Consider the following 144179-nt stretch of genomic DNA (forward strand, 5'->3'; position numbering starts at 1 on the left):
CTTTACTGTACTTAAGTATCCAATGCCGCAAATCATTGTGAGTTTGATAATTAATTATCGGTTGCCCTAAGTGGTGCATGCACACAGGACGATTGTCAGTAATAATGATATCGCTGAACGATCACCCAGCACATTCCCGGTGTGCTGGATGATTGATATCGATCATCAAGCACACCACCAACCCGATATTGACCAGGTTGTCCTGCATGCACGGGCCATGGATGATATCGTTATCGTCCATATGTGCTCGCGCATCGCAGGTCACAATATGAATAACGACATGATCGATATCGTTATCGTTCATATTGTGCATTTTTATTATACCGTGTGTACGCACCATTAGACTGATTTAGCTCAGGATGTTCTTTAAGGCATAGAAACATTTTTTATACACAGTTACAGAGTTACTGTATATTTATTCTTGACATAAAAATGGACATTTGAAACAAAAAAGGCAAAATCAGAGATATTTTGAGATGTTTATTCACATCAAATCTGTTTTTCAAATGCTGAATATGTTTTTCCTCTATCATAACCTGAAAATGGCTTTTTGTTTTCTGAAAATCTCATACACTTTTGCATACAGTATACTGTAAAACTTCAACTCTTTGAAAATTAATTAAGTAGTGACTTCCAGATGGTGTTATGACGGAAAATTATTTTTTGTGGGGGTGTTACATAATTTATTGGATCATTAAAGTTACATTGTGCCAATTTTTTTTTTTACAAAAACATATATTCATGTGGCCAAGACTAAATAATTCATAATTTAGGATTGTTTCTATTGCTGATAAACAATAATGGATCTTTCATTGTAAATGTGGCGTCTGTTGGTGGAGTCGCTGGAGCATTATATGCAAATGCTAGTTTCAGCCTCCTCCTTGTGCATCTGAATGTGTAAGCCCTAAGACGCCCACTTTCTCTGCATGCTGTAACACCACCAGTGATTCTTGACACGATACCGACAGCGCAACATCAGTCACTATGCCAGGTACAGTTTCTCCATCTGAACATTGCCTCTGTGTAAGTGGCAGTGAATCTGCGAGTGCAGCCGCTATCACTGACACGCCAGCAACACTTCCATAACAAGCCCACAAACCAGACTTTTTTATGTGCTCTGTGAATGTATTATTTACAGTGGCTTTTGCAAGATATTTATCCACCTAAAAAGTGAACAGATTGTCTCTATTACAAATGACACTTACACAGATTGTTCTGAACAATATTGAATTAATTAGGTTGATGATATAAACAAGCATCTATAGCCGTCATCTTACTGTCACTAGAACAATTCCTCGACTGTGTAGAAAACTGACTGGTACAGATGCGTCCTCATACATCATTGCTACAGCCACGCCAAACAGCCTCTGCCAGTGACTCAGCTAGTGCCAGGCACCTTTTTCACCTGAAAATGCTTCTCAGTTGCAATGTGATGTGAATAGGATGCACCAAATGGAACTTGGCGTGGAAAATGACACGGCCTCTGCATCTTAGCATTTTATATACAGATTTAGACTCAGTCATACACAGATATACAAGTGGTCACATACCAATTTAATCAGCACAGTCTCCTGGTGCATCCTAGTCACATCACATTGTGACTAAGTTGCATTTTCTGTTGAAAAAGACACCTGGCGCTAAATGAATCGCACAGGACCTGGCACGCCGAGAGAGGCTGTTTGCATGACTGCAGCAATGATGTATGAGGACACATCTGTACCTTTCATTTTTCCACACAGTCAAGGCATTATTTTGGTGACAGTAAGATGACGGCTATGGACGCTTGTTTATATCATCAACCTAATTCCTCACTTGGCTGACTGCCTTATTCTAACTGTAATTCCCTTACCAGTGCGTTTTGTAAAGCCTAAACTAGCAGCACCACAAGATTTTTCAGTTACCTTCATTGGCTGGAACAGGACAAGCGCCTTTGCTCAGCACAATCACGTTCCAGCTGCTGAAGCTGCATTGTATTGTTGTCATTCAGCACTGAAAGTGTCTGTGACGACTATAATTTTACTTGCTGCTTCCACTTACAGAAGTCAATCTAAGTGCTAAAGGATTCTTTTCTCCTTTATCTATGTGCAAGTTCTTACTGTACACATGCTCCCAAGTCTCTGTAGTGTCTTCTAACATTGACTCATTCCATACGGATTGTAATTACAGTTTAATACAAAAATCTCAGGTGTAGCTGAACTGCAGGTGATAGGAATCCATACTTGTGAAGTACTCATAATGTTGGGCAGATAACTATTTCAACAAGCACTACCATATAGGGGCTTATGCTGAGCCAGACACCACGTGTGTCTAATCGTTATCATAAAATGTGTTAAAAAATGACTACCATTGAAGGCGTGATACATGCAGCTCAGCATGGCTGGCAAAATTCACTTCCTTGCTTCTGCAGATAACAGGAATGTGACATGTGGTGTCACATAGCAGTGATGGTAGCAATGTGTAATGCATATGCATTTCAGTTTAAAGCTAGATAGTGTCATTTATAGTTAACACAGTTGCAGGAAGCATATAAATTAAAAATCAGACAAGATGCAAAGTCAAAATTCCAAGCTGGTTGTGCTTTTAAAATGATTAACTGATTAATAATACTTGAAGACTCACAGGAATTCCCACAGTGGCTGCAGCTCGCAACCTGCTGTATTAAATAAGCCCCAAACCTCCAAAATCACTTTTTACAATTAGTATGACCGTATTGCCCTCCTCCCCAATTCTACTTCCTGATAGTGTGGTTTAAAAATGTAAAATTCTTCTACCAAGAAACTTATTATCCTACATTTTGCAAGCTTAGGCCCCCATTTAATAACGAGACATAACCCCTACGATTATCGCTGTTTGTCACTGTATTGCTTACACCATCTATAGGTGGTGAGAATTATATGGTCTCCATTGCTGGCAATGAGAACCCACCAACAGCCTCTTTGGCTTCATCAATTCTTTCCATGCTTTGCTGTGTCCCGACCAGGTGACAGTATCATGCGAATGTGCAGATTGGCTGTCACACCTGCACATGACACAGCAGTCCATCGCTGGCAGTGATAGGTTGCCAGCAACAGAGAAGAGGATGTCGCCAAAAAGGAAGTCATCGCTGGACCTTGCCGGTTTGTTAAACACTGCGATACTAAACAAAATATGCCACTGGTATTTAGGTATGTTGTTAAATGGGACCCTTAATATGTCAAGTCAATTCAGTAGATAGTACTCAGCTGCAATAAGTAAAACAAATATTCCTTTTTTCTAGATTGCAACTTTCACATATAATGTTTTTTTTTAGTTGGACAGTAATGTACAGAACTTTTAGTTCCATGTTTCCTTTTATCTATAGCTTGGTCATAAATCAGACAACACAACAACAACAAGAAAAAAGAAAGAGATGATTTAGTCTGCTGTACAACTTAACAATAATGCATAAAGAAAACAACTGCTGCCCCATTCCCACAGGACATGTAAGAAGTAATGAAAAGGCTTTCTGCAACAGAACACAATATATTTACAAAGGAAGATAATTTAACATGATAAGTGGTAATAAATGTTATAAAATATGATCAGCGGCGTTTAATAAATACCGACATTTATTTAATGGATGTTGTGTTCAATAAATTATTTCAAGACATGAAAATCTAATTAAAATTATTTCAAGTCTGTCATGAAGAAAGTTGACCAACACAACTCAAGCGCAAATGATTAATGCTTTTAATTCCCAGGCTAAGCTAGATTGTTACTCAAGCAGCCTATGTACAATACATGTGACCCAATGCAACATTGTATTATATGTGTTCTGAAAGCATATGCTGTGCATTTACATGTGCAGAACTACTGTACAAAGCTATTTAAACTGATTGTGGACAATGGGCTACACTGTAGATACTTTAAAACTTTAATCTATATTTTCACTGCATACTTTATATATGGAAATGTATTATATAGAGATTACCAAAAGTATTTTTCTTCTTTATAGTTGCAAGTATTGTTTGCACATTTCCTTACTATGTTGTTTGTTTTCATATTTGAAACATGCAAAAAAAAGAAAATGTTTAAAATATAGTTGTATTATATTCATCTGTAGCAAATATTAGACACATGTTTCTAAAAAGTACAAAACACAGACAATATAGTAGAGAGTAGTGAACCCTATTCTGTATAAAACAATCTCCACAGAAAATTATATTTTTACATACAGCATACCAATGAGGCAAGTTTACAGTATCTAATATAATGGTATAACAAAAGTGAAACAGCATGTACAGTAAGTATAGCAGATAACCAATAATCCACAACAGAGTTAATTTTTACAAGGATGGGTCCAAAATAAAAAGCCTTTTTTCAATTGTTTTAATTTTAAAGTATAGTTATAAACTAATGTTCTTTTTATCTAAAGTTTTGTTATATTTGAAAGACACGTCTCATTTTTTTAACATGAATTAGTGTTTATTGTAGCAGAAAAAATTGTCAGTTTGTGTATAACTGGTTTTAGCTTCTAGAGCTATCAGTCATTACAAAATGGCACACACATTATGGAGCTCTAACTTATCGGGAGAAGGCAACCTCTGGGTTTGCCTTTGGGCCCAGTAGTCTTTTAAATCCCCTGCAAACAAATTCAAAATAAATTATAGTACTAGCTGGTATTTTTTTCATTTAAGTCCACATACCTGAAAACATCCAGTTATTTATTATTAGAGGTGATCTGTATTTAGTCATTAAGTACAACATGCTGATTTAGTTGATATTCTACAACTAATACTTTATTTCATTTTCATCAGCAAACAGTTCCGTTAGACTTATTTTTACACATTTTTCCCAATACACAGACATCAACTTTGACCTCTTTAGAGGCAAGACAGTTTGCTGTTCACCTCCCAGATTACTTTTCTCCATCCGTCTCTTATAAAATATACGGCTAGGGTTGCTGAGGAGTCCATGCCTAGAGAAGTCCAATTCATCTCTTGAAGAATCATCCTCCAGGGATCAAAATGTTGATACTATGGTTGGATTGATTTTCTCTTATAGAGAACTTGTCAATTATAAAGGGCAATCCAGCCAAGATGAAGCTGAAATGAAGGATCTATCTCACTTTATCTTTAAGAAGGAAGGTCGCCCTTAGGACGCAAATGTTGACACTATGATTTATTATAGATTTTGGCAAAGTGTGGTAGTGGCTGGTGCACAGTAATGAGACTGTTCCTGGATAAAAAGAGTACTTAGAAAATTATTATTATGATTCTATTCAACTTGCAAGATAAATGTTGCTATTAATTCCAATCCTTGTTACACACGTTAAAAAATAATATCACAGTCCAAATATATATTTAAATTAGGGGAGAAGTGAAATGTCTTATATGTGTTGCAGCTTCTCAGAGTGCTATTTAGAACTTCTGGAGGAAATATAAAAATCTTTCTCCAAAGCTTAATGAAGCATTCCCAGCAATAATACTAAATAATAATTTTCTCTCATGTCAGTTCAACCGTAAACTGATTATTAACTTGCCTTCCTTCTGTATTATTAATTATTACATTTGCATGCCCAATTCTGTCTAAACTTGCTGTAAATGAATACCTAGCAACCTAATGCAAAACTTCATTTAGCTAAATTATTGTAATATGTTGACTGCTTCAAAACAAAAGCTCATTTTTATTGTTCTACAAGAAATACAGCATCTAGCTAATATGGTTTAACTCTTTCTATTCTATCTAATCTTTCTATCATACCTAACCCAATTATGTTAAACATTTGTTTAAAAATGTTTTTGCTTAAATAGGCTCAGTGTAAGGCAGGTATAGTGTTATGATATTCCTCTGTGCAGGCTTTGACATAGGGAGTCGTGTCTGCAATCTCTGTCTTCTCTCTGTCCTCTCTGTAGCTGACCACATCCCCAGTTATGTCATATTCCATCCCCAATTATATAACAGAAATATTTTGCCATTAGACCACTCACCAAGCTATTGTATAGTGAGAAAATGAGGAGGAAATAACTAAGAAGAGAGGGAGTAGAGAAGAGAATGCATCATCACTGACTAGTGTGCTCTTGATAGAGATAACCGAACCGCTCATCTCTAGTTCTTAAGTGAACTTGCTAGCACCATGATAGATACAAGGTAGGGTTTAGAAACAGTATCTTTTAAACATTCATCATTTTATATTTACTTTGCACAAATGCAATGCAAAATAATTACAAGAATAATAGAGAACCTTTAAGGTAAAATAAGCCCCATGGTTTAACTTTTGGGTATACTATTCTTCAAAGGTATCCAGACTTGACACACAGGGATCACTAAACCAGGACACACTTCCTAATCCCCACCTGCCTGCAGACATTTATAAAAAAATATGGATCTAGTTTGGCTGGTAAAATAAACCTTTCACGCTGAAAGATATAATGACCACAATAGGATCCTGTACCATTAGCCTCACTGCACCAAGAAGTGGCAGGCCAGAAAAAATCATCCTTCTGCACACTTGGGGGCAGATTCTTAGTCACGCACATAGTGGCTGTACAGTGGTTGCGGGCAGCCATGGAAGCCTGATTTACTACCTTATCCTAATGTAGGACCTTCTGATGAAGACACCGACATCATTGTAGGTGAGGAATCACCAGCCAGAGAGTAACCAGCCGGCAACCTTCTCTTGCTCTGTGATAATCTGCGCTAGTTAAGAACCTCTGGACATAAAGCAGCTGTAAATAGGGAAGCTGCCTGTAGCTGGGAGGACATAAGGTGCTTATTCGATACACACACAGGAAATTACTTACCATTGGAAATTTCTTAGGGATTTTATTCTGCCGGGAATGGAGTATTGAAAGCTGTATGTTCACTGGAACACTCTTTCAATTACAAGCTATGTGTAGAACTGTTTTCATCTTACAAAATATATTTGGCTTGTTTTAAAGTTTGCTACAATCTAACAGATACACACTGCACCGTGCTTGTATAAGCATTTGCTATAATCAACGTTTCCACTGCTATACTAACAGGAATATTGCTGACTTACAGCTATACTAACAAAATTGCTGCTTTAATAATCCTTATTAAGACTGCATATGAGAAACGTGCATGCTGCACCCTGAACAATTAACAACGTTGTTGCTTTAATAACCCTTATTTGTGAAGGACTGCAAAGTGTGTATGTGCTTGCAGCACTTTGAATAATTGCACATCTCTCAGTCTAGTATTGCGAGTGTGATATTCCTGTGCTGAATAAGACATTTTTAATTATACCGATTATTGAGGATTTCATGTTTTAATGTATTTACCGGCCGGTATTTGTATGAATGCTATATACATTTTTTTAATAAACAGAGTCAAATTTTTCTGACAATCAGCGCTTCAACTTGTAGTTTATTGTTGTTTTTTTAAGGGGTTGGTAGTTGCCCCCTTATAGAAGCTGCATTCTGTCAGTGTAATCAGCACTAATAGTTCAGCATCAGCTGCTTTGTGTTTTCAATGTAAGAATCTGTATGGCGAATGCTTCTGCAAGAGAAAACCCATGAAGACCATTGGTTTATGCCAGATGTCACAACTCTCATCATTAGTATTTGCACTTTCACCAGAGCCATGCAAGAGATTCATGAGAAATGGGCTTCCCTCCCCCACACACATGACTCAGAAAACTGTAACCAGAATGAATGGACTACCATAATCTGTGGCACATACAGATGTGTACAACTAGCCTTAATAAGCATACAGTCCGAGACACTGATGCCAGTTAGACACACGAGTGGTGTAGTGTAGCAACTTTCTTTACATTTGCATTATATTTGCACCAGAGATGCTGGGCTGTGACTTCAACTGCACTGGATATTGTTTTAAATATGTACAAAGCAGCATATGGAGCACAAGAGAACTTGCTGTGAAAAAAGCCAAGGCCGCTGCATCATATCACTTAATATCATATCACTAAATTATTATATTAATAAGTTAGACTTATTTGCACACAGATGTACAAGCATCGCCAGGAATTAATCAGTGCAGTCTTGTTAAGCAGTTTTGTTACATCACATTGTGACTAAGATGCATATTTGAATGAAAAGACGCAAAATGGATGCTCAGTACCAGCCTGATCTAGGTGGCAGGCAAGTTTAGACACAGGTGTCTGTCAGAAGCACTACACAGGTGAAATCCTGACAGTAGTCCAAGTTTGTTATGCGGGTGTATGTCAGAAGGGCTAAGCAGATGTAATGGATATAGCAGTCCAAGTTTGGTAAAAAAAATGACTTGTATTGGAGCCAGGGGTGTTTCTATAATGGGTGCAGGGTGTGTGGGGAACACGAGCCCCTGGGTCCAGGGGGGCCCCGCACTGCACACCCTGCACCCATAATATTACTTACCTCTCCAGAGTCCCACGTTGGCACGGGGGTCCGGCACTGTAAAACAACTGGAAAATGGCTGCGGCTGCCATTTTCCCGTCGATTGCGCATGCGCAGTACAGGGAAAATGGCCGCCGTGGCCATTTTCTCGGTGACCTCTGCATTCATTATAGACTCTGGGCACACTCTAGTGCCCAGAGTCTATAACTCTGGGGGTGGCCGCGCACAGCTCAGTGCGCTGCAGTGCCAGCAACCAGGCGGAGCGGAGGGAGCCCATGTCGGAGACTGCACACATGCCCCATCCTCTCTAGAAATGCCCCTGATTGGAGCACAAACCTTTCAGTAGGAGAAAAAGGAATAAGGAGTCGGCTGTCCAGCCTATTCACCTTGCATTAAGTGCTTGTTGTAACCTTCCTCATATGGTACTGGAGACAGGACACGAGTCCGGACAGGATCCACCATGCGCTTGCGCAACTCTCTCCTAGACCTCCTATTGCATTGGCTGTTGTAGCATAATGCTGAGCCAGGAGAGAGAAAAAGAGACCTTAAAGGAGACAAACACCACCAGGACCAATGCATCTGACATCAATACAGACATATGTGTACAGTATGTGATACATTTGGTAAGTCACACCCAAGATTATTTCCGTATGCAGACTGAGAAATTACCTTAGGCTGCCTTATCCAACCACCTCTCATTAGTAATCCTTATACAAATTAAACCACAATAAATAATAAAAAAAATGAATGAGGAATCACAGTCTACGTCACAGTCAATGGACATCCCCTGACTGTGATGTAGACTGGGATTCCTCATCCACTGCAATTCAGCCCCCCATGCTCCCCCACCCGGGATTGAGATAGCCACACCACTGACAACACAGGTACCAGTATATGAAACACAGACGAGACCAGAGGGCAGAAACTTGATTGGAGCCGCCTACACAGATTCAGGTGTGGGATCGGAACAATACACGGTTATTTATGGATACATCACTATTCCTACGTACTAGTCAGCAGAGCCAGATCAACAGAAAGATGGTAGGACAAATATAACTTATTTAAACCGGAGTCAGCTATACGGAGAGATGCTAAAGCAGTGTTTTTATGGATTAGGGGTGTGCACCGGCCACTTTTCGTGTTTTGGTTTTGGATCTGGATCTTTCTTCATGTTTTGGATCTGGATTGGTTTTGCCAAAACCACCCTTCCGTGTTTTGGGTTCTGGGTTTTGTGTTTTGGATCTTTATTTTTTTTTTAAAAACAGCATAAAAACAGCTAAAATCAAAGAATTTGTGGGTTTTTCTGCTACTATGCTATTATTAACCTCAATAACCTTAATTTCCACTCATTTCCAATCTATTCTAAACACCTCACACCTCACAATAGTGTTTTTATGTCCAAAAGGTTGCACCGAGGTAGATGGATGACTATGCTAAGAGATACGAGTGGGCAGCACAAACACGTGGTCCATCTAGGAGTGACACTGCAGTGGCAGACAGGATGGCAGTTTGAAAAACTAGGCCCCAAACAGTACATAATGCAAATAAAATAAAGAGGTGCAAGATGGAATTGTCCTTGGGCCCTCCCACCCACCCTTATGTTGTATAAACAGGACATGCACACTTTAGCAAACCAATCATTTCAGTGGAATCATTTTGTGGAAGCAACCACCTACACCTATCGCTGACAAGGTTCCCGACTGCACTAAACACTCTTTCGGAGTACACACTGGAGGGGGGGCAACTCAAGTATAATAGAGCCAGTTTGTACAGGGGCCTCCAAATTGCCTCTTTTTCCTGCCAGTACAGGTACGGACGGTCTGACATGCCTACTTGGATGCTGTCACTGATGTAATCCTTTAACAGATAGACGCACGCTTGTCGCTGCTGCTTTGAGGATGCAGGTGCGGCTACAGCCCACACAATTCACAAAGACAGAAAAAAAAAGAATTTTTTTATTTTTTGTGGAGCGCACTTTGAGGGTTACACCACCCTTTAACAGACAGATGCATGCTTGTCGCTGCTGCTTTGAGGATGCAGGTGTGGTTACAGCCCACACAATTCACAAAGACAGAAAAAAAAATTTTTTTTTTATTTTTTGTGGAGCGCACTTTGAGGGTTACACCACCCTTTAACAGACAGATGCACGCTTGTCGCTGCTGCTTTGAGGATGCAGGTGTGGTTACAGCCCACACAATTCACAAAGACAGAAAAAAAAAGATTTTTTTATTTTTTGTGGAGCGCACTTTGAGGGTTACACCACCCTTTAACAGATAGACGCACGCTTGTCACTGCTGTTTTGAGGATGCAGGTGCAGCTACAGCCCACACAATTCACAAAGACAGAAAAAATAAGAATGTTTCATTTTTTGTGGAGCGCACTTTGAGGGTTACACCACCCTTTAACAGACAGACGCATGATTTTTGCTGCTGCTTTGAGGATGCAGGTGCAGCTACAGCCCACACAATTCACAAAGACAGAAAAAAAAAGAAGAATTTTTTATTTTTTTGTGGAGCGCACTTTGAGGGTTACACCACCCTTTAACAGACAGACGCACGCTTGTCGCTGCTGCTTTGAGGATGCAGGTGTGGCTATAGCCCACACAATTCTCAAAGATAGAAAAAAAAATAAGAATTTTTTATTTATTGTGGAGAGCACTTTGAGGATTACACCACCCTTTAACAGACAGACGCACGCCTTTTCGCTGCTGCTTTGAGGATGCAGGTGCGGCTACAGCCCACACAATTCACAAAGACAGAAAAAAAAAGAATTTTTTATTTTTTGTGGAGCGCACTTTGAGGGTTACACCACCCTTTAACAGACAGACACACGCTTGTCGCTGCTGCTTTGAGGATGCAGGTGCAGCTACAGCCCACACAATTCACAAAGACAGAAAAAAAAAAAGAAGAATTTTTTATTTTTTGTTGAGTTACACCACCCTTTAACACACAGATGCACGCTTGGCGCTGCTGCTTTGAGGATGCATGTACAGTGCAGACAATTCACAAACACAGAAGAAAGTGTTTTATTTTTGTTGGAGTGCACTTTGGGGGTTACACCACCCTTTAACAGACAGATGCAGGCTTGGCGCTGCTGCTTTGAGGATGCACGTACAGCTCACACAATTCACAAACACAAAAAAATATTTATTTTTTAAATTTTTTTATGGAGTGCACTTTGGGGGTTACAGCACCCTTTAACGGACAAGCCAGCCAGCCCTTTACTTATGGTACACAGGCGCATGCTTGGCGCTGCTCCTTTGTTGATGCACGTGCAGCCACAGTGCACACAATTCACAAACACAGAAATTTTTTTTTTATTTTGTTTGGAGTGCACTTTGGGGGTTACACCACCCTTTAACAGATGAGCCAGCCGGCCCTTTACTTATGACACAGGCGCACGCTTGGCGCTACTTTGTTGATGCATGTGCGGCTACTGCGCACACAATTCACAAACACAGAAAAATTTTTTATTTTGTTTGGAGTGCACTTTGGGGGTTACAGCAACCTTTATTGGTCAAGTCAGCTGGCCCTTCACTTATGACACAGGTGCACGCTTGGTGCTACTTTGTTGATGTACGTGCGGCTACTGTGCACACAATTCACAAACACAAAAAAATATTTATTTTTTTATTTTTTTCGGAGTGCAATTTGGGGGTTACAGCACCCTTTAACGGACAAGCCAGCTGGCCCTTTAATTATGGGACACAGGCGCACGCTTGGCGCTGCTAATTTGTTGATGCACATGCAGCCACAGTGCACACAATTCACAAACACAGAAAATATTTTTTTATTGTTTCGAATGTACTTTGGGGTTACAGCACCTTTTAACGGTCAAGCCAGCCGTCCCTTTACTTATGACACAGTCAGACGCTTGGCGCTACTTTGTTGATGAATGTGTGGCTACTGCGTACACAATTCACAAACACAGAAAAAAATATATATTATAATTATTTGGAGTGCACTTTGGGGGTTACAGCACCCTTTAACGGACGAGCCAGCCCCCCCGATCCGAGGCCGATCCGAGTCAGGCTCGACTTTTCCCGCCTGACTCGGATCTGAAATCGAGGCAAAACGTCATCATCCCGCCTTCCGGGTCTCGCGGGTTATGTATCCCATATAAGGTACCCGCGTCGGTGCCATTTTCTCACTCGGCTGTGGACAGTGAAGAGGGAAGGTGGGAGTTAGGGCTGGCTGGGCTGTGTAGTGTAGTGTAGTGCAGAGTAGTGTTGTGCTGTGCTGTGCTGCGCTGTGCTGCTGTTGTCCATAGGGGCTGTGTCCACTACTTCAAAGTCCATAGGGGCTGGCGGTGTTGTGCTGTGCTGCTGTGGTTAATAGGGGCTGTGTCCACTACTTCAAAGTCCATAGGGGCTGGCTGGACTGTGTTGTGCAGTCAGTTGTCATTAGGGGCTGTGTCCACTCCAAAGTCCTGTGCAGAGTCCCAGTCCTAAAGGGGTGCTGTAGTGTTGTCCAGGGGGTGCTCTGTCCATCAGGGGTGCTCCCCCAAAGTGCTAAAAAAATATATATTTTACTGTGTTTGTGAATTGTGTGCGCAGTAGCCGCACGTGCATCAACAAAGTAGTGCCAAGCGTGTGCCTGTGTCTTAAGTAAAGGGCCGGCTGGCTTGACCGTTAAAGGGTGCTGTAACCCCCAAAGTACACTCCAAACCAAATAAAAAAATAATTTCTGTGTTTGTGAATTGTGTGCGCAGTAGCCGCACGTGCATCAACAAAGTAGTGCCAAGCGTGCGCCTGTGTCATAAGTAAAGGGCCGGCTGGCTTGACCGTTAAAGGGTGCTGTAACCCCCAAAGTACACTCCAAACCAAATAAAAAAATATTTTCTGTGTTTGTGAATTGTGTGCGCAGTAGCCGCACGTGCATCAACAAAGTAGTGCCAAGCGTGCGCCTGTGTCATAAGTAAAGGGCCGGCTGGCTTGACCGTTAAAGGGTGCTGTAACCCCCAAAGTACACTCCAAACCAAGTAAAAATATATTTTCTGTGTTTGTGAATTGTGTGCGCAGTAGCTGCACGTGCATCAACAAAGTAGTGCCAAGCGTGCACCTGTGTCATAAGTAAAGGGCCGGCTGGCTTGACCGTTAAAGGGTGCTGTAACCCCCAAAGTAGACTCCAAACAAAATAAAAAAATATTTTCTGTGTTTGTGAATTGTGTGCACTGTGGCTGCACGTGCATCAACAAAGGAGCAGCGCCAAGCGTGCGCCTGTGTCCCATAAGTAAAGAGCCGGCTGGCTCATTTCTTAAAGGGTGGTGTAACCCACTACTCTCCAGCAAAAATAAAAAAATATTTTCTGTGTTTGTGTGCGCCTTAGCCGCACGTATATATCAATATAGCATAAATGGAGGACCAAACTTTCTCCGATAAAAATAAAATAGGGAAAGATCAAGAACCACTTCCTCCTAGTGCTGAAGCTGCTGCCACTAGTCATGACATAGACGATAACATGCCATCAACGTCGTCTGCCAAGGCCGATGCCCAATGTCATAGTGGAGGGCACATACAATCCCAAATGACAAAGTTCAGGAAAATGACCTTGAAAAAAACATTTAAATCATCTGAAGAGAAACATAAACTTGCCAATATGCCATTTACGACATGGACTGGCAAGGTCTTTCCCTATGTTCATGACTAGTGGTTCAGCTTCACATGATGATGGAAGCCCTCCTCCCGCTAAAAAAATCAAACGAGTTAAGCTGACAAAAGCACAGCGAAGAACTGTGCGTTATAAGAAGATATCACAAACCCCAAAGGAGAGTCCAAGTGTGGTGGCGGTTGCGATGCCTGACCTTCCCAGCACTGGACGGGAAGAGGTGGCTCTTTCCACCATTTGCACACCCCCTACAAGTGCTGAAAGGAGCACCCACAGTCCTCTTGCTGATATGCAAATTGAAGATGTCACTGTTGAAGTACAACAGGATGAGGATACTGGTGTAGCTGGCACTGAGGAGGAAGTTGGCGAGGAGGATTCTGATGGTGATGTGGTTTGTTTAAATCAGGCTCCGGGGGAGACAGTTGTTGTCCGTGGGATGAAAAAGCCCATCACGGTCATGCCTGGGCAGAAGACTAAACATTCCACCTCTTTGGTCTGGCAATATTTCTATCCAAATCCGGACAACAACTGTCTTGCCATATGTACCATATGTAAAGGTGAAATAAGTAGGGGTAGGGACGATAACCACCTAGGAACATCCTCCCTTATACGGCACCTGCAGCGCATTCATAAAAAGTTACTGTCAAGTTCTGAAACTTTGGCTAAGACCGTAAGCAGTCCAGGGACACCTAAATCCCTTTTTCCTGTTTTATCCAAGGAATCGGTGGATGAGGAGGATGAGGACGACATCTTGCCTCCGTAGAGCCAGTTTGTGCAGGGACACATTAATTGCCAGCTTGTTTTGTGGGGGCCCAAACGAACCAATCATTTCAGCCACAGTCATGTGGCAGACCCTGGCGCTGAAATGATTGGTTTGTTAAAGTGTGCATGTCCTATTTATACAACATAAGGGTGGGTGGGAGGGCCCAAGGACAATTCCATCTTGCACCTCTTTTTTTTCTTTGCAGTATGTACTGTTTGGGGCCTAGTTTTTCAAACTGCCATCCTGTCTGCCACTGCAGTGTCACTCCTAGATGGGCCACGTGTTTGTGCCGCCCACTCGTGTCGCTTAGCATAGTCATCCAGCTACCTTGGTGCAATCTTTTGGCCATAAAAACAATATTGTGAGGTGTGAGGTGTTCAGAATAGACAGGAAATCCGTGGAAATGAAGGTTATTGAGGTTAATAATTGCATAGGAGCAGAAAAACCCACAAATTCTGTGATTTAAGCTGTTTTTATGCTTTTTTTCAAAAAAATACAGATCCAAAACACAAAACCCAGAACCCAAAACACGGAAGGGTGGTTTTGGCAAATCCAATCCAGATCCAAAACACGAAGAAAGATCCAGATCCAAAACCAAAACACGAAAAGTGGCCGGTGCACACCCCTAATATATATATATATATATATATATATATATATATACATATATATATATTTGTTCATTGGAAGTTATATACCATTATACCATTGTGCAAAGGTCCATCAAGAGATTCAATCTCATGATTGTGAAACATAATTTTATTAGTGCAACAACAAAGAGAGACACATTTGTTTTTATTTGTTTCAGAGTGAAAGTAAGAGTTTGGGGCCCCATTTCTATGTCTTTCTTCATGCTTACCCAAATTCTTTAATTTTTATTGGTCATATTATTTATTGTATTTTTTATCCTGATGCATATTGGTATTGGTCATCCCATTTTTTAATTTATTTATGTTTATGTTTATTACATTTATATAATTATTATACATTGAATGGTGATTGCATTCCTTAACCTGCATCAGAGCTCCACGTTATTATTATTATTTATTATTATGGTATGCAATTGGGAAGCCGGCGCACTTAAGCACGACAGCTGGCTTCCCGACTGCATTATCCCAGCGAGGGTTAAATGACAGGTGTCTAATTCTAGATGCCTGTCATTTTACCGATGATGATCGAAGTGATGCCAGGAGCCGCTGCGGACAGCCACAGGGGGAGAGGGTTAGGTTTAGGGCTCCCAGGGGGGACTTAGGCATCCCCCTGGGAGGTTAGGGTTAGGCTTGGGGGTGGCAGGGTTAGGGTTAGGCACCCCCGTGGGGGACTTAGCTTTATTCGGTGGGAAAGGGGGGATAAGTTTTAGGCACTTTTAAAGTCGGATTAGGGTTAGGCACTGTGGGAAGGTTAGGGCTAGGCACCCCTAAGGAGGGTTAGGGGGTTCAGGTTAGGTTAGAACATACTTACCTGCGGATGATCGGGATTTTCAGCCATTATTATTATTACCAGTTACATATATAGCGCACACATATTCCGCAGAGCTTTTACAGAGAATATATGACCATTCACATCAGTCCCTGCCCCAGTGGAGCTTACAATCAATATTCCCTACCACATGTACATGCATTTATACACTAGGGTTAATTTGTGTTGGGAGCCAATTAACCTACCAGTATATTTTTGGAGTGTGGGAGGAAACCAGAGTATCTGGAGGAAACCCACGCAAGCACAGGGAGAATATACAAACTCCACACAGTTTAGGGCCATGGTGGAAATTGAACCCACAACCTCAGTGAGGCAGTAATGCTGACCATTACACCATCTGTGCTGCCCTTAGTACTAGTACATCTCTGAACAGGTAATTCTTGATGATATCATCCAAATTTGCCTGCATGTACGGATGTCCAAAGATATCTATAATGTCCAGCCGGAGCACGTATTATTGGTCGTTCATTGCATACACACGGAATGATATGAACGATATATCATTGAACAATATCATTATTGTTCAAAGATATTGTCTCATGTATATGCCCCATAAGAAGTATTTAGCTCAAATACATAGGCTGTTTATAGAATAGATGTTCAGCAGATATTAGCTGCCTGTTGGTATGTCAGCGCCTATGCCTACCAAGCAGAGGCTACCAGTAGAGGATGAATGGATTGCTTCTTATTCAGTCTCCATCTACATCTGCTGATATGCAGAATCCTCCTCTTTATCAATTGCTTTTGGCTGGACTTTACAAAGAAATAGTTTTAGAACCATTGTACTGTATTTTCACACATAGTTTTTGTACAGATATTTTTCCTTAACAAACAATATGCAATAGTCAAATTCCTTTTAAAATGGAATAGTGCAGCCTCTTCCTATGCACAGTGCACATGCACACCCTCTGAACCCGATATAGACATACTAGTCTGCTTTGCCAATTGCATGGTTCCTGAGCAGCTCTGCTCCTCCCACAATTCCGTTGTTGTTTTACAGTGTTTGTCTCTAGCACTACATATCTTTGACTTAACTTTGTGTTCACCTCTCTGTCTTCAACTGTTTATGATTACTGATCTCTCACCACAAGGGTGTGTGTGTCTGTATATGTATCTGTGTGCCCCATTAAAAAACAAATCTTAATACCAGCAGCATTTTTCATTTACTATCACTGTGATACAAATGAAAATGTCACTAATATTCATCAATACTTCTGGCGAGGTCCAGCAAAGTGTACCTTGTTGGCGAGGTCATCGGCTCAGCTGCTGGCAACCTAACACTGCCAGTGACAGGCTCCTGTGTAATGTGCATGCACGATGGTCTGTCTGCACATCTGCATGACACGGACCTGGCAGTGCCTGGAAGGCTTCGTTGAAGCTGGAAGGGCAGCACCGGGTCCCCATTGTCTCACCATCTTTTTACTCTTCTTATATCAATTAATTTACAGTATTTCTATAATTTGCTGCTCCCAACCCACTTTTCCCCTGTGCCCATCACATTTCCTCTTGCCCTGAACTTTCAATAGCCTCTCCTTTTTTTACTACTGCTGCCTTCTTCACTCCTTACCATCCTCCCACTTTTCTGCTGAAGTCAATGGAGTCCTGTACATGTCCATACCTAATGTGGGTCATATATCTATGGCCTGATTTCCCATTCTGCCAAAGCCATTCTGTTCCACCAATCAGTGATCAAAAACACCGATTGGTGAACTTCGATGATCAGAGATCTATTTGGGGAATTGGGGAAATTCAACATGTTAAAAATCCCTGGCTTGCAATTCTGACCATTTCTGGGTCAGAATCAGGTACTCGAGATTGTGCAACATGTTGGATTTTTCTGATCCCCTGACGCCAGAGTAAGCAGAACAGGGATTTTCCCTGATACAGGCTAGATGTGGGCTCCTTATGATTTGCCAGCTTTGATTTTCAAAGGCAATTCCAAGTGAATTGCACAAGCATTACGGTGACACTTTTACTGCTACAATTCTGTTAACAGATATAGGGGGTGATTTAGCTTAGGACAGAATTGCAAAGCTGTTTTGCAATTCCATCCCTGCTAATATGCAAATGCAGCAGAAGGTGTATGACACCCCCCTGTATGACACCCCATGCTGCATTTGTGATCTCAGCACTGCGACCAATAAGCTGTATCCAGTGGAGAGTGATTCTCTTGGATTTCTGGTGATTTTGCTTTTAGTGTCATTCTATTATAAAGTTATATAGCAAATTCCTTGAATCTCCCCCATTTTGAAAAATTTTAGGCAATTATATTTCTCCCTATGGGCAAAATTTAGTAAGTGGCTGGTTCTAAACCCCAGTTTGGTGGCGGTTTGATGGGGGGCTCTAAACCCTGTCGGTTTGGTGGTGGTTTGGTGGTGGTTTCTAAGTGACACTAAAACCGCCACTTAGTAATTTTAGCCTGAGCCCTGTTCTATTGTAAATTGTGTTTTGACATTGATTTTGCAGTGATTTTGGTCTTAGTAAATCTTGCAACACCGCCACCAAACCGCCAGAGTTTGAAATCCGCTGTTTAGTAAATTTTGCCCTATGAGTCTTTGTTTCCAGAACAATGATTAAAAGTTATACTTTTGTTGGTATATGATCCTTTTTAGACTACCTACAATATTACCATGATAGCAATCCTGGAGGAATTCTTGGAGGAAGTATGCATTTACGATGATCCTATCCCAAAATCACTATATTTGTCTTCTGTGTACTTCTAATCCTAGAGATCACTAATATTACAATACCTAATAAACCATATATTTTTCTCCCCATTCAAAACCAGCAACTCAAGAAACTCTGAACAAGCTGGCATGTTGCTATGGCAGCTAATTGCCAAACTACATCTGTATAGAAGTACTCCAACCCTTTATCTCTGTAGTGATCAATACAGTAGGAATGTGTTTACCATAACAAAATAGTGCACAGATCCTATGCATCCTTTTATCTTATGTACTCTGAATCAATACATTGTGCCTTAGAGAATTGATTAAATTACAAAACACACTTTACTTGAGATGACTCAAGCTCAAAGGAGGCTACTGCACTGCTCCTGGGCTTATATGATTGAACAACAGATGGGCATATTTTAGGTAAAGACCTCCAGTCCATACCTCTTTTCCCACCCCATACATCACCAGTGGACAAATTCATTGCTCAGGCATCCATAAATCTTACCTCACCCCTGACATCTCCGTCTGATAGAGTAAGAATGACAGGAAGATCCTAATCTCTGACATAAAATAGCATTTTTGCACACTGTAAACATTGTTTAATTTAAGATATGATGCATACAATATTTTTTTCCCTTTAAACCTGTTAGGATTTGACAGTAAAGTGATTGACCCTGCACTGTCCTTTCTTGTATCTTACCTGTAAAGGTAATAAATAGTTCCAAAAGAAAAAAACATGTTTCTATACATGACTAAACTGAAAGCACCAAAAAAGCTGTCTCTAAGGATGTATTTATTTTCTACAAAATGAATTATATTTTTTGAAAATGTAATCCTTAAATTTCCTTTAATGTTTATTCATTTTAATATTAGCACTGTTAATAGTCATAATGTAAGTGATTATTATGATTCACTTTACATCTGAGAGTAATGATGAATAAGAGGGACAAGGGATATGTTATAAGGATTACTACAGTAGGTCTTGGTGTTTAATATTAGACAGGTGCAAACTATTAATAACTCACAGCGTTATAAAATTTAGAGAAACAAATTATAAATCATTAAGTGCTTCCCAAGAGAACCTTAACATATGTATTTAAATTAATTTTATGTTTAATGGCAGACTTACTTCTCTAAAGCAAATTGTTCTGAGGTAATACTTAATAATACTTGATAAAAAAGTCCCTATGTATGGAAGAAATGCATCAGAAATTCTATTATAAGAGCTTCCACTCCAGCCGAGTGCCAACAAAAAGCATTAGAGCAATATTGGTTAATACAAAGAACACATTTACAGCTTAACAATATTATTAAATATTCCAGAATGAAGACTTTAAGTGTCCACCTTGCCAAGAACAGATTCTGACTACAGTACCGTACTGTAGCTTATCAACAGGGGGCTCCTCTAATAGGATGACAATATTGAACATTCAAGAACCCTGGTGTTAGTAAATATTAACCAGTATCATCTTTGAACTTATACTTCTTTAAGACAGTATCGTTCCTACATTTGACTTGAGGACAGAATAATTAGTTTGTAATGTGCCTTCCCGCATTCTATGGCCCTATCATAACTGCAGGCAAAGTGATACAGTGCTCTGTTTGTGATCTGTCACTGAGGAGTGGGGTGGACTAATAATAGAGATGTGTGTGATTCTGTCCATTGTCAGTAAATATACATCAATGCCATCAGATAGTTATCTATGGAGACATCACAGCTTTGGCTAAGGGATGTCCCCCAGTGCCCTACTTAGTTTAAATGTAGGGGTAAGAGCCCAATATTCATAGAGAAATTAAGTCCCTATACAATATCCACCAGCATCAAGAAAAAGGGGGTTCAATGCTGACAGAAATATACAGTATGTGCTTTGAGGCATCATTTTTCTCAGAAACATTGCATACAGGAATATAGTGTGCTGAGACAGCAGAATAACCCCACATTGAGAGGGGGAGTATATGTGTTCTATGTGTATTGTTTGATAGATCCAATGAAGAAGCACTATAAAGCCTGTAATGAGATGGGTTTCAGATCCCTTGAGTTACACAGTGATTATCACTAGACTATAACCACTAAGAGGCTACATAATTTGCAAAAGGGTACCCTTATGTTTGTCAATTCCAAGATTGGGAAGATAGAGCAATTATTATTCTTTCCCCTATTTCCTTGCTTTTAAAAATGTATGCAGTTGCAGTCTTTTGAATGGAAGAGGTGGTGCTTAATGATGTCATCACATTCACAGAATGTTGGTATGATCAAGCCATGCCCGCTTCTGGGTCTGAGTGAGAGCAACTATAAGTGTGTATTTTTAGATATGTTTAAATCCTTTGAACTTGTTTAGTGTTATCTATATCTATCTATAATACAGTGATGTGCAGTAAGGTCAATGGCATGGGCATGAGTGCTGGGAGCCTATCTCACCACCTACTCCCTGTAACTCTCCCCTCACTACATTAAGCTTCAGTGCCCATTGATTCTTCTACCTGCATCACCGTGTCTTCTCTTCCTGCTGAGCTCCAATCTCTAAACACTGCAGTGCACTTCCTGGTCACAAGACACATCCAAGATGTCCATCAGTGCTCAATGCATGCCCCCCATACTTAGAGGCATGTCTATATTAGCTCTCTTTCTGTGCAGCTTACTGCCCATGGTGTGGCCTTGCACCCAGCTCTGCAAGTAGTGTCTGACTATACAGAAGTGAGGCTGAGCTGTTGCTGCCTCATCTCATCTCTGCAGTTCCAGGGAGCTCCACAAAGCTGGTGAGTGTTAACTATAAAAATGATTACAATAAACAAAAATTATATTTATAAGTTATAAATATCTTCTTTGTATTATTCCTATCATTTTTATATCAAATTTTAGGAGTATGACAGGGGAGGCTTTGCTCCTCTGCCTATCCTGGCTGCACATCCCTGCTATTATGCAGTATATATAAATAGATTTAGTTATTTTTTAGCATTAGTTATTGTTTATACTTTTATTTTCACTGATTCACCATGAGAAAACCAGAGACCATGCTCCAGATGCAGTGTGCATGCTCACAAGGGACTCAGACTGGCCAATGTATATCATCTTGCATTCAATATCAGATACTCATTTTGTTTTAAATCTCTTAGGGGCATATTTATCAACAAATATTTTCCAGTTATCAGGGGTACCCAGATATATCTAAGTTACAACGTAGCAGATATAGGTTTCTATGGGGTTGCTTAATTGGCAATCTTATCAATCCCCAATAGCTAATGCCATTTTCAAATGGTATTAACCATTTTAGCTTATGGGCTTATGGCTACAGGCCGCTCGCACATGTTGTGTACTTGCAATTACTTGATTTCTTACATTTCATAGGTATGGACTCTTACCAGAGCCCCTGTCCCTGCCTGTATTCTTTATTAATAAATGAAGGCAAAACCATCACTATACATTTATTATTTTGCCAGAAAAGCAGCATTTCAATGAAATGTCCCAGCGAGGTTTCCTGGTAAATTGTCCTGAAGCTTTATCTCTTTGATATTTAACTAGAGATTTGCAAAATTCTAAATTGGCTCTACATCATCGTTGTTTTTTGATTTTGGTTTTAGAAAAAACACCCTTCAAGTGTTTTAGTTTGGTTTAATTTTTAGATTTCTTTAAAAATTGATAAAAAAAGGCTAAAACTATGTAACTTAGACCCATTTTTGTTCCTTTAGTATCATTAACATCAACAACATTCAATTCCAGTTCATTTAGATCACCTCACGGTACCCGAATCACGAGGGAGGGAGATCCAGTTTTTAGATCTGAGTTCCAAACTTGGTGAGAAGACCCAAGTTGGGACTCAGTTCTACTCAGAACCCAAGAGTGATCCAAGCTGGGACTTGGTTTGACTCAGAAGCCAAAGTTGGGGTGTGTTCGGTTTTCAGCAAAACCAAACCACTCATCTCTATATTCAACGTGGAAAAATTGTGCAAAGTAATTATTATGCCCTTATAACTGAAACTGCATAGCAGGAGAACACAGATAGGGTTTACCCATTTTATTTTTAATTTGCTGTTAACTGTGCCAGTGCTTTTTGTTTTTCTATCCTTTCAATAAAGTGATATATTGAATAAATATCCTCTTTTCTTCTTTTCCATTGTTACAAATGGGGTATATTTATCAAGTTTGAATTTCATTGATTAAAAATGATTAATATTGATATTGTGTTTGTTGGGATAAATCACATATTTAGTGGGTCTATTCATCAGAACTTAATTTTTACAAAAGCCTTTCACCTGCTTTTGTGTAAAATATGTCTCTTGGCTGTTCATTATAAAGATAACGCAGGAGATATTTGTGATATCTCCTGCTTACATTTCAGTCCCAATGTGGCCTGCTGCCCCATACACTAGTATGGGTATCTAAATTCATCAAATTCATCAGTCAGTGTTTGACTGTAGGAACCTACGTCAACTTCAGATGGTGTTTGTTCCTGGACTGCAGCTCTTCTTATGGGAAAGAGTCCCGGGTTGTGAAGAGGTATCTATTTGGTTCCCTCTATCCCCATCTGGCTCCTTCCACCATAAATTGTGAATGCATGAACCGACGTGAGTTTTGGATCAGTTGTCTCCACACCAATATTAATTGCTTTATGGCTTTGTATCCACCACTGCTGCTTGCAGTTAGTTGGATACCTAATAATACGATAATTAGTATAATGAATGGACCTCTTACTAACAGACACATTTTTTTATTTTTTTAAGTAATAATAAATGTGTAATTTAGCCCCAGAAACACATCAATGTTAATTGATTTTCATCAGTTTTAAATCAATCAAAATTGATTCAAATTGTCCTTTAATATATATATACCCCAGAGAGTTTAATGCTAAACTCTACTATAAAAGCTTCAGATTGTAGTCTTATTATTGTAGTTTAAATCTGTGACTACACTAATCTAAGTGGGATAAAATGCTTTACTCTTGTTATAAAGACAGCATGCATGGGAATAATTTGATCCCAGATTTTTCTCCCACCATCATTCAGTGCTACAGGGAATACATACATTTTGTTGATAGTCAACATGTCGACAGTCAACTTGTGGATTGGAGAGTACAAAAGTCATTATGCTGACATGGTTGTAAAGTTAGTTAAACATTAGAACTGTGTCAGCCTTAACTTTAAAAATGATGCTTTAAAATTATGTTTAATGTTATAACGCCAACACAGTTAAAATTCTTTATCTAACATTACATCTTTGTCGACATAATGCGATCAGCATTCTCCCATTGACATAATGAATATTGACTTTTCACACAATGACTACTTCCTTCGTACTGTAGGTCTTCTGCCATACCTGTGAGTGGGCTAGCTGGAAAAAAAAAACACAATTTAAAAAATGCATAAGGCGGAGTTTAGAATAAAAACTATGTATTATTCCTGGCAACCTGTAAAAAAAATAAATAAAATCATTTGATCATACAAATCAAATGACATACAGCAAATGGAAAATCAATCGAAAAATACATCATGCTTTAAGTGAAATAGATTTGTCAGCAAATAATATATTCTCTTCATTAATTACTTTTATTAATTTTGTAAAGTTAATTGAATTGCTTTTCTTATTCTGTTATTCCTTATTAATTATTATGCCTTACTTATAAAATAAAGCTGATTGAAGAGGTTTACAGTTGAACATACAATAACAGCTTTTGTGGATATTTGTGTTGCATAGATTTTGCAGCTCTGCAAATGCTCAAATATTGTGCTGATACTGTGAAAAGTGCTATATATGCCAGACTATTGTGACCCTTTGTACTTTGGAGGTTGTTAGGGGTGTTCACTTAAGTGTAGTACCATAAGGGCATGCAGATGCATGTTCTGAGCACCCTTCTGAGATGCATTTTACTGTATTTTATGTTCCCTATAGATTATGTCCCTGATCAGGTGTAAAGTTTGCACATACACTAGATATGAGCAGTTTTGAGTTGATGATGATTATTGACACATATTTAATCAGAAAATACATACTGTAACTGCTAGATTAAAGGTTACATGTGTCTTCAAATATGTCAAATATAAACAAGGAAACGTAAGTGCAGACACAATTTTTGTGTATTAGAAAAAGGTCATCTTCCACGTATAACTGTAAATCACCACTATGTGTCAATATTTTTTATCAATAATACATGAAATTCTCTTATGGTCCAGAAAGAGGGGCTTAGTTTCTGGAAGCCTCTGAGAAGCCATATGAAATGCTTCATTAGAAACTATATAGATTTGTATTTTCACCAAATGTGATTGTCTAATGTGAGGCTACCAGCTCATTAATCCAGAGGTCCACAAAGTGACAGCCCAAATTAACACCCATATATCAAGGTATGCAAGCTGCCATTAATACAGCTGGGTCAACAGTAGGAAAAGAATTGTCTGTTCCTAGTGGCAGTTTAATGTGTCCCACAGCACTAATGAATAGAACTGGTGTTTAATGAGTGTCTATATAGGTCAGTGAGGATCTAAAAAATTCCACCTTACTGACTGAAATGTATTTATTCTTAGTGGAAATTGCTTTCACTTTCTCTTTTTCATCATTAGGTTGAAACAGTAACCTGTGCTAGCTGGATGCTATAATGTGTGATATTTTTTTAAATACAATAGCAAATGTTTCTCTGAATCTCTCATTATTTTGCAGCTCATTTAAAACAAACAGCTATAAAAATAACTGTTATGTAATATTATATGGCTCATACTTACTATACATACTTTTTATGGTGTAGTTCTGTTTTTGGAGATGTTCCATGGAGAAAAATACCCACTTTAAAATAAACAACTCTTAGACCATGCACCATTTTTATGGCCAATACACATCTCTTGCAGAGCCATAAAATGGAAACTGAATGGTGACATTAGATGTGATGACTGCACTGGCTGTCACCTCTGATATCACTACTGTAGAACTTGGCATTCTTCATCGCTAAGAGTTGCAAGCAGATTTGGACTGGCCATGTAGCACTTTTGGCTGTCCAGGTCAGACTGACCAGGAAGTAGGATGAGTAAAATCTTGAGAGTTCTGTCCCATACTGTGAGGCGACTTGGCCCAACTATTCACAAATTATTGAAATGCCAATACACAACAGGCACTGTCATTATTCTGCACCATTGTGGAAATCAAGTGGGAGGTGGAGTCTGATGTGCACCAGCCATCATGGACAACATCCAGATAGAAGGAATAGGGTGGAAGGAGGCAGAAGGAGAAACTGAATGAAAGAAGAATAAAAAATATATGGAACACCAGCGCTGGATAATGTTTTTCCTCTGATACTTCTTTTCTCCTTCCTCTCAGTTGGAAACCCACTTACATTTATATTCTGACCGGTGTGTATAAAAAGGTATCTTTATACAGAACCACAACGTATGATGAAAAAATCCCCCATTGCGACAACACTTACATTCTATTTCTATCCCGCTTGTCCCCAAAGGTTTCTTTTATATTTAAAGCTGGATACAATGTAGTATGGAAAATAGATACTTTTCTATCAGACAGAAACTCTTTCTAACTCTGTCTCGAGTTCACATCAGGTTTTATTTGAATTTCGGAATGTAGCAATCATTAAATCCGTCAGAATCCCAGACTTAAATGGTATCAACACCAGGTGTATAAATCAACACACTACTTTATTCAAAATACATCTGTAAAAATGGATATAGTCCACACAAAATACAAAAACACGAAAAAGCACAAGAAGAATCCAGATACCTCCGCTATTGGGCAGAGATATATGTTAAAAGTCAGTGGATAGTCACCGCTCCAGTAAAAAGGTAAAGCCGCACCTATTAACATCCACGCTGCAGGCTAGGGATGTGATGGAAGATATAAGGCGGCTGAATGAAAGAAGAGCCTGAAGCAAGATGTTAGTAGTAAGTGACTATCTGATAGTATATATATATATATATATATATATATATATATATATACTGGAGCTAGTGCTGGAATTTCAGAGGTTACTGGGCTACACAGGATTAATTCACTGCTGCACTGGACAGTGGAGACTGAAAAAGGGAGATTATCACCTCCACCATGCAGGTTCTGGCACATGAAGAAATTTGAAATGTGTTCACACTGGGAAGTCTTCTATAGAGCCCGCCCTGCTGCTGCCCTGGCTGTCACTACATGGACTATACTGCCATTGGAAGCCATAACATAAGTGAACTGGATGGCATAAGTAAGGATCTGTGTTCCCAGTGAGATGTGTATGACATACAATATCACATTAGTAGAGTAATCACATACAGCACAATGTTATGAAATGAATAAGCAAACATATTAAAAATAAACTAAGATAAAGATATATACTAAAAAGATATACTTAAGGTTAACTTCAATGCAGTGCATAAACATCAGATTTTTCATTGCTGAGGAGCCCCTTCTGCCTAAATCAACACCCAGTTTGAAGAACATAAATACAGTACTTAATGCCATCCTTGGCTTCAGTCACAAGGGCTAGCATCTTATCTTGCTAACTACCTTTTGTCTTCCAGATGGGCAGTAGATAGGGGTGGTGTCTGAGGTGGTAATTTGCCAGTTAACATACAAGCTTATAGAATACATGCATTATTGTTCTACTTTTATTAGCAGCAAGGAAAGTATTGCTTCAATTATGGTGATTAACAAATAGTGATACATTTGCTCTATGATTTCTTCGTGTAACTGAAATGCTAATGCCTGGCAAGATAACATTATTATTCCGCATATTTAGCATTTAAGCCCCAATAACAACTTATTTGCATATGTCAAAGCGTGGGCTAGCAATTATTAACAGAGCTCTGTGTTCTAGTGTTGACACAATATGTTATGTCAATTCCTATATATGCTATATATTTTTTTAAACTATCATGTGTTTGTGCTGCTGCTCTGTTGCTTAGTTTAGCCAGTCAGCTCCTCTGCAGCATTTGACCAATATGGGTGAAAACTGAAATCAATATTGTGAGGTGGTCAAAATTGACTGTAAATTACTGTAAATTAATTTTATTGAGGCTAATAATATGGTAGGAACAAAAACAGACCCAAATTACATGATTTTAGCTGTTTTGTTTAATAATTTAAAAAAAAAATCCAGTTCCCAGATCAAAACACTTAAGGGTGGTTTTGGAAAAACCAAAACCTGTAATGGTGATTTTGGCAAAAACAAAACATGGGGTTCTGTGCACATATCTAGCCAAAATAGAAGTTTTAAATAGATTACATCATCAGCAGCATGTTCAACAGATGCACAGCACAGACTGGTGAGTTCACACTTCATTCCATCCACCTTGTTTCTTGTCTGAAAAATAAGAAGTATATAGAAGATAGTATTGAGCTAAAGTTTGATAGCACCTGCTTCAATGACAGAGGAACTCTTGCAGTTTAAATTTGGAATGTAATACCTAGGTACAAGTGATAGAGAAATATTTATATATTCACTAAAATAATGGGGAGAGGGCTTATGAAAGGAGTTGATTATCATATTTGCCTCAAAGATGAGAGGCCATTCAGAGAGAGATGTCATGATGGGTCACACCAGTTGACATGACAAATGTAATTTGTCATTTGGTATGCCTTCTAGATTTGGTCATAGTACAGATACTCCATCCATACATTTATTTTATAGTTGTGGCCATAAAGAAAAATAAGGATATTCTGATGTGTGTTGACAGTGATATACACTAAATGCAATCACAGCTGCAATCTCGTATTGCAGCAGATGCTTGAAAATATTGATATGCTGGGACATTGTACTGAATGCCCACCTTTGCCATCGCAAACCCATGCCCAAATAAACACCTGCCATTGCAGATCATTCAACAATCGGCCATCTGAGTAGCACTATAATTGCACAGAATAGCTGCTTGAATGTCAGAACCACCTTATCTGCTAACAGGATTGCTTATGCAGTATATGACATACCCCCAAAAATGGCACGGATACAGCTGCATTTTTTACCGCCACTGCCCATTAACTTCTCCAAATTGCCTCTAACTGTCAATAACTTTTAAAATGAAAAGTCACTGCGAGTGACTATGGTAATATATCTTGACATGTATGCAGTGTGACTCAGATGCATGCACAGAGGGCCGATAATCCCTCAACTGTGTGAACATCAGAATAGTGTGCATTTTTGAATCAGGCCCACAGTCCATTAACATAATGAAGCTCTGGACTGTCTACAGGGAAGCAATTTGTTTTTAATACTGGATTTGAGAAGCAGCTGCTACTAAATCCTGAATAGTAATGTGGACAAGAGATAACAGCAGTCCTAAATCTCATGATCCCTTATACTTTCCAAAGGCTCATGAATAAGGTAGAAGAAAATATACATTTCCAAGAAGTACTGGTGTATCTCAATGAAATTAATTGAATAGAACCAGCAAACAGAAGCTACTTCAAAGTAAATTAAACATTTTTGGATAGATGGACCTCAGAGTGCAAGGCAGCAAATTTGAATGAAATGCCTGCAGAGGCTTCAGTGTAGGCATATCCAGTACCAAATGAAAACTAAATGCTGCATGAAGATACCTCATTGAAATGATTAAGGACAGTCCAATAGCAGGATTGTCAGTGTACTATGTTAGTAACCAACATATGTAAAAACTTGGCACTGAAGTGGACTGTACTTAGGGTTAGGCACTAGAGCAGGGGTGGGCAATCATTTTAGATAAAGGTCCATCTAACAAGTTGAAGTTAACGGTCAAGGGCAGCACACAAAATATACCCCCACATGTCATTTTTATGACATCAGACCTCCCCATTTACCACTTTTACAGTATGTCATCATATTCCTCCATATAAATAAATGCTAACCATAGTCATAAAATGTGCATTGGTCGTTGCTGTGGTCATTGCTTCACAGAAAACTGTATATCTGGTAACTCAGGAAAAGATTGGACAGATTGGAATTAGAATTTGCAGAAAGAGCAACACAGAGGGAGCCCCCCAATGTCACCTTCACAGAAACACCCCTCACCTAACAAGGGACATCCATTTGGACTACTGTTTATATGCATCATAATGAAGCTTGGATGGATAGGAACGCTTTTCACATACTGTACATACCCACCACTAATGCAGTCTATTTTTTTTGCTATTTAGGTGTGATTTTCCAGTTGGTGCAATCGCTTTTACAAACACTACATTATGTTTAGAAAATCTGGAATTTATATTGATGTCTATATAAAAAAATGATGGTTGTTCTAATGATTTAATGTGCTCTATTGATGTGTTAAGTCAGTTTTGCCTTTTGTAATTCTCTGGATTGAAAATCGACAGAAGATCACAGAAAAAACAAAAATCAATGCTTAGTAAATGTATGCCCTAGGCCTGCAAATGCCACAGTATTGTGTGTAAAACCTGGGATTCATTTTATCTTCTGTAAGGTATACCAAAAACTTCACTTAAAAAAAACAAAAAAAGTAGTAATAGTATATTATTGTAAAACATATAGCTGTAGTCACTCACTAGTTGCTCCTTGTTTAGCTATTTAGCTTTTAGATCATTGCTGTGTTTTGGTCCACCCAGGACCTTCTCAAGCATTACAGCATGTACAAATAACACAGATAAAATGCTCAAACAATGCAATTTCAGGTCAGAAGTGCTACCTTACATTCCCCAGGTGGCTCCTTAAATTCCCATAGCAGACAACAATTAAGCGTGCTCAAACTGGTGTGTGTTCCACTCCATGGAGTGCATACTGTATACCGGATTTTATATCACTTACTTGGCAGCACTTCCTAATGGTTAAATCTTTAAACAGAGGGCAATTATACCCAGAAAGCTAATTTACCACTGCTACAACATCAAAGGAGCGCACATTACAAAGTGTATGTCCTGGGTAGCACAGCATAAGTTACGCGCACCCAGCCGGGTAAAGATGATACACTTTGCCCCCTTATGTAAATTTGCATTCCACTGCAGTTTGTACGCATTCCAAATCAACAGGACAAACCTGTAAATACACCAGGGCATGATAAGGGCAACCAAGGCAAAAAAGATAATACACAATACAGCTAATATATGTATATGTGGTATATAAGGAGCCACTAGAGTCACAAAGTTATACATATAAGTAAGCCTAACACAACAATGGACAGATTAATCCATATTCACCATATTTTTGACATACATATTATTTAAAAAAAAAACATTTTTAGGAAAGAATATACTAGAAAAAAAAGGTTATACATTTTTTTTTTTTTTGGGATATTTTTCCTTATATTAATATGGTGGAAAATGCATATGTTATAAATATAAGTGCTCAGATAGAACATTTGTAGAAAAATAAGGTTAAAAGGAAATCACATCTCAATATACCAAATACAGTCATTTCATATTATAAACACCAGCAGCACATTGTGCTCATTCAACTATTTGGGGGAGATGGTATCAAGCTTAAATATCCAATGCACTTTCAATTTCTGTAAAGAGAGCTCATGGTCACCACCCCTAATTGATGGTGGAACCCAATCGATGAGTCTGCATTAAAGTGAGGAAATCTTAAGTCCATGTTTGAACTAGTGCCTCACCATGGCTTATCTGAAGTCCCCGTATTTATGCCAATGTGATAAAACTTCTGTGGTTCGCCATATGGTCCCTAAAATTATGTGTAGTAACACTAACATCAGTGAGTCTGCATCGGCATGTGATCAAATAAATAAGATCCACTGTACAGTAGAAACAGTGCTTAATAGATTCAGCAACCCCACTATGTGTGTGGGGAAACATGGCACCCAATATCATTGACCTACAAGTCGTGCAATTTGTACATTTAAAGCATCCTGTTTACAATGGTTTGAGCCACATATCTTGTGGTTAATTCATTGGTTTGTTCATTAGCCACATTAATAGTTGTCTCCGATTAGGCTAGCGCCGATATGTCATAATAGGCAAGCGTTATGTATCCTTCTTCAATGCAGAGTCAGTCACAATGATTGTGTTTAAAAGCCTTGTACACATCCTGTGATCTATTATCATAGCAACTCATGAAGATGATCCTCTTGTTACAGGCTGCATCTTTCTTGGGAGGCTTTTCTTTAGCCTTCAAAATGCATCTTTCTATGATGATATTAGCATACTCCCGTCATTTAAAACATTCCTTCATATCCAATATTTGACTCTCTGCAATCTCAGGGTGCATGTTCTATAGGACACGTATAAATTGGGAGATTGGAAGACTCTTTTTTAACTTTAGTGGATGGTGACTTGTTTCAAACAGAAGGGTGTTACAGTCTGTTTCCTTCCAAAATAGGGTGGTAAAGAGTCTGGAGTTAATTTTATATACAGTTACATCCAAAAATCTTAGCAGTGAATCTAACAGGACTAGGCAGTTAATTAAGGTGTTTCACCATACTACAAAAACTGTCATTCCAGATTAAAAACATATCATTGATAAAATGATTATATTGCATCATTTTATTACCAAACAATGGCATGTGTGATACTTGGGGTTAATTAGCTCGGTAGACTGGGGTCATCGGTGCAGTGAGTAGGTGCAGAATTAGAGTCCACACGTAGCATTCCAGTTAAATAAACATAAGTGATGCTTTACTTCCAGCATGTGAAATCAGAAAACAGAAAAATAATAAACAAACCTAGCCCTTGTTTAGGGCACTAGCTCACTTCTTGAAACTCTCTACAGAAGCAGCTAATCAGCATGAAAGTCTCTCACAGTTTCTGAGATTTGTGGTCCTTCCTGCCACATGCAGGACTGGACCCTGGCCTCCTGGCCTGGTATAGCTTTCTCAGCTTGTTGGCTGCCGCCTCTCACAAGGACAGTGTCAGAGGTATATGGATCTGCTTGCCTCCTTGCAGGTATGATCCTGACCACCTGTTCTGCTTCACTAACACTGCAGCCCCACCTGGACTGTCTGGCTGTGTCCACCAGCAGCCTCACCTGGGCTCTGGTCATACGGCAGCCATTATACATCTTCACACAATGCTTTTCTAGTCTGTGTGGGTGGATCTCCCCTGCCCCACACAGAATCTGCTGCTCACCAGTGCCATCTCTGGTGATACTGCCATACATGATATATGTATATGTTCATGTATGTTGGTGTGAGGTTCGACCACATGGCCATACCGGATTGCTGCTTATAGAATCTATCACCATATAGAAAATTATTTTCTTTATGTACAATTTCAAGGAGCTCAAGTAGAAAACCAGTGGGGGATCTATATGTTCAAATGTACTGCACAAAAAGCCTTATGAGTAGCTGCAAGCCCTGCTTCGTGGGGAATTATAATATATAACAAGTTCACATCTAGAGTAGCTACAAAGACCTCATTATCAATTACCAAGTTGTTTTGTATTTTCTCCAAAAAGCCATGTGTATCTCTTAGATCACTAGATATTTTACATATGATAGATTGCAAAAAACTGTTGAAAAATTGTGCTATCGTTTGTAGCAACGACCTCGGTGTCAAAATGATAAGATGGTCCTGTGGATCTATTGGGGTCTTTTGGACCATGGGGAGGGTGTACAATATTGGATATCTGGTTTAGATTGGGAGGCACTGGTTTAAATCAGATCCAGATTTACACACAAATATATGAACCTGTCCTACTTACACAGATCTCTCCCCTCACACAGATCACACTCACACACAGATTTCCCTCACACACATCTCCCACTAGCACAGAAGATTCCCCCTAGCACAAAAAATGTCCCCAGACACACACATATATTCCCTTAGTAGTGGACCCTCCTCACCTTTGTCTCCTTCGTGGGTTTTCTCTGTCTGCATATTCCAATTTCCATCCCTCCTCAGTACTGCTGCTGAGCTACAATGCATTAGTACTTCCTGGACTGGTAGCCTGATCATCAGATGTGTACATCAGAGCTCAAAAAATGCCTCCTCACAGTGAGGCATGCATCCATTAGCTCTTTTTCTCTATGTTTTATTGGCTGTTTTGTGGCCTATCCACCAGCTCCAGGCAGTGTCTGAGCTATCAGAGGTGAGGCTGAACTATTACTGCCTCATCTTTCATCTCTCCCTGCATTTCCTGGGAGGTGTGCAATTTTGGTGAGTTTTGCCTATAAAAACAATAAGAATAATACAAAGAAGATATTTATGAGTTATAAATATCTTATTTGTATTATTCTAATAATTTTTATAGTCAAAATTCTGGAATCTGACAGGGAGTATGACCTGGGAGGCTCTGCCTCTGCTGCCTACCCTGACTGCACATTCTTGCTATAGGTATCTGTATCAGCTAATTGGTGATTGACCTCTATATTACATTAGCTCAAATTTAACAAGATGACAGCACCACCCTTGTCCGCAGGGTGGATTACCACATTTTGATTATCCATTAATGATCTCAAGGCTCCCCTCTGTTCACTATTTAGATCATCATAGAGTATGGGTTCTGATTTAGACTGAACCTCAAGCTCTTTGCAGATATAGACCATGCTATTTACTGACAAACCACCAGTTATATAATATACTGTACTTGAATGATCACAATCAGGTTTCTCTGTATCATATAACAAATTTATTGCACAAACATTGAAAAATTGTAGGTAAAATGTATCCAGTACTGTTAGTAACAATAAAACTTACATGTTGCTATCTATGAATATTTCCACATACAGCATATAATAACCATAGTTTCTATCCAAGATACCATTCTTTTCAGTGAATCTTAAATTGATATTCACCACAATCCTAATAACTTGTCAGGAATATTCTTATCCCAATCTCCACTTAAATAAAGAGAATTGGTGAAGTATCCAGCAATAAATGATTTGAATAGTACCTATGGTCTCTCAATTAAATCAAGAGAAAATCTTTCCATAGTGTGTCCAACTCACTAGTTGTATTACTTGTTAATGGCTGGATGGTATCTGTAGTGGTCAAGTTTAGCCCCTTTGCCATAAATTCCCTCTGATTGTGAGTTAAAGCCACATATATGGAAAATAGCAAAGTCAGTAGTCAATTCCCCAGAGAACAATTGTGGCACTGTGAGAGACCAATTTAATATTATATCAGTCCAAGTTGGCTGTATCTCCTGGCTGACATAGGCCCGCTTCACACTGAACCCTATAGCATAGTTATATTGTGAGTATAATAGCGCTGAGTCCATGCTCCCTGTGTCCTGGCTTACTGTGTTATATGAAGGCTGTGGTCAGCTGCCCGGCATATGTTCAGTCCCGGCTATGACAAATCTGCAGCTGCCGCTTCCACCTTCTTCTCAAACCACCATGGTGCCCATGTAATTCTAGCCTATAATTTCCTTTAGGACTGCCACTGAGGAAAGTTTATAGGTCACCGATTACAATTGGTGGCTAAATGAATTTCAAGGTAGCAGAGGCAGTAGGATATCCCAATCAACGCATTTAGCTCACACCTTGGGGCATTTTCAAAATAGGTTAGCCTATCTTGAAAAAGCTCCAAGGTGTGAAGAAAACGCGTATATTGGGTTATCCTATTTGTCAGCAAATAGTGCTGTCTATATCTGTGCAAAGTGGTGTTTACTTTTTTATGAATCAAAAATGCTACTGACACTTGCTGCCAGGAGGTACAGCCAACTGGGACTGATATAATATTAAATTGGTCTTTCACAGTGCCGCAATCATTCTCTGGGGAATTTACTACTGACTTTGATATTTTCCATATATGTGGCTATACTGTAACTCACAATTAGAGGGATTTTATGGTAAAGGGGCTAAACTGGCACACTACAGATACCATCCTGCCATTGACAATTAATACAACTAGTGAGTTGGACACACTTTGGAAATATTTTATCTGGATTTAATTGAGAGACCATGGGTACTTTTCAAATCATTTATTGCTGGACACTACACAAATTCTCTTTATTTAAGTGGAGATCGGGATAAGAATATTCCTGAGAAGTTATTAGGGTTGTGGTGAATATCAATTTAAGATTCACTGATAAGAATGGTATATTGGATAGAAACTATGGTTATTATATGCTGTATGTGAAAATATTAATTGGTAGCTACATATTAGTTTTATTGTTACTAACAGAACTGGATCTCAATACCGACATTTAAATTCCGAGAAGGGTTTTAAGATAGGTGTCGAAATACCACCGCCTATCTCAATCCCAACACTGGAATGCCAAAGGATGCCAGCCCGAATGAGGTAAGTCCAGGGCGCCCTTTGCATTAGCCGTAGAGGGGGAGGATTAGGTTTAGGGAGCATAATGGGGTTAGGGTTAGACTTTGGGGGGGAGTTTAGGTTTAGGCACCCCTAGGGGGAAGGGTTAGGCACCCCCAGGGAGAGGTTAGGATTAGGCACCATTAAGGGATGGTTAGGATTAGGGGGGAGAGAGGGGTAGGGAAAGGGTACTTACCTATCCCTTCTCCCTTCCGGCTGCCGGCGTCGGTATATTCAACCGCCGGGACTTCATATCCATTCCGATACATTTTATGTACAGTTTTAGAATGTGCGCATTAAATTTGGTATATGATACAGAGAAACCTGTTTGTGGTCATTCAGGAATATTATATAACTGGTGGGTTGTCAGCAAATAGTGTGGTCTTAACTGCAAAGTGGTATTTTCTTTAATATGTGTCAAAATTGCAACTGACACTTAGTCAAGCTGTATTGCTGAAAGTAAATACACGCCTATTTTTAAATATACTGATTTAATTATCATTATTTCACCTATACATTTGTTGTAAATTTTATAAATTGATATACTTCTCTATAAGCGCTGGGACAGATATAGCTTCCAGACGAATGGGTAGCTACAGTATTTATTGAACCTCAAGCTTTGTCATAAATAGAAAGGTCTTTATATTAGGATAATTAGACTGGGGATCAAAATGTCCTGGTTTATTAAACATACGGTAGTGCTATTTGTGATGTCATATGTATTAGATCAAGAAGAATTCTCTCAGGCGAAGTTTACAAACAAATTTAAAGTGACCTACAGGAAATTCAAATGGGTAATGTCTCAGAGTCAGTACAAAACTCATCCCAAGGGACAAAAATTATGTTTCTGCTGGTGTCAGTTGGTGGTCAGACAAGTTGAAAATTAAATTTAAATCCGCCTCCTGCAGCCTCTTCTCCTTGAAGCTGCCATGCGGTGGGTGCAGTCTGTGTCTTTTTGGAGCAGGATTCCACCCTTGGCTCTTCCTGTGTAGCCTGAAAAATCACTTGATGGTAGGGTCTCAGACTGCTCACTATCTGAGGCAGTTGCAGATGAGGCAGAGTCGACAGTTTCAAAAACTCTCATATGTGTAAACCTCAGCGATCTAGAATACTGTTTCTTGCTTACATCACCAGTCAGCCATCTGCAAACTTGATGATTTTTATAGTCATTGTTTACAGTGCTAAGTTTCTTTCTCTAAAAAGCAATAAGTTCACCCTTATATGTGTCAGTTTGGGTTTCCAGTATTAGCTCTACCCTGACCTCTTCAACTACATGGAATGTTAGATTGAAGGCAGATTTTTTAAATACCCCACACCATTTCATACAAAGCTTTGGACAATTACGTCCCATAGTGGGAAAATTATTCACCCTGAAGCCCCCCCAAGGGTTTTCTTTTATGTGTGTATATATATATATATATATATTGTGATAGGATCACTGGTAAAGTGGTCTGTGGCAGGGACATTTATCCCAGATTCCTGTCCTATGTGTTTAAAATCCCCAAGAGAAAGTCTGCAGTGTAGCAGGCTTGAGTTTCAGCTTTTTGAAAAGCCAGTTTGGGACCTGGGGGTTGTGGGTGAGATGAGAGGGAGGGCTCCACCCATGGCCACTCCAGGTTTTGGTTCTCGCAGCCTGGTAACAGGCTTGTTAGGGTTTCCACCTGAGAGTGGTCAATATAAGCCTAGTGTGTTGAGGGCTGATTGTCTCACCTGGGAGAGCAGACAGGGAGTTTGCTCAGAGACACTTGAAAACCTAATTGTAAGTGTTGTGCTGTGCCCTTGTTGCTGGTGAGGGCATTAGGCCCTGCCAGGTTCTGGTAGTGAGGGAACTACCTGTGAAGTTAGTGCCCCGACAGGGCTAGGATTTATGTTTATGTTTTCTTTATGTTTGTTTCTGACATTGTACAATAAAGACTGGCGCCGACCAGCTTGTACTTGCATCCAGTCTGGCGTATTGTTTCCCAGCTGCTGTGTGTGAAAGGAAGGAGTCCTCTACCCAGGAGAGGGACCCCCTAACCTAACTGTGTCACAATATGGTGGAGAATGCGGGCAACCACACACACTGAAGTTGCAGCAAGAGGAAAACTTTCCATTTCAAAATTAAAGGGACAGACACCCAATTTGTGAGTGTGGAAATAACACTGTGTCCTTGGAGTCCCATAGAGGAGGCGTCAGCCAATGCTCAGAGAAGCAAGGTTCAGCTTCCAACCTACACCCAAGGACAAAATGGAGGACATGATTAAGGCCTTGCTCCAAGCTACAGCAGCTCAGCAGGAATCTACCAGAGCTCAGCAGGAGACGAACAAACTTCAGCAGGAATCTACCTGGGCTCAGCAGGAATCCACCAGTGTGCAACTGTTGGCCTTGGAGACAGCCCAGAGGCAACAACAGGTCGCCATCGAGGAAACCTGCCAGGCCTTAAAAGAGGTGCTACAGCACCTGGTCGCCCGGCCCAGAGATGTTGCTACTGGTCCTCCCACCCCCTCTCACTCCGTACGAGCCAGTCACTTCCTTCAAAAGATGACTTCGGGCGATTATGTGGAGGCCTATCTCGCTGCATTTGAAAGAACGGCCGAAAGGGAGAGTTGGCCCAAGGAGCAGTGGGCAAGTCTGGTGGCACCTTTTTTGTCTGGGATGCCACAAAAAGCATATTTCGACTTATGCCTGGCTGATGCCAAGGACTATAAAAAACTAAAACAGGAGATCCTAACTCGCTTGGGAGTCACCACCTTTGTTCGTGCCCAACGGGTCCACCGCTGGGATTTCCATAGGGACAAGCCTCCACGTTCACAGATGCATGACCTCGTCCATCTGTCCTCAAAATGGCTACAGCCCGAGATGCTGACAGGACCACAGATCGTGGAAAGGGTCGTGATGGACCGGTACCTGCGATCATTACCTGTGACTAGGCGCAAGTGGGTGAGCCATGCAGACCCTAAGTCCACGGACCAGTTGGTCGAGCTGGTGGAGAGGTACGTGGCGGCTGAGGAGCTGATGAGTATGCCCCACCGAGCCCCGATGGCGCACCGGCGAACTCCCACAGACACTGGTAAGACTGTTCCAGGGGAGAAGGGTGCTGGGCGGTGGAATGTACCTAAGACTGAGGGTGTAGAACCTGGAGACAGGCCTGCCAGGCCAGGAAGGTTCTTGCCCCGTAAACGACTAGACATTAATATGACTCAGTGTTTCCGATGTGGTGGCTTCGGCCATATTGCCACTAATTGTTCACTTACAACTGAACCTATGCAATGTGATACTGCTCATGTCTACCGCAGGGGGTCTTTCTTTGCACAGACAGCCTGTACGGCTGACCGGCAGGCTGAAATTGATAAGCACATGTGTGTACTCACTGTAGATGGCAACCAAGTAGAGGCACTGTTAGACTCTGGTAGCTTGGTGACACTTATAAAAGCTGAGCTGGTGAACTCCTTGAGGCATACAGGGAAAACTGTTGGTGTGGCCTGCATACATGGGGATACTCGATATTATGTTACGGCCGAGGTGAACATTGAGACACCATGTGGCTCTGCTATAGTTTCTGTGGGTTTGGTGCATGGTCTGGTGTACGATGCAATATTGGGGAGAGACTTTTCTCACTTCTGGAAGTTGTGGGAAAGCCGTTTTGTTCCAGAGGTGAACAACCCCGCCAACTGATGTGCCTCCCATTGAGGTGGGAAGTGTTGTTGGGCCAGGTGATCGTCTGCCTGATTTAGAGGTCAGAAGAGAGGTCTTTGCCGTGGAGCAGTTGAAAGACCCTACTTTGGTAAAAGCCAGGAAGAATGCAAAGGTAGTTGATGGTAAACCCGTAGACCCTGATAGTCCTTTGTCCTATCCCCACATGGCAATGTGTCAGGATTTATCCTGCCCTGAGTGTCAGTATCATGCTCCCAGACCATGTTTTAAGGGTCCACTAGTTCCATTGCCTATTGTAGAGGTGCCAATAGTGAGAGAGCACCTGAAACAGGCTCAACAGGCACAGCAGAGGGTATACAACCGCAATGCTCGGTTATGCAGCTTTGCTCCTGGGGACAGAGTGTTAGTGTTGGTTCCCACTGTGGAAAATAAACTTTTGTCTAAATGGCAAGGGCCCTTTGAAATCTTAGAAAGAGTGGGACAGGTCAATTACAAAGTTTACCAGCTGGGGAAAAGAAAGCCGGAACAGATATACCATATAAATCTGTTAAAGCCCTGGAAAGATAGAATGGTACTGTCGGCCGTCCGAGCCCCTCCAGTAAATCCAGGGCCCTTAGTTCCCGAAGTGACAGTGGCAAAAACCCTGTCGGCAATTCAACAACAAGAGGTCAAGGAGTTTCTGGTTAGAAATAGGGTGCTGTTCTCGGACGTACCTGGGAAAACCTCGGTCGTTAAACATGACATCATCACTGACCCAGGGGTTAATCTAAAGCCCTATAGGTTACCAGAAGCACCAAGAGCATTGGTGTCGAAAGAAATTAAAAATATGGTAGAGTTAGGGGTTATTGAAGTAACACATAGAGAATGGTCAAGTCCCATTGTGTTGATTCCAAAGCCCGACGGGAGTGTGCGTTTCTGCAATGACTTCCGAAAGTTGAACAGTGTTTCAAAATTCGATGCCTACCCGGTGCCACAGTGGAGAAGGAGGCGTTGGCCATAAAGTGGGCGTTACAAACTTTTAAATTTTCGGTGGAACACAGGCCAGGGGGCCTGTTGTTTAAAGCAGATGCGTTGTCACGCGTTCATTGTTTGGGGGCTTCAGTTGTTCCGCCCCATAGGTCGAAACAAAGGGGGGGATATGTGATAGGATCACTGGTAAAGTGGTCTGTGGCAGGGACATTTATCCCAGATTCCTGTCCTATGTGTTTAAAATCCCCAGGAGAAAATCTGCAGTGTAGCAGGCTTGAGTTTCGGCTTTTTGAAAAGCCGGTTTGGGACCTGGGGGTTGTGGGTGAGAGGAGAGGGAGGGCTCCACCCACAGCCACTCCAGGTTTTGGTTCTCGCAGCCTGGTAACTGGCTTGTTAGGGTTTCCACCTGAGAGTTGCCAATCTAAGCCTAGTGTGTTGAGGGCTGATTGTCTCACCTGGGAGAGCAGACAGGGAGTTTGCTCAGAGACACTTGAAAACCTAACTGTAAGTGTTGTGCTGTGCCCTTGTTGCTGGTGAGGGCATTAGGCCCTGACAGGTTCTGGTAGTGAGGGAACTACCTGTGAAGTTAGTGCCCCGACAGGGCTAGGATTTATGTTTATGTTTTCTTTATGTTTGTTTCTGACATTGTACAATAAAGACTGGTGCCGACCAGCTTGTACTTGCATCCAGTCTGGCGTACTGTTTCCCAGCTGCTGTGTGTGAAAGGAAGGAGTCCTCTACCCAGGAGAGGTACCCCCTAACCTAACTGTGTCACAATATATATATATATATATATATATGTATATATATATATAGGAGTGTGGCATAACGAGAATTATTGAGGGCACTACAATGTGTCAGAGAGCAACCTACTAGGGGCACTAAGGTGTAGCATACTTTGCATTACTGGGGAAACCACTTTGTGGCATAATGTAAACTACAGTGTGCAATACAGTGTAGCATTTTGAGAATTACAGAGTGGCATATATTAACCCGCTACAGTCTATCATAATAACAATTACTGGGGCACCGCAGTGTGGCATAAGTTAAATTATTAAGGGTACTATCATGTGGCCAGGACCGGCTCTATGTGTGTTCGACCAGTGTGGTCAAACAGGGGCGGTACCCATAGAGGGCGCACCCCTCCCCAACATCCTGATTTCAGCGAGACAGTACTGTCTCGCTGTTCCACCGGTGGGTCGAGTAGGCCCATGGGTGGTCAAATCGGGAGGTTGGGGACCCCCCACCACCGCAGTTGTGCAGTGGTGCCAGACCCCAGAGTCTGAATGGATGCTGCGTGCATGCGCGCGGCATCCGTTCAGTGACAGGAAAGGGGCTGGGAGAAGCTCATCTAGTGAGGCTCCTCCTAGTCAGCCTGACATTATTTGGAGGCATGCCATGCGGGCACGCCTCCAAATAATGTCACACAGGGGTCATGGCTTATGGTAAGTAGGCCACACATCGGCACAGGGTGCTTTTAAAGAGCCGGCACAGGGTGCTTTGACTCCTGGAGCAGGCCCTGATGTGGCATAATGTGAACTACTGGAGGGACTACAGGGCTGATTTTGAATTGTGAGCAAATTACTTTGCAGCTAGGAAAAATCATGTTGCACTGCAGGTGGAGAAGATTTAAAATGTTCAGAGAAATTCAGATGTGAGAGAGGCATGTCCAAAATATAATCTAAATTGCAATGTAAACATAAAGCTGTCCAGCATTTGGGGACTACAATACATGCAAAAGTAGCCAGTATTTACCCTGCATGCAAGAAAAAAACTTATTTGCATCCCTTGCATTGAAACATCTTTTTTTACAGATATAAAGTTACTTGTTTTATGTTTTTCTTTGCTCTCTCTTCAGAATCCACTTTATAATATGTATGGGGGTCATAGAAATGATAACATTCTTCCTAAAACAAATGTGCCATGACAATTTTAACATCGGGTTTAAAAGCAAAGACAAATAAAAACAGCGGCTCTTACCAATTAGCAGCTATTTAAAAGGAGTGTATGAATCACCGAGAGAGAAAATACATAAAAATAAAGAAAAGAAAACTGCACTTAGTAGGTATATATAAATAGATGAATATAGTCTAAAAATTCTCCACACTTGCTCCTGATGAAGGTGTGGGCTTATAACACACAGAAATTTGTTGAGCTGAGAAGTGCTACCTAGGATCCCCCTACCTGCCTGCATATTGTGACTTCTATTTCCAGACCAGTTCCTTTTGGTGATGACTATCTGGATCTTTAAAAGCCTTTATATTGGACTTTCTGCAAGGAAACCTGGCTAATTAAGGATCCACAAGGGGTAAAATAGAACTCTCATCTTTACTGGATAATAAACCGGATCAGACACTCCAGACACACCAGTGTACTTGAATATGGTGTGAGTGCCTCAAAGCCGGTTTTCAGGATTTGTTGTATGTACAGATCCAGTGTGCACACTGTTTAACTTTATAGATAAGTACTTCTTTATATGGCCATATATATGTACTGTTTTGTAATGATGTACATTGTTATTCCATATTATAGATATCATATTTATTAAATATATTCATTATTAACCAAGTTGCATATAGATAATTTTTATAATATATTTATCTATTTATATATACCTACTAAGTGCTGTTTTCTTTTCTTTATTTGTAACATCGGGATTAGGGCCTAATTCAGACCCGCTCGCGAGCGCTGAGCGCTTGAAAGCGGGTCGATGGTGCCCTAATGCGCATGCGCATGACGGAGGGAGCTCTGTGGTGGGCATGCGTGAGACCTGCATAGCGACAGCAAAGCTGTCGCTATGGGTCTCGCACCAAAGGGGGCGTGCTGTCGATGGTGACTGACAGCACGCCCCCTTTGGTGGGCATGCCGGGGGCGTTGCTGCCCTGACAGAGGCGTTCCCATGGGAACGCCTTGCATCTGGAGCCAGCCCCACTGACATCACTAGTGATGTCAGTGGGAATGCTTTTGGCTCTGATAGAGCCAAAAGCACTCCTGGGCTTGCTGCAGCAAGACCCTACCGCAGGGTCTCGTCGCAAGCCCGATGGTTGCGATGGTCATGACCATCGCGACCATCTTTTTGGCCGCTCGCATAAGCTGTGGGTGGTCACCCACAGCTATGCGAGTGGCCAGGAGGCCGCTCCATTTTTAGGTAGGAGGGCCCTGATTCAGAGCGAGCACTCTGGTCAGAGCGTCCGTCTCTGAATCAGGCCCTTAGTGTGCTATGAGTTTAAGAAGGTGGAAAATCTCTTGTGTAGCCGTTATTGCCACAGGGAGGTAGATTAGCCAAAGTGAGCTACTGGGGCACTACAGTATGACATAATATGAATTAATGGGGCACTATGGTTTGACATAATGTGAATAACTTGGTGCACTACAGTGCGGCATAATGCAAACAAACTAGGGGTACTACAATGTGCCATAATGTAATTTACTGTGGGTACTACAAAGTATTATTTTATTTTTACTTAGTTACTTATATAGCGCCAGCATATTCTGTTGTGCTTTACTATTGGTAACAAAATAGTGATTAAACAAGACTGATACCATGTGGCATAATGTAAAATATTGAGGGCCCTACAATGTGGCATAAAGTGTACAGAAATAACTATTATAATAATAATTCTTTAAAACACTGTATCTGTGTCTTTACAATTTTAGCATCTTTTTCAGTGTGCTGTAATTTGAAGAAGGTTGAAAATCTCTAGTGTAAGGGAAGAGGAAAAATAGGGGAAGTACGATTGTTAATTTTGATGCCTTTTCCTAAGGGAAAATTATGTACAAATCCTGCCTACTTTTGTGTTGGCTCTGCCTACTTTTGATTTGGTCCAGCCCATGTGATACCAATTTCAGATTTTTTTCCAGGGCCTCTTTAGTTTCCAATAATTTAGCAATCCGCCCTCAACCCCCATGACCTGGATGTTATCTCATGGCATCTTGACCTTGGCTTTGTTCAGGATTAATTTCTGCCTATGACTTATCTAATGACTCCAAGTTAACCGACTACAGTAGAGCTTCTCAATTCTCAGACGTCACGTGTACCAGACCACAGTTTAATGACAACTCTAGTGATTGATACCTCTAATTTATCATGCCAGAAACCAGAGCAGGGGATCACAATTTGAGTTCCTGACATAGTCCAAACCTCTTGTGAGGTCACTGGTGGAAACCATAGGTTCGTTAGAATCTGCAACCTTGTCTCTGGTTTTGCTAATACTGGTTGATATCACAGAATCCATTAATACTTGCAGCTGTATGACAGATACAAATACTTATTTAACAGCAATTTAAACCTATGATGGAGTGTGAGAGCTCTAATTTAGAAAGTAACTTTCAGGATGAGTGCAGAGTACATTAGCAGGACATGTTGCTGAGGGGCTGATTTATTAATATATATTAAAATTTCTCCTGTTACTTATAATTTCTAATCACTGCATAAAGCTGAACTAAGAAATAAATTTTTCGTGGCATTTATCAAGTGTTTCTTTGCAGGACATGGGCTTCAATAAGAGCTCATTCCAGCAAAGAGTAAGAAGTAAAGTGACAGCGTACACTATAAATTTACTTCTATGTATGGATCCTGCATGTCTAATGTGCTAATGTGCCCAGTATGGTCTGATGGGGAGGGATCTGAATGTGGAATGCTCAACTATAGCCCATTGGTTACAACAGACTTTAATACGGATTAATGCTTTCTAAAGACGGCATCAGCTACCAGGTTTTAAGCTCTGAAAACTACAATTCTAAACAGGTTGGTAAATTGCCCATTATTGCAGTCCACCTAGCCAGCTACGGGGACTGCATTTCTGATCAATAGAAGAAAGATCTCAGCAGATATCAGATATATCTGGATTGGTATGAATGACCGCCGGATGAGAGCAGTCAAAATCCCAACGCCGGCACGCCTAACAGGAGATCCTGACAGAGGTGAGTAAACTCCCTAACCCTCCTCTCTCCCCCCCATAACCCTCCTTTAGGGGTGCCTAACCCTAAACTCCCCCCTTAGTGCCTAACCCTAACCTCCCCCTGGGGTGTCTAAACATAAACCCCTTGCCCGCACCCTAAGCCTAACCCTCCCAGGGGTTGCTTAACCCTATCCTTTCCCTGGGGGTGCCTAGCCCTAGCCCCCCCTTCCCCTAGCCTGACCCTAACCCTCCCATGGGGGGTGCCTAACCCTAAATCCCCCCGAGGAGCCCTAAACCTAACCCTCCCCCCCGCGGCTATGAGGATGCACTGACTGTACTTACCTCATTCAGTCCCACATCATTCTGTATTCCAGTATTGGGATTATGATAGGCGTTGGTATTTTGACACCTATCAATAATCCATAGCCAGCATTCTAACTGTGACCCGGCGGCCGCAAATGCATCCCGGTTCCTTCGTAATAAATGGGCACAATACTTAAACAATGTGGCCATTTGAGGTTTGACCCCATTTTTAATTTACTAAATAGACCCCTGAGTACTGAGGTAGACACACATGCCTGGCATCTTCTATAAGCCCACATAAATGCAAAGCCTGACAAGCAATATGTGTAATAGCCAAAAATATACTTGTGTACCAAAATTGTTATAGAGGATGAAACCTCTCACTTATTGCATATGCTAAAATGCAATAACATTAAATACATTGAGGTTAGAAATCCTTTAAGGATCCTAATGCATTGATTACAGTACATTTATGTTATGCATCAGCAATCTTGTTGCAACCAGAGATAAGCAAACTTGTACAGAAAAAACATCCAATATACTCTGCTTGACTTAACATACAAATATGCTACAATGATTTATAACATGATTCATAATTACTGCTGAACCATTTCACAATGAGTGAATCAGTAAAGTTCAGTACTTCTATGGATTTTGACCAGCACATTATTCATGGGACAATGGAGATCAGTTTACATTTTGTTCCAATTTAACCAATAAGAAGAATGAACCAAGAAAAAAAATGTAAATATTACTTCTTGATCAAAAAAACTAAAACAAATTCTTTAACTGTAACTCAATTATTCACATGTGTAACATATACTGAAAATAAACCTAGATTTTTTGTTACTTTATTCTTAAAACAGCACCATACTTAAGCAAAACCATTTCCTTTCTAAAATTTGATTGGTGTGGAGGTAATCATTGCATATATTTGGTTATATAACTCCATAACATACACATATAGGAGCTGATTCTGATGCATCCACAACAGCTTTTCTGTCTGGTCATGTGTGAGATTTGTTGTGGAAGTCTGCTGCCATGTAGACAGGCACTTACATTACCCCACTCACTCTCACCTTTAGGTCACCGATGAAGTGACAGTCTGGAATGCAAATTAGACAAGGGTGATGCAGGAGAAAAGTCCTGATCATGAACCCTGCAAAGAAGTTAGATGCATTAAGTCTGAATGGCCTCCACTGGGTTCAGTGGAAGGTCTTCACTGTCACAGTTGGCTTCATACATAGTACCACCCCAGTGCCGAACACCAGAGTGTGACAGATGGAATCATCTTTCAGTGAAAGGGGGGTAGAGATAACAAATAAATGGATTACACTTACATACGTAGGGTACTCTTTTTACCTTGGTGGATGAATGGTCATGACTTTAATACTTGAAAACAAGCACAAAAAAGCAGACCATCCTCACAGTGGTACTATACTGACCTGTTCCCTAAGAGTGTGCCACCCATACAACCTGACTACAGAACATGTTTACCAATTCTAACTGACTTGGTGAAACAATAAGATCTTCACTGGCATTCACCCAGAACCAGAGACTCTCTCTCCGATCATTGACTAGCTTGAAAACACCCATACTGGTCTGGTACTTCCAAGGGGTCAGCCCCACAACACTCTTTACACTGTCTATTTACATCACATCTCTAATAGCAACCCGCTCTCCTTTCACATCAAAGATTAGCTGCCCTACCTATCAGCTACACAGAGGTCATATTTAGGCAGTCTTGATCCGAGTCAGCTTCCTGGCTCCCTCTCCTCTCATATAGGAACCATGTATGGTGCCACATCAGCCCATTTTAATAGCTCAGCTCCACTGTTTCCCACGGGCCCAGCTATTTGCTCCACCCCACTTCATGTCAAACATGCCTTAAGATCTCCCAGATAGGGATAATGATCCTCTTGTGGACCAGTGGCAGCCATCTTTGCATAGCCCATGCATTAAGTCTTCATCTTGGGTGGACCCCTGTGTAAGTAGCTCCTGAGATCTCTAGGATACCACTGGCCCAGAGAGTAAGTGGGCTAAACTATAGATATGAACTACAAATGATTCTCCACTTGTGGCTGAAAGGGTGTAAATGATCTGCAACTAAGCAATCACACACACTCATGGGTACTGTATATTTACTAAAGTGTGGGTTTTAGAAATGGAGATCTTGCCCATAGCAACAAATTAAGATTCTACTTACCATTTATCTAGAACCTTCTAGAAGATAACAGCTAGAATCTGATTGATTGCTATGGGCAACATCTCCACTTCTAAAAACCTGCACATTAGTAAATATACCACTGACACTGGGCACTGACACTACTGGGGGCTCTGCATTACGGGCACTACCACTACTGGGGGCATTCAATAAGGGACACTACCACTACTGGAGGCACTCCCAAGAGACACTCAGAGTGTTCATGTAGGCATTAAGGAAAATTATCAGGCTATGCAGGACTAAGTGTACACATAGATTTATTTATTACCAGTTATTTATATAGTGCAGCACTTTACAAAGAATATTTGGCCATTCACATCAGTCCCTGCCCCAGTGGAGCATACAATCTATATTCCATACCACATGCTCATACACATACAGACTAGGGTTAATTTTTTTTGTGAGTCAATTAACCTGCCAGTATATTTTTGTAGTGTGGGAGGAAACTGGAGTACCCAGAGAAAACCCACGCAAGTACAGGAAGACCAGGGCTGGATTAATGGGTGGCAACAGGGGCAGTTGTCCCGGAGACCCCACACATAAATACTGCCAGGGTTAAAGTTGGGTGGAACAGGAGACGGGCGCCGCTGGGAGGCTCCACTTGCTGGGTGCCTACTGAGATTTTGTTACCAGTGGGCAACCGGCTCCCTCCCGACAGGGCCACTCCTGAGCTCCGGCTTACATTCCCACAGTGTACAGTGCACTATGGCAGAGATGTTATGATGTCTCTCCCATAGTTCCGAGGAGCAGGCTGTCGGATGGCCGTAGACGCAGGAGCGGGGTGTAAAGTAAATATTGTGGATTTTTTGTGTAAGCAGCTTTACTACAGTGGGCATTAATATTGGGGGCACTACTACAGGGAGCATTATTATTGGGGGCACTACTACTGGGGGCAATACTATTGGGGCACTACTACAGGGGGCACTACTACTGGGACCACTACTACAGGGAGCTTTACTATTGGGTGCACTATTACAGGGGGTATTTCTACAGAGGGCATTATTGCAGGGGGAACTACTACATGGGGCATTACTACTGGGGCATTACAATGGGGGCACTACTACAAGGGGCATTACTACAGGGTACTCTACCACAGGGGGAATTACTACTCAGGGCACTACTACTGGGGGGAATTACTACTGGGGGCACTACTAATAGGGGAACTGCATAAGGGGCACCACTCCTGGGGCACTACTACTGGGGAACCTGCATATAGGGCACCACTACTGTGGGCTCTGAATAAGGGGCACTACCACTTTGGGCACTGACACTACTGGGGGCTCTGCATTACAGGCACTACCACTATTGAGGGCATTGCATAAGGGGCGCTACCACTACTGGGGGCATACAATAAGGGACACTACCACTACTGGAGGCACTGCATAAGGGGCACCACTACTGGGGGCATAGTATAATGGGCAGTACTTCTGTGGGCATTGTTTAAGAGACACTACTACTGTGGGCATTATGTGTATTGGGGGCACTACAACTGTGGGCATTGTGCATAAGGGACACTACTGTGGCCATTGTGTATAAGGGGCACTACTGTGGGCATTGTGTAAAAGGGGCACTACTGTGTGTCATAACATGAATAAGGGACACTACTATGTGGTGTAATGTGACTCAGGGGCAGTATGTATTGTGTAATGTGGATAATATTGTGCATAGATTGGTGAGTAATATTTCATGAGGGTGCCTATATGTGTGGGATTTTCATGTGGAGCCCATGGGCCCCATTTCACAATGAGACATAATGCCTTTAACACTCTCTAAAAAGGTTATATCCTTTCAGTATTTAACAGACAGCGCTACCATGTATGAGCAATACGAGCAGAGCCGGTGCAAGGTTTCAGGGTACCTAGGCAAAGGTTCACAATGCCGCCCCTGTTTTCCCCCAAACCCTTTGCCCAGCTCACAGACACATACACAGTGCCCTAATAATATTAACATGACCCAAATTTAAGGGATGATTCCATCTGCAGTGCCCCAGTAGTAAGGGCCCCTGTAGTGCCCCCAGTTGTATAGCCCTTGTAGTGCCCCCAGTAGTAATGCTCCCTGAAGTGCCCCAGAAGTAATGCTCCCTGCAGTGCCCCCAGTAGTAATGCCGTTGTAGTGCCCCCAGTAGTAATGCCATTGTAGTGCCTCCAGTAGTAATGCTCCCTGCAGTGCCCCAGTAGTAATGCCCCTTGAAATGCCCCAGTAGTAAGGGCCCCTGTATTGCCCTCAGTTGTAGTGCTCCCAATAGTGCCCCCATATGATTGCCCCTGTAGTGCACCCAATAGTAAGGCCCCTGTAGTGCCCCCATATAATGCCCCCAGTAGTAAGGCTGCTGTTGTGCCCCCATATGATGCCCCCAGTAGTAAGGCCCCTGTAGTTTCCCCTGTAGTAAGCCCCCCCACGTTCACACATATAACTCCCACACATATAAAAAAAAAATACTTACATTAAACCCCGCTCCCATCTGTCCCTGGCACCCGCTCCTCAGAACTATGGGAGTAACTTCATGACATCACTCCCATAGTGCACTGTGGGACCCAGAAGCTGGAGATCAGGATTGAGCTCCGTTCTCCGGCTGCCGCTGGTGCCGGGGGGGAGAGAGGAGAAAAAGAGCCGGGTGCCTGATAGTAACATAATCTCAGGGGGCACCTGGCAAATTGAGGGTGCAGGGGGTGCGATCGCTTGGCCAGCGGGCCCCTTAAGCTGCTGGGCCCCATAGCAACTGCACTTCCTGCACCCTCCATAGTTTGGCAGACTCCAAAGCGCCCTCCAGTGGCTGGTGCCATTAAGTAACTGCCTAAGCTTGCCTAGTGGTAGCGCCGGCCCTGGATATGGGGTCCCCAATGCGCATACTCCCATTTTGTCCAATGTATATATATAAATATATATATATATATAAATATATATATATATATACTGTATATATATTTTTTAATAGGGGCCCCCACATGTTTGTTGCCCAGGGGTTCCCACAGACCTTATTCCGGCCCTGAGGAAGACTATAGAAACTCCACACAGTTTGGGCTGTAGTGGAAATCAAACCCATGACCTCAGTGCTGTGAGGCAATAATGCTAACTAGTACGCCATCTGTGCTGCCCAACCATCTGATTTCAGCTGACATGTGCAACTCTGCTTTAGATCAGAATCAGACAAAACAATCCCAATATAGGCATCAATAAACATATTTCCCAACTAATAAATATTAATAAAAGGTGTATTGACACACATCAGAACACCAAAATAAATTGAAACATGCTATTCTGTCTTCTTTATTTAACAACTTTATGACTGACTATTCAGTAATTATTTGCCGCTAAAATAAAAAAATAGCAAATCCTTGGGTGGTCATTAGCTGAGCACGCCAATGACTATAATATTTTTAGCACTGTCAGACAGTGTTAGACGGCTTAAAGTGTAATTTTCTGTACAAGTCCATATGTTTTGGTTGGTCTTTCTTGTCCCTGTACTCTTTATGCTTAAATCTAAGGGATGCTCTTACTAACAAACAATATGCTTCACTACCCAATATAACCTCTCATTGCACTTCATTCCAGGAGGTACTTTAATAAACAGCTGGGTAAAACACATAAATAACATGTCTGCAAGAGTTTCTATGTGGTGCAATGAACTGTGATGAGCAGTATTACTATGGGTTTAAAGCTAACATATTGTTTATGCTTCTAAAATATGCTGGTCCCACTGTGATAACAGAAAAACATCAATTTTAAATAGTATAGGTGATATTAGTAACACCCTGAGAAAATATGATGCAGTATAGTAAGAAGATACCTAAAGTGAAATACACTAAAGTGTAATTTTGCAGAAGTATTTGAGTTATTTTATATGCGCTGTTATGCAGATTACCAACTAACAAAATTGCACATAAAATACTGTAGCATGTTTTTACCTGAATGGACTGAAACCACTACCTCAATTTTTAAAATGTGAATGATATATAATTAAAAACAAACAAAAGAGGTGAAGAGAGTCGTTCTACTCACAGAATGAATTAATTCCTTGCAGTTATTAAAGATAGTATGTGTTTTTGGACTCAACTGGTTAGGTCTAGACATATACTGTAGGGCTAAATGTAATAGCCTGTGAGCTTCCAACACTGTAGGGAATTATGCGAGTCTCCCCACTTTTTTTCAAAGTGACAATCATTTTAAAGGCTAAACTAAGCTGCTTTAACCTTTAAAATTATTGGCACTTTAAAAAACAGGGTGTCTCGTATCTGCAGTGTCTGAAGCTTATAAGGTATTACATTTAGTCCATAGTGACTGAATATGCTACTGGCTTTGAAAAATATTAATCTGTAGCTCATTTTTGTTAGAGTAAATGGGGGTATACACTTAGCGATTTTTATGAACGATTGAACAATAACAATCGTTTGATCGTTCAATCGTTTGCAAATCGTTTGCAAAAATGTCTAAAACGACCTGCATATGCGTGTGCCCGCTGGTAGTTTAGACATCTATGATCTATCCAACATGCTGGTCAACCTGACGATATCATCAGGTTCAGCATGTTTCCAGATGATTGATCACCCTGCACTGAACGTCTGCTCGTTCAGTGCAGGCTCATCACACAACTGACAAATGACTGCACGATTACAATGTTGTAATCGTGCAGTCATTTTCAGATCTGGTAGTGGATACACCCCTTTAATATTCACTTTTTTTAATTGTATATGCCCTGTAACCAGTAGGAACATAAAAGGTATAGATTGCAGTCAATAAATAGGGACTAAGGTGCAATAAATAATAATTTTATTTAAATGTATACTTAGTTTTAAGCATTAAGACAGATAAATCCCATGTTACAATCCAGGGAGCCCTGCAGTCATACAACGCCCATAGTCAACTATCAAGATGGAATCAAGATTGGCATTTGTGATTCCAGAAGAGCTAACTGATTCTTAGTTATTAATATATCACAATTAAGGTGTTGGCTGACAAGAACTGAGCATGCGTTAGTATCTAACAGAAGCAAGCTAGTGCACTTGACAACCTGTAGTCAGAGAATGGACACAACATGAAATCAGCCACATACACCAATATCAAATTTCACCCCTTTCTATCATTGAGCATGACAATGTCCTTGGGTACTTAACTTCAAAGATAAGGCCTCTTGTGATTTATCCAATTAAAGGATGACCTTTATCACCAAATAAATAATAACTAGTGCATTTGAAAAAAGGGATTGTCATAAGGTACAGTTTGTTTATGTAAGTCTCTCTTTGATCATTCCAGGGTCTATGCATGTCATCACACCATTTTTCACGCTAGTATTCCCATGACTTTCAACACCAGTGTTCAAGCCTGTTGTTTTTATTTTTGAATCAATGTCCAATGCATTTTTTAATAATTTATTCCATAAATTGGGTGCTTTCCTCTATATGGAAGATGATTTAGATGGAAATCTGAACTTGAGATTGGGGATTCTGAATAACAGGTCCTAATGGTTTTTTTTACTATATTTTCTAATTTACTGAAGTGTGATCCATATCCCAAGATAACTGGTCCCTATATTTATATTTATTTTCCTTTTTTTGCTGTTGGTTTTCAGAATCAGTAAATCTTTTCTCTTAATTTTTTTCACTTCCTCCATTGCAGTGTCAATTCTGGCTTTGTCATACCATTTTGAGAGGACTTGGTGACTCATTTACTCAGCTTGTTTCTGAAAGGTGGGATGTTTTTAGCAATTTCTTCTTAGATGCATGAATTGGCCTTTGCAGACTCCATATAGCCAATTTCTGTGATGCTCACTAGTTATATCAATGTAGCTATTGGGATCTGTCTCTTTGTTACAGTTTTTAGTTTGTATGGTTTGTATTTTGGATATAGATAGTGAGATCTAAGAATTCAGCACTAATGTTAAAAATGAAGGTGATGTTAAAAACATTGTTAATTAAATATGTACACATTTTTTCTAAAACATTCCTGTCACCATGCCATATAAAAACAACATCATCAATAAATGGTATCCGGCTAACAATTTTGTTCCATAGTTGTTTTTGTTCCATTTGGTAGTTTCTTCTCAAAATGCCATGAATAAATTGGCATATCATGGAGCAAACTTGGTGCCTATTGCCATACCAACTTTTTCTAAAAGTATTCTCCATTGTAATAAAATAATTGTTGTTTAAAATAAAAGTAATACCTGCTTTCAAAAATTCTGATTGGTCTTCTGTGTATTCAGATTTTTCTAAAAACCAACTGATCACCTCTGTATTTTTTAGTTTCAGATGTCTCTTTCAAATATGGTTTGTTTCTGACTACTACAGTATATTTTGCAGGTGGAAGTCGATGTATAAACAAAATTTCATAGGACTTACTGTATACAAAAGATGGCTTAGATGACATTCTGAGCTTGAGAATAGGGTTTTTGAGTAACAGGTACTAAATGACACTTTCCAATCTTAAAACAGTGTGCAATATGAGATAAGATCTGATAAAGAGCTTTATACCAACAGATCAAAACAAGTAAGCAACTTTGCTTAAGGAAAACACCCCAGGTTTTTACAGATGTCAGAGATGCAATGCCTATAAAACCACTATAATAAAGGACAAAAAACCTATCAAATTTATTTAAAATGCTACTAAGGAAGAATTCACAACAAAGGAGAAACTTACTTGTGATACAAAAGGAGTAAAATACCTCCTCACATATCCATGTGCTCTGCAATATGTAAGCCAAACTTTTTGGAAACTCAGCACAAGAATTGTTGAACATATGAGAAAAATATAGTATGAGAAATATAGAAAAAACAACTCACAGTCAATCACAACCATGATCCCAAATTTGTAACATTTCTAGCCATCAAAACAATCAGACCTTGGTGACGAGGGAATTATGTGGACATGATTAGCCACAAAGAATGCAGTTGGATTAAGAGCACTAATACCCAAAGGCTTAAGTATATATTTTTGAACTGGGAAGTGTCCTAAGATAATGATGTGTCTATGATATATTCTTTATTTTGCTATAACAATAAGAAACAGACTGGGATGAGTCCCTCTATTGGGATTTTATTACTATTATCTTTCTGGGAACATTTGCATATCAATTTATTGGATTTGATGGGGACCAATTATTCTAAAGTTTTAGTAACATCATTATCAAACAAAGGGTAACCCTTAATATAATATACAATATATGCATATTAATAAAAACCATCACAACCACATACCATATTTAACTACATGTGTAGCACTGAAGTATTATCTTGTTATTAACATATTAAGTGTGCTTACATTTTTTAATCAGTTGCACACCTCTTCTTGAACTGGTTCTAAAATCTGAGTTTGTCCCCAAACATTAGTTTGATTGGTGGTGTTGTGCAATTCTCCACCATGTCCAACACCAGTTCCTCAAATTCAGCATAGATGAAGCAGACTGCACTTCTTCAGAGGAAGACTGCTGGGACAGGGCAATCATGGGTATTTTGGACATGGTATAGTTTAAAAATTACAAATAATAATAATGACAGGCATGAGCTGAATAGGCTTGAGAATAAATAAGAGTCCTTGGTTTTTTGCTAATTAGCTGGCTCGACAGCCTTGTTTTTTGGTCAGGTGATAGATTGTCTGATCAATGAGTGTATTGCAGGAGTTTTTAAAGTTGATGTATAAAAGTGATGGATTTGATTGTGTACAGCTTATTTTCATTTCTGGATTTCCAGTGGATGAGTATCATGCCCTGTTGAACTTATTTTACTTGCATCATTCTCAACTCTCTTTTTTTTCCACCTTTAATTGATAAGCCTCATCTTAGGAGGTCCATCCCCCCAGCCACCTAGCTGAATTCTCTTTGGCGCTTAAGGCATGGCTGCCTGTGCATCTGAGCGCTGGCACTCCCCCCCTCCCTGTCCACTCCTGTCTCTTCCTCTCCCCCTGTTCAGGGCTTGGTGTCTCTGCCTAGCCCTGTGGCCTCCCTTGCTTCCACTGCTCCATCATGTGTGGCAATGTCCATGGCTGGGGCTAGACACTCTGCATTGGTCACTGCCATTGCTACATTTAGCCCTGCACCTCTCATGCTCCATGATGCTGCTATATGGTCCCCTGGCTCTGCAAGAGTGGCAGGCTCAGTGGCCATTTGCAATTTTAGTGGCCATTTTGGATACCACTTCTTCAGTGAGATCCATCCCCAGTGTACAGGCCTCTAATGTTTTTTCATATTCCCATGCAGCTGGGACACTGCTGATTCCTTCCACACTGGTCCCTGGTAGTGGATTTGTCCCTTTTTCTTCACACTCTGTACCTTTGCTGCCTGCTTCACTGCCTCACAGTGATTTTTTCAATGCTCACCAGGTATCCTCTGTTTCTTTACTCCCCTGGCCTCAGGCATCTTTGACTTTTGGTGCCACTTCCCATTTTTCCCTTTGTTTCTGCTGCTCCCCCTTCCTCAGTTTATCTTTCCTTTTCTCCCCCTTCCCTGTCTCCTTATGATTTCCCTTTATGGCCACCTGCACCTTATTCTATCTCTCTTCCCCCTGGCAGTTTTGTCCCTCCCTCTCTCTCTTTCAAGCAGCGACCTACCACGTCTCTTTTGGTGGCCCCTGCACCACCAGTTCCTGTCCTTCCTGTGCACCCTCCTCTCCCTTCTTTGGGTTCCAGTCTGTCTGCCTCTGCACCATTCCTACATCTTCTTTTCCCAACTCCCATGCCCCCTCCTCCCCAATTCTTCCCTGGTTTCTGTTATGGCATCTCATATTTCTACTCCACTTTCAGATTTGTCATCTGCTCTGGTTCATCAGGATCCCATTGTGGCTAATGCAGCTGCTGTTCCTGTGCATGTAGAGGTGACCACTGATGTCAGTCCAGCGGACCCTCAACATGAAGCTGCCAGAAAAGTGGTGCCCTGACTGTCTGGTAGTGGTGAATATGATTTGTCTGATTCTTCCTCCTTGTCTGATTCTTGTTCTACCTCTCATTCCTCTGGTTCCTCTGGGCACCCACATAAAATTGCAAAGTTGGTTGTGCAGGGATTGGCTGAAAAGTCTGGGTCGAGGGGTAAGAAAAGTGATGCTTCCAGGCCTATAGAGGATACCCTATAGCCAATTCCTGAGAGTGAAAAGAAACTGTTTGGAGAAACAGGTATGTGACTCCCAAATAACTGAGATCACTGGATGGTTTTTAGATCAAGGTTACAGTGAGAAAACTTTATAAATAGAGCTCAAGAAGAGATGGACCATATAGATTAAGGGGATCATATAAAAACTATAATTAAAAAAATGGAGAGAAAAATAACCATTTTGAATGGTCCTTTATTAGCAACTTTAATTCACAATTGAAATAAATTGAAGCTGTATTTAAGAAGCACTGGAAAATTCTAAGACAGGACCCAGTAATAGGAGATAAATTACATAGTAACCTGTCATTTATTTATAAGAAAGCCCCATCAATGAAAGACAAATTAGTAAGGAGCACTATAGAAACAAATAAAAGAGCCAGTATTAGCAGTAAAGGGTTTCATCGATGTGGCATGTGCTTGATATGCAAAACTGTTAAAGGTCCTTTGAAGATGAAATATTTTTTATCCAATGGTATAAATTATTCTATAAATGATTTCATCACTTGTAATTCCAAAAACTTTATTTAATCCAATGTTCCTGTGGGCTAACATATGTTGGCAAAACCAGCATAAATCTGAAAGTAAGGCTGGTGGAACATGTGTACAACATAAGAAAGAAATTGGAGACACATACGATCACCTCCCATTTTAAATAGGTATACGGGTCTAATCCTTGTCATCTTAAAACTTTTTGTGGGATTCAAGCAATTGTTCCAACTTAGAGGTCTAATGATGTTGAAATAAGATTATCAAAATCGGAGATGTATTGGATCCATAGGCTTAATACATTAGTGCCTAATGGATGAAATGGCAATTTTGAGTTAACATGGTTTTTATGAATTCTAAATATTTTTAAATATATTGAATAGGTTTTATGTCAAGCTATGTTTAATACCTATTTTTATACCTATTTTTATTTTGATTGACTTTCATTTTAATGTATTTTTTTACATTGATTGCCTGTTATTCTAATGTATTTCTATTCTGTCTACTTATATGTTTGGACTTATGGGCACTGCACTTTAAAAACATGGATTTTGGGGACTTCATGTGATCATTTCCACCAGAATGGAGACTGAAAGAGGGCAATTCTGTAGAACAGAGAGCCGTGGTGAATGTTTCTGGCTCTTGGAACGCATAATGAGAACAGCAATGACCACTTCCGGTCTTTGGAACACAAGCAGTGACCACTTTCATCTATTTGGAATGCAAGGTAGCCAGAAAGTGTCAACAGGAAGTGGTTTGATGTAACTTATTGCACCCATAATCATTGGAATTGGCACAAATTGATAACGATGTTGTGGGAGGGAATTGTATTAGTTATGGGTATTTAAAGCCTGCAGAACCACTATTCACCTTGCTTCTGATGAAGGGCAGAGACATCCAAAATGCGTTAAGCTGGTGAAACATTGGACATTGTGATCGAGTTAATCATGAATCAAGTGAGGTACTGTTTGGTGTCCAGGACCACAGTTCCCCACTAATCTATGTCCAGAAAAACATCACTGGTACCCCTATCCCATTGTATTGACTCATTTTGGCAATGCTATATGCATATGTGTTTAATTGAGAATGTGAGTGTATCTTATAAATACATTTTTATATTTTTAAGACATCACTGCACTATCTTTCGCAAATTTCTTTCTTTTGAGATCACTGATCATGACAAGGGAATTAAACTGGAAGAAGCAAAAGAAAACTTCAATTGGAGGTTCTCCTCTGTGGACTATAATTTAAGAAGTTCATCCTACATATGGACTTTATTGATTAGAGTAAGAGACTTTTGTATGTAACTATATGTATGATTGCGCTAAGGTGGTAACTCTATTGGTGTATTATTAGTGTTTCATAGGAATCTTTTTAGTTTCCACTAGCTGCAGTCATTTGCACACACCTGGAACAATTTTTGTATATTAATGAATTATGTTCCTTACTAGTTCTAGAGTGCAGCAACAATGTGTTCCTTTAGGGAAAGTAGAAAGGATTTATTGGTTGACTTTTTTGGTCAAAATAATGAAAAAGACAATGAGAATGTCCGTGACGAGGATCTTTCAGTTGTCCTTCATAAACTAGAAAATGCTGTTTTGATGGAAAACTGGATGTGGTGGGAGGTGGTAACACGGGAGTGCTACCAGGCAGACCACCTTATACCTAAAGGTCTCAAAATTATTAAACCACCATCCTTCATAACATCAAATGAAAGTTTTAAAACTGACTGGGAAATGATCTTAAACAATTATTCATTTCAGTCAATAGATTTAATCCTAAAAGAAAGGAGGAGGGGTCTAGAAGTATTAAATGTAGAAATAAATTCCTTGCAAAAAATGAAAGAGCCCTTTAGAGATTTTGAGAATTTCAAAGAAGCTGAGATTGAAATAATTATGGAGATTAAATAAGGAAACCCGTGAGTTTAAGGAGAAAAGGCAGAATAAATATTATAGAGATTTAAAGGAAAATCATATTAAATCATCAACCAATAAGCAGGTTGATGATGTAGTAGGAAGACAGATTACCCCGAGAAAAACTAATCAAGAAAGAAAGGAGAGGAAAATCTTTAAAACTCAAAAGGTTCCATAGAGATTCTAAAAGGAGAATAATTGGGAATACCCAAAGTGGAGAAATGGATATAGGAATAGAGGCCCACAATATCAGAGTAATAGAAATTCAGGATATTGGAGGAATAGGCATATTCCTGAATATAGAGAAAGTCTAGTAAGACTAAAAAACAGATATCAGGCTTTGGAAGAAAGGCAAGAATCCTCATTACCTTTTATAGACTGGGATCGAGGAAAGAAATGGAGAAATTAAAACCTTCTAATAAAATAAATGGAAAGGCTAGGAGAGGCAAAAGAGGGGGAAAGAATAAGAAATTTAATAAAAATGGAAAGAATGAATATAAAGGATCTGTCAGTAGGGAAGAAGCAAAAATCTTTAATTTGAGTAAGAGGATTCTGAATGGGGAAGAAGAAAGTGTTCTTAAAAAAGGACTAAAGTTTGCCCCAACTAGTCAGATCAATCCGTTTGATCTTTTTATTGAAGTGCAAAGATTTACACAGAAATTAACTTTTAAAAAATTATTTCTGAACAAGGATGGTGGGGACGCACTGGAAGAGGGGCTAGAGGTCCCTTTGGATCTTCATTTAAACCTAAATCTTCCTTTTACTCTGCCAAAGAAAAGGGAAGCTTTATAAATTGCTTCATTAAAATGGTAATTGCCAATACAGAGAGTAGTAAATAAAAAGAAGACCAACAGGAAGTGTAATCTGACTTAAAAGGAATTTATTGGCCTCCAATCGATGAAGAAAGACAGTGAACTTATTATAAAACCTGCTGATAAGGCAGTCATCCTTATGAATAAAGAGGGTTATGTGGCAGAGATTAATAGCCAAATTGAATAAAGGAAATACTTATAAAAGATTAAGGAGTGATCCAACAGTAAGGATCACTAAATAATTATTATCAATGACTGGAGAAGCACTGGAAAAAGGTGAATTAAGTAAGTCAGAATATGATTTTATTAATTTGAAATACCCCTCAGTTCCTACAATTTCCATTCTTCCAAAAAGCCATAAGGATCCCATGCACCCACATGGGAGACCAATCATCTTAGGCACAAACAGCATTGCTTCAAACCTTTTGGCAGTAGTAGACTCCTACCTCCAACCATTAGTGAGGAGCACAAAAGCCTCAGAGATATGAGTGATGTATTTAAAAAAATAAATGAGATTAATTGAGAGGAACACTACATTATGACATGCGCCAATGTATCTACTTTGTATACTATCATAGAAATTGATAAAGGATTGAATGCTGTATCATATTTTTTAGATGCATCAGATCTTAGTATGGAAGTGAAAGATTTTATTTTAAAGAGTTTTAAATTAATTTTAATTAATAATTATTTTTATTTCAATGGGTCATTTTATCTTCATCATGTTGGAACAGCCATGGGCATCAGGTTTGCCCCCAGCTATGCAAACCTTTTTATGGCTTATTGGGAGGACAAGAAGATTTGAGTAGGCCTGGTGTCCATTTTATTGATGATATTTTATTTATATGAAATGGCACTAAGGATGACCTCTCTATATTTTGCAAACCCCTTTTAATATCCATTTGACCTTTTCAATTAGTAACACAGAGATTATATTTTTAGATTTAGTTCTCTATGTCAAAGATGGGCCTTACAAACAAAAACCCACAGGAAAAAAACTGACTCAATCAGTTACATCACCCGAGATAGCCAACATCCCAGGAATTGGCTTGAGGGTATCCCCTATAGCCAAATCCTCAGAGTGAAAAGAAACTGTTCAGAGAAATAAGAGATGACTGGATGGTTTTTAGATAAAGGTTACAGTAAGAAAACATTATAAATAGAGCTAAAAAAAAAGATGGACCATATAGATCAAGGGGATCTTATAAAAACTATAATAAAAAAAGATGGAGAGAAAAATAACCATTTTCAATGGTTCTTTATTAGCAACTTTAATTCACAATTGAAAGAAACTGAAGCTGTATTTAAGAAGCATTGGAAAATTCTAAGACAGGACCCAGTAATAAGAGATAAAATACATATTAACCTGTCATTTATTTAAAAGAAAGCTCCATCAATGAAAGACAAATTAGTAAGGAGCACTATAGAAACAAATAAAAGAGACAGTATGAGAAGTATAGGGTTTCATCGATGTGGCATGTGCTTGATATGCAAAACTGTTAAAGGTTCTTTGAAGATGAAAGATTTTTTTCCAATGGTATAAGTTACTCTTTAAATGATTTCATCACTTGTAAATGCAAAATCTTTATTTATTTAATCCAATGTTCCTGTGGGCTGACATATGTTGCCAAACCAGCAGAAATCTGAAAGTAAGGCTGGCGCAACATGTGTACAACATAAGAAAGGGATTGGAGACACATATGGTCTCCTCCAATTTTAAATAGGTACACGGGTCTAATCCTTGTCATCTTAAAACTTTTTTGTGGGATTCAAGCAATTGTTCCAACTTGGAGGTCTAATGATGTTGAAATAAGATTATCAAAATCAGAGATGCGTTGGATCCATAGGCTTAATATCTTAGTGCCTAATGGATTAAATGGTGAATTTGCATTGAAATGGTTTTTATGAATTCTAAATATTTAAAAATATATTGAATAGGTTTTATATCAAGCTATGTTTTATACCTATTTTTATACCTATTTTTTATCTTGATTGCCTCTCATTTTAATGTATTTTTTTAAATTGATTGCCTGTTATTCTAATGTATTTCTATTCTGTCTACTTATATGTATGGACTTTTGGGCACTGCACTTTAAAAACATGGATTCTGGGGACTTTATGTGATCATCACTTCCGGCACCTGTGATCATTTGAATTGGTGGGAATTGATGACAATGTTGTGGGAGGGAATTGTATTAGTTAGGGGTATTTAAAGCATGCACTATTCACCATGCTTCTGATGAAGGGCGGAGACATCCAAAAAGCATTAAGCTGGTGAAACATTGGACATTGTGTTGTGCGGTCTACTGTGCCAATTTTGAGAAAATCAGTTCTTTTTTACACTGGTGCATTTCCACAGCCAGTGTTGGGCATTATTTGGACAATTTTCTCTTTATGGGCCCAGAAGGGAGTGATTTCTGTGCAGACCGCATTTTTTCTGCAACAGCTTTGTTTTGGGGGTTCCTGTTGTGCATAATAAGATTGAAAGGCCCTCTTCCTGCTTGTCTTATTTAGGCATTGAGATCGACACAGTGGCAGGTTGCTGTCATTTGCCGCGAGAGAAGGTACTTAAGTTGCTGAATCAAATCGCAGTTTGTTTGTAGGCAAATATCGTTAAGCTGTGCATGGTTTAGTTCTTGCTAGGTGTGTTTAATTTTGCTTGCCATATTATTTCTTTGAGGCAGGTGTTTTGTATGATGTTGGAGAGGGCTACAGACGGGGCGAGCCAGCCATGGTCACTCAAAAGCTTTTATGGCCTTTCCCCAGTGGGAATTTACTTATTAAGTAAGTTGAAGGGGTTTCCAGACCATTCCAGGTCGTTTCTTCTCTCCAAAGCCCTTAAAGGCTGGGCAAAGGAGTTTGCCACTAGGGCTGACTCCCGCAGGCCATTGATTTGCAGCTTCTTGGCAGGTTGCTTGGGATCATGGACACGGTGGCTTCTGATGCTTTGGAAGCTTATCTGTTCTGCTTAGTTTTTGCAGTTGCATTTTTGGGGCATTCAGAGTCATTGAGATTGTGGCATCTAGCAAGGCTTTGTTTTCTACGGGTTTATTGTTAGAGGACATTGTGTTCCAGGAGTCATCCATCTGTGCAGGCTTTGCTTTTCTAAGACCGATCATTTAGGACAAGGCAGATTGGTTACCCTGCCAAAGCAGTGTGACCCCTCTGTTTGCCCAGTGTGTCTTGCAGCCATATATATGGGTTGTTGTCCATCATAAGGGGCTCAGTGGTTGATGCATGCCAATTTGTCCCCTCTTTCTAAGTTTCAGTTTGCTGCTGTTCTTAACTGGAGTTTAACTGATTTGGGGTTAGATAGTGCTTGTTACGGGACCCATTCCTTTCGGATTAAGGCCACAACTAGTGCAAATGCATCAGGGCTGTCTATGAGTGACATTCAGTGGATTGATATGTGGAAGTTATCCGCTTACAAATCTTACATGCACAGTGATAAGTTATAGTAGTGCTCCCTGTGTTTACCCACCAGCTATCAAATGTCTAACATTTGATAAGTGGGGGTATGATGGTATTTTTAATATTTCCTCCCAGGGACCTTGATCTGGCACACTTTGTGTTCACGGGAAGGATTTTAGTTTTTCTTCTTCTTCATTCGGGTTACATTTTTCCCCTTTGGCATCCCTGCTAGTTAGTTGCTATGTATTTCAAGTTTATTTTGTTGTGGCTTGGTTTTGGTGTGGTGGCTCAGAGTTTTTCTTACCTTACAGTGGAATATTCTGAAGATGAACAGGTTTGGCTAGTTGGCCATAACTACTTGTTTTTGATCTGAAAAACATGGTTTGGCAAGGCGTACCAGTTTGTTGCCTGGTGGTCGGCATGTTTGGTGGATTGGTGTGCGTGGGTTTCAATGTGCATCTGCGAAAGATTTGTTGCTTGAGTCGGCGGTTCACTGGAGAGTGCCTGACTGGTTGGACCGGCATGTTGGTGGGAATGATGAAGGGTTTGGAACTGATTGTTAGAATGTGGGTGCTTTTGGATGAGGTGCCGAATGTGTGCATTGTCTGGTCATATATAGTTGCTCGTCTGGTGTGGCATGGTGCATGAGATCATAAGGCCTTGGACAAGGCAAGGAAAAAGGTTAATAGGGTTTTAAATAAGAATGTTTTTGTTTTTTGGAGGCTTGGCAATTAGGCATAGCTTTTGGGGCTCTGACATGGCCAGATTATTTTGTCCTGATGGCGTGCATCTTTATGCACTGGGTTTAGTTTTGTTTCTTAAGGAACTGCTGTCTTTTCTGGATTAGTTAGTTTTTTATTTTGGTGGTGGGCCAGTCTTCTTTTGAGGCTTGCTTTGGTGGGAGAACATTGTATCTCAGTCGCTTTATTGTGGAGCAAGAGAGTGTTGTGAGGGTGCTGGCCCTTAATGTATATGGCAAGTTTTTCCTTCTGTGTGCGGGGGGACCTGGACACTTTTATATGGAAGTGTTAAGACTAGGCCCAGGAGGGAGATGAGTCCTTGGCAGTGTAAGTGCATCTTTAGGGGGGATGTTTCAGTCATCCCCCTGAGTATGTCTCAATCTAGAAAGCTGGAATTGAGTATACAGCATCTCCTGGCCACTTCGGTTAGATGAATTAATTTAATTGATAAATAAAAGCTGTGACACAGTATACACACACTAATACATATATACAAATTAACACATACATACACATATATACATACTAAAAAATCCACAGTATGCACACAAAAACACATACACATACAGTATATACACATAAACATGTACATACACATATATACAAATAAACCAGTACACATAAACTTACATTTTTATGCAGCAGCTGCAGGTTGGTAATGGGGCGGGTACCTCACATCATTAGGCCAAACCCCCTTGTGCCATAATGCTGTGATTTGTGGGTAATATGGGGGAGGGGATTTTCACTTTGGCTCCACCCCCACTTTGCCCACTGTATTGGGGGATTTGTGTATCAGGGGGGTTTCTAAGTACTCAGAAACCCTTCTGCTTACACTAGTTGTGGTGGGCACTCTGCATGTGGGGCCCTCGTGATAACCACCCTTGTTGGCCCCGTTAATCCGACACTGTTCATTCAGTTGCAAGCATGTGAGAAACAATATTCAAGTGAGCTGCTGCTAAATGAAACCATGAATAGGTGCCTAGGCACTGAGGTACTGGTCACTAATAATGCAGTGGAAAACAGGGCCTGAATAACTGATAAACATTATATATGCCAGAAGTTAGCCACAGAGTGCCATGTTACCAAATTGCACAGCAGAGTTAGAGACTTAAGTAAGAAGCAGCTGAAAAGTTGTAATGTTGTTATTATCATCTATGGGCTTCAAGAGAACAATCTCTTCATGTGATGCCCAAGTCCCCTCATGAAGTAGGTACACAAAACAGCTGTTAGGACTTGCTGGGTTCCTGAGCATGGCTCCCCAGTTTTTTCCTTATTGGATGTTACTCGCACTGGATGCTATGTGCTCATTATTATGTTCATGTGACCTGTTAAGATTAAAATGGCATGTTTTACCCTGACTGGTCTTGATTATTAAATATAAGGCTATTTCTTCAAATGGTGTACTGGTCTGGTCCCTGCTAAATTTGAACTTGTGTATATATACAGTGGGTAAAATAAGTATTGAACACATCAACATTTTTATCAGTAAATATATTTGTAATGGCGCTATTGTAACAACCCATGCAATCCACACATGCAAAGAAATCAAACCATAGATGTCCAAAAATTAAGTTATGTGTAATAATGTGAAAAGACACAGGCAAAAAGTATTGAACACAAAAAAGTGGGGTGCAAAATGGCATGTAAAGCCAAGACACCAGCTGAAATCTATCAGTAATTAAAAAGCAATCCTGCCTCTTGTCAGTGCAAATTAATATAAACTTGTTCAATATCAACTGATGGCCTAAAAAATGTGTCTCTTTATCAAGGTGTTACACAAGAAACATCTGATGTGTACCATTTTGACCAAGTCAGGGTAAAAAAAGAGACCTTGAATGTGGGAAGAAATCAGGTAGAAGAGCAAACAAAGCAAGCAAAACAGCAAAATACCAGGATAAATAAGAGGGGACGGTTGGGAGGAAGGAAGGAAGAAAAGAAGGGGAGGAGAAAGAAATGTGAGAAGGGAATAGGATATTAAGAAAAGAAGTAGAAGCCCCAGAGGGAGAAATAGATGGAGAATACAGGTGCTGATAAACTGAATTTTGTATTTTGGAAAATGTAATATCGGATGATGTAACGTGTTGTATGTATATGTTGTTGCAAAATAAAATATATAAAAAAGAAAAAAAAAGAAACATCTCATGATGGCTAATAGCAAAGATCTCTCTCAAGACCTTCAAAAAAACATACAGATGGCATTGGTTACAGAAGGATTTCTAAACTTCTAAATGTTCCAGTGAGCACTGTTGGGGCCATAATCTGGAAGTGGAATGAACATTATTTCACCATAAACCGGCCATGACTAGGTGCTCCTTGCAAGATTTCTGACAGAGGAATTAAAAGAATTATCAGAAAAGTTGTCTAAGAGCCAAGTACCACTTGTGGAGAGCTTCAAAAAGACCTGGAATTAGCAGGTACAATTGTTTAAAAAAAAAAAAAGTAATGCACTCAAATGCCATAGCCTGTGTGTACGCTCACAACGCAAGACTCCATTGCTGAAGAAAAACCATGTTGAAACACATTTAAAGTTTGCTGCACAACATTTGGACAAGCCTGTGAAATACTGGGAGAATATATTCTGGTCAGATGAGACCAAAATGTAACTCTTTGGATGCTATAATACACATCATGTTTGTACGAGAAATGGTACTGCACTTCACCCCAAAAACACCGTACCAACAGTGAAGTTTGGAGGTGGGAACATCATGGTGTGGAGCTGTTTTTCAGCATACGGTACTGGCATACTTCATGTGATTGAAGGAAGGATGAATGGAAAAATGTACCAAGACATTCTTGATAAAAATTAGCTGCCATCTACCAGGATGCTGAAGATGAAATGAGGGTGGAGATTTCAGCAAAACAATGATCACAAACACATAGCCAAGGACACTCTAAATTAGTTTCAGAGAAAGAAAATAAAGCTGCTAGAATGGCCGAGCCAATCACCTGACTTGAATCCAATTAAAAATCTTTGAAAATAACTAAAGATCAGAGTTCATAGAAGAGGCCAACGAAACCTTAAAGATTTGAAGACTGTTTGTGTGGAAGAATGGACCAAGATCACACCTGAGCAATGTATGCGACTAGTTTCACCTTACAGGAGGAATCTTGAAGCTGTCATTACCAACAAAGGCTTTTGTACGAAGTATTAAATACATTTCAGTAAGCATGTTCAATACTTTTTCCCTGTCTCATTTCACACTATTACATATAACTTAATTTATGGACATCTATGGTTTGATTTCTTTGCCTTTGTGGATTGCATGGGTTGTTGCTGACATTTGGTGAAAATTTCATTACAATAGCCGCATTACAAATATATTTACTGAGAAAAATATTGATGTGCTCAATACTTATTTTACCCGCTGTGTGTATATATATATATATATATATATATATATATGTAAAGATAAAAAGTGGAGAAGAGAGCGCCTCCTAATGCAGTATTTTCAAAATAATTTATATCCACCACCAGGTGCAATCACCTCTATATAGATGGAGGTGTACCTTCATAAGTGGAAACACCACTTATAATCCAGCACAATTGAATAATCCACAATTTCAAGATCCTATGTATGCCCCGGTCTCACAAATCCATCATGATAAGGGGTAAAAGAAAAAGGAGAGAACCATAGTGTAATTCTATACACAAAATATATTAATCCAAAAAGTAAGACACATAACAAATTGCCCATACATCAAATAAGAAATAAAAGGCTTATCTGTCCATCAGCAGTATCACAATGTTGTCATCAAGAGATATCACCTGTCAGAATGCCTGTACCTCAACGTGTTTCGTCCATTAGCATTAACCAGAACTTCATCAGGAGGATATTAAATGATCATAATGCCCCGTTTATATACACAGACAATATCCTTAATTATTGGGCATGTGTACCACCCAAACTGCTGTCTCTGCGGCTTGCCTTCCACACTTCCGGAAGTTAGGTAGTCTATTATGCTGAATGTATACATTCCCTCTAATCACTACTTTTATACATCAACGAGGTTAAAAGGACTGTATCTCATTAGTCCTGTTATTAAGAGATAGTAATACATAAAACTATTAAAAGTGGCCCAATAAAAAATGACAATATATAGTATACACCACATCAGGAATAACAATGAATACAATAAATATCACAAAATTTCATAGGACATATCATGAATGTCATATTTCACATATGTTCAAAACCATCAATAATTATGTTAAAAAATGGGGAGCAATATCATACTGAACATTTATTCCATAAGGAATTTATAAATAAATCATAACCTCTAGTTTTGAATTTAAAAACAACAATCCAAAATAATACACAAAATTTTAGTAAAAAATAGACCGTTAGGGATACCAATAAATGGGTAAAAACTACATCGGCGATACCAATAAATACTAATCATAAACAATGTAGAAAAAAAATATAAAAATATATAAAAAAATATATATAAACTTCCTATAGTTGACACATATTAAAAGAGCCATATATGAATAAATTAAGTTAAAAAAGGAGCAATCTCATAATTATCATTCATTCCATGGGGAACTAGGGTGTTGAGTGTATAAATCCAGAACATTTCCCTCTTTGATAATTTGTTCTCCAGATCACCTCCCCATTCACCCATTGTTACATGCTCAGTTGCTTTAAATTTAAAACCTTCTACATCAGAATTATGAATTAGTATAAATGTCTAGGAACACTGTGATTATCCTGTTTATTTTTAATGCTCCGTACATGTTCCTGTAATCTCATTTTAAAAGGCCTTTTAGTTTTGCCAACATACTTCAACTTACAGGGGCATTCCAATACATAAATGACCCATGTCGTTGTGCAGTTCATAAATTCTTTGATTGGAAAGTTTTTAGAGTGATTAAAATTTGAAAATTGCTTTCAAGTGGGATGTGCAAATCTACAAATATTGCAGTGGCCACACTTGTGAAAGCCTACACATTGACTCTCCAACATATTTGGTGGCGGCTTCACTTTCAACTGACTGGGTGCTAATATACTCTTCAGATTTCTTGCTTTTTTAGAAACCACCTTTGGTTTGTCTGGTAAAATATTAGCTAATACCCCATCTGTTTTAAGAATCCCCCAATGTTTCGTTAAAATTCTACGTATTCTATTCTCATCTTTATTATAAGGAGTAATAAATAGGATTTCATTATCTTTTTTACATGTTTTTCCTTTATATTTCAAAAGATCAGACCTATTCGTACTTCTAGTTCTATTGATGGATTCCTTCAGGAGTTCCTCAGGATACCCCCTACTTTTGAACCTCTCAGCATACTCCATAAGTTGTTCCTCACAGTGATCTTGTGTGCTGCAATTCCGTTTCACTCTACAGAACTGTGAGAATAGTATATTTGTTTTTTATTTCTTAGTGTGACCATTATTAAAATGTACATACGAATTGGTATCAACTGATTTCACAAAACTTTTGGTCTTTATTCTAGTTTCAGTATTCATCAATATTAAATCCAAATATTCTATTTGGTGATCTTCAAATTTATAGGTGAATGATAAATTATAGGTATTAGTCCCAATAAAACTCATGAACTCCTCAAATTTATTCCTACTCCCTTTCCATACAATTAAAATGTCATCTATATAACACTGATATTAAATAATGTTATTATTAAAATTGGTGTCTTCATAATAAAAGTGTTCTCCCAACTTCCCATGTGTAAATTAGCAAAACTGGGTGCAAAAACAGTCCCGATCATGGTACCACAAATCTGCAAGTAAAATGCATTAAAAAATGTAAAATAATTATGCTTCAATATAAAATCTATTAAAATGCATATAAAATCCTTATGTGGTCTGCTCAACTCTAAGTCCATGGATAAAAACTCTTTGCATGATTCAATCCCTTTTGTATGGTCAATAGATGTATATAAGGATTGGACATCAATAGTCACCCAGTGATAATCCTCACACCACTCAAAATGCTCAACTATTTGCAATATATTGGTGGTATCCTTAGTGTATGATTTTAATTTGTACACATATTTCCTTAGGAAAACTTCTACATATTCAGATGCATGTGCTGTTAGGGAGTCGATTCCTGCCACTATGGGTCTCCCTGGAGGATTTTTCAAGCTTATGTGTATTTTAGGGAGAAAATAAAATATAGGTATGACAGGTGTATTTCTTATTAGATATTGGAATTCATCTTTAGTGATGATTTCCCTCCTCAAAGCATTGATTAAAATTACTCTCAATTCCTCTACATAACCCAATGTAGGATCCTTATCCAACTTCACATAGGATGATGCATCATTCAAGAACCTCAGACCCTCAAGCTCATAATCTATTCTGTTCATAACAACCAATCCCCCACCTTTATCTGCCTGTTTCAAGACAATTTCCTTATTGTCTCTTAGTTTCTTTAGAGCATTCTTTTCAAAATTAGTCAAATTCCCTTTTATCTTTAATCCTTGTTGGATATTTGATTCAATACATAAATATTTTTTTACCAGTTGGTAGAACGTCTCAATTTGATTACTCTTTGACTCTAATGGATATTACTTCGATGGTAATTTAAGGCCTGATTTAGAGCCCTTATTAATATCGTTCATTATTGGTTCTTTTTTAGAGAAATGTCTTTTCAGCATTAATTTCCTAATGAATTTGTTTAAATCAATGAACAATTGAAACTCATTACACTGTGTGGTAGGAGAGAAGGAGAGGCCCTTATTGAGTAATGAAATTTCAGCTTCAGTAAGCTCATGTGATGAGAGATTAAATATCCCTTTACTTCTAAGGCCTATTTCTCCTATTCATTTTGTAGATTTCTTCTTCTTTTGTATTCTGTTAACGCCCCCCTCCTTCCCCATCATCTGCATACCTTATTTTTAGAGGTGATGACCGCTTTACTTCCTCTTGACACCCCATGCCTCCCAAGGCTCTTACATCTGAGGCCATTGGGGATAAAAAATCAACCTTGGATTCTGATCCACTAAGAGCAGAATATTTATTCTTGTGCTCAAATTTCATTCTTCGAGGTGTTAAATTTGGCATGGGGTGTCAAGAGGAAGTAAAGCGGTCATCACCTCTAAAAAGAAGGTATGCAGATGACGGGGAAGGAAGGGGGGCATTAACACTGTGATTATCCTGTTTATTTTTAATGCTCCGTACATGTTCCTGTATTCTCATTTTAAAAAGCCTTTTAGTTTTGCCCACATACTTCAACTTACAGGGGCATTCCAATACATAAATGACCCATGTCGTTGTGCAGTTCATAAATTCTTTGATTGGAAAGTTTTTAGAGTCATTAAAATTTGAAAATTGCTTTGAAGTGGGATTAAAGATAAAAGGGAATTTGACTAATTTTGAAAATAATGCTATAAAGAAACTAAGAGATAATAAGGAAATTGTCTTGAAACAGGCAGATAAAGGTGGGGGTTTGGTTGTTATGAACAGAATAGATTATGAGATTGAGAGACTGAGGCTCTTGAATGATGCATCATCCTATGTGAAGTTCTGTAGAGTGAAACGGAATTGCAGCACACAAGATCACTGTGAGGAACAACTTATGGAGTATGCTGAGAGGTTCAAAAGTAGGGGTACCCTGAGGAACTCCTGAAGGAATCCATCAATAGAACTAGAAGTACGAATTGGTCTGATCTTTTGAAATATAAAGAAAAAACATGTAAAAAAGATAATGAAATCCTATTTATTACTCCTTATAATAAAGATGAGAATAGAATACGTAAAATTTTAACGAAACATTGGGGGATTCTTAAAACAGATGGGGTATTAGCTAATATTTTACCAGACAAACCAAAGGTGGTTTTTAAAAAAGCAAGAAATCTGAAGAGTATATTAGCACCCAGTCAGTTGAAAGTGAAAGTGAAGCCGCCACCAAATATGTTGGAGAGTCAATGTGTAGGCTTTCACAAGTGTGGCCACTGCAATATTTGCAGATTTACACATCCCACTTCAAAGCAATTTTAAAATTTTAATGACTCTAAAAACTTTCCAATCAAAGAATTTATGAACTGCACAACGACATGGGTCATTTATGTATTGGAATGCCCCTGTAAGTTGAAGTATGTGGGCAAAACTAAAAGGCCTTTTAAAATGAGATTACAGGAACATGTACGGAGCATTAAAAATAAACAGGATAATCACAGTGTTCCTAGACATTTATATTAATTCATAATTCTGATGTAGAAGGTTTTAAATTTAAAGCAACTGAGCATGTAACAATGGGTGAATGGGGAGGTGATCTGGAGAACAAATTATCAGAGAGGGAAATGATCTGGATTTAAACACTCAACACCCTAGTTCCCCATGGATTGAATGATAATTATGTGATTGCTCCTTTTTTAACTTAATTTATTCATATATGGCTCTTTTAATATGTGTCAACTATAGGAAGTTTATATATATTTTTTTATATATTTTTATATTTTTTTTCTACATTGTTTATGATTAGTATTTATTGGTGTCTCCGATGTAGTTTTTACCCATTTATTGGTATCCCTAAGGGTCTATTTTTTACTAAAATTTTGTGTATTATTTTGGATTGTTGTTTTTAAATTCAAAACTAGAGGTTATGATTTATTTATAAATTCCTTATGGAATAAATGTTCAGTATGATATTGCTCCCCATTTTTTAACATAATTATTGATGGTTTTGAACATATGTGAAATATGACATTCATGATATGTCCTATGAAATTTTGTGATATTTATTGTATTCATTGTTATTCCTGATGTGGTGTATACTATATATTTTCATTTTTTATTGGGCCACTTTTAATAGTTTTATGTATTATTATCTCTTAATAACAGGACTATGAGATAAAGTCCTTTTAACCTCGTTGATGTATAAAAGTAGTGATTCGAGCAAAGGTATACATTCAGCATAATAGACTACCAGACAATTGTATTATCAGTACTCCTTGAGGTCTGATATCTATGGCAATATGGCCGCTGAGAAACACTAGTAGAAAAACTACAGCAAAATGGCTAGAGATCTCTTCCGGAGGTTGATGCGGCACCAGGGTTTGACGGCGCTGTGACCGTATTTAATACCCGGGTTCCTGGGTCACTTCAGGGAGGGGAGCGCTCATTTAGGGGCTTCTAGAAATAGCCGGAGTATGTTATTCCGCAATGATTACAATATGACTTCTGTTTTTTTTAACGCATTTCCGGCTAACTTCCGGAAGTGTGGAACGCAAGCCGCAGAGACGGCAGTTTGGGCAGTACACACGCCCATTAATTAAGGATATGTATCTGTGTATATAAACGAGGCATTATGATCATTTAATATCCTCCTGATGAAGTCCTGGTTAATGCTAATGGACGAAACACGTTGAGGTACAGGCATTCTGACAGGTGATATCGCTTGATGACAACATTGTGATACTGCTGATGGACAGATAAGCCTTTTATTTCTTATTTGATGTACGGGCAATTTGTTATGTGTCTTACTTTTTGGATTAAAATATTTTGTGTATAGAATTACACTATGGTTCTCTCCTTTTTCTTCTACCCCTTACATTGATGGATTTGTGAGACCGGGGCATACATAGGATCCTGAAATTGTGGATTATTCAATTGTGCTGGATTATAAGTGGTGTTTCAACTTATGAAGGTACACCTCCATCTATATAGAGGTGATTGCACCTGGTGGTGGATATAAATTATTTTGAAAATACTGCACTAGGAGGCACTCTCTTCTCCACTTTTTATCTTTATAGGATTACATACTGTCGGAACAACAGTTCTTGGGAGATAAAGCAGCCACCGGTGGAAAGTTGGGAGTGCAAATTTCAAGGATTACTGAAACATTAATCTCACTGATTTTGGACTCAGCGCCATTACCAACATTTGCATAATATATACATATATATATATATATATATATATATATATATATATAGCCCATATCCAACTATTTGGATTCTATTTTACAAATATGTGTGCAGAAAAAACCCATGTACCTTAAGAGTACTAACAGATTTATTGTTTCATTACAAGTGTTATCAGAGATCCCTGAAAATTGTCTCCTATGTATGATAGATGTTTGCAATTTATACTCCTGTATTCCTCATTAAGTAGGCTCATTGGCAACTAATGTGTTACTCATTAATAATCCATAGTACACAGGTCCTGATCTAGAGTTTTTTCTAACGTTGTTAGAATTAGTACTAGCCCATAATTACTTTATTTCGATGATGAACATTATTTGCAGGTGTCAGGTTGTGCGATGAGGTCCAATGTGGCTCCATCGTATGCCGACACCTACTGTATAAGTTCACAATTGAACAGGAAATATTTTTTACTGATCCAAGTATTGCTAAAAATATTCTGCTTTTTTCAGATATTATGCATTACTACCAACCAGGAGAAAGCGATCAGAAAAATTGACTCTATGGTAATATCATAAAATTCAAACAAAGAGGTTATTCTAGTGATATGCTCACCAAACAAAAGGCATTAACCATTCCTGCTGAAGGTCTACATAGATTTAAATCTAAAAAAGAATGTACTAAAGCAAATATATGGGTTAGTAAATATAATCACATGAGCCTCCATGTTTGCACCTGGAAATGGCTGATATAAGCTGGGTTTAGTTGTGTCTAAGTGTCTCACAACTGGGAGAGCAGGCACGCAGGCTAACTTGCTCTGAGACACTGTTTGATACAAACCTGTAAGTACTGTGGACGTGAACTTGTTTAGTGTTCTGATAGTGAGGGAACCTACTGTCTAGTTAGAGCCCAGATGGGCTAGGATTTTGTTTATGTTTTATTTTTGTTTATGTGTCTGGGACAATAAAGACTGGCTCCGACCAGCTTGCACGAGAACCCCAGAACTGTGTCCTGTTTCTCCGGCTGCTGTGTGTGTAAAGAGGGAGTAAATCCACCCCAGGAGAGGGACCCCTATCCTGACTGTGTCACAATTGGTGGAAAGTGTGGCCAGTCACACACTGAAATTGCAGCAAGGAAAAATGATCCTTTAAAATTTAAAAGGACAGACACGAGATTGTTAAATCCATGAAGGTGGCATCAGTAGGTGCTCAGAGAGGCCAGGTTCTGCTTTCAGCCTACCCCTAAAGACAACATGGTGGATGTTATAAAAGTCTTGCTTCAGGCTACGTCCGCTCAGCAAGAAGCTACCAGGGCTCAGCAGGAAGTTACCAGACCTCAGCAAGAATCCACCCAGGTGCAACTATTGGCCTTGGAGGCAGCCCAGAGGCAACAACAAGTCACCATTGAGGAAACCCACCAGGCCATAGTGAAAAACAGCGAGGCCATAAAAGAGGTGGTACAACACCTAGTAGCCTGGTCTGGAGATGCTTCCACTGACCCTCCAACCCACACTCACTCCATGCAAGCCAGTCATTTTTTATAGAAGATGACTCCAATTGATGATGTTGAGGTGTATCTCACGGCCTTTGAGAGAACCACAGAAAGGGAGAGTTGGCACAAGGAACAGTGGGCAAGTCTTGTGGCACCCTTCCTGTCTGGAGAACCACAAAAGGCCTACTATGATTTGTGCCTGACTGATGCAAAGGACTATGTAAAGCTAAAATGGGAGATCCTAACTCACTTGGGAGTCACCACATTTGTTCGTGCCCAATGAGTCCACCGCTCGGAGATCCAAATGGAAAAGCCTCCATGCTCACAGATGTGTGACCTTGTCCATCTAACCACAAAATGGCTACAGCCCGAGACGCTGACAGGACCACAGATTGTGGAAAGAGTCATGATGGACTGGTATCTGCGATCGCTACCTGCAACTCTGCGCAAGTGGGTGAGCCATGCAGACCCTAAGTCCACAGACCAGTTAGTTGAACTGGTGGAGAGGTACATGGTGGCTGAGAAGCTGTTGAGTCTGCTCCCATGAGCCCCGATGGCGCATCGGCGAACTCCCATCGACACTGGTAAGACTGTTCCAGTGGAGAAGATTGCTGGGCAATAGAATGTACTTATGACTGAGGGTGTAGAGCCTGGAGACAGGCCAGCCGGGCCAGGAAGGTTCCTACCCCGTAAAAGACTAGATAATAATGTGATTCAGTGTTTCAGATGTGGTGGCTTTGGCCATATTGCGGCTAATTGTTCACTTACCTCTGAACCTATGCAATGTGATACTGCTCATGTCAACCACAGGGGGTCTTTCTTTGCACAGTCAGCCTATACTGCTGACCAGCAGGCTGAGACAGATAAGCACAGTGTGTACTCACTGTAGAAGGCAACCGAGTAGAGGCTCTGTTAGATTCTGGCAGCCTGGTAACACTTATGAAAGCTGAACTGGTGAACCCCTTGAAGTGTAAGGGGAAAACTGTTGGTGTGACCTGCATACATGGGGACACTCGCTATTATGTTACTGCAGAAGTGAACATAGAAACACCATGTGGTACTGCGATAGTCTCTGTGGGTTTGGTACATGGTTTAATGTATGATGCAATATTTGGAAGAGACTTTGCTCATGTCTGGAAGTTGTAGGAAAGCCAATTTGTTACAGAGGTAAATCACCCTGACCCATTTGAGAAGGTTACTGATGTAGTAGCAGAGGAAGTTTCTTCAGGGTCAGAGATGCTCCCTTTTTCTAGTATGATTGTCGAACTAGAGAATGCGGAGCATGATGGTGGCTCACCAAGTGATGTGCCTCCCATAGAGGTGGGAAGTGTTATTGAGCCAGTTGATCATCTGCCTGATTTAGAGGTCAGAAGAGAAGTCTTTGTCGTGGAGCAGTTAAATGACCCTACTCTGGTAAAAGCCAGGGAGAATGTCAAAGTGATCGATTGTAAACCCATAGACACCGATAGTCCTTTGTCATATCCTCACATGGCAGTATGTCGGGATTTTTTGTATCAGGTGACTAAGAAAGGGGAATATATTGTGGAAAAATTAATAGTTCCTAAAGCATACAGAAGAACAGTGTTAGATCTGGCTCATGGTCATATAAAGGCAGGCCCCCTGGGTGTAGAGAAAACCACAGAGTGAATTTTGCAGAGGTTTTTCTGGCCCAGGGTCCATAAAGAGGTATCTGACTTTTGTGCATCCTGCCCTGAATGTCAGTGTCATGCTCCCAGACCACATTTTAAAAGTCCACTAGTCCCATTACCTATTATAAAGGTGCAATTTGAAAGATTAGCTATGGATTTGGTTGGACCCTTGAAGAGGTCTGCCCAGGGCCATCAATATATTCTGGTGATAATGGATTACGCTACCAGGTACCCGGAAGCGACACCATTGCGCAATACGTCAACCAAGTCCATTGCTAGAGAGTTAGGACCTCATTCAGAGTCAGTCGAAGCGGCCGCTCAGTCGTACAGGAAAAGGGGCAGTATATGCAAATGATTCCCTCGCAAGTTGCGTCCCCAAGTTCGGATCAGTAGCTGGCCGACCAAGGGGAGGAAGCGGACGGAAGACAAAAAAATATGCCCCCTTCTTGTACGCATTACACATCATCTCCGGGCATATAAGGATTAACTGAGACCATCGGGAACCATCGGAGCTGGTTGTAGAGCTTACGGTTGACCATACCCTCTATTAAGCTCTACGATCATGTCAGTGTAAAAACCTCCCATGTCACATGTGCCATGACGCTAATTTGTTAATTATGCACTCCCATAAACCGTATGCACTCCCATAAAACGCCATTCGCATAATTAGGCACGCCTGCGTTCGGATCTCCACTCCCCCATTTTCAAGCACCTTCCCCTGTTACCACCCACAAACGCCTCAATATTTCACTCAAACTACCGACCTGGCTGTGTTCAAGGAGAGAGAAATTTCTGATCATAGCGGCTAGTTTGTGCACGTGCATTGCGAACTTTACACATGCGCAGTATAGTGAACATCGGTGGCATACGACCATGTGGCAGCTTCGACCGATTCTGAATGAGGTCCTTAGTCCATGTCTTTAGCAGGTTGGGAATACCTAAGGAAATACTGACTGACCAGGGTACCCCATTTATGTCAAAAGTCATGAAAGAGTTATGCCGCCTGTTCAAAATTGATCAGTTAAGAACTTTGGTCTATCACCTCCAAACCGATGGGTTGGTGGAGAGGTTTAACAAGACATTAAAACATATGCTAAGAAAAGTAGTCTACAAGCATGGTAGAGATTGGGATTACTTGTTGCCTTATTTGTTGTTGACCATAAGAGAGGTTCCTCAATCCTCCACCGGGTTTTCACCTTTCGATTTGTTATATGGGAGACACCCAAGGGAGTTACTAGACATTGCCAAAGAGACATGGGAGGGGCAGTCCAGTCCATATAAAACAGTTATTGAGCATGTTTCCCAAATGCAAGAAATAATTGCTACTGTGATGCCGATAGTGAGAGAGCACTTGGAACAGGCCCAACAGGCAAAGCAGAGGGTTTACAACTGCAATGCTCAGTTACGCATCTTTGCTTCTGGTAACAGAGTGTTGGTGTTGGTTCCCACAGTAGAAACTAAATTTTTGGCTAAATGGCAAGGACCCTTTGAAATTTTAGAAAAAGTGGGGCAGGTGAATTATAAAGGTTACCAGCCGGGGAAAAGAAAGCAAGAACATATATACCATGTAATTCTTATAAAACCCTGGAAGGATAGAGCAGCACTGTCAGCCGTCCGAGCCCCTCCAGTAAACCCAGGGTCTTTGGTTCCTGAACTGACAGTGGCAAAAACCCTATCAGCAGTTCAAAAGCAGGAAGTGAAGGAATTTCTGATCAGAGATAGGGTGCTGTTTTCTGAAATACCAGGAAAAACCATGGTCATTAAACATGACATAATCACTGACCCAGGGGTTAAGGTTAACCTAAAGCCCTATAGGTTACCAGAAGTAGGATCAGTATCGGAAGAAATTAAAAAATTTTTAGAGTTGGATGTAATTGAAGAATCGCATAGTGAGTGGTCAAGTCCCATTGTGCTTATTCCAAAGCCCGATAGGAGTGTGCATTTCTGCAATGACTTCCGGTAATTGAAAAGTGTGTCAAAGTTCGATGCCTACCCAATGACTAGGGTGGATAAAATAATTGAAAGGCTAGGGACAGCCAGATATTTAGCCACTCTTGACTTAACCAAAAGGTATTGGCAACTGCCGTTAACTGAGAATGCCAAAGAAAAGACAGCTTTTTCTGCACCGGAGGGGTTGTTTCAATACAAGATGTTGCCCTTTGGGCTACATGGGGCACCTGCTACCTTTCAAAGAATGATGGATAGGATTCTAAGGACCCACAAACATTATGCTGCTGCTTAACTGAATGATGTGGTCAGTCATAGTCCTGATTGGCAGTCTCACTTGCACAGAGTACAAGCAGTGTTGGACTCCATCTATAAGGCAGGTTTGATAGCCAACACAAAAAGGTGTTGTCTAGGGATGGAAGAAGTAAAGTATCTTGGATACACCATTGGCAGAGGTTTGATAAAGCCACAGCTTAATAAGATTGAGGCAATACAAAACTGGCCACGACCCCTGAATAAGAAGCAGGTGAGAGCCTTATTATGGATTATTATAGGAGGTTTATACCCAATTTGCCACTATTGCAGTCCACCTGACTGACCTTACCAAAGGCAAACAGAAAGTCATGGTGGAATGGAGTCCTTGAAGCAGAAAAGGCTTTTCAGGAGTTGAAAATAGCATTGTGTTCCCAACCAGTTATGATGACTCCTGATTTTGACAGGGAGTTTGTTGTGCAAACTGATGCAACAGAAGTAGGTATAGGAGCGGTCCTGTCCCAGAGCAAGGAAGGTGAGGAACACCCTATTTTTTACCTAAGCAGGAAATTAAATGTACATGAGAGAAACTATGCTACGGTCGAGAAGGAAGCATTGGCCATAAAATGGGCATTGGAACTCAGGTACTACCTGGTGGGAAGGAAATTCAGGCTGATCACTGACCATGCCCCATTGAAGTGGATGTCAGAGAACAAAGAGAGCAATGGGAGAACAAGGTAGTTCTTGGCATTGCAAAACTTCACATTTTCAGTAGAACACAGGCTAGGAAGCCAGCTGGCCAATGCAGACACTTTGTCATGCATTCATTGTTTGGGGGCTGCAGCTGTTCCGCTCCACAGGTTGAAACAAAGGGGAGGATATGTGATTGAAACACTGGAAAAGTTTGGAATGGCTTCTATGTGTGTCCCAGATTCCTGTCCTATGTATTTTGAAACCCCCAGTAGAAGTCTATTTGACAAAATAGACTAGAAATGCAGGCTTTGATGAAAAGCCGGAATGTGTCCTGGGGGTATGGATGTGAGGAGAGGGAGGGCTCCATCCACAGGCCACTCCAGGTGTTGGGCCTTTCAGCCTGATAGCAGGCTCATTAGGGCTTGCACCTGGAAATGGCTGATATAAGCTGGATTTAGTTGTGGCTGAGTGTCTCACACCTGGGAGAGCAGGCACGCAGGCTAGCTTGCTCTGAGACACTGTTTGATACAAACCTGTAAGTACTGTGGATGTGAACTTGTTTAGTGTGCTGATAGTGAGGGAACCTACTGTCTAGTTAGAGCCCAGAGGCTAGGATTTTGTTTATGTTTTATTTTGTTTATGTGTCTGGTACAATAAAGACTGGCTCCGACCAACTTGCACGAGAACCCCAGAACTGTGTCCTGTTTCTCTGGCTGCTGTGTGTGTGTAAAGAGGGAGTCCATCTACCCCAGGAGAGGGACCTCTATCCCGACTGTGTCACAATATATATATATATATATATATATACACATATATAATGTAGTTAGTATCCCGGAATCCTGGTGCAAGAAACCTGACTGCCGGCATCCCGATGGTAAGTATTAGGGTTAGGGGAAGGGTTTTGTTTAGGGTCAGGGTTAGGCACTAGGATGGTTAAGGTTAGGCTGTGGGAGAGAGGGTTAGGCTGTGCGGGGGAGGGTTTTTGTTAGTATGTGGTGGGGAGGGTTAGGGTTAGCCTGTGGGGAAGGTAGGTTAGGGTTAGGGGGATGTTTAGAGGATAAGTTTAGGACATTTACCTAATTGGGTTGGGATTCTGACTGTCAGGATGGCGGTGTCAGTATTCTGACCGCCGGGATCCCATATCTAACCCATTTATATTCTTGGTGTGTTCATAATTTTGCCCTAACCCAATTTTCTTACATACCACAAACTTTATCACTTGTAATCTTTGAATTATCTTCAGCCAGCAGACAGGGCTGATATATGATTACTGGGAAAATTACCCTCATTCTAAAATTAATGTTTACTGCATGTATGTTTGTTGTTTTGATGGTACAAAATATATTTTAATTAATTGATTACTAATGGTTGTGTTTGTTTTTTTCACCTTCTGTACAACCAATTCGTCAATCCTTGATGGGATAATACAGTTGTGTGCTCTTTACAGCTGTGTTTCTGTTTCAGTGTGACACTGTATTTAATTTAATGTTTTTTTAGGCAAGTGGAGGCAGAACAATGTCTTAAACACAATGATTAGAAAAGTTAGGCAATATTGTACTGTTTATATGAACCATGACATATTGGTTACTCTGAATGTATACACAAGGTATAGAATGGTGCACTTACAGCTACATATACTCAACTTAAGCCTATTAAATAGATTATCATTTTCACTGTATTAAGCAATGCAGATCACTTAATGCATAATATAAAACAAAAATCTTAATAAATGTAGGAGACAGTACTCTGACATACAAATCCTACATTTGTCTTGGTCCAATAAAAATAATACATTTGCAAACAAAGTGCTGGGACATAGCACAACACAATATACAGAAGAGGCAGCTTATCACTTTTCCTTACAAAAAATGCCCTGATATGTTACTTTAATGCAATAACTTATGTCAAGCAGAATAAAAAAAGCCAATGAAACAGAGAATGCAAAAGGCAGCTTTGGCTGATAGTGTTTTCCGCTCCTGCCATTTAAGTCTAAGCATTGATAAATGTGTATTATTCGTGGTGAAAGGAATCATGAAACCTAACACCCACAGGGGAAACATTGTACAATTTCAGCAATACTTTTCAATGATTTCTTTGCTTGAACTGCTTTTCATGATCTAATATTGTAGGTAATTTCTCGTTTTCAAGTTTGGGTACAATTAAAGGGTTTTTTTTTCATACAGGCAACATATTGATATAATTTGCTTCGAAAGTTACACAGTTTATTTTCTGATTTACTTTAAATGGCTAAAAAGGCCTCTAGAATGGTCCTGCTATAAAAGTAAGAAAGGAAATGAGGTTTTGTACTACAGTATACATTATTTGTAGGATTAGATATACTTTAAGAAGATCTGATATTCTGGAAACACAGTGCCTGATTCACTATTGATCGCAACTGCGATTACATGCACAACTGTCTGATTGTTACATTCTGCGCATGAGAATGCATTGCTGTGCGTGTGCACGAAGACTCCGCTGCGAACTGGACTGTGCCATTTGGGTGTTGTGATGAGGAGGTGGTCATCAAAACACAGGCGTGCCAGTGCGTTTGAACGCTGTTACAGGGGCGTGCATAAATTAGCCCAGGCTTGCATACGCTCCCGATATGGTTGGGAGCCTCTCGAATATCGGGTGCCACTCCCGACCCCTGGAAAGGCAGGCAAGCCTCCCGGCTGTGTCTGCACCCCTGACTACCTACTAGAAACCCCCACAACAGGGGGCCCGATGACGCGATTAGCGCTGAATCGCGTCATCGTGGCTCTGCCCCCTGCTTCACAGTGCCTTTATTTTCAGCATTGTGAGGAGGGGGTGGGGCCATGATGACGTGATTGTGCGGCCACGACCATGGCCCCACCCCCAAAACTGTCCCATTGTCCAGCCACATCCCCCGCTGTATGCAGGTATTCAGTTCCCTCCCTGAAGGAGGAAGCTGAATGTCGGCAAGTATGAATTAGCCACTGCATGCTTAATCGCTATTGCGATCCTTGCTGAATCAGGCCCACAGTGCATAAACAAATATTCCATGCTACTCATAGATGCAATATAAAATATATTTGGAAAATACACATTAAGGGGCAGATTTTTAGTAAAATTCAAAAGTGAATGTATTTATCCCCTTATGTTAATGTAAGTTTCCATAGAATGAATGCAAGGAACCATCAGGCTGCTAGAGTGAAGCCACTCCTCATGCTGTTTTTGCATCCATAGCAGCAAACAGAATTATTAATATGGGCACTTGCACCAGCCGCATTATAGATGCAAGATATCCATCTTAAACAGGCTTTCCTTCTCCATACGCATGACTTAGAATTATAGAAGAGCAGTTTGGTTTTACCTCAGATCTTCCCGCCAAGTTCGTATCGCAGAACAAGACAAAACTTCACTGTGACGAGATGTCCATGAAAGATGATGTTTTATCTCATTATGAGATCTGAACTTGGTGGGAAGATCTGAGTTAAAATCGAGCCACTCATCTCTATTTACAATTTTAGGAAAGGCACATACAGATGTGTCCACATATATCTATACTCCCTCCATGCGTTCCAAGTCGCGCCACACATTACGCGGGAGCTCCATGTGACTCGGTAGTGCTGAGCATCTTTTCATGCAACTTTTTACCTTCAAATGTGTCTTATTTGCATGACGGTGCAAATACTTAGCACAAGCAGCTTCTGCTGATTAAAATGATATGCAGCATGCCTATATTCTCTGTGCGTCTGTATCTGCTTGCGATATGCTACATTACAGTGTTACAGCTGCTGACATTGTAAAGTAGTGTTTCACATGCAGTTACACCCGCAGTCGCTCACAGAATATAGGCATGCTGTTTATCATTTTAATCAGCAGAAGCTGCTTGTGTCAACTATTAAGCTAAAAAGTCATACAAAAAGACACGGCGCTACAGAGTCACACCATGGCATGGTGCAACTAGAAGGGCTGTTTAGTGCGCAAGGAGGCTAGATGTATGTGGACAGATCTGTAGCTTCTGATAATGAATTAAACATTTTTGTATTTTTATGACATCATGTTATTATTCAGTGTTTTTGCTTAATTATATTGTTTTTGGAGCTTTTTTAAAATATCAGATTTTAGGGCATTTTAATTTGTCAGACTTTTGGATGGGGAACCACTATAGTTGGGCATGGAGCAGCGGGGCTTTTTATTCTTGTCAGGATCACCTTAAGATATATTCTCTGAATGCAGTAGCTAAAACAAGGAAGTAAAGAACACAATACATCTTTCAAATGTTATTATTGCCACTATCTATCATTGATTCAGAGCATACTGTAATTAAGGCATCTGAATTCCCTAGGCTAATACACTTGTAGTGCCCCCTATAATGCTGCTAAACACTAGCACAGTGAGTATGCATGCTCAGGAAATCACCATTCATATTTTGCATGTGCAGGTAATGAAGATAATATAACTGACATGCTTTATATTGTCATCTAATGATGTATGTGGACTGTACAGTAGACTTTTCCTTCTGGGGAATGATAGGAAGACTTGCATACAGCTCTTCAGGCTACCCAGATGGCAATGTAGCATATTGTACATAAAGTAAAGGTTTTAACAGTAAGTTACATAGGACCCTATTTACTACAATCTGCATTAAAATGCAGATTGTAGCATGATATTACCGACTGAATTTGCATTGCGAATTCAGGCAATATCACAGGGATAAAATAAAAAATCCCTTGCAGGGACAGAGCTTGCAATAAAGCTCTGTCCCTTCAAATCCCCTCCGCAGAGTTATCACTGTATTTTTCGGAAAAAATACAGTGATGAGGTGCCCGCACATACACCGACTGGCCCCTACCCCCCCATCGCATCCCTCCCCTGTACCCCCCACTTGCGCCCCCCCTTAATTTTACCTACCTCCGGGTATCGGTGCTCTGGTGATATCCTCTGTGGCTCCGGTCAGCTGGTCTCCCATCCTGCACTGTGACCCAGTCAGCTGACCAGGTCACAGTGCAGGATGGGAAACCAGCTGACCAGAGCCACGGAGGACATCACCGGAGCCCCAATCTCCAGTCCCTGGACTCAGGTAAGTTTTATATATATATATATATATATATATATATATTTTTTTTTAGCAGTGATCAGCTTGTGGTCTGTTTAGACCACACAGCTGATCACTGGCGCCGGCTCTGGGCTCTGCTTTGCCTGTTAGAGCAGAGCAGGTGTTTGGTAACCAGGGGAAACCCTGGATAACACCACCTCCAGGTGGCGTTATTATCACAGGGCTTTCCCCAGTATTTTTTCACATTTTATTTTTAGTAAATCCCAGGTAGATCGCATTTCCCATTACAATTATGGGAAATGTGATCTGTTTACTAAAAATATGTGATAATCAGAGCTTGGAGTAGAATTTTATGAATTCTGCTCCAATTGCCCATTAGTAAATATAGATGATACTAAAATAATGTGAAAAGGGTGTGAAAACATCCTTTTTCACTTTATTTTAGTTAAAAATTATGTTAATAAATAGAGCCCATAGTCATATTGGGACAGCCATCTGGTAGTCACTTTAAGAACTTCCATTAACACTGCCTCCAGGATGGCTGGATGATTAATAACCTTCTTTAGATAAGCCGTGCTGCCACCACCAACATGCGATGAATTAGGTCTTTATTTTATTTCACAGCTGCCAATTGTGTTTTATAGTCACAGGAACACACTATATCATAATTGGGAGGGCAAATATAAAGGCAGTTGTGATGTATCACCAAATATTTTGAGCAGCTGATTGGTACAGTAAGAGTGTATAGTCACCAAGTCGGCGGGCCGGCCGGTCAGTTGCTGGGTCAGCCATGTGTGTACTATGCATAAGTGCAGTTCAGACTCTCAAATATAAGAAGAAGCCTGTGCAGATTGCTAGCTATAGTGTCTATCATTTTATTTCTCCTTCACAAATGCGCAGTAGACTCCAGGCACACTCTAGTGCCCAGAGTCTACTAATGCTCCAGTGGCTGGCCAGCTGCATCAGTCAGCTGCCGGCCTCCAGGAAGAGAGGAGGGAGCCCTGGATGGGTAATGCACACAGGCGCCCTCCTCTCTAAAGATGCCCCTGCCAACAACTATCTCCATGCATTTTCCTGTGTAAAATGGTGGCATAAATCAAAATCCAAAACACGCGAGATCCAAGACTTCCAAGAAAATGACATTATGCCTTGTTTTGAGATGCATCTTTGGAAGGAGGACCCAAGCTGGGACTCTGTTCTACTAGGAAACCCCAAATTCAGTTCTGTGTGATCTCTCAGAATCCAAATGGCTCATCTCTAATTATCACATGTGATCACCAGACAATAACCCCCAACACAATAGATGTAGTAAGGATTCTAATGCCCAGGGGTTGGCTGGCAACTTTTAGCCTGTGGGGCAAGTCCAGGACACTGGCCCATAAACAACGGCTTATCCTGAAATAGAGATTGTGAGGTCTCGCGCGCAGACTGACCGCGAGAGTGTGTCCTAATCAATGGCTCAAATAGGGGTTTTAGTTTCAATACATACACTAAATATAACATTATAAAAGAAAAATAAAATCGTGGATATTTCTCAGAAATAGAGACAACATGGGGACCTGTCAGGGCCGATGCATGGCGACCCCCTGCAAACTATAAATTTGCGCCCTCCTACAAATGCGACAGACAGTGGATGACGCTAGGGAGAGGCAGTGGGTGAGACTCAATAGGTGACAGGCAGTGGGTGATACTGGGGAGAGACAGTGGGTAACACTGGGAAGAGGCAGTGGGTGACACTGTGAAAAGGTGGTGGGTGACACTGGAAAGAGGCAGTGGGTGACACTGGGAAGAGGCAGTGGGTGACAATGGGAAGAGGCAGTGGGTGACACTGGGGAGGGATTAGAGGGTGACAGAGAGGGAAACAGGGAAAGGGAGTGGGTGATGAGAAGCAAACAGGCAGTCTTCACACCACACCGCTTCACACCACAGCCCCCATCAGCATAGCCCCCCTCAGCACAGCCCCTCACATCACAGGCCCCCTTCAGCAGAGCCCCTTACTTCACGGCTCTCCTCAACACAGCCCCTCTCATTTCCCCGCCAGTAGTCAACTTTGTTACATACCTGTCGTGTCCTGCACAGCAGGGGACTGGCAGGGACATTGTGGGACTAGCGGCGGTAGCAGGTGAATCGGCGGTGACATCGCGGGACTGGCGGTGGCAGCAGGTGAATCGGTGGTGACAACGCGGGACTGTCGTGTCCTGCACAGCAAGGGACTGGCGGTGACATCGCGGGACTGGCGGCGGCAGCAGGTGAATCGGCGGTGACAACGCGGGACTGGTGGCAGCAGCAGCAGGGCTTTGGCGGTGACAGCGCCGCCGCATATCTAAACGGACAGGCCGGCAAAGTATGTGCTCCAGTGATGTCTGACTCCGAGGAGAGGGGAGCGGAGGGACCCGGTCAGGGAGCAGAGAGGCAGTCGGCAACATAAACACTAAACTAAGTTGCAGCAAGCAAGGAGAGCACCTCTCTGGCATGGCGCCTCCCTGCAATGCATGCTTTGGCTTTGCTGAGTGTGTTTGCACCGGCCCTGGGACCAATCCAGCGTGGAAAGGCCCGGGGGACAGATGGCATCCTGCCCCCCGGCCCAGCCCGCCACTGCTAATGCCCATATGTCCCTACCTTGTGTCAAATAAAAACCTTATTTGTATTTTTTGTTGGGTATTTAAGGCCTGATTCAGACCCGTTCATGAGCGCTGAGTGCTCGGAAGCGGGTCGATGTTGGCCCAGTGCGTGCACGACGGAGCCGGCTCCGTCGTGCGCATGCATGAGACCCGGATAGCGATGGGCAAGCCGTCACTCCAGGTCTCGTACCAAAGGGGGCGTGCTGTTGATGTTGAGTGACAGCACGCCCCCTCTGGTGGCGGCCCGGGGAACACCTTTGGTCTGGGGCCGGCCCCACTTACATCACTAGTGATGTCAGTGGGAGTGCTTTCGGCTCTGATAGAGCCGAAAGCACTCCAGGGCTTGCGGCAACGAGACCCTACCACAAGGGTCTCGTCGCAAGCCCGATGGTCACGATGGTCTTGACCATCGTGACCATCTTCCTGGCCGCTCGCTATAGTGTGGGTGGTTACTCACAGCTATGCGAGCGGCCAGGAGGCCGCTCTAAAAATCAAGAACAACGGCCCTGATTCAGAGCGAGCGCTCTGTCAGAGCGTCCAGGTCTGAATCAGGGCCTTAGTTCAAGACAGAGGACAAAAGAGCAGATTTTAGTATGAAAACTATGGGGGTCATTCAGACCCACTCGCGAGCGGCAGTACACTCGCAAGTGGGTCGATTGTCCCCACTGCGCAAGTGGGTCGATGGTCCCCAGTGATGTCAGTGGGAGTGATTTTTGCTCTGAAAGAGCCAAAATCACTCCTGGCCTTGCGGCTGGGAAACCTGACCGCAGGGTTTCCCTCGCAAGTCCGATGGTCGCGATGGTCAAGACCATCGCGACCATCTTTTTGCACGCTCGTATATGCTGTGGGTGGTGACCCACAGCTATATGAGCGTCCAGGAGGACGCTCCATATTAATGGAGGAGGGCCCTGATTCAGAGCGAGCACTCTGGTCAGAGCGTCCGGCTCTGAATCAGGGCCTATGTTTGTAATCCAGTTTTTTGTTGTTATTGAAATGTGGATTAATGATGAAGCAAAAATCATACAGTATTAAGGCATTCACCTTTAGTTCATTTTCTTGCAATTTAAATGCAAAACACTATTTTGGCCATTTTTGCTAGATTATATTTGCCATGTTTGAAAGCTGACTGACATATTTTTCACTGCAATTGCAAAGTCTGAAAATACAAGGTAACAATTCTGGCCCTGATTCAGAGCCGTTCGTTAACAGCAGTACGCTCGTTGCGTTCCGATGTTGACTAACCGCGCATGCGTCGGTGTTACACTGCGCATGTGCGTACGGCAGATTGCGAGTTTTTTTTGTCTCGTTCGTCAAATAGCGTACAGGAAGTGACATGTCAAATGTGATTGACAGAACAGGGCGTTTTTGGGTGTTGACGGGGGTGGAGATGGAAAAACGCAGGCGTGGCGAGGCATTTTTGGGGCGTACATACATTATCAAATGCGAACGTTAAATGTGTTCGTACCAACTCATACGTCACTGGATGATCCTCTTTCCATTCAAAATGCTCGCACAGCTTAGGGTCTGGATTACTCGACCACATTGGCGATGGCCTTCTCCTCCATCCCGGCACTCCACGATGTAGCATCGATTAATCACGGCTTGTCAGAAAATCAATTAGTGTTGGATTGCAAACCGGCTTGGTATGTGTTTGGAAATCAGTTTTTTGGGTTAGCACAAAACCGTACGCAGGTGGAAATCATAGCTGCTAATGTCAGGATTACACAATCAATTTGCGTACATTTGTGGGGGTTTATTTTGGCCTCAATTTTTTGTTTTTGGACTATTGTAACAATAATGTCATCATGTTTGTGTTTTTTAGGCCATTTTGTTTTTGCCAGGTGAATTTGCATCCTTATGTACATTTTTAAACGTTCCTTAAAGAGCCCTTTTTTTTTTCATGTAAAATGTTGTTGTTGAACATTGTTGCCTTGTGGGCCCGGATTAAATGTAACCCATTTTGACAATAATGTCAGAATACAATGTCGTACATTTTAGGTAAATTTATTGCTATCAAAAAACAATTTCATGCACATATTTTACACAAACATTTTTTGCAGTGTTCATTCCAAAATATTTAATAATTGTGCAAACATAAAAGTTTTGGGAAACGTAAAGCAAAAAATTAAAAACAATTCACAAGAAAGGAGAGGGAAGTTTTGGCCATAAAGGAATATGAGGCAAGCACAGAAGGAGTGTGGGAAAAGTAGCCAATGCTGTCAACGTTTTTTCCCCCGTTTGGCTGGGTGTGGGAGGGCGCCAGACCGGGTCCGGGATGTCATCGGGCTGGCCTGTCCAGAGGCAGATGTTGTGGCCTCTGGACTAGGCACAGGGCTAGGCACATTTGGAGGATTGGCTGATGTTGTGCAGAGGTGGAGGATCCTGATGTTTCGGCAGGAAGGGAGGTCGGCTCCACCATGTGCTGGCGAACGAGCTGCTCCAGGGCATTGGCGATGCGGATGTTGGCCCTGGTATTTTCCGCCAGGGCCTGACCAATGGTCACGTTGGCAGCAGCATTTTGCTCCAGGACCTCAGCCACCCGTACCAGACTGGCGTCCATCCTCTGCAGAATCTCCGTATGGAAATCAGATTTAAAATTGAGTTCTGTGAGGAGGGACACTGCCTGCGAGGGGGATTGCCCTGGACTGGCTTCTGCAGGGTCCTCAGCCGGATGTACTGGTTCCTCCCCTGCAGAGCCAGCAGAAATTCTGCGGCCAAGGCTCCCCTCTGGAGCAGACTCATCCGCCTGTGTCTCTGTTGGAAAAATGAGAAAAGACTCACATTAGAATCTACAAATTGGCACAATAACATTTCAGAGTTGGTGACATCACAATATTTACCTTGGACAACATGAGGAGCCGCAAAGTCTGGCATGTCCATATCCATGTTGGACACGCCAAACACCTCCACAGCCTGCACACACCCCTGTGACACAGGGGTGGGACCCCCACCTGTCCCCCTTGCATGCCTAGCCCTGTCCGCCAGTTTTTGCTTCAGGCGATATTATAAGTCGGCCCATCTGTGGGTGAAATTGGAACCATTATCCTTTTGTTTTAAATGGCTTTTGGTTTTAGGGGGGGTCAAGTGTATACTTACCGCCGTTTGACATCCCAGGCTAGACGGACATAATCACCCACCCTATTGACAGCAACGGCTACCTCCTCCAACATTCTCCACTTCTGGCTTGCACTCATATTCCTGTCTGCCTGTGGCAGGATGTCCACACACTTCTGAACCAAAACCTCCATCTCCTTTCTTGTGAATTGTGGCTGCCTTTTCTTTTTGCCAGCTTTGGCCAGAATACTGGGCCCAGCAGCCTCTTCCATGTCATCCTCCTCACCTATTTGTTTAAATGTTGAGAATTGTAAACTTCACAATTTGCACTATATTATGTTGCAAATTAATCATTGTTTCCAAATGCCTGAAATACTTACCGCAAGACTGTTGCCCATTGTTTCCCTGGTCTGTAGCTATGTCTGAGCTCAAAACAAGAAATACACCAGAATGTTTGGTTTGGCTCGTGACGTATTTATACATGCGTCCTTATTTTTCGGCCGCATCATTGATTGTGCGTTCCTATGATCCCTCCTTAATTTGTGCGGGAAACTAAACACTATTTATGGCTTGGGGCGTCTCGAGTCGAGGTGGCGTTTTTGGATTGTTGGAGGTTACGTTGGTCGGAGTTGATTGTTGGCGGGTTTTGGAGTTGGCGTTGGTGGGAGTAGTTTTTCTTTGCTATATTTGCTGTTTGATTTTCCGTTCGCATTTTTTCTGTTGGATTTCTTTTTGGCGTTTCTTGATTTGGTAAGTTTTTGGCAGTCTAACTTTGGTTCAATTTGTGTCTCCTTCTTTTTCGGAATTTTCTAATGTTTTTTTTGCGTTATTTCATCTCTGTTAGGTTTTTTTTGGGCTCTGCCCCAAAGATCTTTTGATCCGGAATCTTATATATTATCTCTTGGCAAGTTAATTTTTTCACTTGTTTTGTAAATGTTCATGTTTGTCTTTACGCAACTTTGTGTGACCTTACACTTGTAACCTTTGTTTTTTTGAGTCATAAATGTTTATAAAATGTTGTTTTTTTCTAGCTGCGTATTTTTTAACTTGTATTTGCGAACTAATTAGCGCATTTTTATCAGTTTCTATTGTGACTTGTATTTGCGAACTAATTAGCGCATTTTTATCAGTTTCTATTGGGACTTGTATTTGCGAACTAATTTGCGCATTTTTATCAGTTTCTATTGTGACTTGTATTTGCGTACTAATTAGCGCATTTTTATCAGTTTCTATTGTGACTTGTATTTGAGAACTAATTAGCGCTTTTTTAAATGCTTATTCATCCCTTTAAATTGTTTGTGTTTTCCCTTTAGCATTTGTTGCTTACATTTGGCCCCAATGTGACGTAGTGTGTGCAATGTCGTTTTGCTCTTTGGGCAAATGTGTGTTTCTCCCCTTTTATGTTTTGTCTTGCACAAAATTTAGAAACAGAAATGCCCAGCATAAAATTATGTATTTTTAAATTGTGATTATTTACAGTTTGCACGTATCATGACAATACCCCGGCATGTAAGCATCAATGGATGGTATCATCAAGCTAAGTTATTTTTTTATTTTTGGGGGGATTAAAAAGCCTTACGTTCAAATCTTGCCATTTCAGGTTCATCTGGGTCGGATTGTTCTGGCCATTCTCCCAGAAGCCGACCAACCTCAATCTCATCCCAGGCGTAGGCATCGTAGGCGTGCAAGGCCCCAGATATTTTGAACACGTGTCACCCTTTTTGGAATGCCCAATGATGAGGTTTTAAGACGCTACTGTCTTCCTCCCAAAATCATCATAGACACTCTCTCATTAAAAGAGAGTGATCTTGAGCGGCAAATTGACAGTCCTACAGCAATACCACCACTTACGCAATTTATGGCGGTGTTACATTTCTGTGCCTCAGGATCGTTTCAAACAATGGTGGGAATAGTGGCGGGCATCTCACAATCCTCCTTTTCCCAGATCCTGAGGGCAGTGATGGAGGCACTTTTCAAGCACCTCCATCATTTTATTCAAATGCCTTTGGATATGGGTGCCCTTAGTGTGGCCAAGGCCAATTTTTACCAAATAGCTGGCTTCCCACACATCATAGTGGTTGTGGATGGTACTCACATACCACTTCAGCCTCCAGCACGGCTGGAGGCCATATTTCGCAACCGGAAACACTATCACTCCCTGAATGTAATGGTGGTATGTGATGCCTCCCTCAAGATCCTGTCCCTGAATGCAAAATTACCAGGAAGTGCACATGACTCCTTCGTCATCCGGCAATCAGGGATATGGCACAAATGAACCAACCTACAAGCTGGTGATGCGTGGCTTCTGGGTAAGTGGAGACCTTTAGTACATAACAATGTTAAGCTTCATACACAGTGATCCTGATGTTGTCTATTCTTTTTCACAGGAGACAGTGGCTACTCTTGCACGCCCTGGCTGCTCACTCCTTATTTGGCTCCCACACCAGGGCCACAAAGTGAGTTTAATGCTGTATCAGCCTTTTAAACGGCTGATTCAGATGCCTCCACCGCTCTGGTGGTGAGCTCATGTATTTGCCGGATATGGTTTCGAAAATTGTGGTCCTGTGTGGGATATTTCACAACATCGCCATAAGGAGTGGTGTCCCAATGCAGCCAGAGGATGCCTTACCTGAGGATGGCCCCCCCGAGGTTGGTCAGTGGTCAGTATGTGGGGGGGCCATACGCGATGATGTGGTGGCCAGATATTTTAGGTAATTATTGTCAAAACAACAGTGTTTATACCCATTGTGATACGGTTTGTTTGAGAACATCTAATTAATTGTTTCTATTTTCTCCATCTTCTGTTTTTTTGCATAATCTTTGGCACTCCAACGACGACTACTTCCTGCTACCCTTAAAAAACCTTTATGTGGAAACTTTGGGAATATATTATGGAACCCATATTGCAACGCCATATTTGTGGAATCATGTTGGCATGGTCCTTCGTCAACCAGTTCTTGATTTGTTGTGTGTTTTTTTATAGTTTTTGGTATGTGTTGTATTTATGATTATCACTGTGTGTTTTGTTTGTGAGTGACCACTTTGTTTTTTGAGTTATGTTGTGAATAAATGTCTTCAGAGTGTAATTTTGTCCCTTTTTTTGCACGTTACAAGCAAGTGTAACCAGGTTCACACACGTTACAATTGCCTAAGGGGTAATCCAGTAATGGCGCAAGTTGAGCTAAAATGTAATATGTTTTCTGTGTCCAAACCAACACCCAAAGGAATCCTGTACAATCGGTTGGCTTCGTAATATCGGCCTAAGCAGCTTGCCCCCCAAATAGGAACATGTAAAATGTAGTAATATATAATTTTGACAACACCAAAAAAGGGAAATGAGATTGTTACTGTTAGGTGTTTCTTGTGCCTGTTTTCCTTAAAAATACAACACAAAATCTTAGTGACAAAAATTGCAAATCCTTGCTGGAAGAGTCTACTTATGTCAGTGTAAACAATCTCTGATTTTGAAACAACGAATGAGACAGAACGTTAAGTTGATATTAATTTATTTACATTTTGAAAAAAAAAAACTAGTTCCTAAGGAGGACCGACATATGGTCAAGGACCACCAGCAGACCGATGATGTGTTCCCACATACGGCCCACACAGCCGGCTAATTCAGCCCTATGCCTCTGTTCCTCTGTGGGTTAGAAAAGTGTGGGGATTAATACATCAATAATGAAACCACATTAAAAAACAAGCCAAAACAAGCAAACCAAAAAAGAAAATATTTGTCAACAAAGCATAATTACACCGTTGAAACCCAGCCCCCCAAAATGGTCTAGGCCAAAAATACAAGTCCAAAAAACAGATTCCGACAGGTGTGATATGTGTATGGTGAAATCAGCAGTAACAGGTAAAGGCAACCTGAAAAATCCACAAAAGTCTGGGAACGACACATGATTACATACAAACAGTTTGTGGCGCAAAAAAAAACAAAATCAAAAACATACCATTCGAAAAAACGGCAGCTCCAGAAGGCACTCCCTCGTCCTCCTCGGAGGTGCCACCATTCCCCAAAGATCGTGGCGGGGTGCTTTCTGATTCCGGGGAGGGGGTAGTTCGAAGAGGGGTGGTTGGAGGAGAGGGGGAATTGGGATGGAGGGGAAGGAGCCCCGAAATATCCGCCACAGGGTCTTGGCAGGCTGGGGAGGAGGGGGAAATAGGGGAATTTGGGGTTGTGGAGGGTTGGCTGGGGGTTGGGGAGAGTGGGCGTGAGCGCCGTCTTGGATGACGATAACGCCGTAGTCTTCGCTGTGCCCCTAAAAGATGTGAAACAAATTGTGGTTAGATTCAACCAAAATCCGAGAAAAACACTATTTTATGACAAACAAAATCTGAAAACATGGCCATGCAGATATGAGTACAAATAATAAATAGGACATACATGAAAACATGGCCATGCAGATATGAGTACAATGAATAAATAGGACATACATGAAAACATGGCCATGCAGATATGAGTACAATGAATAAATAGGACATACATGAAAACATGGCCATGCAGATATGAGTACAATGAATAAATAGGACATACATGAAAACATGGCCATGAAGATATGAGTACAATGAATAAATAGGACATACATGAAAACATGGCCATGCAGATATGAGTACAATGAATAAATAGGACATACATGAAAACATGGCCATGCAGATATGAGTACAATGAATAAATAGGACATACATGAAAACATGCACATGCAGATATAAGTACAATGAATAAATAGGACATACATGAAAACATGGCCATGCAGATATGAGTACAATGAATAAATAGGACATACATGAAAACATGGCCATGCAGATATGAGTACAATGAATAAATAGGACATACATGAAAACATGGCCATGCAGATATGAGTACAATGAATAAATAGGACATACATGAAAACATGCACACGCAGATATGAGTACAATGAATAAATAGGACATACATGAAAACATGGCCATGCAGATATGAGTACAATGAATAAATAGGACATACATGAAAACATGCACACACAGATATGAGTACAATGAATAAATAGGACATACATGAAAACATGCACACGCAGTTAGGGCCACAAAAATAAACATGAAAACCACAGTCCCTAAAACTTACTTTCAGCGATCTGCATGCGAAAGCATGCCAGCAAGCGGGGCGTCCGCCGTTGCAGGTCCGACCACCTGCGCTCCAGCTGGCCGATCTGGCGGCGTGAGCCGAAGGAGCGCAGGCGGCCACGTACCTCCGCATATGCGGAACACTTTTCGCGATTGGTGATGGGTGGAGGCTGGCTGGTGATCCGCCTATCCATCACCTCCGTTAGCACCAGCAGCTCGCGCCTGGTGAATGCCGAGGCTCTCATGATGGCAATGGTGTATTTGTTAAAAATCATTTTTAATAAAGACCCGGAAATAATTTTGATTGGCTAATGTATTTGGGTAATTAACAGGACCAATTCTATTGGTTAGTGTATGAGTCATGTGTTCGACAGGGCCACAAATCTCTTGAGAGTTATGATAGGCTTGATGCAGTGACATGCGTAAGCAAATTTAAATAAAGAAATGAACCCCGGGAAATATGCGGGGATAAAAACAAATAGAACAATTGTTTAATTGGGGCTAACATGTATTTTGACAAATAAAAGCGAATGTTTAAGCCGTACGTATTCTGCGGGTAAACACAAACACGGACAAGATTAAAGTTTATTGCATTGTGTTAAAAAAAAAAAAACAATTAAGGTAATTGATATATTGATTGGCATGATACGATTGAGTGAGGTAGGCAGAATAAACGAGCAGTTAATTGAAATCTGACAGTCCCACTTCCGGTTTGTACTTGTGCGTGCGTTCCCTTCAAGCCATTTCGGGGATGTACGCTCGCTATTTGGCACGCTCGTTAGTTAGAGGAGGGGTCGGTTGAGTTTGTGGAGGATGTTTGTCTGCGTTCGAAAATACGAGCGAGTGCTTGAATTTACATATTTTTTTACGTACGCCGAACGTACGAACGGCCACTTGCGTCCGGGTCTGAATGAGGGCCTCTGTTCCTACCTCATACAAAAAATGCTTCTGATCACCATCAAGACCAGTTTTTATTTTAAACCAGAGTCAAACATCTGCTAGTTATCTGCTTTTAAAGATGCACATACTTTACTGTATGCCTGTATCCGATGGTCAGCTTAGGTCGGATGTATTTTGTGTGAGCACACCCTTACCATTATTTAGCTGTGCTTACACTTCTCTTCCAACATCTTTATCTCCCTTTTAGCTTAAGGCACATCTATTAATGCTTAAACATTTTCTGTGCATATGTGCAGCAAACAAAATTAAAAAAGGAGCAAATTGCATTTGCATTTGAATCAAATCCTCCATCCTACCACAACTTTTAACCTATAACCCAATAACTAACCTTTTCCTTGCACAATTTAAGACATGTATGGCTTCAGGGATCCACAATAATTTTCTAATTTACTATTATAAACCAAAAATGCCAACAATTCAGATTTTCATTATGATCCCATTCAATCTAATATCTTTCACTGGAAGAGCAGTTGAAAATAAAGATTACTTCTTTAGAAATACTATATGTATGTAGCATAGTTGTCAGGGGCAGCTCAAAGCATGGGCTGACCGGGCCGTCACCCGGAGCATCAGAGTCTTGAAGTTCGCAGCCCTGCACCCCTAACAGAAGCTCTGCTGCTCTGTCTGGCCCAGCTGAGGCACTGTGCTGGTGACATCACTGCCATTGTATCACCGGCCGCCATCTCTGCAACTCCCAGCATGACCCGTATCCTCCTGTGGAATTCATTCATTGAGGGCTGTGGCTGCAGGCAGGCTCCTCCTGGCTCCATTCATCACACAGAAGGGTGCAGAGAGCAGACTCAGAGCTGGTACAGATTCTGGAGCAGCTTAAGGAGGAGGTACATAAGCCTTCTGCCCAGGTCCATGGGGGCAATGAGTGAGTGACACATTTTATAGACTTTTGCAGTATATCTGGCTATGGGGGCAGCCTATGGGGCAGTGTGTGTGGCTAATGGGGCAGGTTATGGGGATAGGCTGTGGAGCAGTGTGTGTGGCTATAGGGCAGTGTGTGTGGCTATAAGGGTAGGTTATGGAGCAGTATATGTGGCTATGGAGCAGTGTGTGTGGCTATGGAGGTGGGCTATGGGGCAGTGTGTGTGGCTATTGGGGCAGGCTATGGGGCAGTGTGTGTGGCTATGAGGGAAGGCTATGAGGCAGCATGTATGAGACACTATTGGGCAGTGAGTATGTGCATGTGGGGTCGCCAAAATAAATTCTTGCCCTGGGATCCACTTGATTTAGAACGAACCCTGATTATTGTCTAAAGCATTCATCATGCTACTGACTTTCTGAACTGTAGACCAATTGAATATATTGATTTATGATATAACTATGGAATAATTTATTATTTAACATCATGGAGAAAATACTTTGTAAATACTTAATAAAGAAATTATTTTGTAGTGTGAAAAAATACACATACAGCCTTTAGGATTATTGTAGCCCTTCTAAAATTAAAGCAATGTCTTAAAAATAAATGCTAATTTGTAATGTACTGTATGCTGCCATAATATTCATGTACTACTGTTTTTACAAAGGGTGCAAATAATTGATTTTTTTGCCTAATGTGCTATTTTTAAGATACATTTCTATCCATACTATACACCTTGTTCAGCCTTGCCTTCCCAATCTATAGTGAAAAAGATTGGGAAGGCATAGGCAGCTCAATTAATAATATGAGTTCAACATACAGTTTGTGCAGCATACGTTCTGTAAGTATGCACTGTGCATGCTCTAGAAATGAGGGCATGCAAGACTGCACCTACATTTATTACTGTAGAGGTGGGACTTGGTTATGGCAATGGCATTCTCATGTTTTGCACCCTGAATAGAGTAGTTACAAGTGCGCACTGACGATGATGACTAGTAGTAAACCAGGGCACAGACAGAGGCAGATGCATTGCATGATGTGACTTAAGTTGGCAACACATCTAAAGATTATCTGTCCAACCAGCCAACTAGTAGATTGGTTGAAGTGAAAATCTGGTTTTGTATGGGAGTAACTGATGATCAGCAATTTGCTCCTAAATGCCAGAAAACAGATGGCAATGGATGTTCAGACAAGTTTGTTAAATGGTTAATCTAAACAACTTGTTCAAACAACAGTTTTTGTCCATTTTCCATCATTTGGGAGCAAAATGCTGATTGTCATTTACTTTCATACTTTACCAGATTTTCATTCCAACCAATCAACTAGTTGGCTGGTTGGACAGATAATCTTTAGATGTGTGGCCAGCTTAACTATGCACAGCATATTTCTTGATGGCAAATATACAGATTTACTATTGTTCAATTTACTATCACTCTGCATTCGCTCCTTCATTACCATTTTAATTGGTTTTACTGGGTGTGTCACGACACCGCAACCCAGACTGCACTCAGATACGCCAACCTAACGCAGATGGGCAGTTGTGACATGGGTTTTACTAAAGCTGCCACCACGAAGAGTATTAGATTAGCTATCTTGCATTTGACAGACACTTAAATCACATTTAAATTCACAATCATTACACAAGTGTAGCATGGGCCTCTCCAGGCATGTGAATTCATTAGAGCACAGAGATAATGCTGATTAGTATGAGGATTTATTGAGAAAATATCTCCAGGGTTAAATTACAAAGAAAAACAGGTGAATAAACAAGACAAACAGACATAAATGCACAGAATGATTTCAAAGAAAAAGGAAATGATAAAGAGTCAGAATACTAAATTATCTTATGCTGAGATCTTAGGGGATCTGTGTGGAGGGAGACCACCATAGGCCGAGATGGGGAGCACTTCTTGCTCTCAGCTACTCTCTTCAAGAGTGAAAACAGTGAAACAGGGGTGACTTTTTCTTATAGTTCCACATCAACCCCTCTCCCCCCAGCAGCCCCCACCTTTTTTGGGGCCAAAAAGGCACTGTCCTTTGTTCTACACAGATCTGTGTAGATGTCAACCAGGACTTGTGTCATATATCTCCATGACTTGGAAAGGTTTTTATGACAGGAAAACAGATAAACTACAAACTGAGCCGGACTGTCTGTGCACAGGCCTGCAACAAGGGCCCCCGAGGGTGAAGAGCAAAACACTCCTTTCATGAACCTTTTTCTTCAAAGGCTAGGTAGCACTTGGCCATTTGGTTGAGTTTTGACATACTGTCCCAATTCATAGCAAGCAGACATTCCTGAAATATATTCTTTAGGGGAATTATAATAATACACATCATTCTCACTGTAAGGTTCTGGCTCATAGACCATGAACACACTTTACCCGGTGCACACAAAATACATACAGTCATGACACATGGCTTTGATGAATCACAGTAATCCATGGCGATGGTCACAGGGTGCAAGAATTCAGAGGAATAATATATATGGGTTGCCTAATGCTAGATGTATCTATATGTCAACTGTATCTGATGGCTGCTGCAAGATGTTATTTACTGGCATTATATCCAATATGATGTATTCCAAATATAATGTATATAACAGAAAATTGCAGACATTGGTTATGATGTAACTATCATATCTTTCTGTTGTGTCCACTTTTGCAATGCTAATTAATTTGTGAATTTTGTTCATACCTACCCAATTATTAGCCAAATGTTCCTTTTCTTTGACAGATCCTATATCTAGACACATGTGTGCATCACAAAGGACAAACATCTTTTTAAGTATTGTATTAAAGTCCATGTTTGGCATCACTAATTGGGCAAGTATAGGTTTCTTATGGGATAGATAATATGGGTCATAATTTATGAATGTCTGATTTAAGATTGTTTTTTCCTTTCCTACATTCCAACATTTGCATATTCTTTCTTATTGTCTGTTGTGCTGATACTTTACTTGTCCTCTGAAAATTGAACTCTAGTAAATTAGTATTTTTTTCTTACATTTCTGTACTGTATTCTGTATTCTGGCCCTCATTCAGACCCACTCGTGAGCGGCTGTCCACTCGCAAATGGGTCGATGGTCCCCACTGCGCATGCGCATGACGGAGGGAGCTCCGTCATGCGCATGCGCGAGACCCGACGAGCGAAGGACTTTCCTTCGCTCGGAGTGTCTCATCAAAGGGGGCGTGCTGTCAATGGTGACTGACAGCACGCCCCCTTTGGTGGGCGTGCCAGGGGCGTGCCTGCCAGATGGAGGCATTCCCAAGGGAATGCCTACCGTCTGAAGCTGGCCCCACTGACATCACTAGTGATGTCAGTGGGAGTGATTTTGGCTCTGATAGAGCCAAAATCACTCCTGGCCTTGCGGTTGAAAAACCCAACCGCAGGCTTTTGCTCGCAGTTTCGATGGTCGCGATGGTCAAGACCATCGCGACCATCATCCTGCACGCTCGTATATGCTGTGGGTGGTGACCCACAGCTATACGAGCGTCCAGGAGGACGCTCCATATTAATGGAGGTGGGCCCTGATTCAGAGCGAGCGCTCTGGTCAGAGCGTCCGGCTCTGAATCAGGGCCTCTGTTTGTTATTGTTTAGCCTTTCTATAGTTATATCTGTCTCCATTATTTGGCTGTTCTGCTGAATCAGAGAGATTTTGTGCCTGAATTTATGATTGCACATGAGTTCCAAAGAACCTCTCAAATTAAAGCATAATGGATCAGTTAGATGCAGGCAGAACTAGACTAGGTCCCCAGTGATCTGCTAGTTACTGTAGGATCTAATTCTTTGCACAATAAAAGCTCCATAATTCAGTTTTTAATTTACTGCATGCTGTGATATGGGACATTGCAATAATCAGAATTCCTGATTACAAACTAATTTTCTTAAACTAAAAGCATTTCACATGTTTGTTATGATTCTAGTTTCATCCTCAATAAAGCAAAAGCTACAATTTAGTGTAGACCTCTATTCACTGTCAATGTGGTGTCGGAAGAGTCTGACTGGCAAATTTTGACCTGGTGATGCAATCATTTGCCTAAGAGCAGAGGTCCATCTGTGGTACCTTAGGTGTTGTAGTTGGTAGTTGGATGGTAACTTCCATCAGATCTTCCTTTTAGTTTGGCAATGAACACACAAGATTTATCCACCTCAGAGAGGATAGCCTCATACACACAGCAAAATGACAGAGCATGATGTCCTTGGAAAATAGAATAATCAAGTAAATTTAGTATAGGGTGGTAGAAGTAAGTAGATCCAGGGCAGGTCACTATATGAAAATTAGGATCACCATACATATAACAAGAGATTGCAGCACAAAATGGAATATAGCAATTTCAACGCAATAGTTAGCAATACAGTAGTGAATAGGCAATAGGCAATAACTCCAATAGTTAAACAGGCTTCCTTATCTTTGCTGTTTCAGCAGCTCTTATAACTAGGAAAAGGGCAATTTCTTGGTTGTCTCAAAATACTATACTTTTAAATATACATTATTCTTTGCAAAGCATGGATAGAAAGTAGTAACAACATAGATTGTGTCGAAGTCGAATAATTGCATGTGACCGCAATTCAACTGTTATCGGACGATTTGGTCATCCGCTGTCCAATTTTTGTTGGCACAATCCATGATGCACCATTGCGTGCGCACGCACCCAATGTGCGCACGTATCCCCACAGTCACACAACACTAAATAGCGAATAATATACAACACTCTCACACTGACAAACACAATATTCATGCAGGGTTTAGTTAGCAATGAGAAACAGCTTCTGTATACATGTCTGAGAAAAGTATACTGTGAGTGTTTTACATATAAATTGAGAAGCCGCGCATACAGACAAGTATGGCTGTGGCAATTGAAATATAACCCAGACACTGATATGCACAATTGAATTTGTCTGAATGAGAAGTTAGAAAACAATGGTCGGAGGTTTGCTTAAGAAGTACTGACAAGTGTATTCTAAATAGGCAGAGGAAAGCCTTTGAATTAGCTATTAGACGAAGTGGCAATGGCAGTCAGCTGGAGGTCTCCACCCTGCTTGAAAGTGAACCTAGATGCTTGTAACACCTTGCACTGTAGTTTTAAAATATGTTAGAAAGGGATAAAATACATATATGTATATATATATATATATATATATATATTAAATCTATCATGAATACACTGACTTGCATAACACACACACATAGACTTACATGCATAACACACACATAGAGTTACATGCATACACACATTAAATAAAACATATAAATATTATCAAAGCACAAAACACATAAACGCACAACACATATTAGCGAAACTACGTAATATTCCTACACTTACACATTGCACACTTGCATAAAAAGGTTTCCTAGCATTAAGGTTAATATTCAAGGTTTTATTCATTATTAAATATGTAATAAAGTGACTGTATTTTAAGATCCCAAGTTTAGTATATGATAAGCAGACTGTGTTTGGTGCTATTCTAAACTACTGTTTATTTGCAGACTTCTGGTTCCATTGGTGGGGAAATCGCAACATGCATCTGCAAATTATGGATCATAGAGAGATAGGCATTAAAATATACTCTGTAATGCACCAGTTTAGACTTGTTATTCAGCGGGAAAATGGACACAAAGAGCTGTTGGAGGCTGGACTGTAATCTTGTAACAGAAGAACCAGGAAGAAGAACCAATGGGATTATCTTGATCTATTGTATTGCCTATCTCTGCAAGGGTTTATATGCAAGCTCCCCGAACCTGCTAGTCAGGCATCATATTCTTTCTGTTGACGGAAGCTTCACCTTTGATCCCGGAAATCTGGATCCAGAGTACCTGCTTAATGTATTGACTGTACCTTGTGATTGTATAATTTGTTTGCACTAATTGTATTTATACTATCTGCTTTTGGTGAATAATATCTTTTTGTGCTTTGGAAACACAATCAAAGTCTGAAAAGTAATTATTTCTTGTGCGACTTACAAAGTTAAATAGCGACATTTTAAAGGGTATAGATAGGTAGGAATCAATAATTCCTCAAAACTGTTCAGAATTTTACTCTACACAGTTGGTAATAGCAATACATCTTGCATTTAATCCTGTTCTTTCCTGATTCTAGAAAGCAATAGCTTTGGTTTCCAATGATAAGGCACAACAAACACAGTTCCACTTACAATATATCCTAATGATCTTCAGTATTGCACAGTAGCAATAACTCAGTTCCAAAGTGCTCTTTAACTCAGCTCAGTATTCATACATAATGGCTGCTGCTCTTTAAACTGAGAAATACAGGCACTGTTTCTCTAGTAGCTCAAACAAGATGATTATCACACTGCTTATTCAAACTCAGTCTCTTTCACAAGTCAGGATTACACAGTACTTTAAATATAGAAAATCTTAGTAGTATTTCTCAGTAACTGTTGTTAATTACCAGCATTTCTCACGCACTCTCATAATAGCTCTATAACAGTTCTCAGTAGCTCTCACATAGTAGAAATGACTCCCTTTTACAGTTCTATTACTCAATCACAGCCTCCATGGGTCTCAGCTGCAGCTTCCAGCGCTGCCATAATGTCTATGGCTCTCAGTCTCACCTGGTGCTTCTGCAAAGGTCACTCAGTGCATCATCATCAGTGTGTATTCAATGGCTTCTGTCACCTCCCCACTTCAGCGATAATGCTTTGCCTAGTCTCTTGTTCCTCACAGCAGACCTGCGGCAGCTCACCCCAAGCTGCTCTCTGCTCCTTGGCATCTCCCAGTCTCAACTGCGTATGTGCAACCACAAACATGCTGTCCTATTGCTGTCTAAGTTTTGGCATGTAACAGCTCCAACTGATGGCAGACTCCTATATTACATTGTCTATTGGCACATGTCAGAACAGGGGTATTATACATCCTTAAACAGTGGTTATTGGTATAGAACACAATAACTGATTTACCAAATAATTTTTTATAAGAGAAGATTAATGTTTTTGCATGTAAAACAAGTTTGTTTATACTTAGCTCTATATACTATATCAATGTGGTAGTGCCAGCAAAAAGTCCTGCTGTTATTCACTATTTATTAAATATCAAGGTGGTATTGCAGGTATCTGATCTAATAACATCATCCTCAGATTTCTTTACCAGAATAGAAGAATTTATAAAAATGCATAATTCTTGTAAGTATACTATTTAATGTACTACTATTTAACATATTTTTATTTTTATAAAAACGAAAGGTACTTGTTGATTATGCAGGCACCCCTGCAGTTCACCAGCACCATGCTGCTTCTTCCACAAACCACTGTTTTAAAATCTCCAGCTCCCTGAGCTGAAGTAAGTGAATAAATCATCAAGTCATCCAGGCAGCAGCAGATTTTAAAACAGAGATTCCAATGGAAGAAGCACTGGTGAGCTACAGCAACATCCATATAGAGTAATTAAGAACCAAAAGGGAAAATCTAATTTTATGATTTTTAAATAAGGTTAATTTAACTGTAAATACTTTTATTGAAGTTACATACAGTATGTTGTCATTGGTGAAGACTGGGCTCAAACCATCTCTCAAGATTAAATAAATGCAAAGCTTTATTATATTTTTTCTTTCTCACAGTTTTTTATTATTTATTTATTATTGTTATAACACCACTGTTAGAAAGAAGTATTACCTAGTCTCCTGTCCTATGTGAAGCTGGTCAGCCACCTTTACCAAGATGGCCACTTGACCATTTACTGCACATGCGTGACCCCACAAACCTTGGATGAGTGTGATGTACTGCACAGACATGCAGCACATGTTCCTCTGGGTTCTGAGTATTTGTGTACCTCATTACATTACCGTTGTTACCACCGCGGTCTCTGGTTACGCAGCCACTTACACTGTGCTATCGTTTACATCCGCTAATATATATTTTACCACTGTTAACCTTATAAAACTGCAAGTTTGATTAAGGATAAACTGTGTGGCATAAACTCCATTTTGCAATTCCGTTGGTGTCTATTGTTCTACTCCATTAGGACATATCAACAACCACCATACAAAGCAACATTGTACATAATAATTAACATCAGTCTCTGCTGCTGCTAATATTCTAAGGGGCATATACAATTGGACGCGAGGTTTAGCGAGTTAAAAACTTCACGCACCTCGCGCCCAATTCCGGAATACTGTAGGTATGTGAGCTCCCACTACCTGTGGTATTCAATTAAAAAAATAGTGGTCGAGGGGTTTTCAGCTCTGAAAACCCAGTACAGTGTAAAATCAAGAATAAAAAAAATCCCACCTACATGGAAGGGGGTCTCCATGACTCCCAGTGGCTTCCCCTCTCTCTTCTTACTGAAGAGGGGTCTGCTGGGAGTCCCAGGGGCTGATGGGAAGAGCAAGGGCAGCTGGGAGATGTAGTTCTCCCAGCTCCCATTCCGGGGGGGCCACACACACTTTACTGGGGATCACACACACACTCATGCACACACACACTCACTCATACACACTTACATACAGCACACATACTCACCCTGCTACAGAAGAGCAGGCTCCCGACCCTGGTTGCAGAAGAAGATGCAGAAGACAGCGCTGAGGAAGGTGAGTAATACCTCTTTTCCACCAAAAACCCAGGTCCAACCTGGGTTTTTGGACATGGTTCAAACCCAGGTCAGACCCAGGTCAGACCCATTTACACTGCACCTTCGATCTGGGTTACTCCCAGGTCAGCCCTGTTCACACTGAACTCAGGTCTGCCCTGCTAAACCTGTGAGGTCATAAAAAATGGGAGGTGAATGCTCCACAACCACCAATCAGCTCATTTTAGACATGACCCAAGTCAGATAACCCTGGTTGCACCGTTTACACTGCACCATTACCCGGGTCCATCCTGGGTCCAACCCTGGTAGCTACCTGGGTTGGATTGCTGGGTCACTTGACCTGGGTTATTTTTCAGGGACCATTTTACACTGAGCTGCGACCCGGTAGACCCAGCAAAAACCCAGGTTTTTGCTCTGGTGTAAAAGGGGTATTATTAAGGACTAATTAAGCTAATTGTAGACTTCCAATTGCTTAATTAGTCCTCAGGTAGGGTGCAGCGGGGTGTCAGAGCAAGTCCCAGTGATTTTTCCTAAAATCATCAATTTTAGGAAAAAACACACTTGCTCAGTAGGTGCGTGAAAAAAAACCACCCGGTACATATTTTTTTAAAAACCACGCACTTAATATAATATCAAAAAACCCGCACCTGTAGGAAAAACCTCGCAGGTGCGGGTTTTTTGCTATTCTTGCACACAATTGAATATGCCTCTAAGAGGGAGATTTATCAAATATTGGAGAGATAAAGTAGAGAAGTTGCTCATAGCAACCAATAAATTTCTAGCTGAAATTTTTCTAGCACAACCTGTGCAATAAAGTTAGAAGCTGATAGGTTGTTATGGGCAATGTCTCCACTTTATCGGTTTCCAAGATTTAATATATCTCACTCTAAATTCTCTACTAAACACATCCTTCTAAAGAAATTCTCAATGAGAAAGAAATGCTTAAAGGGTGTCCCTGTTCCAGACTGCAAATCCTTCATTACTGGAGTGTGGGACAGTGTGCCAAGCACCGATATAGATTATCCTTGCATATGAAATTGAACTTCACTTGGGAGCTGCTACCTGGCCCCAACTAATCTGTGCCTAATACCAATGCCGGCTCTCATGGTAGGATCCTGCTTGCATCAGTGGCCAGTTTTAATTGCGGGATCCTGTGAACAGCTTCTGATGAGATTCAGCACTCACTACAGACTGTGCTTGCTGGGTGGATAGACTACCAGTGTGTGGAAAAACTTTTCCTGGTACAGCTATGAATCCTAGAATTGCCGGGGTCACTTACCAGGTGAGCAGACTACCAATCTCTGGGAAGCTTCCTCCCTGGTATAGCAACGTGTCTCAATACTGCTGTGGAGAACAGTGAGTTACCTATCTCGTAACATTGACTGTACTGAGACATCAGAAATATCTCCACATTTACTAGCTTCTTGCATGCACATATATCCATTGGAACTCTTAATTACAGAGCGGCAGTGTATAAGGAGTATGAACTTACCAGAGCCTCAACAAGGTTAAGTAATTGCTGAAACCACCTGGTAAGGGTTGCTGTATGCATTTGTATTCTTATAACTCATACAATTTCTCTGAGACAATATCTACTTGTACTGCACTACCTATTGTCCCTCACACAGGACTGGATAATTGCAGCTGTTGCAGAGTAACTTTTTATAAACCTGGACAAGTACAGATGTGTCCTCTTACATCCTTGCCAATCATACTACAAACGTGCATACATATTGCGCCATGCGGTTACCCACAGCAGTGTAAGCTACAGTATGCTATGGAGTGCTCTGCGATTGCACCATGCAATCCTTTGGACATGTGGGTGTGAATGCAGTGCACATTTCCGCTCACGGTGCACACTTCACGCCATACTTGGCGCAATTTGATGCGTGCGCAGCAAAGATGTAGCAGGACACAACTTTGTTTCACATTTTTTAAACAGTGAGTTCTTGAAGGATATACTACCTTAAGCATTTGCCACTTATGTATCTATTTAAATATAGTGAGATATTCAGTTCAGACTTTAGAAGTATGTTTTTGGTTCATGATTTTATTTAGAAGCAATAATACATTGAATACCTTGCAATTTTAATCAATACTATTAATAAAATAATTATGTTTCCCCTTCAACCATTGGTTTGTGTGTCTCCTATGTCTGGTATAGGCATTTTGGCTCTACCAATTTTTCTAGTGTTTGAGTTTTAGGGTGTTGGTGGACCCCTAGGAGAGCTTCCAGTTTGTATATTCAGCGTTAAGAAGTGGGTACCTTCAAATTATGCTATAAATACATATGGGCTAAATTTGTCAGCAGCTTATTAAACAGGGAAAACTAAATATGGGGAGAACATATCAACTTTCCACAGGAACTCTGCATGAATCAAATCCATAGCCCACATACAGTGAAGCTGCAATGCTAGCCTATGTGCCTCTGAGTTGCCCTTCAACTACAAAACAAACAAATTGGGTGACTAACACAGTTTGTTTCAAGAGCTGACACTCTATATTCTTTAGGAATTTCACTCAGCATCATGGCCTCTTATCTCTTACACTGCCAGCCTCTGTATAATGCCCTTGTTGTCACTTTGGGTATCACATGGTAGGTTTTGTACAGGAGATTCTCCAGTAGGACTACCCAGCACTTTCTACATGATTCCTCAATGAGTCAGGCTTGCCATATTATACTCCCATCTCTTGCATCAAGTTATTATGCAATCAGCATCTCTCAGACTCCTAAAGAGTTTCTTCTTTGGAATGTGGACTTGTTCTACACTCAACTGCTTATCTTATGCAGTCTGCATTTGCAGTGTTCCATCACAGAACCAAGGCTTTCTTCAAACATGATTGTCAACTCACTGGTAATACTTCTGTCAGGACTGGGGGTTCTGGACTTCCTGGGAGAGACCTTGATGCCTGCTTACTGATAGATCAGGAGGTTTGGAGTAGGGAAGGGCATATGTAGCTCTTCCTCATAGATGAAGGATGTATATGATGTTATGCGGCAGAACAGTACTGGGAGAGAGGTGCACTGGAAATAGACAGTGAGATCGAAACTGGAATGTAGCACAAACTGGGACCTGATTGGGACCAAACTGTAGCACAAACTGGAGTTGGATTGGGACCAGACTATAGTATAATTTGAGCCAGATTGGGGCCAGACTGTACCACAAACTGGAGCTGGATTGGGACCAGATTGTAGCAGAAACTGGAGCTGGATTGGGACCAGATTATAGCACAAACTGGAGCTGGATTATGAACAGACTGTAGTACAAAATGGAGCTGTATTGTGTCCAGACTATAGCACAAACTGGAGTCGGATTGGGACCAGACAATAGTACAAACTGGAGCCCTATTGGAACCATACAATAGCACAACCTGGAGCTGGATTAGGACTGGACTATAGCACACACTGGAGCCAGATTTGAGCCACAACAGAAATCAACAGGTGAATCATAGACAGCCTGGAGCCTTGGATGTTTATTAGCAATGAAGCTCTGTAACAGAATGCTGCCAGAGAAGGATATTTATACCCTGGGTTACACGGTCATTTTCCAAAGCAGTCAGGTGGACATTAGCCTGGATGCCATTGGGGAATAGTGGTCAACTGACTGGGATATGGTGGCTCCCAGTTTCCAGAGCTGGCAGGAATGCTGCCAGAGCTATGGGCCCCTGAAACCACCACCATGCTGGGAGCCCACCAACAGTGCACTCTCCTGAGCTCCTCCAAGTCGGGGCCCCCGCCAGGACAGAACAGCATGGCACCGGCACCGATGGTGATGATGATTCTTGACAGTACCCCCTCTCCTGAGGGTATCCTCTGGACAGCCTTTGGACTTAATTTTTTTTCCTGTGAAAAGCTTTTATAAATTTTGGAGCATGACCATCTGTAGAATCAATACAGGCTCTTTCTTCTTGGTCATAGCCCTTCCAGTCAGTGAGATATTGAAGTTGACCAAAATGATGATGGGAGTCCAAGATTTGACCAATTTTAAACTCCATTCCTCTGCGAGTGTTGATTTTAGGTATCTTAGGTGCCAAAGACAGGAATCAATTTAATATTATTGGTCGAAGAAGAGATATATGGAATGAATTAGGTATCCGCAAATGGGGTTCCAGCTTGTAGGCTACAGGATTTAATACACAAAAAAATGGAAAGGGTCCAATGTAAAAAGGAGCAATTTCATACTGGGAACTCTCAGTCGAATATTCCGAGTTGACAGCCAAATGTATTCTCAAGGCTTTACAGAAGGTACAGCTTGACGTTTCTGATCTGCAAATTTCTTGTAACTGGAGGAGGCTTTCTTAAAGGAAGACTGTAAACGATTCCAAATTTTGGTGAAAGACTGAAGAATATTAGCAGCTGTGGGAACATCCACAGAGGGTAACAATTTTAAGTCTGGAACACGAGAAGACAAATACTGTGAAAAACTGAGTTACTAGTAGTGGTCTGGTATCGGGAGTTCAGGGCAAACTCTGCTCAAGGCAGTAGGTTTACATAATTGTCCTGAGAGGAAGATAAATACAAGCGGATAAATGTCTCTAGGTCTTGATTTACCCTCTCCATTTGCCTGTTAGTTTGGGGATCATATACTGAAGATAATTTTAAGTTGACTTGTATAGTAGAACACAATGTTCTCCAGAACCTGGCCACAAACTGTCCACCTCTGTCTGAGATGATTTCCTTTGGGAGACCATGGATGTGAAAAATCGTGTGTATGAAGATGTGTGCTAACTGGGATGCTGATGGGAGACCGGACAAAGGAATAAAAAGGAATAAAATAGGCCATTTTATAAAAATGATCCACCACCACCCAGGCAGTATTACATCCCCTTGAGACAGGCAGATCTGTAATAAAGTCCATTAATAAATGGGTCCATTGCTGCTTTGGTATTGATAGTGGTTGGAGAGGGCCAACTGGCTTTTGATGATAGTTTTTATGCTGGGCACATTTGATACATGAGGCAATGAACTCCTGAACTTCTCATTTCATGGAAAGCCACCAATAGGAGCATTATAGGATTTCAAAAGTTTTTAGGATACCGGCATGACCAGCAAATAAGGATGCATGAGCCCATGTTAACAATTTTTGGTCAAGTTCTGTATGTACTGTATGAACATCTTACCTGGTGGTGGTACAGGGGCTACCTTGGTGTTGGCAAGTGGATTGAGAATAGGATGAGATTCCTTATGGATAGCAACCTCTTCAGTGAACCAAACATGTGATAGAGCATCTGCCTTATGATTTTGGGCTCCAGGACGAAAGGTGATTTTCTAGTTTAATCTTGAGAAAAATAAGACTGATCAGGGTTGAAACACTGGGCAGACTTTAGATAGATTCTTATGGTCCAAGAAAATAGCTACAGGATATTTAGCCCCCTCTAAAAGATATTTACACTCCTCTAAGGCTAATTTGTTGGCTAAGAGCTCTTGATAGCCAATTAAATAAGTTTTCTCAGCAGGAAATCATTAGGAGAAAAACCCGTGAGGATGAAGCTTCCCATCTTCCATGTTCTATGATAAGACAGCACCTATTCCTACAGACAAAGCATCAACTTCAATGAAGTTAGGTTTCTCCAAATCAGGCTGATGGAGGATTGGTGCCCAGGAAAAAGCTTGTTTTAAAGCATGAAAAGCAGAGGTGGCTTCAGGAGACCATCTTGAAGGATTAGCTGCATTCTTTTCTAAGGCTGTTATTGGGGCTACCAAAGAAGAAAAACATTTTATGAACTTCCTGTAATAGTTAGCAATTCCTATAAATTGCTGGACTGCTTTCAAGGTTTAGAGCTGTGGCCAGTCTCGAATGGCACTTAACTTTTCAGGATCAATTTGAAGATTATTCCCGTAAATAATGTAGCCTAGAAATGGAACTTTGGACAGTTTACCGTAGAGATGATTGACATGAAGACACTGCAGAACTTCTTTCACTTGCTGCTGATGGGACTCCAGGTTTCGGGAGAATATTGGAATGTTGTCTAAGTATACAACTACATAGAAATATAAGCTGTCTTGGAAAATCTCATTTACAAAAAGCTGCAATACAATGGAGGATATTGCAAAGACCAAATGGCATGACTAAATATTTGTAATGGCCATGTCATGTATTAAAGACTGTCCTCCACTCATCACCTTCCCTTCTAGATTGTAGGCGCCTCTTAAGTCAATCTTGGTGAAAACAGTTGCTCCTCTTACCCTATCAAAAAGCTCCATAATAATAGGCAATGGATATCAATTTTTTGATGGTTATGTCATTGAGGCCCCAGTAGCCTATGCAGTGTTGAAGACCACCGTCCTTTTTCTTAACAAATAAAAACCCATCTTGCAGGCAATTAGAAAGGTCCGATGAACCCCATTTGTGGCCGAAGTCGCAGGCACAGATAATGGATCTTTGACACCTATGTGGAAATGTTCCTAGGATTAAATCAGTAGCACAGTCCCATTCTCGATGAGGTGGTAAGGTATCAGCAGCACGTTCACTGAACACATCAAGGTAATCATTATAGGCCTCCAAAAGTACTACAGACCTACCAGACTGGATTAAACACACAAGACAAGCAAGACTGAAAAGAAGAGGCACTGCATGACTTAAACTGTGATGTAGGCCAATCAAATTGAGGATTATGAAGTTGTAACCATGGAAGACCAAGGATAAGATGATTAGTAGCTTTGGGAATAACTAATAGCTCTATTTGCTCATAATACAGTGCTCCAACTTGCAGAGTAAGCGGAGTAGTGGAATGAGTAATGAGACCTCCATGAATGCGGCTCCCATCAATCACTGTGAGATAGATGGGATTAGGCAGAAGTTTCTTTAATCAATGGTGATGTAATGAAGTTCCTGTCAGCTCCAGAGTCACCCAGAGCATCAAAAGATTTGGTACCTTTAGGGGAGGTCAAAGTCACATTCAACACACAGTCAGACTTTGGGGAAGATTTTGCTGAAAACCCCAATCTGAGTTCCTCAGAACAGGTCAGTGTTTGGAGTTTCCTGGATGCACAGGACAAGATCCAATAAAGTGGTTTGGACTGGCACAATACAGACATAAATTTGCTTACTGATGCCTAAAGTGTTCCTCTGGAGATAGGCATGAGTGATTACCTTGCATGGGCTTGTCCACACTAGGCAAAGAAGACTGTGGACTACTGAGCGTGTGAGACCTAAAGCATTCACTTCTGAATCTGCAGGCTGCTCTGTCTCTGAGGCATAGATCTATCTTGGAGCAGAGAGAGATTTATTCTTGCAAGGTCCCAGGAGGATCATGGGAGGCCAGCTCATCTTTGAGCTTTTTAGAGAGGCCACTCCAGAAAGCAGTCAGGATCAGGCAAACAAATCGTTATGAGGAAAATGCTAGTTACCTATTAGAGTGTATATATTCCCCTGGTGTTATCTAATTTTTCCTACTCTTTTTAAAATAAAAGTTTTGTTTCCTAGGTATTTGCCTAGGTGACTTATTTAACCTGCATGGGTTGCTGTCCTATGGGTAGACCATTCAAGATACAAAGCAAAGAGTGCCAGCTATTACCCTGGAACCCTGACATGGAAGTCTTCTGATCAAATCCTATCCAGTTTTATTATGCACTTCATGGGCATCCTAGTTTCACACTCGGCCAGCCTAGGCACTCATTTAATAACACAAAGTTTAAACATAAAGCAATAAGAAGCTAGGAGCCAAAAGTGAAGTCTAAGTGGACCATAGGTGGCATCAATGCTACCTGTTTCCTATCACTGTCTAAAGAACAGTTGCAAATTAATGAAAACATAGTCCTATGTGTCTACAGAGAAAATAGATTAAGGCGGTCATTATTTATGCTTGATAATTTGATATCAAATCTAATATGAAATATAAGGTTCTTAGAAGTTACTAGGTTCTCATTGTTCATAAAAAAGCACAAGGTCACAGGTCCTTTCTTATATAGTAAAGTATTACGATATTTCTTTAAATATACAAGTTTCAAATTGAAACAAAAACAGTTACTTGTATGACGTAATACTCATATCAAGATATATTTTGTTCAATGACAGTTATGCATTCAATCACAGAACACTTTATAAATTACATTACTTTCCATAGTTAACATAGATTATGCAGGAGTTTCCTGACTACTCTACAAACTTGAGTATATATATTTTACAGCATAATTTACAAAAATATATTATTGTTATGTGTGTAATACAGTATAATAGGAAACATGTACCTCTTATTTTAGTGATGAACAACCAGATAAACTGCTTGCGCGGCCCTCTAACCCTCAAAAAATCAACACATCAATCTTAATCTCAATAATAACTTAAAACTATTTAACCACACAAACCACACTTACCGTCTTTCCTGCCCACCTCCTCCGAGAGGGGGCAGCCAGGTCAGCAGAGAGGGGGCATGGTGGCTGGGAAAGTAGGTGTTGCAGGGGTTGTGGTGGCACGATTGCATCATTGTGACCCCGCCCCCTGCTATATAGTGCAGAGAAAACAGGCATTGTATAGTGGGGGGGTGGGGCTGCTATGACATGATTCACGGTGCTCTGTAAGTGGGCATCCGCAGGGGAATGCAAGCGGGTAGGGAGGGGCCTAGGGGAGTGCGGGTGGTTGAGGAGGATGCAGGAGACTTGCCTACTTTTCTGGGTAGCCGGGAGCTCCACCTGATTTTTGAGAGCCTCCTGGCCATTCCGGGAGAGTAGGCAGGTATGACACAAACACCTACACTCTCTTACACTAGTCTCTGTGGTGAATTCTAATTTTGTGTATTATAAACGTAGGCATTTGAACTGGCTGAAACCCAGTTTATCGAATCAGTACAAATATGTTAAAATTAGAAAGAAACCAGGTACATTTTTGACAAGTCAAACAGGTCTGATCATGTGACAACATGTTCAAGCTAATTCACTAATAAATGCATCAGTTTGCACATGTTTATTATCATCTCTTATTTATATAAGGTCATCTGGGTTTAGTACCAGACAACACATTGCCAAAAGTATGTTAGTAAAGTACAAGTTTAAACATTTACAAGTATAAATAATTATAAATCACAAGATATACAGTGTATTTACATGGTGGAGAGAATTGGCCTGATTGAGAGTTGGGCGCAATGCCGATGTTTGCAGAGTTGAGTGATTATTTTTGTACTGTGCATGCATCTGAGTTGCCCTGCACAATCATAACCAATGGATTACCGACTCAGGTCACAGTGATGATTTGGACACAGAGAGATTGACAGTCAGTGTGCATTTATGGGAGGTAATATTTATAATACTTAATATTAATACCATAAAGTTATATTTCACTTGCTTGCCTTTATCTCCTCCATTCTCCATACTCTTTTCATCCCTCTTTGCCCCACTCTCAAATCTTAAATGCTACTAACCAGTTTGGCTCTTTAAATAACCCCAAAGATGTACCAATTCAATTGATAGGAAATCGTGAGAACATGATTAGCAGTTCTTTAGCTCCTGGGTAACAACTATGAGAGCTGGACCTGTTAGTAACATTAAATAAGATTGGAAGTGGGAGCAAGATGGAAAAGCTCATTCTGTGTCTGTGCCAATGTTAATGTCAATCTATGTCTGCGTTAATGTCAATGTCAGTCACTTAAAATCAATGTAAGTGGCACTTTGTTTCCAGGGTTGAAAAAATAGGTTCTATGCTTTATGTGTGTTTTTTATTTAAAATCAACAGGTCACGTTATAATGAATACTGCATATAAAAGAAAATAATTATATCCATCCATACAGATAGTAAACTCTTATAAATCTAATGTCTTTGTATATTGTCCAATAATTAGTACTATAAAAGTATTAGTGGTGATGCTACCTAGGAGTCTAAAAACAATCACAATATCTCACACAACAAGAAAGAAGTAGAGACGTTTATATTTGGCACACTAATATAACAGTTTGTTTAATTTGTTAAAACATAACATTTATTACATCAATTAAATATTTACTGCAAAAAATAGTCTTGTGCCAGCAAAATAATAGAAAATTTACAATAACTGTAAATAGATATCAAGGATTTATACAGTCTTGTGGTGCTTGCTTTATTCAGTTCCTAACTCTATGAATCTTCCTGGCAATGGTATGTTCCTTAAGGACTGAGGGTTTATAACTGGTGCTTCTGCAAGATAAACTGCGTCTCCTCATTGACATGGGGGAGTCAGTACTGGTCATTATTATTGAGGTGACATTCTGTTCCCAGCGCCACTCTCTCAATTGAGATAATGATAGGTTCATATAAACATTATTCTCCACATAATCAATGTATTCAATGTTACTGGTCCCCTTAAGATTCTTATCTCATTTAATAGTGATCATTAATACAGTACTGTTCCTCATATTACTGTCATTGTGATGGAGGCTAATGGTAAAATATTCAAATAATAACATTGACAATAACACTTAGTAGACTAATAGTTACTAGATTACCCGAGCAACATTTTTCTTATTAATGTAGCTGTAGACCATACAGCTCTTATAGCACTAAAGTGAGAAATCCTCAAAAAGATTTATTGATATCAAGATTATAGTTAGATCAACGGAGCTGTATGTAAACTTGAGATACCTAATCTCAAATGCTGGTACGCCTAATATAATCATGTTATTGCTATGCATCCTCATCAAAAGTTCTTAATATTTGTTACAATATAATTCATCAAGTAAATTAACAGAAACTCTATTATGTATAAAAGTGATCATCCAACAGTGGGGCACAACCAATGCGCATTTTGCAGATTGACAGTATAAACTGCTTTATCACACAAAGTCCATCACTGAGTCACCCCTACTCTTTTTCTCTGGCCTAAATTGTATGAAGCATTTTTTCCACTCACTGAGAGAGAATAAAAGAGTATACCCCAGGGGGCAGTGCAGGGTATGGAGGGAGAGGTACGCAGGAGCAAAGAGAATGAGAGGAAGAGAGGGAAGGGAAGGAGAGAATAGTGAGAAGATGGACATTGAGTTATGTACTGTCAGTAATTCGTTCCTGGAGAATAAGATGAATACTGAACATCAGTATATATTAATATTAGTTTCTTACATGTCTTCTTTTGACAAACACACTTTGAAGTGTCCATTTTATAATAAACAGAGCACTTATATTGGTCATGTGGTCCCATCAACTGATATTGGGATTATTATCAAACTGAGTACAGTGCATATTGGGATTATTATCAAACTGAGTACAGTGAGTGTCACTTCTCAGCATTTTACGGTCTCAAACACCCCTGTAGCACGCACTTTACAGAATACCATGGTCAGTTTTTTTCTGCCACTTGAGTTTACAACTTACTTGCAAGGAGCTCTTTGAATCGCTTAAGATCTGTGTTACTTGGAAAGAAAGTTATTGCATATAATGTAAACCTAGGTTCAGGCATGGTTGCCAAAATGTACTTTATCCAATGGCAAGATAAAAACCCTGGCTAAGTGAAAATAGAACTTTATCTACAAGTCCAACATACTTAGCAGAATTGCATCATTTAATCTCTTTTTCCAGTAGTTTACCTAAGGATATGACCTGAATCTGGCTGTCTATGTCTGAGCTCACTTCATTGGTTACAATTTCAAAAGTTTTCAGTAACTTGCACAAAACCAATAGTATTCTCCACTGTGCTGGACTAAGGTAACATGCCTCCCTCTCCCTATGCCATGGTTTGATATGTATGCTTGGATGTCTTGTTGCTGTTTCTCCCGTCACTGAGGCATATAAAGGATGTAATTCCACCTGGTTACTACCTATTGATTCAGTTGTTAGCATGGCAAATTATACTTGTTTTTAAGCCACTACAATCTTCTCATGTACTATGGAGGGAAAAACTGCGCACACAAGCAGCAGCAGTGGGGAGTACCTTACGAGGAGGTCATCCACCTCCGGAATATAGAATACCACATAAAAGATTTAAGGTGCTCCCGTGACTGCGCACAGCTGAAAAACTAATTAATAAAGGTACAGTTATTACCACAATACAGCACACAATCTCATATCCCCCAAACAGTAAAGAAGTCACTTATTAAGTTAATTAGTTCAATCCAAGTGTTATTTCTCCAAAAACAGAGCCTTGGTCCTGTAGGTGGTCCTGATTTTCAAATGTCGGCTTCCATATGGAGTAATCATCAAGAGAAGGGAAACAAAAACAAAGGAAGGACCAATAGTGTAGTAGGTCTAGGTAATCTTCTGAACAAAATCTTCCCCTTTCAATCCTCAATACACAGAAAACATACCGTACTCACATATAAAACGGAGTCTGTAACACCAAAAAAGGTTTCTTTATCCTCTATATAACCAGTTACAGGAATATAATTCTTAATATACCCTGGAAAAAATAATAATATTGAAAAAGATGATGGACGTACCCAAACTCACAATCAACCAAGTTGAGATGGACGTATTGAGGTTTCTTTATATACTCGACATAGTCCCTCCTCCTTCGCCAATCCTCTTTTTCATCTCATATCCATAAAGCGTGTTATGATTTTATATATATGAGATTAAGTATTAGGGTTTATTCCAACACTTTTATTTAACATATAAAATCCAGTAACAATCAAAAAAAATGGAGCAGATAGAAAAAATGCAATCACCTGGAAACGTGAATGTGAGTCCGGACTACCATGCTAGCAGGGAAGCAAAGCTCCAAATGAAAGATGTGTCCTAGCCCATCCACCAACGCGTTTCGACCTTAGTCTTTGTCACCTTGACACAGGAGCACCTTAAATCTTTTTTGTGGTAATCTTCTCATGTAGTTCCTGAATAACAAAAATGGCCAAAATTTTTTTGGGCCACATTCAGCATGACCTGCTTGCACCTGTCAGTTTTAAGAAATTCTGAACCACCTAGAGTATTGTGTGTGCAAAACATGGTACACCCAGTTGTAATGCTCGAACAATGTTACTTGCATTAGCAGATACAATATGACAAATCCTAATGAGAATCTTAGCACTATTAAGCTGGCCATGCACGCTACAATTATCAGGGTGATCCGCCCGATATCCGCGGGTTGCCCTGATAATTGTAGCCTTTGTGTGGGTGTCCGAGAGTGAAATATTGCTCGGTCGGGCATGCTGGATTGTCCAGCATGCCCGTCCGATGCAATATTTAAGGGTAAACTGTCAGCCGCATTGGGCAGTGTATGCCCAGCTGCAGCTGACAGACAGACATTTTCTGTGTTCCTTCCCATGGAAGGAACAGGGAAATGTCTCCTCCCCCGGGGAGGAGCGCAGATGTCAGGCTAATACACTGTGAGTAATCTCACAGTGTATGCCGTGGACATCTGTGGCTGGCATGCTGCCAGATAAAATGTCTGTCGGTCTGACAGGCATTTTATCTGGCCGTGTATGCCCAGCTTAAGCCATTTTGCTATCACATTCCAAAGTTATTCTTCTTAGTGAACTCAGTGATACAGAGAGTAATCTGCCTGTGAATGAGCTGGCTTTGTGCATTAGGTACTACTGCCGCTGAAGGTGATACACCTACCCAGAGGGCTGTCACAGTCATGAAATCTTTAGTTTGACCAGTACCGTTTGTCCAAATAATTGTAGTTAAGTGGATAGTTGGTACAGTGGCATTTTCTAGGCAAGAATAACTTTTTGTTTAATGTCCTGGTTCAGGTGAGGAATTGCTGTTCTGGTAAATTGGCTTTGAAAAGGAATTTGGTAGTGTGGACCCATGACATCAGCTAATTGTCTAAGGGCCTGATTAAGCATGGATCGCAATTACAGCTGCATATGCAGATTGGCCGATGGTGTGTACTGCACATGCATATGCACCGCAGTACATGTGTGCAGGATAGCATTGCTAGCAACCTGCGATCACGCATGAAGATAGAAAGCCATGGCAAGGTGAATGATGGGACGTCAGAGTTTAGGGGTGGTGACAGGGGAGTGGTCAGAGAAACACGGGCGTGTCTGTCCATTTGAATGCCGTTACATGGGTGTGCATAAATTAGCCACTGCGACGGCATACGCAATTTGAGTACTCATTACATGAGACGAGACTTGCAATTTCTGTCATTTTCCCGACGCCGGGAGACCGGCTCCCAGCATCCCGATCGAAGGGATGCCGGATGCCGCGAGCGGACAGCCGCAGGGGGGGGGGGGGTTAGGTTTAGGGCACCCGGGGGGGACTTAGGGTTAGGCTAGGGGGAGGATGTTAGGGTTAGGCACCCCCGGTGGTTAGGCTAGGGGGAGGGGTTAGGGTTAGGCACCCCCGGGGGGGATGTAGGGTTAGGCAGCCCCCCGGGGGACTTGGGTTTAGGCAGCGGGGAAGTGGAGGTTAGGGTTAGGCACTTAGAGGGGGGGTTAGGGTTAGGCACTTGGGGGGGAAGTTAGGGTTAGGCACCCTAAAGGAGGGTTAGGATTAGGGGGTTAGATTAGTATAGTACATACTTACCTTACAGACGATCGGGATATCAAGCGCTGTCGGGCTTCCGCTGCCGTGCTCTGCTGTTTTGTCGGGCTGCCGGGAATCGAACTCCCGGCCATACGGCACCGGGATTTCATACCGATTCCCTTTTACCCATCCTCCTGGATCCCAGTTCCAGCCCATCACTAGAACTTTTGTTACCTTGACAGTTTGCCACCCTGTCTCATGACCATTACATAGGTAGGGTGACCGAGGGTAAAATATCGACTGGTCGGGCATGCCGGATCGTACTGCCTGTCTGATACGATATTCTGTCATTTTTTTATTGCATTATATCACATAGAGAATAATCAGAGACTTTGTGTCAACATTTCAGTCCGGTAAACAGACCTTTGTCAAGATAACAACATAAGTGGACCAAACACACTATATACCCCCATATAGTGTGTTTGGTCCACTTATGTGGTTATATTGACAAAGGTCATGTATCAGACCGAAACGTTGATATGAAGTCTCTGATTATTCTCGCACACATACTCACCCAGCATGTGAATGTGTGTGCGTCCCGAGCCAGCTCAGAAGGGTGGAGACGCACAGAGATGATGTCAGCAGCGCATCAGCGGTGTGCACGTCAGTGAAAGACAAAACATTACCATGGGAACATGATACAACAAATACAGCACTGTAAAAAATGGACACATATAGTTTAAACCTAGCAAAGCATTTGTGATCTACCAGATTTTGTGCTGATGCGTTGCTGACTTCATCTCTGTGCGTTTCCACCCTGGCACGGGACGCACACACATTCACATGCTGGGTGAGAAGGTATAAGGTAAGGTGAATTTGATTATTTGCATATTTCCCGATGACAATCATAAATGATTGAAACGTTGAAACCACTTTATTTTGTGTTGGAGTTCCTCTGTGGACAGGCCCTGAGTGCCGCACCTTTGGTACTGCTATATATATATATATATATATATATATATATATATATATATATATATATGGGAATTTTGAAGTGGAGGTATGGAAAATTTAGAAGTGGAGGCAGCGGTGCAAGTAGTAAGAACACGAAAGTGGTAACATCAGTGCGGGCAAGAAAAATAGTTGTGGTCATGCATCAAAAAAGGGGCATGTCAGCATGACACACAGCCCATTTCTTGTCACTCTGGAAGCATTCCTCTCCATTCAATTACAAGTACACCTTACACCTGTACAGATAGTGTTTTCAGCCGGTATTCAATATTCATGTAGATGATCACATGGTCTGGAAGATGCCTATATTTGTGTAGAAATATATCCAATGTCATCATCGTACAACAGAAGTTGAACCAGACTCATGATTCCTGTGTCACCTCCTGCCCCCTGAGGCTCTCCAGCCTCCATTGCCATCATCCTGCCCTGTGTCCCTCCACTGCCACCATCCTACCCTGTCTCCCTCAGGCGCCACCCTCCTGCCCCATCTTCCAGCAGTGCCACCATCCTGCCCTGTCTCCTTCCAATTCCACCATCCTGCCCTCATGCCCTGTCTCCCTATAGTACATCCATGTCTCACTCCAGCACCTCCATCCTGCCATAACTCCCTCAAATGCCACGATCCTGCCCTCATGCCCTGTCTAACCTCAAGCATCACAATCCTGCCCTCAAGCCCTGTCTCCCTCCAGCACATGCATCCTGCCCTATCTCCCTCAAATGCCACCATACTGCCCTCATGTCCTGTCTAACCTCAAGCATCTCCATCCTGCCCTTGTGCCCTGTCTCACTCCAGCACTACCCCCACTCCTTACGTTCTCTCTTCGGGGCTCTCAGGTTGCTTCGTATGGCTCTTTATCTGTTCGCATTCTTTCTTGGCACAAGAGGAGAATGGGAAGGCAGGCTGCATATGGCTTTTTCTAGCGGTGTGTCAGGACACTACAACAGCAGCTGCTGGACTGCCGATACTGACTTAACTGAGTTTCTTTCCAGGTCATGCGGGATCGGGGCCACTTTAACTCGCAACCAATCAGCGGTTGCAGACGGGTCCCCGGGCAGGTTTTCTCTTTTCCCCCCAGTCCCTGCGCAGCAATTTCAATACCCCCCCCCCTGAATATGCCTATCGCTCTGTATGTGAGCATTGCCGGGGATGGGCAGGCGGCACAGCAGGGCTCCGGAGCAACAGCATTGCTGGCCCCCAGGCCCGGGCAGGCAGCACAGCAGGGCTTCGCAAGGTAGTGTTGCCTGGGGCAAGCAGGTGGAACAGTGGGGCTCCAGATCATCGGCATTGATGGGGCGGGCGGCACAGCAGGTCTCTGCAAGTCACCATTGCCGGGGGTGGGCCAGCAGAGCTCCAGTGCGACAGCACAGCAGGGCTCCGCATGTTAACAACACCTGGGGCAGGCATGCGGGCAACACAGCAGGAAAATTAGTGCTTGAACGAAGTGCCGGTATGTCATACTGCTGCATACCGGCACACTTCGAGCACTGTATGGATAGATATATATATATACTGTATATAAACACCATACCGGTGGCACTCTGTTGCATAAAAAAACCACACGGATAGCAGGCTGCTTCAACGTTTCGATGTATTGTTACATCATCATCAGGATTAATAAATGTAATAAAAAAGTACACTTACTTTATACCTTCACCACCCCTTGTGCACAGCTGCGGCTTCTGGGTCCCGTCCGTAACCAATGACAACAAACACATACAGGAAGGCTAAGTCGGAGGTTCTTTCACAATACATAGTGTATCATACATATGACTTACAACAATAAATATTTGCATTTCAGCAAAAGAAGCATAGACATAAACATAACAATGTATACAATAATAACAAATATATATATATATATATATATATATATATATATTTGTATGTATGTATATATGTGTGTGTGTGTGTGCTTATATATATATATATATATATATATATGGATATATATGTATGTTTATGGATATATGCTGTATGTGTATGTATATATACGTGCATGTGTGTGTGTGTGTGTGTATATATATATATATATATATATATAAATATACACACACACACATGCACGTATATATACACACACACATATATATATATCCATAAACATACATATATATATATATACATATATATATATATATACACATATATATATATATATATATATATATATATATATATACACACATATATATATACATATATACATATATATATATATATATATATATATATATATATATATATATATACATTCACACACCCATATACACAAATATACATATACTGTACAATCAACTAAGCACTGCAAGGGGATTCTAACATCAGCACCCACCTGCAGGTTGGTGCTGCTGTGGTCATCGGGTGGGGTGCTTCTGTGATCTCGTGGGGGGGCGCTCTTGCGATCGTGGAGGGAGAACACCCGTGGGGGGGTGAGTGTGGGGCTGTTGTGATCACGTGGATGGGGGGCTGTTGTGATCGCACGGGGGGGGAATAACCACAAGGGGGGCTGCTGTGATCACAGGGGGTGGGGGCTGTTGTGATCACATTGGCGGGCACCCACCGGGGAGCTGTTGTGATCGCGGGGGGTGGGGGCTGTTGTGTTCGCGGAGGGTGGGGGCTGTTGTGATCGCGGGGGATGTACCCATGGCTGAAGCTGTTGTGATTGCACAGGCATGGCTGTTGTGACTGCGGGGACAGGCACCCGCGGGGCAGCTGCTGTTTGTGATCACGAGGGGGGGCTGTTATGATCATGGGGGAAAGTCGGCGCTCTTGTGACTGAGGTGGGTGCACCCGTGATGTGCAGTACCCAGTAATAGCTCCACCTCCAGCAATAGCTTCGCCTCCCTCATGGACATTAGAGCCCACCTCTCCCTCCGGCCATTATATTGCCGCCATTTTGGGAGGGATTTTTGTGTGGTGTGGAGACATGCTTGCCGGGCATCTCAGTAGCCAGACCAGCCCATCATGGCATTGGCCCTTCTGGCACTTGCCAGAACTGCCTGATGGCCAGTCCGGCCCTGAGTATGACCCCTCCCTTTCATGTATCTGAAGAGTAGTGCCAAATTTATTTCAGCAGCTTCCACTTTGTTATGTGTTTTGACACATCCTCAGGGATTTATTTATGAAGCCCGATGGGTAGCAATCAAAATTTGAAAATGGCATCCGCAGTCAGTGTAAAGCACATTGGGCTTTACACTGACTGCAGCTGCCATTTGAAATTATCACCTGCAACCTGCCAGGACGCAGTGGCTTACAAAACCACTGCTTCATAAATAAAGCCCTATGAGTTTAAAAGCCTGCCTGTCATGTTAAATGTCTTCTTCTACTCTTAAAGGGACATTTATTTTTATGTTGATTCTACATAATCCAGTGGCAAATGCAGGATTTCGAGATGGGGTTTCCAAATGCTTGATTTTAGTGTGGCCAGTCTATGAAGAGGACATAATTAGCACTTAACCAGCTATAATATGCATCATGCAAAGTGTATTTTGTGTCATAATTCCAGCAAACACAGGACCGCCAATCACAGTAAGACATTAAATATAACAGTAGGGCCATTCGGCCTGAGCTGAGTGTTTTAATTTTTGATGTGAGCACCATTACAGAGCATTGGAGCAAGTCCAGGAGTCTGGGGGAGCAGCGGAAGTAAACATAAAATGGAAGCTGCTCAAATCAATTTGGCAATACTCTTCTGGTGCATGAAAGGAAAGGGTTTATACTAAACAGAAAAACAGAAAGAGGAGTATCCCCTAGATATCCCCCAGCACACTAAATTGTACCTGCAACAATACTTGAAAATGATATGGTAATAGAGATTCAGAGATATTTGTTGCATGCACTTGCAAGTACATGGTAAGCTCCCAGGCCACTTCACAGCTTCTCTGATTCTGGCAGTCCCTACACTGCATGACAACAGAACCCACTCTGGGCCATGTAATTGTCTGTTGTAAGGCCTCATGATAAAGGCACATACAGAAATACATCCAAATTGAGAGCAAGCTTACCTGGGAGTCACCCCTGGGAACTCCAACTAGCACTACAAGAGTCAGCATACCCTCCAAATGCTGGGTCATTCATGCCTCTCAAAACAACAAACATAAAATGGAAGCTGCTCAAATCAATTTGGCAATACTCTTCTGGTGCATGAAGAGGAGGGGTCATACTAAAAAGAAAAACAGAAAGGGGAGTATCCCCTAGATATCCCCCAGCACAATAAATTGGACCTGCAACAATACTTGAAAACTATATGGTAATAGAGATTTTGTAGCATGCATTTGCAAGTACATGGTAAGCTGCCAGGCCACTTCACGGTGATCACAGTAAGACATTAAATATAACAGTAGGGCCATACGGCCAGAGCTGAATGTTTTTATTTTAGATGTGAGCACCATTCCAGAGCATCGGAGCAAGTCCGGGAGTCTGGGGGAGCAGCAGAAGTACCATGCACTGCCCTGAACATATATGTATATATTGGTTTGGTAAGTGGCAGCTGATTGGCTGTGAACCACGTATAAGCGGCCATTGATTGGCTGTGAGCCACATGACAGTCAATCAACAGCCATGCGTTTCATAGGCAATCAGCGGCCGCTTACTCTAGAGTGGCCTCTGATTGGCTGGTGGCCCAGCAACTGACATAAACCACAAAGTCTCCGTAATTTGCAGAGGAAGAGATGTATGTGGAAACACATACATCATTTCAATGTCCATGAGTCGCATTATTCGTTTATTTTGTTTTGCCGGGTCGGGAATCTACTGGAGAAGAGGACCGGCCTACACCAGGAGGTAGGTGAGTATTTATTTTTTTAGAGATAACCTTGGATTACTACTGGACTAGGGGACCGATCACAGAGGAGAAGGTAAGTATGTACGTATGTGTGTGATTAGTGTCTAAAAAAAATTGTACTTTCTACGGTGTGTTTCTAACATTTATTTTACAAAAAATGCACACATGCAGCCTGCACGTATCTCACTGAAATGTGCAGACTGCATGTTCGGGTGTGTTTGGCTGCGATCAGACACAGAGGACTCATCACAGATAACTCGATCTCATTCACCATCGAAAAACTAATTTCAGCCAAACTCGATTCTAAGTAAATTTGAGAAATTTATTTTACAAAACTTTCCAGAGTCCTGGCAAAGCTCAGAATGTTTGTTCTCAACCAAACTTGGGCAAAACTCGATTCTTAGTACTAAATTTACCCCTCAGTCTTTCTGGATCTGTAGACAACTCACTACAGTGATGTATTCACTAGGGATCGGCCAAGCAGCTAATACTTTAAAACCCTCTTTCAGTGAATGGAAAAGTGGAATACTTCCTTCAAGGGACATGATTAAGGGCCTGATTCAGACCCACTCGCAAGTGGCTGTCCGCTCGCAAGTGGGTCGATGTTGTGCTCTGCGCATGCGCACGACGGCGGGAGCTCCGTCGTGCGCATGCGCCAGACGCGACGAGCGAAGGACTTTCCTTAGCTCGTTGTGTCTGATCAAAGGGGGCGTGCTGTCGATGTTGATTGACAGCACGCCCCCTTTGGTGGGCGTGCCGGGGGCGTGCCTCCCTGACGGGGGCGTTCCCACGGGAACGCCTCTTGTCAGAAGCCGGCCCACTGACATCACTAGTGATGTCAGTGGGAGTGATTTTGGCTCTGATAGAGTCAAAATCACTCCGGGGCTTGCGGTTGAAAAACTCAACCGCAGGCTCCGGCTCGCAGGTTCGATGGTCGCGATGGTCACAACCATCGCGGCCATCAAACTGCACGCTTGTATAGGCTGTGGGTGGTGACCCACAGCTATACGAGCGTCCAGGAGGACGCTCCATTTCTATGGAGGGCGGCCCTCATTCAGAGCGTGCGCTCTGCTCAGAGCGTACGGCTCTGAATGAGGGCCTAAGTCATAAGGATATATTTACTAAAGTGCGGATTTTTAGAAATGGAGATGTTGCCCATAGCAAATAATCAGATTCTGCTTATCATTTATCTAGCAACTTCTAGAAGATAAAAGCTAGAATCTATTTGGTTGCTATGGGCAATATCTCCACTTCTAAAAACCTGCATTTTAGTAAATATACCCCATAGTGAGTTGATAAAATGAACATTGCTGAGAGAGCGTTGCTGGCAACAATTCTCCATACAGTTGTATATCCTAATGGACAGTGGGCCTGATTCCAAGATCTATACTAATGCAATCGCAGCTGCATTGTCTTACAGGCCGCAATAGCAAAAAGATGCTTATGTCTCCACAAGCTTTCCTGAACATAGGGACGCTGCTGCTTTTTCATATCTGTCTGACAACGTGCAACAGTGTAAAAATCAGTAACATCAATGCAGATCAGGCAGTCACGCAGCTTGTAAGTAAAGTCTGACCTGCCTCATACACTGCAGTTTTCCTGACATGCTGAGAGCTCTCATGCTGCGAAGGACATCGCAATGGCTAATGTATGCAAGCCCATAAAATGGCATTTAAACTGTCAAACATGCCTGTGTTTTTCTGACCACACCCTTGTTATCTCACCCAAACACAGACTACCTGCCACTTACTATGCGAATTAATCCTGTGTGAGCGTAGTCACAATACAATCGCTGTCCGCGTGCAGTGCTAAATTTGCACATGCGCAATTGCTAACAATCATTCGATCTATGTAAATCTCGGCATTGCATACATCTCAGAATTAGGCCCAGAGTTTGAAGTTTGAGATGTATGAAAACCCATTAGGAGAATTTATTTGCTGTGAAAATAATACATCCTCATAACTACAGTATGTCCCTTTTTCTCTGCTGTATTTCTAGACTTGGAGAGACGTGGACCCGATCCACAAGAAATACTACGATTTGTCATTGCCATTGTTTACAACAATCCAACATCAATGCACCATCAACAATTGCACCTACACAAAATAACCCAGATGCCCCTCTTACCACCATATACCTCCCACATGCCACAAAATGCTCTCACAAACCCTAAAATTATCCTCCACTTGCCCTCAAATCCCACATGTACTTCAAAAAGCAATTCACAATTCACTCACTGGGAGTTTAGTTGACAGCAACATAACAATAAGAAATATATACTATAGATAAATAAATAAATAAATATTGTAACTATGTTGTTGCCTACAATCAGTAGAGGCAGCCATTTGTGTGCTTAGCCAATGTTTCTACAAATGCTGCCTATTAGTTGTATAAGTTCGTATGTGTCACGTATGTGATGTACAGTATCTCATCAGAATTGAGCTTCTATGAGTAATAATTTGTGGCCTGTCATTTGCGTCCCAACTACTGGCAGCTCAATACTGAATTATCTGTGAGGGCTTTAGTACTGTATTATGAGCGGGAAAAAGAAGTCAGAAGAGGTGAAATTGTAAAGAAGAGGAAAGAAAAGAGAAAACAAGAATGAAAAAAAGATGGAAAGAAGATCTCTAAGGAATAATCACAATGAGTATCTGAGTGACTATTTCATTTAGAGGAGCTACAGTATGGATATTTTGCAACTTGTAGTCCTACAAGCATATACACCTAGTTAACGGATGCTAGGATGTGCTGGGATTTGTAGTGCCGTATACTAAACTAATATTTTCTACTATTTGACATGTATTTTTAACACCCTGTGTGTGCGTGCATGTGCGTGTGCGCTGTACTTCACTAATAGTATAATTTGTTGCATCTACAAATATGTGATCAAATGGCCCAAAGTAAAAAGAAATACATTCTAATTAGTTGCAAATAAGTCAATTCAAGAATCACATTTTCCAGCATCTGCCAGTGTATTACTACATGAATGTAATAATATATTATACATTACAGTAATGGTATATTTTACACGCTTATTACACTCGGTAAAATTGAAGCACAATAATATTGCAGAAAATAGTGTATGCAGAAAGCATAACATGCAAACAAGTAATGGCTGTTCAAATTTAAAATGACTGGAATGACTGATTCCACACTTGTGTGTGGATAATATGTATACACGAAACATGTCAACAAACGCTACCCTTTGAACCTGATTCTTAAATCCAGTCTCTGCCTATTTGATGCTATAAATTCACAAAGTGAGCTATTGCTAGAATGTGTTTATACATTCTTTGTCTGGATTAAGGACTATCTGACTTTACTGAGGACGTACACAATGGCTGTGATATCTTTTATAGGTGACAGATTTACTGGAACATGCAGGCTGGGACTGTCGTGGCAGATGATTCATAACACTGCATGACCTCACTTAAATAGTCACATTTCTATTCCAGAGAGCTGGAGAGTTTGGCTGTTATCTGTGAGCTCAGTGAAAAACATAGTTACCAGTTGCTTTTGATAGAAGGCTACAAGTTAAAAGAAAAAGAAGCAGCTACAAATACAATGCAAACCCATGCAATTTTACAGGGATTGGGTCATACCTTCCAATATTCACACACAGAAATATTACATTACATTGCAGGTGTACATGGGAGTAGCTAGAGATATTTTTGGGAACAAATAGAGGAATTATTCAATTCCAAATCAACTCATAGGAGGTCGCAGCATAGTACATTAGGGTGTGGATACTGTGGAATATCCCCAGTGTAAAGGCCCCCATACACGCTGCGGTAAAGCAGCCGATCCGACTGATTGGTACGATTTGGCTGCTATATCGCACCGTGTATGGGCCTGATGTCGGACCATGCGCGCACCCGTGGGGTCGTACATCTCACCCCCTGATCTTACTACCGGTTCAGTTGATCAGGGGATGCAATGTGCGATCCCATGCAGTGCTATGTGGGAGGAGGAGGGGGGAGCCAGCATATCGGGTGGGCGGCCACCTGATTACACCATGCCTGGGGACCACCCAATATGTCAATCGCCCGATCCCCCGTCGCATCACACGGTTCCTATCACACTGTGTATGGCCGCCATAAGAGGGCTCAGAGCTGTGGATATGGTTACAGTATTGCCCCATCTTTGGCAACAATAGAGTTCCAGTTTTAAATGTTTTTACACTGACTGCCTAGGTTTCATTTCATACCACAATGATGTTTTACATAATGGTACAGGTTTCAGAAAGGCATCTAAAATATTTGGTAACTGCAATATGTTTAGTGAAATCACATTATTGTTACTAATTTGTATTTTTAAGGTGCCACATGTTTTCTGCAGTGTGATCAGGGGTGCAAAAAGGGGGGGAGTGGGTAATAATTACCTGGCCCCAGGCTTGCTGGAGGGGTCCGGCAGGATCCCGGGTCTGACGTTGCCCCCCTCCTCCCTGTCAGCTGAGCAGCCCAGCACACAATGCTGTGTGCTGGACTGCAAAAGGAGAATGCTTGCTGCTGCAGAGCAGCAGTCTCCTCTGCCTGTGGGGGGAGAGCATTCATCCTGATCATGCCCCCCCTGGATATGCACTGTGCTGAAAGGCTCACAGCGCCCCCTTCCCAGCAAGTAGCACCACAAAGCGGCGCTGCAACAATGTTTTTTTTAAGGGGGCGTGGCCATGCATCCCACAATTAGGCCACACCCCCTTCACCCAGGCCCAGAGTGGCTCTTGACAGCCCTGAGTGTGATACAATGAATATACAGTAGTAGCAGTTAACTTGACATATCATATGTACAATATAGTGTTAACTGACATATCTAGGAATAATATACAGCAATAAAATGACTTGCTAGGACGGGGAATCAGGGCAAGGGTAGGTCAACTCAATAACTTGTAGGGCAAGCAGTAGTAAGTTGCTTGAAAGGGAGTTAGTTCAGCCCTCGTTGTGCCTGTATACAGGTTGAGTCTCCCATATCCAAATATTCCAAAATACGGAATATTCCGAAATACGGAATATTTTTAGCATGACTGAGATAGTGAAAACTTAGATTTTTGATGGTTTAATGTACACAAACTTTGTTTAAAGGCACAAAATTATTAAAAACAAAGTATAAAATTACCTATAGGCTGTGTGTATAAGGTGTATATGGCACATAAATTAATTTCGTGCATGTACACAAACTTTGTTTGAGCCACAAACTAATTGAAAATATTGTTTAAAATTACCTTCAGGCTGTGTGTATAAGATGTATATAAATCATAAATGCAATCTGTGTTTAGATTTGGGCCCTACTCCTAAGTCATTTCAATATGGTATGCAATTATTTCAAAATACAGAATATTCCGATATCCAAAATACCCCTGGTCCCAAGCATTTTGGATATGGGAGACTCAACCTGTACCAGGTAAGGACAGGCATACAGTATCTGAGTTAATGGACAGACTTTGAGACAAAAGACAAGTGGCCATGAAACATGTATAGTTCTAAAGGAGGAACAGGAGGAAAGCAGGCCATGCCCGGGGAAACTTTTAAACTAACAGGAAGAGTAAACAGTTTGGGGGTGAGCTTGGAGGAAGGGCAGAGGTGTAAGTATGGATTTAGGAGAAGGGCTAATAGGCTTTGATGAAAAGTGCACTTAAATCTAGCGACACTGGCAGAAGGTCTGATTTGGTGAAAGGGTGAATTCCAGAGGAGGGGAACAAAGCACATAGAGAAGTGATGTTATCCATCTGCTTGTAGATTATTCTGAAGTTTCTATACAAAATAAAGTTACATGCTTATGCGGCTTGCAGAGCTGGGTGTGAGCCCCCACCATGGGTAGTTAGCCTCATAGAGAGAGCTAATAGAGGCATGCCTCAGAGTATGGGGGGTGTGCCTTGAACAGTGCAGTGTTTAGAGTATGGAACTCAGTCAGCAGCAGCAAGAGAAGACAGTGATGCAGGTAGGAGGATCAATGGACACTGAAGATTAGGGCCTGATTCAGACCAATTCGCAAGCGCATAGCGCTCGCAAGCAGGTTGATGGCATGGCATGGCAGGTCGATGGCACGCGCGTGCCCCGGAGCAAGAGAGAAATTCACTCGCTCCGGGGCTCGCTACAAACGGGGCGGCTGTCGATGTTGATCGACAGCTTGCCCCATTTTGTAGTCGGGTATGGGGGGTGGCTTGCCAAACGGAGGCATTCCCGAAAAAACGCCTGCCATTTGAGGGCGGCCCTACTGACATCACTCGTGATGTCAGTAGTGAGTTTCCTGCTCTATTACCACAAGGGTCTCGTCGCAAGCCAAATGGTCATGATGGTTGCAACCATCACCTGGCCTCTCCCAAAAGCTGTGGGTGGTCACCCACAGCTTAGCGAGCGGCCAGAAGGCCGGACAAAAGAAAAACGCCCTTCAGACCTGCGAGCTGCCTCCTGTAGCGAGCGGTTCTGAATCAGGGCCTTAGTGTAGTGAAGGGAGAGTTACAGTGAGTAGGGGATGAGACAGGCTCCCAGCACTCAGACCAATCTCCATGTGTACCTCCCCAGCCATTGACCTCACCGCACATCACTGCTTGTACTGCGCATGTGCAGTATTGGTCTGCGATCCCACACACAGTCCAACAACAGACTGCCAGTGATTGACAGCCTGATGCCTTTTCTGGGTGGGGAGGGGGTGACGACAGCCTCCATTTCCCAAAACGGAGGCACATTACTGCCATTAGGGGGGAGTGGAAAGGCCAGGATCTCCGTCAGCTGACAGAGTATGTCTGGCTTCTTTTACTCAACTGCAGCAGCCAGCTTGCATAACCCCATGGTCACTCAGCCGGCTGAAGGATCGCAGATGATCTAATGCTGTGTCCTTGGAGGCAGCTTTGATCAGTAATGCATGCAGGAGGCGTAATGCCTCCTGCTATATTACCATATTACAAGTTAGCAGCTGCGATAGCTTATCCATCCGCAGCTGAATCAACCCCTCTGTTCTGCAGTGATTTCTGCCACTCAAGTGATTTTGGAAGCTATACTTATTTTTGTTCTGCAAGTCATTCTGCTCCTGATATACCCCATTCCAAACGGTATGGGCATATGCCTGCCTGCACTGACATTTACTCCTAATGTGCATAGTTATCCAGGTTATAGGCCAGGACAATGTGAAAAAATTAAGGCTGTAGGTGTACTTCGGGGTCTAGTCTTCAACCATGACAATGCCAGGTATAACAGCTAGTTATAAATATAGGGGGTAAAGGTGGTCCATAATAAATTGGAAGGCAATAACATTAATTTATTTCAGTACTATGGCAAATGTCAAGACAATATAACCTTATCTCTAAACTAAGTTCCCTCAACTGTAATTTGATTCCCTGATCATAGTTACTGCACCACAAACCTTTGCAACTAGAAATGAAGGAATTTTTCAAAACTGTCTCATACCTGATTTACCTTATTCTACAATTTGCCACAGAATGTTGTATGCTTCAGCAGCCACACTTAGGGCCTGATTCAGAGTTGTACGCTTGTGCACGGCCGTGGCGACTTTGTATGCAGTGGCTGTGCAATAATATGCTATAATATGCAACAATTAGCTAATGCTAATTGTGTAAATAGACACCTCCTACCGGCATCTCTGATCCAAGTCTGCATCCCAAGATGCAGCATCACATCGCCCATCTGAGTAATACTCGGGTTACTAAGGATGGCCAGAGTTTTCATGCTGCTGGGGCAGGGAAGCTGAGTCGGAAGACACAAACACTGGTTTCAGCAAGCCTTAGAAACAGGGCCATCATGCATCTGTTTTTGAGAGCACTGGCCATTGCCATCCCTTCCATGCCCACTTGGGGGCACTGCATGTGATCTCAAAGAATGAGATCTGCACATGTGCATTGCGGCATCTGTGCATATCTCACCCCATCAGAAATGTATGTAAACCATCAGGTTTGCGTACATCTCTGAATCAGGCTCTTAGGGGTCTTTTCATTATGTTAATTATCGGGATCTGAATGGACCCTGATAATTAACATACTAACTTGATCCGAAAATTAGCTGTCTCCCCAAAGAGCGTCACTGCTCCTTTAAACTATTTTAAAAAAAATAAATAATGTTTCCTACTCAGTTTGGGAAGGGAAGGGCTGCTGACATGTTTATTAGTGTGGACTTTAAAAAATTTCAAAAATTATATTCACACTAAACGTTTTTTGTTTTGTGTTTTGTATAAATTAGGTATATTTGATTGCTGTTGTTCAACACAAGATAAAACACAAATCAAACACATAATCATGTAATTAAACAGACAACATTAAACTGAATACGATATTATTAGAACAGGAAACATTAATATGCCAAAGGAGACCCAAAAACATCATCATGGTTCAGAAAGATGAAACACTGTATCAATAACAACCATTGGGTACTGTAGAACCAATAATAAAACAATCAAAGAAATCTACACGGACCTCAAAAGAAGTATTGGAATGAAGGATATACACTATTGAGCATGGTCGTCGTCCCTACAGACTTCCACACCGCTCTAATCACCAATCATCCAGACTAACACTTTGAGCAAATTGAGAATTACGGCATGGCGCCCATATTTGAAAATGTAGGCAGAGTTCTGTGGCTAGTGTACATGAAGTGCCCATACAGAATGGTTTTGTTAACTAATTGCTTCCATTAAATAAGCTCAGGGGATTCTACCTTTATACACATTTTAGCTTTTACAATCTTAGCTAGAATCATCAGACTAAATACATACAGTATTATAGTATATACATATTTATACACTAGAGATTATAAGGTTAGGATCCCTAGATGGTAATGAAGGTATTGTGTCACATATACAGCCTCAGACCCATCCCAGAAATCAGCCGATACCCCATAGTGCCACAACAAGTGCGAGGAAGTGCATCCTTCAGTGCTGTATTTTGGACACCTAGACATATTGCACAGGCCCACCAGAGTAAAGAAGACTCTGTACAATAATTAAATTAATTTGCTGAAATCTGACACATGCTATTGCATCCCAGACACCTCCCTGAAGATGTAACCACTCCTTTTCTAGGATAGACCCCACATTTTCCTACCATTTACATCAGTGATATAAGGTGGAGGGACAAATGGATGAAGGTCAGCATAAAATTTGGATACATGCTCCATGTTACTTGGGTACTTCCTAGTGACACTTTCTGCTACTTACTGTAAGGTGTGCCAATTGAATACTGTGTTTTTTCCCATCTTTTGTACGCCCAGTGAAATTACACCTCCTGCAATATACATTTGTACTCACACGCAAATTGCATCAACTCTGAGTCAGGCTCTAACTATTAACTAGGGTCTTCTTTACTACCACTTGATACCGCTTGATTCTGGGTGGTACTGTATGTAATAACTGCTATCCCTTTTTACTGGCAACTGTGGCTGAATCCTCTGGGTGTGGACTGAAAGATCTACAATAAAAAGGTAGACAATGTCTGGATAGACACCAGATGTTAGACAGACCATAGGTCGCAGGGACAAAAGGTTGACAGGGACACAATGTTGACACAGTAAAGGTCGACATGTACAAATGGTCAACACAAAAATTGTGGAAAGTTTTTTTTTTCTAACCCTAATCTTCACCCTAACCCTTCCCTTGGTGCCTAACTTTAACCCTCCCTCCTGGTGCCTAACCCTAACCATTAGGGTAGATGCCTGACCCTAACTGTCCATTCTAGTGTCTAACCCTAACCCTCCTGTAAGTGCCTAACCCAAACCCTCCCTCCTGTTGCCTAAGCCTAACCATCAGGGTAAGTGCCTAACCCTAACCATCAGGTAAGTGCCTAATCCTAACCCTAAACCTTACCCTAAAGAAAAAATATCTAAAAAAATATATTGACCATTTTGTGTCGACCATTATTGTGGTGACCTTTTGTTCATGTTGACCATTTGTACCTGTCAACCTTCTTACAAGTCGACCTTTAGTGTGTTGACCTTTTGTCCCTGTCAACCTTTTGTCCTTGTCCACCTATTGTCTGTCTAACATCAGGTGTCTACCTAGACATTGTCGACCTTTTTACTGTAGCTCTATCAACCGGTTACCGAATCCTCCTGATTGTTTCTTATAGGTAATGTACAGTATTTAACACAGGGCTTTTCAAGTATTACTACTGCACTTTACTGTTCAGCTAATGTTAGTCTTCCAATTTATTATATGTATTTTATTGTGTCTTTTTTATTGTATCTTTTTCAATCTTTCAGTTACACTAGTCCTCAATTTATTATACTTCTTGCATATGAGATTACATCCCCTTCTATCAGGTTAGAGGTCTATAAGTTACACATCCTTATTCCCACTCTATTTGGGATTTGTGTGGAACTTTGTGCATGTTACTTAAAGAGATTGGGTGGGAATTTGTTGAGTAAAACCAATGTGGACCCTGCTATGATATACAGCATTGGGAAATAACATGACTCTGGTGAAGTAACTGCATTAGAGTACAAAACAAGGTGAGATAACCCTAACTGTGAGGTAATATACTGTACTTCTTCCCCACCACTCTTAATGGCACAGTAACTAATGTGAAAACAATGCTGATATCAAAGCAGCTGCTCAGGAATTTGCATCTATATCTGGATGACTTCACAATTGATTAGGACCTCAGGCCTGATGAGGTGAAAGATACATTTTCGGTGATTAGCATTGTTATACAGGGAGGACTGTCGGATAATCCAGGTGATCATGTCATTTGGAGGCTTCAAGCAAATATTGCAGTCATCAGAGTCAAATTGATTTATTATTATTTATTATTACCAGTTATTTATGTAGCGCACACATATTCCGCAGCGCTTTACAGAGAATATTTGGCCATTCACATCCGTCCCTGCCCCAGTGGAGCTTACAATCTATGTTCCCTATCACATGCTCACACACATACACACTAGTGTTAATTTGTGTTGGGAGCCAATTAACCTACCAGTATATTTTTGGAGTGTGGGAGGAAACCGGAGTACCCGGAGGAAACCAACGCAAGCACAGGGAGAATATACAAACTCCGCACAGGTAGGGCCAAGGTGGGAATCGAACCCACAACCTCAGTGCTGTGAGGCAGTAAAGCTAACCATTACACCGTCTGTGCTTGCTGGAAAGAGATAGGACCGGGGGTTCAAACTGCTCTGTTGTTAGAGATGGAGAGCAGTACAGCACTGATAGGGATCACATTTGCCCCTCTGAGCATCCCAGCTGAATGGCAAGAAATATCCTAATAACTGTTACAAGTCGCAGTCACGACTTGTTTCTCTTCAGCAATAAACCTCCTTCTGGCAGTATTGTTCCAGTTTCATTTGTTTCTAGGAGATCCAGACCCCGCAGGGTGTCACGTGTTTTCCACAACATGGCATGATTAGTTCCTTCTCATATTTGTGCACGCTGGTCTTTTGCTGCCTCGCTGACTATAGCATTCCTTGTGGTTCTCGCGGCTCGGCTGCATGTTCAGTGATTTTGTTGTTCCAGATTGAAGTGAACCTTGTTTCTCCAGCTCCCCAGCTACTCCATCACCTTACAAGCTGCTACAGTCTCCCTGGATGCACCATCAGCTCTCCAGCCACTCCATCAGCTAACAAGCTGCTACAGGCTCCTTAGCCGCTCCAGCAGCTCTCCAGCCACTCCATCAGCTTACAAGCTGCTACAGGCTCCCAAGCTGCACCATCGGCTCTCAAAGCCGCATTACCAGCTCTCAAACAGCATTATTATTTCTCCAACTTGTAATATCATCCCTCCGGCCACACCATCAGCTCTCAAAGCTGCACCATCGGCTCTCAAAGCCGCATCACTGGCTCTGAAGACACACCATCAGTTCTCCAACTTGTATTACCGGTCCACAGCCACGTCATTGGCTGTCAAAGCCACTTCATCAGCTCTCAAGCTGCACAACCAGTTCTCCAACTTGTGCTATGGGCCCTCCGGCCACACCATCGGCTCTCAAAGCCGCATCACAGGCTCTCAAGCTGCACTATCAGTTCTCCAACTTGTACTACCAGCTCAAAGCCGCACCATCGGCTCTCAAAGCCGCATCGCTGGCTCTCAAGCCGCACATCATTTCTCCAACTTGTACTACCGGCTTTAAAGCTGCATCACCTGTTCTCAAGCCACACCGCCAACTCTTCAAGTTGTGCTACCAGCTCTAGCTGTGTCACTGACTAATTTACTGGTATCCAGTATCTCATGCTATCCTGTGATTCCCATAGGTAATTTGTGTAAACCACTACTTCTCCGATATTAAGTACAGGTGGCCACTTGAGTACCGGTGAACATTTCTAGTTCTAAGGGAACAGTGGGTGGCTGATAATGGCAGAAGAATTTGCTGGCCTGGGTTCTAGGAGGTTTACATGGAGCAGCCTAGGGAATCATAACAATAAAAGAATAGTTAAAAGCTTGGAGATTGTGCAGTTGGACAGGCAATACACTCAAAATACCATGATATATAAAGACCCTAGAGGATGCATTTGAATGCATGGACTATGTAATGTGACCAGAGGACAGTTATCCACAGGAGAAATTAACAAGTATAAGATATTCTCTGAAGCATTAACCCATGAGCCCAGAGTCTCCAATTTACAGATCAAGAGAGAAACCCTATCCCATTCACCAGGAGGAATGAATTTTGGAAGGTTTAGAGTGTCAAATGACAAGATCCGCGATGGCATCAGATAAACTGGAGGCCACATTGCTAAAACATGTACAAAAATAGTTGGAGTAGAAAACTCTTGTAATGCTGACAAGCCACGGGAGAAGCTATCAGGAAAGGGCAAAGGGCTTAGTAGTGTCGATACTAATAATGAGAGGTTTAGCCTTCTGCCTGAGAAAATGATACATTGGTCTGGCAGGCATTTAGAAGTATCATGCCTGCCTAAATAATGACACCTAACTTCAGGAACTTTGGCGGGGGTTTGCTCCAGCAGACATAGAAGGTGTTAGATATAATCTTAAGGTTCTACTCTTCACTAGAGTGCTTTCCAAGTCAGAGAGTCCCTACACATTGCCTATAGTACTGTCTGTAATACAAAAGTAAACATTTGCATATGTCATGCTTTGGAGAAAAGTGCAGTGTCAAATCATTATACTATGATGAGCATGAATGTGGTACTGTATTGTCTAATGGGAAGTTCTACATTCTAAGATTGCAAAGTGAATAGCAGATAAATAACAAATAGCTTTTATCTGCTCTCTAAAATTCTACTAGATACAAATGATTCCAAAGAGAGTATTAGGGACCCAGCCACATTCCACAGATGCATGGACAAGTTGGCTAAACATATCAACTTAGCGGTGATTGTCTATTTAGTGATGTGACCAGGAGAGCTGTTAAAGTATTGGTCCAATTGTTGGGGTATAGCCTTTGTCAGCCATCAGAAGTGATGGGGAAGGTCATGGCCCAGAGGCCACAACCAAATAACTTGGAGAAGATCTGAACTTTCCTGGGGTTTGTAGGTACTAATAAAGTTTTGATCCTCAGCATTTGGAGAACAGAAAACCACTGAGTGAATATACTATACCCTTCGCAAGGTTGTGACAGTTCTGAAAGATCACCATGAGGAGAATTATTACAGAGTATATGAGCATTTCAAGCCATGATGAACCACAGATTGTGTGTGTTCCATATCTTCAAGAACCAGTTGACTAGTGTCCTGGTGTTAGAGTATGCAGATCTAACTAGACACTGTGTTTTACATATGGCTGCCTCCTTGGAATGTTTGGGAGCTGTACTTTTTCAAGAAAAGGAAGGGACCCTTCAAACAGTCTGTTGTCCAAGGATTATTAATTGAGGAGCGCAATTAACTACAAAAGTTACAGTTCCCAGTCCTCAAGTAAGCAATAGTGTACAAGCTGCAGGACTACACAGGTAACCAGCTGTTGAACACTACCTATATGGATGCCGCTGGTCATTATTAATATGCTGTGCTAGTCATCTATGATTGCAGCCTGAAACTTAAATATTGGCCAGGAAGAACAAATATTGATGGTGATACTCTGTCATAACAATCAGGTCAAGTCAGCAAAGAATGTAATGATTGGTTCCTGCACCTAATACTAATTTATTTTATAACCAAGGTAGGATGGAGTAGACCATACATACGGGAAGAATTTACACTTTGGGAGATAGTACCATTGACACGGTTTGGTATGCAGTACCTGCCTCAACTGAGACATGGACAACTGGTGAGGGATTAGCAAGAATATCAATTGAGGTGTGTAGTGAAAAGAGACTTGGATGCACACAAGGCTGGTCTGATCACAAAGGAAACCAAACAGTATTTTTTTATGTGTGATAAATATCCAGTTTCTCCTAGAATTGCATGTAATCTTTTGGGGCTACATCTACACAGTGTTTTTGTAATATTGGTATTAATGCTGTATTACTACCTATTGCAATATCAACTATTCAAATTCAGGTAAATTTTGTTAAATGATACTTGTGGTAGTTTCTGCAATTCATCTGAGTCTTTTGTGTTCCCATATCCTGATTAGTGCTAAAACTCCTCTTTGACACTAGGCAAGTCTGCAATTTATAAAAATAAGTAGGTGTAGTCATATGGTATTGATATATTGTTTCATTGTTAATGTTTAGAGCCTAAACATGTTTTCAAGTTGATTAAATTTTAATCTGTATATTCACATTGATACTACCATTCATCAACTCATTGAATTGAGTATTGCCTATACTTAATTATATTAAGATATTGCTACTGTATTTCATGATGGATTTTAAAGTATAATAACTGCACATAATTGTTCAGGTAATCTTGGTATTCCAATTTATTTTATATTTTGTATGGCTCTTATTTTTATCATTTGAAATATTACAGATCTGAGTATGATTAATTTTATCTAAACGTATGATGGAGACATAAGACAGTACTAAGATCTTAATGTCCAATTAAAACTGCAGGATCAAAAACATGTTTGTTTTTGTACTCTATGCTGTGATATACAGTAAATGTATCATTTCAAGAACACTTCTTGTTTTTCATAAACAGCACCGATGCTGCTCTGTCCATCTAAATAAAGATTTGAGAGTGAGTAAGGAGGAAAGAAAGAGTAAGTAGGATTACATGTTTGCAGATTATATAGCCTTATAATAAACATGCTAAATGACATTTAGCACAAGTAACTTCCATGTACAGCTCAGCATGCTCACAGCCCTGCAAGATATTCCAACAATATATACTTTTCTATCAACACCATCATGAAAATAGATGAAAGGTTCTTATTTTTTTCTTAAAGTAAGTGAGTTTTCCTCTTAATTTACTAAAAAAAAACATTTAAATAGGAGTGTATTAAATAATGTTTTATTATGCAAGCGGTCATTATAATTGATAAATACCCCCCCAATGCAAAAATATGGAGAAACTAATACTTGCAAGTATTGGCTTTACTAAGCACTGGTGTCATTATTGCCAGTGGTACCCCAATATTACATAGGGTGAACGTGACTTTTTAAATAAATAATATCATTGTGAACACAGGGCTTGATTCAGATCCATTTGTTAAGAAGCGTTCGCACGCAGACTGCCGATGTTTGCATTGTGCGCATGCATATGCATTGCAGTGCGCGTGCGTGTGCGCAAACCAGTGTAAGAGGTCGGGAAGTGTTCAATCGCTGCGCATAGACTGCCCGGCTGAATGAGTGACAGGAGATGCCGTTTGTGGGTGGTGACTGGGACTGGCAGCTAGAAACCGGAGAGTGGTGGTACGAACGCAGGCATGCCTGAGTGCCTTAATGCCGTTTCAGAGGCATGCATACTTAAGAGGCAGCGTCATTGTACTTGGCTGATTTTTACACTGATCCTCTCGCAGTGCTTGCGGTAGGGTATGGTCAGCCACAAGCGCTTTGTATGCATCCGATGGTACAGTACTCGACAGTGGCGTAACTATGGAGGGTGCAGGGGCTGCGGTTGCTATGGGGCCCGGCGGCTTAAGGGGCCCACCGGCCCAGCGATCGCACCCCCTGCACTTTCCATATGCCGGGCGCCCGCTGAGATTTTGTTACCAGCGGACGCCCGACTCCTACTCAAGCCCCCGGCGGCAGCCAGAGGACGGAGCTCACTCCATCTTCCGGGTCCCGCAATGCACTATGGGAGTGACGTCATGACGTCACTCCCATGGTGCCGAGGAGCGGACGCCGGGGACGGAGCTCAGGAATGAGCTCCGTCTTCCGGGTCCCGCAGTGCACTATGGGAGTGACGTCATGACGTCACTCTCATAGTGCCGAGGAGCGGGCGACGGGCGGTCGGCGGCTTCACAGGAGCGGGGATAAGGTAAGTTTTTTTTTGTTTGCTTTGTGTGTGCGCATGCGCCCGCGCGCGTGGGGGGAAGTTACTGGGATCTCACTACTGGGGGCATTACAGAGGGCTCACTACAGGGGGCTCACTATTGGGGGAAGCTACAGGGGGTCACTACTGGGGGCAACTACAGGGGGCTCACTACTGGGGCAGCGACAGGGGGTCGCTACTGGGGGCTCACTACTGGGGGCAGCTACAGGGGCTCACTACTGGGGGCTCACTACAGGGGGCTCACTACTGGGGGAAGCTACAGGGGGTCACTACTGGGGGCTCATTACTGGGGTCACTACAGGGGGCTCACTACTGGGGCAGTTACTGGGGTCTCACTACTGGGGGCAGCTACAGGGGGTCACTACTGGGGGCAGCTACAGGAGGTCACTACTGGGGGCAGCTACAGGGGGCTCACTACTGGGGGCAGCTACACAGGGCTCACTACTGGGGGCAGCTACAAGGGGCTCACTACTGGGGGCAATTACAAGGGGCTCTCTACTGGGGGCATTACAGGGGGCTCATTACTGGGGGCAACTACAGGGGGCTCACTACTGGGGGCACTGCGTAAGGGGCACCATTACAGTGGGCATTGCATAAGGGGCACCATTACAGTGGGCATTTAATGTTTTAGGGGAACTACTGTGGTTATTGTGTAAGACCTAAGTTATGGGGGGCCCTTAAAAATGTTGCTATGGGGCCCAAAAAGTTCTAGTTACGCCCCTGGTACTCGATGTTACCGATGGTTGCATACACTTCCTGGAGATAACGTGCGCAAGTGGTCATCTTAAGACAGACTGGTGGGCATCTGCATACACAGAGCGATTGCACGCCAAGACATAGTGGGCGAGCTTATGCCTTGCAATGCGATCACCTGTCTTGCCAAATTTGCATATGCATCTAGCGAGCGTACGCATCTAGCTAGCGGGTCTGAATCAGGTCCACAGTACAATACAGAGTTGCCAGTATTTCATCTTTACCCCTGTGTACACAACTGCCTAGCAACCCAGACACCCTGCTCCACAGAGGACAGGTCAAGTCAAGAAATCCACAAATAGGCATCAGAAGTCACAAAATTCAACAACAAAACAGTAGACATTAGAGATACGTGCAGAAACCCATGTTTTAGTTTTGGCAAACCACCCTAAAATTTTATGGTTTTGAATAAAATTATCCTCAAGTAGTTTGGTTCGGTTTTGGTTTGGGATTTCTTTAAAATTGATAAAAAGAGCTAAAATCATGTCATTTGGACCTGTTTACATGTAATCCAAAACCCAGGATCTGGTTTTAAGATCCCAGATCCAAAATTGCAGATACACCCTAGCCGTGACTAGTTATATTCGGAACCCCAAAAGTGATCT

Source organism: Taudactylus pleione, unplaced genomic scaffold, assembly GCF_031769625.1.
Source record: "Taudactylus pleione unplaced genomic scaffold, aTauple2 ptg000172l, whole genome shotgun sequence".
Classification (NCBI taxonomy): domain Eukaryota; kingdom Metazoa; phylum Chordata; class Amphibia; order Anura; family Myobatrachidae; genus Taudactylus; species Taudactylus pleione.